General features: G+C 33.6%; 1 protein-coding gene across 1 annotated transcript; it reads left to right on the top strand.

Annotated features, from left to right (window-relative positions):
- Positions 1-4,947: 4,947 nt before the first annotated feature.
- On the top strand, positions 4,948-98,029 carry TSPAN12 (tetraspanin 12). The gene is made up of 8 exons (XM_052000791.1): positions 4,948-5,226; positions 6,456-6,591; positions 26,097-26,179; positions 27,840-27,975; positions 48,539-48,613; positions 65,759-65,866; positions 68,407-68,550; positions 96,416-98,029. Exons 2-8 carry the CDS (start codon positions 6,526-6,528, stop codon positions 96,719-96,721), a joined length of 918 nt encoding a protein of 305 aa, XP_051856751.1. The 5' UTR covers positions 4,948-5,226; positions 6,456-6,525; the 3' UTR covers positions 96,722-98,029.
- The last annotated feature ends 46,150 nt before the right edge of the window (positions 98,030-144,179 follow it).

Genomic DNA, 144,179 nt, shown 5'->3' on the forward strand with positions numbered 1-144,179 from the left:
AAGATTAAAGAAACTATGTGCAGATGGCACAAGGAATACATGCTTCCATTTGGCATACTTAATGGAGTTTACTGACTGCCTATTTCCTCTTTATATCACTTTCAGAAGTAATTTTTAGAAGGAACAATTAGAACCAGTAACAAGTGCAAATTATTACTTTATTTTTCTCCAGTTTAACTCATTTAAATCCTATCGTGAACAATTCAGGTCAAGTCAGCATTTATTAAATGCCTACTATGTACGAGGCACTTGTGTCAGCATCTGGGAATACAAAGACAAAAATGAAAAACTCTGCTTTTTTGAGTCATGCAATAATAATATAAGAAAAGAGAAAATATAGAAAAAGATACTGCCTTTAAAGACTCTAGATTCTACTGGAGAGATTTGCCTCATATCAGACAAATAAGTTTAAAAGATATATTAAATAATTATGAATTATTTTTGGGAGAGTGGAAAACTAATAAATATTAAGATATCTATATCTATATTTATTCATACATACATGCATGTAAAGAGTTGTCTATTTGGAAACTTCTGTAAAGAAAGTTAGAAATTGAAATAAATTCACTGATCACCTGAAAGAAATCACAAAGTGAAAACTCCTAGGAATATTATTGACAAATTCTGGAACTTTCAGGTCAAAGAGAAAATACTGCAAGTATCCAGAAAGAAGCAATTCAAGTAGAGTATAGTCATGGTCAGAATAACACATGATTTAACGTTTAATGTAGTTTTTAGTAGTTTTATTTAGTAGTTTAATGTAGCGTTTCTACATTAAAGGACTGAAGGGCTTAGAATATATATTTGGGAGAGTAGTGGAGCTGGGATCACAATCAAGAATTACCTTCCCAGCAAAACTGAATATAAACCTTAATGGGAAAAGGTGTACATTCAGTGAAATAGAGGATTTTCAAACATTCCTTATGAAAAGACCAGAGCTGAATAGAAAAGCATTGAGCCTTGACAGGAGATAGGGATTTTTCAGATAGGAGTAGTTTATGTAAAACCATGGAGGCAGGAGTTGTAATATCATGTATAGGGAAGAGTAAGTAAGGCTGACTGATAGGATCATAAGAGATGCTGTGGTAGTAAAATCCACAAGTCTTGGCAACTTATTAGATATAGGGGAATAAAAAGAGAGTCAAGAGTAGAGGATGACTGATATTGTAAGCCTAACTAGAAGGATGCTGGTAGTTTCCACAGAATAGGGGAATCAATAATTCAATTAATCAATCAACAAACAAGTTGTACTATGTTTCTAGATGCTTTACCTGACTCTGTTAAAAAAAAAAAAAAGAGTGCTTTTTTTTTGAGATTACATTCTATTAGAGAAGACATGTATTCACACATATGCATTCATATATAGAAAATATATATGACACAATTTGGAAGGAGAACAAGGATTAGATCAGAAAAAATTTTGTGTAGAAGCTGGCACTTCAGGTAAATTTTGACAGAAACCAAGGATTCTAAGAGGCAGAATCAAGAAGGAAATGCATTCCAAACATGAGGAATAACTGATGCATAGGCAGAGAGATAGGAAAAATGTCATGTTTGAGGAATAGCAAATGAGACTAGTATGATTGGCTTGCTAAAGCAATGTTAATAAAGTGCAGGTCAGAACAGTTATCCACACCTACTCATTAAATGTCAGTGACTATTACCTCCAAAATCAAATAGGAAACAATTGGTTTGGCATTTAAAACCCTTCACAAGTTTTTGTCCTTTTCTGGTCTTTCACTTTAGTGAAAATCTTTCTAGTCCTAGACTAGAACTTGAATTTAGACTTGAATATTCTGACCTAGTCATACCTGCCTTCTAGAATGACCCTCCATCTCCTCTCCATCCTCTTCTCTGGACTGTTCTTCCTTATTACCTCCTTCTTTTCAGTAACCTGATGTCATCCTGGTCCTTCTCACTCTCCCCCATATGCTGATAGAACCTTCCCTCTAAAATGACCTTCCATCTACTCCACATTTATCTGCATAGTGATTTGCATATTATCTCCTCAGTTAGAATGTGAACTTCTTTGGCATTCAATGGATATTTGCCTTTTTTTTTGTATCTAATTTTTAGAGTATTGACTAATACATGATAACTTTCTAATAATTATCTATTGACTGCAGAATGTAGAAAGGAGAGTAATGAATATTAGGTCTGTAAATTTTTAAATACTGAATAAAGAAATTTGTATTTTATTTTAGAGGTAATAAAGAGTCACTGGAATTTTTATAAATAAGGTTACTGACCCATGCTTTTGGAAAAAATCATATTAGCAGCTGTGTGGAGGATAAATTGTGGAGAAAAGAGACTAACTAGGAAGCTATTGCAATGTTTGGGGATGACTAGGTAGTGAACTGGATAGAATGCTGGGCCTGGAGTCAGGAAGACCCAAGTTTAAATCCAGCTTCAGATACTTGTTAGCTGTGGGATCCTAGATAAGTCACTTAATTCCATTTGCTCAGTTCCTTATTTATATAATGACTGGAGAAGGAAATGCAAATGTAAACTACTGTAGCATCTTTACTCCTCCCCCCCCCAAAAAAAACCCAAATAAGGTCACAAAGAGTCAACATGACTGAAAAATGTATGAATAATAATAACAACGTAACAATAATTGCAATAGTTCTGGGAAAAGGTAGTTGGGACTTTAAGTGGGTGATGGCTAACCTCCTTTTTGTAGAAAGAAGGGTACAGATAGAGAGATATTGTGCAAGTAGACACAACAATATGTGGCAATTTACTGCATATATAGAGTAAGGAATAATGAGGAGTCAAGGATAATACCTAAGTTTAAGTCTAGAGTTACTAGAAGGACTATGGCACCTCCAACAGAGATAGGGAAGTTCAGAAGAGGGGTGGGTTTGTTGGAGGAGATAAATTCTGTTTTGGATATGTGAGTCTGAGGTACTGAATTGACATCCAGTTTAAAATGTCCAATAGGTGATTAGAAAGTCCAGAACTTCTGGACTCAGGAGTCATTTTCATGAAAATGAAAATTAAACCTATGGGAGTTGATGAGGTCACAATTAAGAGAGTAAGAAGGTAAGGCTCAGATTAGCTGGGAAACAGCCAAAGTTCAGGAGGAATTATATGAATAATGAACCAGCAAAGGAGACTGAGAAAGGATAGTCAGACAGGAAGGAGGAGAAACCCAGGGAAGAAAAAGGATCCAGTAGGAAAGAGTGGTTGGGATAGTTAGATGGTGCAGAGCCCTGAAGTCCATATCTGACTTCAGATACTTAACAATTCCTAGCTGTATGACTCTGGGTAAGTCACTTAACCCCAATTGCCTCATATAAAAAAAAAAAAGAAAGAGTGGTCAGCGGAGTCAGGTGCTACAATAGAGGTTGTGAAACATAGACTGAGAAAAGGTCATCAGATGTGACAACTAAGAAATCTTTACTAACTTTGGAAGGAGGATTTTCAGTTGTTTGGATTCTAAATTGGAAAGAGATGAAATGTTCCAGGGAAGTGAAAAAGTGAACATTTTCCAGAGTTTGACTGGGAAAGGGAGGTTGTACGTTGGAGGGATTTTCAGGTCTACTGGAGGTGTGTGTGTGTGTGTGTGTGTGTGTGTGTGTGTTTAAGAGAAATTAGGCAGAATACCAAAGAGGACTGTCCATTAAAGACATAGAATTTTTACTTCCCACTTGGGTGGAATTGGACTTTTATGAAAGTTAATAAGATCGAACCAATGGAAGAAACTTGCCGTAAGAACTATTTGTTGCTCAGTCCATTCAGTGTGATCCAACCTGGCTTGATGCTATTTGGGCTTTTCCCTCACCCCCACCCCCCCAGAAATTGCAGTTTGCCATTTCCTTCTCTAGTTCATTTTAAAGATGAGGAAATTGAGGCAAACAAGGTTAGGTGGCTTGTTCAGAGTCACACAGCTAGTGAATGCCTAAGGTTGGATCTTAAAGCAGGTCTTTCTGACTCTTTAGGCTGGGTAGTCTATCTACAACTTCTTAATAGTCAAATCTTCAGATATTTGAGGGAAAAATTTGGAACAATGATTTTTTGTTGAAGTGTACAGAGAACACTCTAAAAAACAAGCACCACCACAAAAAACAATGCACAGTATGTTTTGGAATTGTATAAATATTATGTTAATAAATTATGTTTCTAGTTTTAAAATAATTTATATTTCCAAAGATCAATTATCGGCTATAAACCTCAAATGAACATAGCAGTTTAAATTTAGAGTCAAATCTAATTTAGTATGAGAATCTGAGGATTTTATGGGGGGTGAGGGAATTTGATATTGCTTATTTGAAGGATTAAAAAGGATTTGCCTACTTTGTGTTGTAGATTTCAAGAATCAATCAAATTCAACAAGTATTTATTTCAGTTATCTACTACATGACAAGAACTGTGTAAAGCAATCAAAGAGAAACTATACCAGTTCTTACTACTGCTTATTATAAAATACACATTTACTACTTGGGTGACCTTAGGCAAGTCATTTGGTCTCCCTTAGGCTTCAATTTTCTCATTCAAAAAAGTGAGAGTTGAATTAGATGGCCTAGTTCTACGTCCAGTTTTAAAATCTTTTGAAATGCATGAATACAAAAAATAAAGAACAAAAGAGGGATCATACCTACAGTAACAATTCAGTTTTTGGGATCACTAGACCGACAAGAAGAATTTGTCACAAAGTTGAGTATGATAACAGTTACTGATTTTGTCCCCCAATACTAACACGAGCTTTCCAAAGGGGTCCTACTAGACTCTTTCCCCCCAAATTTCTCAGTTACCCCTTTTTTTTTTTTTTCCTGGGGCCACCCCTGCTGAGAGAAGGTGTGTCCTGAGGATGCTTGCTCCCAGGAAGGGGGCAACTAGAAGAACGCCCATTAGGACCCAACCAGGAGCAGCTGCTGGTCCGGAGCATGCGCTGCAGACTTTGTGCAGCTGGCTACGGCTGTTGCAGCGACTGCCTCGTCGTCTAGTCTGTCCGGGACTTGGAGAGTTGGCGAGGGCTGGGGAGGGACAGCGGCGCTGGGAGGCGGCTGAGCTGCTGAGACTTTCCAGCAACTGTTGCCCAGCACTTTTCCCCCCAGGCGACGGCTGGGGGGGAGTGGGGGAAGGAAGAGGAGGAAGCGTCTCGTCCACTAGCCAATGCTAAACTGCAGAGTTCCCCGTAGCGCGTTGCTGCCCCGATGAGTCCTCGCGGTGTGTCCCCGACAGTCCCTGGACGGGAGTGGGGGACGGAACCCAGGGTCCGAGGTGAGTGACGGGTTCTTTCTTCTCTCCTTAATCTTTTCTCCCTCCTCTTCCCATACTTTCGCCACCAGCTAGTCTGCTGCTCCTGTCCCGAGGGAGGTATTGGAAACCTTCCGAATAGCAAGCTAAAATACTTAAAGATGGGATTTCGTTTTCCTACTAGATTATGCTGCCCTATTCCTGGGCTCTTTTCTCCTTTGATTCTTTCCAGGTCCTTGGAGTAGGCATTAGGAGTGAGCATTTTGTGGTGGATTGGGAGTAATGGAGAGATTTGGCTTTGTTGGCGGCTGTAATCTGTTTAGAATATGATTGGGATGGGGTGGGTAGACTAGGGGAAGGTAAAGAAGGGTGGGAAAAAAAGAAAGAAAGAGAGGGCGAGAGAGGAAGAGGGGGGAGAAAGGGAGGAGATGAGGGAGAGGGAGGGGAGAAGGGAGTTTAGGAGGGGAGAAAATGAGATTGAGAGTGTGTGTGTGTGTGTTTGTGTGTGTGTGAAACTTTGTGTCTGCACAGCTGCCTTGGACTTAATTCCTTTGTGCCTCCCCTCCCCATTTATAATCTATCATTCCAGGGCAGAAAACATCATTTCTCACATTCTCTCAAAGAAACCCAAGTCGCAGAGCGGAATTACAGCTAACTCTTGTCTCCCCTCCCCCTTTCCAGATACTTTCACACATGACGTTTTGTGATAGGTGGGTGAGTGAGAGCAGTGATTTAAAGAAATGTAACTTCCCTAATGAGAAGGGGCATTCACTCCCTTCTATACATGAGTTACTTATTTATAATTCCCTTTACGTGTCAGGAAGTTATGGATTTTAGCCTTTTAGGACTGTTTAAAAAAAAAAAATGGCAGTCCCAAAGGAGAAGTCAATTGAATGAGTTTTTAAAAGCATCTTATTAAAACATACTGGGGGGAGGGAGAAGGCGGGGAACAGCAGCCCCAAACAAACAGTCCAAAGATAATAGTCTGCTCTGCACCCATTTGTTAACAGAGCAAATATTTTCCCTTTTCAGCAGGTGTAATCTGGGCTCAGTGGACTTTTATGTAGTTTAGGTTATTCTTCAACCCCAAGTGTTTAGCAAATGGCTTCGTAGATGAGGGGAAGTGACTGTGTCCTATTGGTCAGACAAGATATCCTTCTCTGAGGCCAGTGAGAGGATGTCTGTGGGTGGAATTAAGAAAAGACAATGGTCTGATTCCTTTTTCCTGTCTTCCTGTCTTGAATCCATTGTAGAGTGCTGTTGCCTTGATTGGTGGCAGAGGATGTGGTAAGAGGATGGGGTTTCTTCAGAGGAGAGCTCACAATGGCTAGAGAAGATTCGGTCAAGTGCCTGCGCTGTCTTCTCTATGTCCTTAATCTGCTCTTTTGGGTAAGTACTTCTCTAAAACAGGTGGCACTGTCTGGCTTCAAGTTACAACCAGTCACCAGATAATGCACCAAATGGCACTTCGAATTAATTAATTACATGGGATTATTCTTAATGTTTTCCCAACTTGTAAAGGTTACCCTTCTTGGTAAGTTTGAACCACTCAAATTCCATTTGGTAATTTAAACAAAATTACCACACACCCTTTCAGTAAAATTAAGTTTGAAGTTAATCTAGGGTTATAAATAAATACATGTGCCTGGTAGCTACAGATAAGAAAATTGTAACATACTTCTAAGGGTACTATTTGTTTTCATGAGTTAACAGATAATTTAGAAATCCATTAAATTGTTTTAGTTTGGACATGTAATTTCTGGCTGCAAAAAAAAAAAGTCTTATGGTTTATCACAAATTCTTTCTACATATATATTTTCTATATATGGTATCATAAAAAGTTTAGCTTGGTATATTAATTAGGAAGACTTTCTGAGGTCTGAAAATCAATTGAAAAATAGCTCTCATGTAACCATTTCATGTTAGAAAAAATTTGAGGTATTTTCTCTCTCTAAATATATATAATGTCATATGCTGTTTTACAAAATAATAGAAAATTTAATGAGATGAAGATAAATTTAATTTCCTTTGTGCTAGATATTTTTTGAGGCTGTGCTCTACCATGAGTTTTCATAAAGTATATCTCATCATCATGATACTGTTTTTAAAAATCAGTGATAAAAACTGTCAGTGAAATCGATATCATTTAATAAAATAGAAATTAAATTAGAAGTTGTAAGACTTGGAGAACTAAAGTAAAACCCAAATATTGACCTGTAAGTCTAATATTTTTCTAACTTGAAATTGATAACATAAATGTTCCCTTTCTAATAAAGAATTAAATATTTTGAGTTGCTAAATGACAAAAATTGTGACCATTGACATAACTTTTCTGTGACTCAGTCTTCTAAAAAGATGTTAGGCTAGATAATTCCTAAAATGCTCTTCTATTCCAAAATTCTATGATTTTATTATTCTGTTTTATGCAATAATTTTAATATCAATCTAAAAGTCATTTTCTCGTATTCAATATGAAATATATTTAATTACTGTGACCCTGGGTAAATCAATTAGGCTTTTTGTGCTTCAGTTTTCTCATCTGTAAAATGGGGATAATAATCCCATCTACCTCTCAGGTTGCTTTATAGATCAAATGAGATAATAATTATAAAGCTGCTTGGAACAGTACCTGGCATATCATAAGTGCTACATAAAAGTTATTATTAGCTGATATTGTATTTTGGTGTTCATTAAATCTATTTGATAATTTAGTTACTGTTATGGTATTCTTGTTTCTATTTTACAGTAATTTTAATAGGTTGTGTATATCTTTTTTTTTTTTTTTAATCATTCATGCCATTGTAGAATATTTGTCCAAGTCAGTAGTTAGAAAATGAACTATAAAAAAACTGACAGAGGGAAGTCAGGTTTACTTTACTTGTAGGAAAATGTAGAAAATAATGCAATGCAGGAATAGAATAGTTTGAGTGTGTATATGTGTGTGTGATATCTTTGTTTTTCAGCAGAGTGTGTAAGGGCTTCTGGTCATTTTCTGGGGTTGAAGCCATGGCCTTGAATAACTGCTTCAACACTTTCTTTTATATCTCTTAGATATGGGAAATGTCATAGCTGGCCAATGGAGTAATTTGACAGCTAGAGCTTAAGTGATTTCTACTTGAAATAGACATCTCATGCTGAGTGTGGAGCAGAGGAAAGAAAGTTTTTCTTTTTTTGGCTCTTCAGGGTGTATTCTCCAACCAGGGAATCTGGCCTTGTGGTTCATAGTTGGAGGCACACCCCTTCCTCTTGGCTCGAGTACCTTTACAGTAGCCCCACCCCAATCCCATCAGTGACTGTAATATCAGCCACTTAACCCCCCCTTCGCTCCCCCTCCTCCTACCACCCCCCCAATTGGGAGTAGTAAAAAGTAGATCTTCCTCTGCAAAAACTTGAGTTCTATAATGTATTCCTTTATCATTATAGATATCTAGAATTTAGCTTGCTGAGGTACTGGGGGTAGAATGGGAAGGTAGTGGAAATACCTTTGCATTCAAAGAGAAAACTTTTTCCCCTAAACTTTCTATGGTCTTTATGTATGACACATAAGAGCAGGAAGAAAAAGTTTGCAACTTTCAAAGTTACAAATATACTATTCTCTTTCTTTTTTTAGTTAATTACCTTGCTTTACTTGATTTTTCATGTGTTGAGTGTGCTTTCCCAAGGCATAGGGAAATATGAGCTCAGGGCTGCTGACTGGGATTGGCAAATGGTCTGAGTGGTGGGGGTGGAGGGGGGATAGTAATTGGCCAAAGTCCTGAACTGCATCTGGGTCTGTGATTAGCTCTGTATGGCAGTTCTGAGAGGTGTACATAGAACCTGATTCAAGGAAGTGGAATTCTACCATAGATATCTCTTAGTGTTCCTATTTTCAGTTTGTTCACAATGGGGAACAAAAGCAAGTGCATAAAGCAGGGAAACTAAGACCTTAGAGCACCTTCACTCTGATTAAAAGATAATGGGCAGAGTTAATGGATATGTGAAAATCCCTCTTAATACTGTCATTATCAGTTAAAATTTATGGAACACTTTTAATGTACATGCTGGTGGTATTCTTTGAATTTATCTTCCAATTTTAGGACTAAAACTGGTGGCTTTATGATATGAGTATTTATCTACTCAATAGTCCTAGAATTATCTACTCATTTTATAGATTATCAAATGGCTTTCAGATGGTAATTTTCTGCTACTACCAATATGGGTACAATTAGAAGCAAGGTTCTCCTTTTTCTTTTCCTTTGAAAATGCCTGAAAATTGATAGCACTTAACATTTCTTGTATAATTATTTCTGTTTTTTTTTTTTTAAGCATAATAGTTCTCTGAAGTTTTCTTAAAATCTTCGTTTCACATACACAGTTTGACTAGAGCTATCATAGCATATTTATTGAAACATTCAATAGTGGGGTAGAGTTAAGGCCTGATTTATTACACAATGAAATTAGGGAAGAAGTGTGAAACATAGTAAATATAGCAAATTTTTTCTCTTCCTATAGACTCAGTTTTCGGTTACTATTCATTCATCCATACTTTAATCCTCCAGCTGGCAGACAAAAAAAAATTAGAACTCAATAATCTATTTTTAATTAAATTTTATTTTATTTTTTATTAAAAGAAATCTATTTTCCTCTCATCCCCCAAGCCATAAAAACAACAAATTTCTTTTAGCAAATATTAATAGTCAAGACTAAATTCTCTCATTGATAATCTTTTTTTAAAAAATGTCATATTCTGTACTCTGAATCTGTCACCTCTTTGTCAGGAGGATAGCAGGCTTTATCTTTGGTCTCTACAGTAGTGGATGGTTATCTCATTGATCAGAGATCTTGTAGCTTTCAGAGTTGTTTGTCTTCATAGAGTTGTTATTGTATAAATTGTTCTGGTTTAAGGCTTCAACATTGTTCATTTTTGTAATACTGTTGTTATATTATAAATTGCTCTGTTTCTGTTCACTTCGCTCTGCATCAGTTCATACAAGTTTTTCTTGTCTCCTTAAAATAATCTATCCACATTTTGTATAGCACAGTAGGATTTCATTATATTCACCGATAACAATTTCTTTAGCCCTTTCCCAATTGATGGATATAGTCTTGGTTTCCAGTTTGGTTTTCTTTTGCTAACACCAAAAGAGTTATTACAAATATGTTTATACATATAAGACCTTTTCCTCTTTCTTTAATCTCTTTGTAATATAGGATTCTAAATGATAAAATGATAGAACTGATGAAAAGGGCATGTTCAATAACATTTTGTGTATAATTACAAATTACTTTTCAGAATGATTGTATATGTTCACAGGTTTACCAACAGTATTTTAGTGTTCCTACTTTCCTATAATTTTTCCAATATGTATCATTTTCTTTTTTTAAAAATCATCTTTACCAATCGAGTAGCTGTTAAGTAGAACCTCAAAATTTCTTCCTTTTTTATTTCTATAATTATTACTAATTTGGAGCGCTGGAAATCTCAGTAATATTAGATTAAATCAAAATCCACATTCACATTTGATTCATATATTTATGCAAAAATACTGAATATTCTTCAACTTTTAAAATGTAGTATAAAGACCATCTATAGAATCAAAGTCTAAGCTTATGCAAAGCCCTCTAACTAATGTAACTATTACTACTAGCTTATTAAAATTCATTGCACATTCCCTGGAATAATGATATCACTCAATTACTTTAAGTAAATGTTTTATTACCTAATTTTCCTAAGTTAGCTATTTCTTTAATAAAGTATAGCATAGCTAATAATGGGGTAGCTTATATGAACCATTGTCAGCCTCATAAGAGGAGTTTTGGGAATAATTCAAAAGATTATTTAAATTTACTATTTTGCTGTTCAGACTTCTTGTTTATCCTATCCCCAACCTGTTGATCCCCTTACCTCTGCCTTATACCCATAAGATGGTTGGTATAGTGGAAAGAGTTTTATATTTGATGGAGGTAAATAAGATGTGAATCAGAATACCTGCTTTCACTTATTTGGCTTTGTAATTTTGGGCAAGTCTTTTTAAACTCAATTTCCTCATTTGTGAAATGGGGTTAATAGATGAATTACTTATCTAACAATTATTAAAAAGAAGAAAAGGAGATCTAAGACTCATGAAGCATTTTGCAATTATAGAGCACTATTTAAATTTAATCCAGTTTATAATTAGCAGTCATGTAATATGGAGGTGGGAAGGCTCTGGCTTTGGACTCAGAGGACATCAGTGAACATCTTTTTTTTGCCACTTACAACTTTTATGAAGCTTTTAAATTTCTTGGACCTCAGTTTCTCCAGCTGTAAAATGAGGGATTGGATTAGATGATCTTTTAGTTTCTTTCCACTTCTGAATCTGTGATCCTATTTGTGTTAATGATTTAAAGAAAGTCACATTTAAAGATTCTTAAATCTGATGTTAGTCATTTTTATAAAAAATTATATTTTATGCCATGTTTTATAATTTATACAATTGATAAGGAGTAAAATTTTTATTAAATACTTACAGTGTTTCAGGAACTGTAGTAAGTAGCCTGAAGGAGCTTCCTATACAGTTGAAAATGACAACCTATAAAGAGGAACTGTAACAGAGGAGAGAAAGAGGAGAAGAGAAAGTATTCATTGAAATGCAAGTTGTGCATGGCTGGGACTCCTTGTGAAATGTTACTTTCTTATAACAATCCTATGTATTGGTTAGTATTGGTTTTACCCCATTTTACAGGTAGAGAAAGTGAAGCTGAGAGAAATAGTCATTTAACCAAGATCACACAGTAAGAATGGAAGCCTGGAAAAAAAGGACTTTTCCCATTATATTTTCCTGTTTTTAGTCACATCTAGTCATCCTCTCCATCAATCCTTTATAGAAAACCAAACTTTTTCACATTCTCAGAATTAGAGGGAGTTTCAAATACTATTTTTTCCAACCTAGATCTGAAAAAAAATTCTCTCTTATTATAAGTAAGTCAAAAGATCATCTAACCATTGTTTGAAGATAAGATGAATCCTCTATTTCTCAAGGCAACGTGTTCCATTTTATGGTAACGATAATATTTAGAAAGTTTTTTCTTTCATCAAATCCAAAATAACCTACTTGTAACTTCTAGCCATTATTGCTATTATTCTGTGTAGATCTATGAGTAAACTATTTTCCATGTGACAGACTCTTACATATTTGAATTCAGCTATCATGTCTCCCCTAAATCTTACATGTTAAAAAGTAACACTGTTGTCTTTCTGCCTATTTTTTATCTCATGTACTTGTAAATGGCTTGGAAATTGACCATGCTCTCATATTCAATCTCTAAATATAAGTTAATTTTATTAATAATTTCAAGAAATATTTATAAGCTTATAATTCCAAATTAGTAAACACTTAAATTGAGGATATTTCTCCCCATGTTATTGTCTCAAAACTAAATCATGACCTCAGTGTAGCGAATTATAGGTTGCTGAAAATTCATTGAGTCATTCATTAATTTACTCAACAAATGCATTTTATCAGTATCCCAGTAACTCCCTTCATAGTTTATTACTGAAGTAGTGTTCTCTCTATTATTATTATTATTACTGTAGATTAAGAAAATATAATAGGTATTAAATGATTCTTTTTCAGGCTACTTAATAGGCTTCATAGGAGAGATGCGGTTACTTTCTCTGAGAGCTTCTTATTACTATGGGATTAAGATTATTATTTATAATACTAATTTTAACGTTGTTGGTATGTGTAGCTGCAGTACTTTTTCAGAGTCCCTGTGACCCAATTAAACTAGTTACTCACATTAATTTAGTACTTTATTGCTACGAAGTGTTTTGTGCATTTTTTTTTTCTTCTTTGAATTTGGCCCTTACTATAATCTTGTGAGGTAAGTCAGTCAACTTACTTACAGACTCAAAAGAACCAGCAAGCTCATAAAATACACACATATATTCAGTAGTTTTACATATTTCTAATAGCTATCTATCCTCTCTTTAAACGTTTCCAGACATGAGGAGTTCATTAGTTTTCAGGGAAGAATATTACAATTTTGGACAGCTATAGCTGTTAATAATATTTTCCTTATGTTGAGCTGAAATCTTCTTCCCTGTGATGGTTAATTCAGTTTACATTTTTAATTGTCTATGTGGGCAAAACTTTGCACTTGGCTCAGAAAATAAATACAAAGATTAAAAAAGTTTACTTTTCTATAGAAGTTCTATAGAACTTATTCTTGTTCTATAGAAGCTTATAGTCTAAATAGAAGTTGAGTAGAGGGAATGAAACACATGTAAATTGATCTTACTTCTTTCCTCTGACCAACACATAACAATTCTAATCCCTAGCAGTCATCTTTAGATCCTTGCGTCCATATATTAGAAGCTATTGCTGTTTTTACTTGATCTTCCCCTCACATTTATAGATCTGGATTTAGTTTAGCAGGAATTTTTAACATGCAGAGTACTAGACTAGGTCCTAGGGAAGATATAAAGTAGAGATTTTTTTAAAAGGCCCCTGCCTTCATAAAGCTTACAGTTTAGTATAAGAAACAATAGAAAAATACTACATGGGTACTGTGTCAGAGTTATAAAACAAAGTATTATATGAATTCCAAGATGGGAGGAGAGGAGTGTGTGTGTGTGTGTGTGTGTGTTGTGCTGGGGAGGGCTAGACAAGAGACTGTATCATGAGAATGTCATTTGAATTTGAATGGACTGGAATTAAGTAAAGGAAGAGAAGACATTCAAATACATAATTCTGAGAAGGCATAGACTAGAAAGTGTGGACTACATGTAGTGTCAGAGAACCTAGGTTTGAATCCCAGCTCTGCCATTTATTTGCTTTCAAATCACATAACTTTTCTAGGTTTTTACTTTTGGTACCTCTAAGTTCCCTTCTGGCATTAAACATATGAATCTGTGATCGGGAAACAGAAGGAAATTATTATTTACAAAAAGGAATAGATGTCAGGTCCTAGGGAAGAGTTCAAGGAAGACTTGAATTTGGTGGTTTATTTGGATTAAATGTGAAATGTGAGGGGAAGATCAAGTAAAAACAGCAATAGCTTCTAATATATTGACGCAAGGATCTAAAGATGACTGTTAGGGATTAGAATTGTTATGTGTTGGTCAGAGGAAAGAAGTAAGATCAATTTGCATGTGTTTCATTCCCTCTACTCAACTTCTATTTAGACTATAAACTTCTATAGAACATGAGTAGCATTGATGTGAAAACTCCTATCAGAAAAGATTGCAACTCATATGCAAATATGTTTTTAGAGAAATTTCTGAGACTTTGGGAAATTAAGTGACTAGCCCATATCATAGCCATATCCCCTGCTAGTTAAGAGCTCTACCTCTGATTTAAATACAGGTATTTAGAATATTTATTTCTTCTTTTTTCTTTTTTCTTCTTTCTTTTTTCTCCTCCTCCTCCTCTTCTTCTTTCTCCTCCTCCTCCTCCTCCTCTTCTTCCTCCTCCTCCTCCTCCTTTTGCATTGAATGTATTACACTATGGTTCAAAACAACCCCTATATTTTTTTAAAAAAGGCTAACCAAAAATCACCTTGCAGAAGGGAGAAAATTAATATCTGCTTAGACTTTATTTGAAGATGTGACAGATTTAAATATCAAATCTTCTTTACTATATTAATTGACATTGAGGTTTTTCCCTAAGATTTTATTTTCTTTGCTTTAAGTGGTGATTAAACAAAACAATCAGAGCTTGGGCTCAGAGGAGATAGAAATTTAATGGATTAAAATTTAATCTATTTCATTTAGCATTCTTATATCGAATACTACAGGGAAGCAGATGTAGTCCTAAAATATCACATAATACCTTAGATTTAGGAAGAAGTGTGATGTAGTACTTATAGAATTAGCCTCAAAGTTCAGAAGGCTGGGTTCGAATCATGCTTCTGACACACACTGGATTTTTTACCCTGGGGAAGTCAGTTTTTCCAGTAATGAAGGCAACTCCCTAAAATTGTAAATTGCACCTGAGTAAAGGAAAATTCTATATCCAGGAGTTAGCTATAATAATGTAATTACACTTCTAGTCCCTATCCCTATCTCTAATTAACATTTATATAATGATTTAAGTTCTAAAAAACACTTTTCTCACAAAAACCTTTAGAGGTAAGTAGTGTAGATAATATTATCCCTATTTTACAGGAGGGGAAGCTAAGGTTCAGAGATATTAAATGAGATGTCCATGCAAACAAGATAGTACATATGAAAACAAGGTTCAAGCCCAGGACTCATTCTTCAGGTCTTTAAGCCCTTTCCTATTCTTCTCTTCACTGCCTCTTACCATGTTAGGAATGAATGCCTGGGAACTGAATTTTGGAAGATATTATATTTGTTCAGGAATTGTATTAGAAATCTTTGTAGTTTAATATTTAAGCATTGTAAAACGGGATTTTTTAGGAGCTAGAAGTAATTGGCAAACACACACACACACACACACACACACAGAGTCTGTTGAATAACAACTAGATTGATATCAGGAAGATCTGAATTAAAATCTGACTTCAGACACTGGACAAATACTGAACTCCTATTTGCCTCAATTCCTCATGTGTAAAATGGGGGCATGCTAGAGAAAGAAATGGCAAACCATTCCAATATCTGCCAAGAAAACCTAGCAGACACTTGGGATCATAAAGAGTTGGACATGACTGAATAACAGAGTTTTGACATCTCTTAGATTGGTTGCTGATGTCTACAGATTAACTATTTTTCATGAAAACTGAAAATAATGGGAAACTGAACAAAGGAGTGAAAAAAAACAAGAAGGAAAATAGAGAAAAATGAGAAGAGAGCTGTAAAGATTAGTGATGATGGTGGCTATAGTAGTATTTAGAAGCAGTGGCAGTGAGAATGGCAGAGTAGCTAATTTCCTACCCCCCAAAAAAGACCAGTGAGAAAAGTGGTAAGCTCAGCAATATAGTGAGGGACAGAAGGTCATTTTGATCTGAGTTTACAAGAGTATCATCAGTTTTTCCTGCATAGGACAGGTTAGCCAGAAGACAGCAATTCAAATAGTTGTTGTGTTCATAGAAGGGAATGGTTAGTATCTAGTAGTTTGTTTGTTTTTTTTTAAATGACTATTGTTATTTCATTGATTTAATTATTTAATTTATTTAGGGTTGTTCAAAATATGAAATTTTAATTAAAGTTATTTCATGAGAGAATTGATTCTTCACACAGTATAACATAGAACTTGTAATCTTATTATTAATCAACAAATTCTTATTAAGTACCTTCTATTTTCTGTTCTAGGCCCTAAGTAGGCAAATATAAAAAATGAAATAAGCTTAGCTTCTATCAAGGAAAATAGGAATCAACTATATAGGCACATACAGTGATATGTGGATTATTAGGGACAAACAATATTTTTGATGTAGTTTCATTTTGTGACAAGTCATGGTCATATATGTACTTCTGTTGATACTGACTTCAACCAGATGAAACTGGATTGAGTAAATTTCCCCATTTTTAGTTAGTTTGTCCTTAGTTTTATGGATTAATGACCTACATATTTAATTCCTCTTTTATTGTGTTTATAATTCCATAGTTTTTAAGAATGGGTATTACTCCAAGGAAATGGACAAAAAGAACACACTTTAGTGACTACTAAAAATATTGCATTGGTTGTTGTAGGGAAATCTAGCATTTTAAGGATCAGATCATTCAAGTCCACAAAGAAATAAGAACAATCACACTGAAGCACAAAATGAAACTGTGGCAGAAAGCAAAAGCCAACAAAAACCCAAACCAATTGCAAAATAATCTAATTAGTCCTTAGTACACAAGCAGAGAACTTAAAAGGGTCCTGGCTGGTGATTATTTAAATTTCCTACAAATGCAGTATAGATTTTTTGAAGTCAGAAAAATAGTGAGGAGACCTATGAAACAATCAGCTGTTAGCCATTGCTATGAAAAAAAATGCTTTTTATAGACAAAATAATGCAAAGACTGGAGTGCTGAAGAATTGAAAAAAGTAATTGTTATTGATGAAACTGGCTTCATTCATAAATGTGATACTGGGCAACTGAACCACTTTCAACCTTGTTTTCTCAGATATAAAATGGAGATAAATAATGGAATCAGCTAAAAGGGTTTTTGTGAAGATCAAAGGAGGATACATGTAAAAATACTTTTCAGACATGGAAGTGTCATGTAAAGCCTAGCTATTATTATCATATTAATAAATGCTATACCAAAAATCATTCTCAAAAGAAGCTTAAGTAAGACTGCAAAATTAAAATCTAAGTATCCTCATCAGATTGAAAAAACATTAGACATAGAAATCTTGTCCCTATGGAATGAATAAAGAATGTAGATAATAAATATCTACATAATAAGAAGCAAAATTTTACTGCAATTAGAGAAATTTCCAATATGACCTTGCTTCATGTTATATCATGAAACTTTAAGAAATTTATCCATGAAATATATAAACATACTTCAGTGACTTGGGAATTAGTCTGGATGAAAAAGGAAAAACCTATAGAAGATAATCAAGTCTAGATTGGGGTTAGGAGAAGTAGTGGACTGTTTGTCAAAGAGATCCCTAATATACAGTGTGATAAAAATATAGTTTCAAGATGAACTAAAGAATTTTTGACAAAATCTTATGAATGCAAGTTTGAATCATATAAAATAAGAGAATATAGGTAAAGAAGATATTGCATTTTTAAAGTTTTTAAAAGATATAACAAGTTGTAACATTTGTTTTCGATCAATAAATGTGTTTCATTTTGTTTTAAGTATTGTTCACACAAGTATACAATTTCAATAGTACAAGTTTTGGTAGGGGTGGAGGATATGATGATAGAAGTCATTAATAGCAGAGAGTGGTATCAAGAAAGACTTTGTGTAGAATTTGAGATCTGAGCCAAGTTTTCAAGGAAACTACAAATTCTATCAGGTGTAGTTGAAGAGGGAACATATTCCAGGCACAGGGAACAGGCCTCTTTGAAAAGCCATGGAGCCAGGCAAAGGGCAAGGCAATAAATATTTATTAAGTATTTACTATTTGTCCTGTACTGTGCTTTCCTCAGGATAAACTAGAAGGAAAAAAGGAAGACAGTTTTGACCCTTAATAGAGCTTATGGAGCTTATAGCCTAATTGGGGAATATAACGCAATAAAAAGAAGCAGAGAAGGGAATGGAGGATGAAGATACAGGGCATGGTATTGAAGTTCAGAAAGGCAGAGGTATGGGAGGGAGGGAAAAGTATGGAGATACAAAGTATCTTGTTTGAGGACCAAGTTGACAAGAGGGCTACCCTAGCTGGACCATAGATTGTGTGAAGGGGGCCAGATTATGAAGGGCTTTAAGTACTAAGCAGTAGTTTTATATTTAAACCTGCAGGAGCCAGTGTAGTTTATTGGGCTGCAAAATGACACAGTCATACCTGTGCTTTAGAATGTAATTCATTAACTATATGGATTCCAGTGCGAGCATACCTGAGACAGGCAAACCAGTTAAGAGACTTTTGCAGTCCAGGTGACAGATGATGAGATCTTGAATCAGGGTAGAGGCTATGCAAGTAAAAGGAAAGGGAAAGATAAAAGAGATGTTGTAGAGTTAAAATTGATAATACTAACCACATTTGGAAGAAAATGGATAATTTTTTTAACATGCTGAATTTGAATTGCCTACAGAATATATAATATGAAATGACTAATTGGCATTTGATGATATAGGATAAATAGAGCCTGGAATCATATGCCTAGAGATGATGATTGATGTTTAAATTATCTTTGTCACCCAAACACAGTCTTTCTATGCCTTATTTTTCTCATTTGCAAAATGGAGAGTTTTGTCTCTGACTTTGTGGAAACTGCTGAGATTAAAAGATATTATATTATAACTTTTATGGTGTTGTTATAACCTTAAAGTTGTGATTTTTTAAAAGCTTATTGTGCCTAGAGAAGTCATACGTTATTATCATTCAATTCAACAGACATTTTAAAAATGTTTATTGTGCATACACTCATGGTCAGTTAGTATAATATATATTCCTGTGACAACTGATTTTAGGGAGATAAAATTCTCTTAAAAACCTGAAGGAGATGAAACAGAAAAAGCTTCTTAGAGGATATAATAGTTTAAAGCATGTGTAGTTATACTTACTTGCTGTGTGATTCTGGGCAGATCACTTAACCTATTTGCCTCATCTGTAAAATAAGCTGGAGTATTATTGCAAAACAAAAACAAAACAAAACAAAATAAAATAACTCCACTAAGAGTTAGACATGAGTGAAAAGACTGAACAATAAAAGAATTCAGAGAAGGGTTTTCATCATCTGTATTCAAGATAGCTCATTACCATTAATCAGATACACTTACCTGTTTGTGGAGATTTCATTTATTTGTTGTAATCATTATGTGTATTTTTCTTCTGATTCTATTTACTTCATTCTGTATCACTTTATGTAGATATGGAAAAAAAAACTTAGTGTTCATGAATTTCAATCCCCTTATTTGTGAGAAAGTTGAATCATAAAGGTGTTGAAGGACTGGTCTAGGGTCATATAGTTCACATATTGTCTGAGGGCAGATGTAAGTCTCTTTCATCAACTATGACACATTGCCTTTTTTCATATAAACTTATTCTTAAACATATTCTTAATATGAGAAGTTATTCCTTTTTCCTTTTTCATCGCTAAAAAATAATACATGTAAGAGATAATTGAATATCTACTTCCATCATTCTGTTTCAGCAGAAAACAAAGAGAATGGGACAAAGATACTGTACCCTTTGATTCACCTGTTAATTTTTTCAGAAGAGGAACCATGTTATGCTCCTCAGGACATCATTCACCTGCTTTAGCTTTATTCCAACTATATGACAGAAAGTCAAATTACCAAAAATAAGGCTAATGTCAGAATTATAGACTCATATTACATGTAATCCTACCATTTAAGAATAAAAATAGATCTTTAAAGTAATGTATGTGTGAAGCAGCATGATGTGGTCAAAAGTACTTCAGGAGTTCAAATCCTACCTTCAACACTTATTGATTGTCTAAGTAGTCAAGTCATCATACCTCTTTGAGCTGGAGTTTTCTCATCTGTATAATGTGTAATTGCTACTTTTGCTATGTACCTCACAGATTTGTTGTTGGAGAAAGAACTTTAAAAATGAAAAGAATTTAAAAAATGTTAGTTATCTAGCTCAGTTCCTTCAATTTAATGTCTTTATCTATTGTTCTTCATTTCCTGAAAGCAATTTCCAGGACAACTGTCTGGGTGTACTCATTTAGCATGTGTGCCACACTGTGTCCACCTGCTATCAAAAATATGTTAGAATATATCACAGACACTATCATTCATGAAGATGACTGAATTTTCATTGTCAGTACTTAAAATAATTTGTGACTTCATGAATGTGGGTACTTCTGCTCCTATATATGAAATCCTTCTATGGTTTAATAGTTGTTTCATTGAGTTGTTGTGACCAAAACAAGCAAACCAAAAAAACAAACTATTACATAGAGGTCAGAATTCTAATAATAAGCCTTTCCATATTCATAGTAGACTGATTTTGGGGCAAGAGACAAAGTCCATTGCAAAACCAATGCTAAAATTCAAATCACCTTCTTAGGATCTATCAGAACTTCTATTCTTCTGGCATAGCCAGCTAGGTGACACAATGTATAGAAAACTGATCTGCACTCAATAAAACTTGAATTCAAATCCAGCCTCAGACATTTATTGTGTGAACCTGGACAAGTCATTTAACCTATTTCTGCCTCAGTTTTCACAGCTATAAAACAGGACTAATAATATTATCTTTTTCCTATGGTTATTTTGGGCATCCAATGAGATAATATTTGCAAAATATTTAGCACAATGCTTGGTACATTGTAAGTGCTTAATAAATATTTATTCCTTTTCCCCTATAACATCCCCTTCCATAGCTTTTGAACTTCTGGGGTCATTCATTGTACTTTACATTCATTACATTGAGAAAAAAGAGAAATATATTCAACATTTTATAATGATTTCTGTAAGATATTTTAAAAATATTGGCATACAAAAGGTCTTAGTCTATCCTGGAATCTCCTTTTCAAAATGTTTTCCTTTTTGAGTGTTATTGATAACTAAATTTTATTGTATCATATCTATTTCCTGCTGTTACTTTCATTCTAAGTAGAAGGATATAGTACTGGCTATAACATTGAACGTAATGTTTTTAAATATGCTTTCATTTTGTACAGTAAAATTTTAAATATAATTGAAAAATTAATAAAACATATAGTATGTGGCTTGGAATTAATGAAGAAAGTATAACCCTTGGAGGGTTGAACTAGGAGAAGTGGATGAATGTTGCAGAGGCAAATTTAGACATCGCTCAGTAAATATTTATTAAGTATTTAAAAAGTAGTTAGCACTGGGCTAAGCACTGTGGATTCAAGGGAAGGCAAAAGACTTCCCTTCCCTACCCTTTGTTCCAGCAGTGTCTCTACTGAGTCTGTATCCCAAAGAGATCATAAAAAGAGGGAAAAGAACCTATATATGCAAAAATATTTGTAGCAGCTCTCTTTATAGAGACAAGGAACTGGAAGTTTAAGTGGATAACCATCAGTTGGGGGAATGGTTGAATAAGTTGCATATGAATGTAATGGGATATTACTTTCTATAAAAAGTGTTGAATAGGCTGATTTCAGAAAAGCCAGGAAAAACTTACATGAACTGATGCTGAATTAAATAAGCAGAACCAAGAGAACATTATACATAGTAACAACAAAATTATGTGATGATAACTCTGATGGACTTGGCTCTTTCAAGGCAATTCAATAGATTTATGATAGAAAGTATCATATGCAGCATCAAAGCATAGTACTTTCACTTTTATTTTTAGTTGTCTGCTTTTTTCCCCCTTTTCATCATTTTTCCCCCTTTTGATCTGATTTTTCTTGCACAGCATAATAAATATGGAAATGTTTAGAAAAATCACACCTTTACCTATGTCAGATTGCTTGCTATCTTGGGGAGGGAGAAAAATTTGGAACACAAGGTTTTGCAAAGGTGAATATTGAAAACTCTCTTTGCATGTATTTAAAAAGAGACTTTTCATAAGCTGATAGAGAAGATAATATGCAAAATAATGAGCAATATAAAAAGAAAGTTACATACAGGATAAATAGAGAAAAATTAACAGAAGGAAGGCATTGGAATTAAGAGGGAATGAGAAAGGCTTCCTGTAGAAGACAGGATTTTATTTGGGACTTAAAAGGAAGTCTGGGGGTTCTGTAGTTAGAGTAAACAAAGGAGAGCATTCCATGCATTGGAATCAGCTAGAGAAATGCCCAGAACTTAGAAATGATATGTCTTGTTCCTGAAACAAGTATTCCTTGATTGAAGAAGACTGGAAAGGTAATTCTGAAGGACTTTAAATGCCAAACCAAGAGTTTTTTATTTGATCCTGGAGGCAGTTAAGAGCCAGCAGAGTTTATTGAATGGTATGATATATGGACATAATCTTTGGTGACTGAATGGAAGATGGATTGGAGTGAGGAAAGACTTAAGGTAGGTATACCTACCAGCAGAATATTGCAGTAAGCCAGGCATAAGATAATAAGGATCTATAGTAGAGTGGTGTCAGTATCAGGAGAAGAGGTGTATTTGAAAAAAATTGCAAAATCTTTGACTTTGGCAAAAGATTGGATATCAGGAGTGAAAGAAGAGAGATTTCAGGATGACTCTTAGGTTGGCATGCCTACGGAACTTGGGAATAATGTCCTTTACAACAACACAAAAAGATATAAGGGGAAAGTTAATGAGTTCAGTTTTGAATATATTGAGTTGAACATGTCTACTGATCATCCAGTTTGAGATGTCTTGAAAGCAACTGGAGATGAGAGATGAGGTCAGAATAGGTAGATTTGAAACTCATCAGCATATTGCTAATTAAATCCTTGGGAGCCCATGAGATTATTAAATGAAATAGTACAGAGGGAGAAGAAAAAGAGGTCCAGAACAGAACCCTGAGAATCACCCATGGTTAGAGAGTTTGATCTGGAAGAGGATTCAGCAAAGGAGACAGAGTAGGAATAGTCATATAGGTAGGAAGAGAACTAGGAAACAATGATGTCCTCAATCTTAAGATAAGAGAGAATTGGCAATATGGAGATCATTGGTCACTTTGGAGAAAGCAGTTTTGATGGGATAATATAATTAGAAGCCAAATTGTAAGGGATTAAGAAGAGAATGAGAGGGGAGAAAATGGGGGGGGGGAGCAGGAATTCGAAGACATCTTTTATAAGGTTTTTAGCCACAAAGGTCAGAAGGGAGAGAGGTTAATAACAGAGTTTTTTTTTTTTTTTTTTTCAGGATGGGGAAAGCATGGGCATGTTTATAAGGAAAACAGAATGAGAGAGACAGGGAAGATTGAAAATATATGAAAGAATGGGAAAGACAAAGAGGGCAATCTAGTGGAAGAGACTGGATGGAATAGGAACGTGAAAAAGCAGAAGGATTAGGCTTGATAAGGACTTTATGTGAGATGAAGACTCATTATGTGAGAGGGGAAGAAAGTGGCAAAGGTACCTGAATGATTGGAGATGAGAAAGAGAAGAGAAGAGAGAGTTCATGGCATTTTCTTCTGTAAAATATGAGGTGAGGTTTTCAGTTAAAAGAGTGAGTAGGGGGACCATGGGGAATTTGAGTAGGGATGAAAAGATTTGGAAGAACTACTGAGAGGAAGGTATTATAAATTGATGAGATAGGAGAGTGAAAATGTAGAGCGGCAATGAAGACCCAGTTGAAGTTCTGTAATATAGATGGCAAATGGTGAGAGTAAGGCTTGGTGTGGTGTGATTAGTAATATAATAAAGCATCTAAAATTTGAGTGAATGGTGTAACATTGAATTGGGTCACCAAGGAGTCAACAAGGGAAAAAGAGGAGACGAGCTTTAATTCAGTGGAAATGGCCTAGGAGAGAACTGAAGAGTGAAAGGATTGGAGATTTAATATAAGAAAAAAAATTCCCCTTATTGCTATCCCAGAATGGAATGGACAGGTTCAGGGAACAGTTAAATCATGCTCATTAGAAGTCTTTAGGTAGACTATAAATGATCACTTACTTCTTCAGGAGGACTTTCCTAGGCTCTCCAAGTCATGATGCCCTCCCTTTTAGAACATTTTCATTTACTAATCTACTGTAAATACCTAATTGTTTATATGTTGATTCCTCATTAGAAAATAAGCTTTGTGAAGGCAAGATTGTTTTGTTTGTTTTGTTTTTTGTTTTTTCTTTCTTCCCAGTGTTTAACATAGTTCCTGGCACTTAATAAATGTTTAGTGACTGAATGAAACAGGCCTTTTATACCTGACTGAACCAGATGGCCTCTTAGGCTTCTTTATACTTTTACTTCTGATTCTGTGTCACATAGAGAAAAAATCACTATGAAATGAGTTAACTCCTTTATAGTTCTAACTACCCTTACTAGCAATGTGACTTTGAACAAGTTAATTATCCTTTCTAATTCTAATTTTCTTCATTGATAAAATGAAATGATTGAAATAGATAAGTGTTTCTGAATCTTTGGATATTGGGATCCTGGAAAATGGTGGAAGAGATATTATAAAGAATCTTTATAAAAAAGAATATTTGTATTTATATTCACATTAGATGTGATTTAAATCTTTATTAGCTACCCCAAAATATAAAGAATGAGTATAGGATGATAATTAAAGGAAAGTCAAATGGAAGATTTTTATTATTGTTGTTTTATTTTAGGAATGGGAGAGACATGAACATGCTACAAGCTATAGGCGGGAAGAAAAGAGCAAGTAGAGAAGCTAACCCAAAGATGAGTGGACAGCCTCAGGAAACATTGAATTCTACCTCATTAGAAGTCTTTTAGCAGAGGATAGATCACTTATTTTTTCAGGAGGCATTTCCTAGTTTTCCAGCTCATGATGCTGAGGAGATTAATGGGATAAAAGAAGTGAGAGACTGATGAGGAAGCTTCCAGAGGATACAGAAAGGAATACATTGAAGGTTATGTTACCAGCTGAGGGGTTAGTCTTAGCAAGGAGAAAGGGATCTTTTTCCCGTAGAGACTAAATCAGTGGAAAAAGGGGGGGAGGGTTGAAAATGTGCAGAGGAGTTATTATGTGGAGTAGGAGACTTGAGTGAACTAATGACTGATGGTTTTGATTTTTATAGTAAAGTAAATGAATGTTATTTTCTGAGGTTGGAATTGGTACTAAAAAAGGGTTGAAATTGCTATTGTGATAAAAAAAAAAGCTATCATCCATCAGCCAGTCAATAAAGAATAAAAGTATTTCCATGTAGCAGTCAGTGCCTGAGCCATATGTTCAGTCTATCATGTGAGGATCCCTTAAGCTTTTTGAAGTAAAAAGGAATACTTGAAATAATTGGGAAGCAGTGAACTAGATGATGTCTGATTGCCATTCTAGCTGGTGATGGAAGAGGAGCCTGGAGGACTATCATGACGACTGGTGTTTTGGGGGGTATAGTTGGCCTCCTCTCTAGATTTGATTTGTAGTTCATCCCAGGAAGACTCCCATTGGAAATTCAGCTACTCCCCATGGCAATAGTGCCCAGGGAGTTTTGATGATGAGAAGACTTGGGAGTCACTTCAATCCCCAACCCCCCATCTGAAGCACTTTCACTTAAGGTTCCTTAAGGAACCTTTTTTTTGGACTTTGTTTGATTTTTAAACAGTTGGGCATAATTTCTTTCCAGCCATAATGGTTAGTAAATATTTTTCTTATAGCAAAAAAATTCTATGATCATGTTCATATTTATAATAGTAATATTGTGCTTCAGTAAGTAATAAGTGGTCATTATGGATAATGACACAAACATTCTGATTAAATCATGTATTTAATAATTGTTCCAGCAGTATCATTATATTAAATACTCAATAACAAATATGTTTTTCCCCAGTTGATGTCCATCAGCGTGTTGGCAGTTTCTGCCTGGATGAGGGATTATCTGAATAATGTTCTGACTTTAACTGCAGAAACAAGGTAGGATTTATAATTATGCAGTAATATATTTTAATATTGTTGGCTATGCTATTTTTCAAATAATCATCTTAATAATCTTAGGTACAACACACTATTGCTCATTTAGATCACACATGAAGGATTTTTCCTTCTTTCTCTTTCATTTGGAACTTGTATGGCACATTATCTCTTTCATGGGCTTTATCTATATGTGTGCCCTCCCTTGTCATCACTGGGCCATTTTACAAACCAGTTTGTCACAGAGAAGACCAGATGATTATATATATATGGATCAATCAGACATATCTTGTTGATGCTGGATCAGTAATATCAGCTTATATATCAGGGACTACATATTTTTTGTTTATTTTTTTTCTGGGCAATATAAAGATTTACTGCTACTGTTCTTCCTGATATTCTTGATCTAAATCAAAATTACCTTCCTCTTGTACCATTTCCTGACCACTTTTTTTGTTGATATAGGATTGTTGAAATCCATGCCCATTTTGTGAAGTAGATTAATTTATAATTTCTTGGAAACCTTAGATTCATTGGTGAGGATAGAAGAGAGGGTGGGATAAGCTTAATAAGCAGGGGAGAGTATATTTCACTGATCCAGTCTTCTTTTAGTTCATTTCCATCACAATTCCCAATCTCTTCTAGGAAGTCTTGAAGGTTTTCCTCTAATCTGTTTTCCAGTCTATTAGTTAAGAGAGACTTTTTTGTTTTACTTTGCTCTTTTTATTTTATTGTTTTCTTTTTTTCCCCATGTGCATATATATACACACATACATGCATACACATTTCTTTATGAATCATGTTGGAAGAAAAAAATCAGAACAAAAGGAAAAAAAAAAAACTATGAGAGAAACACAAAAACTGAAGAAAAAGAAAAAAGTGAACATAGCATGTGTTGATTTATGTTTAGTTTCCCTAGTTTTCTCTCTGGATGCAGGTGGTGTTTTCCATCCAAAATTTATTGGAATTTCCTTGGATCATTGAACAGCTGAGAAGAAACATGTCTTTCATAGTTGATCATCACATACTGTTACTGTTACTGTGTACAATGTATTCCTGGTTCTACTTATTTTCCTTAGCATTAGTTCACATAAATCTTTCCAGGCCTTTCTACAATCAACTTGTTCATCATTTTTATAGTAATATTCCATTACTTTCCTACTCATTTCTAGTTTTATGCTACCACAAAAAGAGCTGCTATAAACATTTTTGTACATGTGGGTCCTTTTCCCTCCTTTATGATTTCCTTGGAATATAAACTCAGCAGTAACACTGCTGGATCAAAGAGTATGAACACTTTTATAACCCTTTGGGCATAGTTCAAATTGCATTCCAGAATAGTTGGATCAGTTCACAACTCCATCAACAATGCATTAGTGTCCCAGATTTCCCATATCCCCTCCAACATTTATCATTATCCTTTCCTGTCATCTTAGCCAATCTAAGGGGTGTGAAGTGGTATGTTAGAGTTGTTTTAATTTGCCTTCCTAAGAGAGTTTTGCCCAAGAATGTGTTCATAATAATCTGAAAACAGCATTATATTTACACATAGTGATTTAAACTTATGAGTGAAAATATCATGATTTTTTTCCTTGTGATATACAACTTTGTCTTTTTTTTTTTTTTTTTTTGTAATTTATCCCAGTTTTTTATTTCTTTTCAGGGTAGAGGAGGCTGTCATCTTAACTTACTTTCCTGTAGTTCATCCCATCATGATTGCTGTTTGCTGTTTCCTTATCATTGTGGGGATGTTAGGATACTGTGGAACAGTCAAAAGAAATTTGTTGCTTCTTGCATGGGTATGGTTCTTACATCTTCCTTCATTTTACCTTAAAAAGATTAAATAGTAATGTGTTGAGTTGTTTTTTAATCTGTGTCACAAGAAAAATGCCTAGAGACCTGTAATAGCAATGTAATTCTATGCAGTGTTTGCCAAATATGCTGTGGGAAAGAACACATTCTTTTCCTGAGAGGTATGGTTAAAATTAGTATATTTACAGTCTTGTGTTCATTTGAGGAGTTGTAGAAATATGAGCAATTTCTCTAAGCTCTGTATTATAGTAGCAAGTTTTGTTTTCTTTTGTTTTATTCTCAGAGGTCATGTTACCACCCAAAGAGATCCTATGAGGCCTGAGAACAAAGAATTCAGCAGGGCCTCAAGATATGGTTTTGAAGTCATATTACTCTTCATATTGTTTTAAATAAACACCTAAATATTCAAATACATTAGTGAGATGTTGACATAACTCTGGAGTGGAAAGAAGTCAGTGGGCATTGAGGTTTGGTTCTATCACTAACTAGTTTTGCAACTATGGGAAAGCTATCTATTTAGGTTTCAATTTCTTCATTTATAAAGTGAAGGGCTTAATTTGATGGCTTCCAATTTTATAAGTTAGAATTATATTTATAAATTAGAATTATATAAAATATAAACTCATGATTGGTAAAATTTTGGAAGTTCCCTTTGTGGTTCTCAAAAAGGTACCACGTGAATTTTTGCATCAATATTTTATTAATTTCTTTAAAAGAAGGCATTCTTTGTATTCAAGATAAATCAAATGCCCTATTCTAAATAAACTGATACTACTTTTAGAAAATTCTTGCCTATCGATTTGCATGTAGCCTTTTATACATAAAATCAGAAATACTTATCTATAGCAATTTTATTTTTGAAACTGGAAGGCATCTGAGCAAACTGATTAAAGAGACAAACCAACAAATATTCATGGGTTTTGGCACATGTCTTGATTAGTTATTGAAAAGGAATTCCTGTTGAATTGTTATGATGTTCAAAATGTTGTCCATAATACTTGAAAAAGTAAGAAATTAAGGGAACTGACTTTTATGAAATAAATCAGATAAAGCCAGATGTGAGAGGCAAACTCTCATAAAATATTGCTAGGGACTGTAGTAATTGATTTGTTCCTTTTTTAAAAATAAAGATTCAAGTAACTGAAAAACCTTAATCAATTGCATTTTTGTTTAATAAATATGCAGTTACCAGAGACAGAATATTTAAAAAATGTCTTATCAGTGAAACACTGAAGGAAATGAAATAATAGTTTCTCTAGCATAATTAGAATTAAACCCAAAAACATGATTAGAAATATAACCTAGAATGAACTATTGTTTTTTAGAGTAATTTCGCTAGCACAACTTCCTTCTTTTTTCAAAAGAGAAATTGAAGTTAAGTGGAAATTGTTTTTGTCTTAGAAATGAAAGCAGCAGATTGGTACTACTGAAAGCTTTTAGCTATATAGACAATCATTGAATTCATTTGTTATTGCAATTCTACCTTGCCATTAAAACAAGTATTTTGAAAGCTTCACCCGCTCAGTGGGCATGTAAACAAATTGAACTGACATGTTTACCCTGTTCAGCAGCAGCTTAATGTAACCATCAGGAAATCATCATTTGTCATTTTGTGATACTTTATGTATATTCAGTTGCAGGCAAACTTTAAATATAAAATGTAGACCTAAAACAAAGTTTTAGGAATGTGTAAACATTTCAGATCAGCTTATTATACTTAAGTAGGAGATACATTTTTCATTTTGACTGTTCTAGAGTTTTTGCATATTTTTCATTATTAAAAAAAAAAAAACCTCTCTATGTTTTTAGTTTTTTAGTTTTTAATCCAGAAGTTTAGAGAACAATATTAGGAACTGGCTGATTAATAACTGTCAGGCTATTGTGAATGTTAGTAGAGTTAATTTTATGCTTCTTGTTTTATAATGCTGAAGTAAATCATATTTTCAAAAGGATTCATTTCTTTTTAAGACCTTCAATTTTCCATTAAGATCTTCTCAGGAGTAGATGATATGAGTTATAAATGTCAGAATTATGTATTTTGGCAATGTCATTAAGACATGAATTTTAAGCTTGTAAAATATCTATTTTGTTTTCCTGTGATGAAAATATTTTTACATGACTTTTTTTTCTTTGTTGTTTGTTATTATCCTATTTCATATGTAATTACTTTTATATTGTTGAAATATAATTTTGCAACATTGGTTTTCTCAATGAGAATTTTTTCTTTTAAAATTAATCATATTTCCATATAAAAAACATTTAGTATTCAATATTAATCTAATTTATAAGATATAAAATACTTTAAAATCTTTATTGTGAATAAAAAACCTAGAATTAGCAGTATCATTTAGTAGGAAATTTCAATATAGTCAATTAAAGTAACTTTTGAAATTTAAATCAATTAGTTACAATGTACAAAATGCTAAAACAAATTATTCATTCACTCTAAATCAGTTTTTTTTTTAAATTAGTATATACTCTGTTCTTCTGGTTTTGTTCTTTTCTTTTTGTATAATTTCATAAATAATTTTTCAGATTTCTTTATATTCCTCTTGATTTTATATGTATTATAATATTTTTATGTGAATTACCAAAATTTATTTGGTCATTTAAAAAAAAATACTGGGCATTTTGGCTGCTTCCATCTTTTTGTCATTTACAAGTAATTCTGTTATTAAAAAAAAACTTTGCTCATAGCTAGTTTTTACATATAAACAATAGTTGTATAAACTGGGCATAAAAATTGGCAGTAAAGAAAAATTGTTTGCTTTTTGGAAGCATATTAATTTTCATTATTTCTCTGGCACAATGAATTGTATACTAGTGTTTTAAAAGCATTTAAATACCTTCAAAAAGTGAGATTTATGCTTCCCTCAATCCTTTAGTACTACTTTTAATTCTAATATGAACATAATAATATCATTTTTGTATAATTAAAAAAAAAAACTTATTTTTCCACCTGGAGTCTCCAGGTTCATTCTCTGTCCACTGTAGTGATCATAGATGTAAAGCTAGAAGAAACAGTAGAGGCATTTTAGTCCAATCCTCCATTTTACAGGGAAACTGAGGAAATTTATGCATAAAGTCAGTGTGACTTGCCAAAGAACATAAAGGTGAAGTTGTAGAAGTGGTTTTGGAATCCAGACCTTCCAATTCAAACTCCAGATCAATAATCTTTCTACTGTACCACATAGAATATCAGAAAAAAAGGGAGTAGATAGTAGTTTGGTTATGTCACTGCAAATATTATTTTTATTGGAAAAATATAGTATATTGATGGTACGTAAGTTATTTTTATAATTAGAATGCTGCATGTTACAGTTATGGCACAGTTGTTTATAATTACTGTAAAAGCAAATATGCAGATTTAAGCTTATCCCTTTTTAATTGTCAGATTTACTTTAATATTTAATATTTTTCTTTCCCCCAGTTACTGTCAGATTTACTTTAAGCGCTCTTAATGAGTACTTTACCAAAATGCATTCTTCTGTCTTTTTGATCATCAAGTCCAACTCTGCCTATAATCTGATCTGTTCCTAGAATAAATAATTATTTGCTCAAGGCATCAGATTTAGAGTAAAAAAGACTAGTTATTTTTGGTTACTGAGTACTATTTGGGGTGCCTATAGAGGCTTTTCTCCTACATTTGGGACTAAATTGTATTTCAGTATTTTGTTTTATTTGAAGTTTTCAGAATTCTGATTTTTAGCTGTTGTATTTTGTTAAGCATATTTTTTCTAATACAATCATTATATCAAAGTATAGATATGTAGACATTTACCTACACATTTCTCATTCATTATACATATATCATATACATATATATGTGTCAAACAAAATAAGATTTACACAAGCTATGTCCATCTCTAGATAAATAGTTCAGATTCTTGTCCTCTATTCATCTCTGACACATACTAATTTCCCTAGGAAAGTCACTTTACCTTTTAATATACCATATTCTCTAAGACTTTAAGTTACAAAGACAGTGATCTCCACTAGGAGAGGATGTTTCTCACAGAGAGCACTCAACACAAATGAAACCTCAAACTAGCAAAAAATCCCTGGTTTTGCCTATATCTATATCTTATCTATATCTATATATATGCATGTATATATATCTATCTATATCTATCTATCTATATGTATAAATTTAAATACATATATATTTATATATAAACACATATCTATTGAGGGCTACAAATGCATGTATGTTTGTATATTTGAGATAACTTTGGTTATAATATCATAATTAAATACACATAGCCAGCATATTTTTTCATCTCTTATTAACCATTATGCTACATCATGCTACAAAATTATCAAAAGTCACACTTTCCATAATGCATTATATCTTTTGAATTGGAATCTAAAACTCATTGTGAAGGAAGAAGGAATATATATTTCAAATAGTTCATAGTAGTGTCTTCCCTTCTAAGTAATTTTCAGTGATGAAGGGTTGCAAACCAGTAGCTGATTTGAAGGACAGCTAAGTTTCACTATGGGTAGAATGTAGGGCCTGGAGACAGGAAGACTCATCTTCCAGAATTCAATTCTGGCCTCAGATACTTATGTGACTTATTAAGTGACTATAGATAAATCACCTTACCTGTTTGCCTCAGTTTTTCTGTAAACTGAGCTAGAGAAGGAGATGGCAAACCACTCCATTTTTTTTTTTTTTTTTTTTTTTTGCCAGGAAAACCCCAAATGGGGTCACAAAGAGACTGAAACAACAAACAATAAAAGCTGACTCAAATTCACTTGTGGCAATGAGGATATGTTGTATATTTAAAAATTAGTTTAGTTTTTTATTTATTGTCCACTTTTAACCATTTCAAGCTGTAGAATAACTTAATTTGAACTTTTAAAAATTAAAATAGTCTGCAAAATTTTGATTTGCATACCGGCAAAAATGCTGTTAGGGAAAAAAAGAATTGTATAGGTCTTTCCTTATATTTTTGGAATTGGTGTTGGGGCACATAATGCTTAAAATCTGACTGAAGTTCTCGGACATCATATATGTTATTCGTATATGTAATTTCTGTTTCATCACTTTGAGTTGAGCCAAGAACACAGTATTTTCACTCTTCATCTAACTGGGTTCCAAATGAACATATAGTTTACATCTGGCAGACATAAAACAGAGTCTGTTTAAGTAATCACACCATTTTTCTGCAGGGTTTAGAAAAAGCTATGTGTGTCCCTAATACTAATTAGATATTATTAGGTAGAACTCTTTCCACTTTCTATACTGTGTCACACTGGCTTTATATCCTTATTTGTATTTGGAGTTTAAATAAAAGTTAATAAGAAAAGGTGAAGAATAGATAAGTAACCCAAACCAAAGTGAAAAGAATCCAGTAAATGTTATAGAGGTAGAAGATGCCTCTGTTCCTGTGACATTCTTGCTCTAGAAGGTACCTACTCTTCTGCAGCTCACTCCTCTGATTGGTGAGTTCTTCCTCAAAACTTCATCGAGGAACTTCTCTAGTCTGCCAAACTTACTCCTTTACTCCTCTCTTGATACCATTCTTGATACTCAGGACTTGTCCATCTTTTTTCTATATCCTTCCTGCTCTCCTTTCCTTCTCTTCCTTTCCTTTCCCTTCCCTTCCCTTTCCTTCCTCTTCTTTTCTTCCTTCCTTCCTTCCTTCCTTCCTTCCTTCCTTCCTTCCTCCTTCCTTCCTTCCTTCCCTTTATCCTTTGCTTCCTCCTTTTCTCCCTTCCTTCTCCCTTCTTGCTTCTCTCCCTCCTTCCATCCTCTCCCTTCATTTCTTCCTTTCTTCGTTCCTTCCTTCCTTTGGTACTTCCTTTTTAAAGTGCCTTTCCACAAAGCTAGAACATTGAAAAATTTAGAAAGGCAAACACTGTCTTAAAGGGATCTGTTGTACATTAGCCAATGTGACTTAACAATTGCCTAACAATAACAACAAAAAGAATAAATGGAGTTGACAAGTTAGTAAGCCTGATTTTTCTAAGAGGAGTCACATTCTTGAGGAGGAAAAAGACAACAGTTTCACAAGTTAGTGGATGTAATAAAACACAATAGTGATTTCAAAGAGAAATTGTAAGTTATTCCAAGGATGGGAAATATGACTCCCTTCTTCAGTATTTCTCATTAAATCTGGCCTCAACTTGAATATCCTTTGCTTAAAGAAACTCAGTACATCATGCTATGAATTAATAAACAAATACATATACTTTTATAGTTGACTAGCTTAATGGTATATTTGAAGAAAGTATTTGTTTTATCAAACATTCCTGACACAAGTAAATCTCATGAAGTATCATGGGGTAAAGGAAAGTGTTGAACTTGTAGTCAATAGAGCTACAAGTTTGAGTTTAGCTTCTGATACATATTTGCTGTGATCATGCGAATGCTTGTTATAGTCTTTGAACTTCAATTTCTTCCTTGGTAAAATGGTAGTAATGATACTTGTAGTACCAGACTACTAGTGTTGTTATGAGACTGAAATAAAGTAATGCTTTATTTCATAAATACTTTAGAAAACTTGTAATACAGTATAATTGTCAGTTGTTAATATTGATGCAGTTAAGGTTTTGTGAAAGTCTGGTGTGAACTAGATCACGGTCAAATTTTTCTTTTGCCATGAAAAAAGGATTTCCCTAAGCAAATAATGTTACAAAATTGTACTTTTAATGTGTTAATTGAAAACAAACCTATTATTTGTAAAACATTCATTTGCATATACATAATTGATATACTGTTTAATAAATCATTCTGATGTACTCACTAAAACAGGTGTACAAAGAGTACTTTCAATACTGTGTTATTTCTAATGCACTTGAAAATTCTATAGAAGAATGTCCAAACTTTGGAGTAATCTTGGTGTTGCCTGAGATCAAATATATTCCAGATTGTTGTATTTCTATGTTATTCATCTTATCTGACCATCTTGGTAGAGCTGGAGTTTAATATGATAGATATTTAGCTATCTATCTTTAAATATCTTTAGATAGAATTAGAATAGAATACTGGTTGATGTCCTTTATAAATTTCTTTGACCTTTAAAGTTACCATTTCTGGAGAGATATTTTCCCATATTCTCAGCACATGTGTTTTGTACTTTCCCTCTCTATATTCTCAATTCCATCAATTTCTCTTGCCTTCATCCTTGAAACTGTTCCATTGATCATTCCTTTTCTATAATCTTCAGGTCTCCATATTTTGCTACTCTTTCCCTTTTATCTCCTAAGATAATGTCTCTCTCATTCTTTACTTGACTGTATCATCCTTACACACTCGATCAATCTATAACTGACCTTTCTTCTGAAAAAAAAAATGGCATTTTTTTCAATCCACAACTGTATTAAACAATATGTAGCCTTTGTCTTTGAAAAACCATTCTTCTTGGAATCTCTTTCCTCCATTGACTTCCCTAACATAAACCTAATTTTAATCTTACTTATTTGGTAGCATGTCTCTGATCTCCTTTGCTGAGTCATTGTCATTTACATTCCACCCTTTATACATGGGGATCCTTTAAAGTGCCATCCTGTTTCCATGTATCCTTTTAAACTCTCTCTCTTCATTATCTCCTCTGTTCTCATGGTTTTAATTGTGATCTCTACATAGATAACACTCAATTCTCCATAAGCAGTGAATTTCTATGTTGAATTCCAGTCCTTTTTTTCCTCCAACTGCTTGATGGTCTTTTCTCTTTGGATGTCCCATCAAGCTCAAATTATCAAACATTGAATAATCTATCCTTCTTCCCAACTTCCCTGTCACTTTCAAGAGCACATCCTCCCAATTACTCAGATTTATAAACTCAAAGAGTTATTTTCTTTGACTTCCTCCTCACCTTCTCAAATTCAATCACGTAAAAAGTTCTGTTAGTTTTTCCACTGTAACCTCTCATTTCCACTCCTTTATCATTTCTCTGTCACAATTATCACTATTTACCTGGCGTTTCAATAACCTCCTAAAGTGATCTTCCTATCACCAATCTCTTCTTCCTTCTATCCATGCAAAAATAATATTCCTAAAATACATCTGATTATATACCTTGATAAAAATCTCTAGTGTTCCATATTGCTTATAAGCTAAAAGTCAGACTCTTAGCCTTAGCATTTGAGATCTTATGCGATTTGGCTCAAATCTACTTTTCCAGTATTAGTTTTCATTACTGTGCTTCACATTGTTTGTATTTCAGCCAAACTGCTGTTTTAAATACTTAGCCTACCTTTTCTGCCACTGGGCATTTAAAAAAAGCTGACATATATTTTTGCCTTTCAGAATTTCTATCTTCCTTTAGGGTGCCATTCAGGTACCATCTCCTTCATGAAGTTTTCTCTTTTCCCATCAGTTACTGACAGTTTCCACTTCAAACTCCCTTGCAGTTATCTCTGTGTGTTTCAGGCTTTCTATAGAGTGCCCTCACTGAGGACTTGGAATGGATTTTTGTTTTTATATCATCAATGTCTAGCATGATATATTGTATATTATAAGTATTTAATAAATATTGAACTGAATTAAATTATTTTTAAAAATAAAATGTCTTTGGTATTACAAGTACAATACTTTCCTAAGATTAGGGAGGAAAATAGCAGTTTACTAAATTTCCCAGATCTTCTCTGGTAGACTTTCAAAATGCCTTACTTGTTAAATTCAGGTATATATTCTTACTATAATATTCTTAACTGAAATTAAAAGAAAAAAATCTTCCTTTTATGAAAAATCATTTCAGAAAATGAAATTTTGTTATATTTGAGGATATGTGTCTATTTATACATATATTATACAAATAAAAAACTAAAATAAATGTATCTTCTTTGACAATAATTGTAAAATTTAATAAGAAAAAATGACTAAAACCCAGAAGTTAATATTTACAGAATAACATTGGATATCATATTCTGAAGTACTGGATAATAAGAATTACTGAATAGTTCAAGAAGTGGTCAAGATTATTTCCTCCTATCTTTTGGATTTTTTTCTAACCTATCATATAGAGGATATTATATAGGTGCTTGAAATAATGGGCCTTTTTTCCCCCCTGAATCTGCGCGTGGTATTAAGTATATGTTATTGATGAAGAATCTCAACTAGAAGATTTTGGGTAAAGTTGGCCTAGATCCTGGCCCCCAAGTTATTCAGAATCTGTGTTCCATCAGTTCAGCATTGTTTTTTATTTTTTATTGTTTGTTTTGTTTTATTTTGCTCATTCAGTTTTTAGTGAAAATCATATTATTTGGTGAATTTTGTCAATGTCCAGTTGACCATGGCTCCTATTCAACTCTTAAATGATGATAATTATAGAGAAGGAAGCTGTCATTCTGGGTTTCAGTGACCCTATCAAGAACTATAGTCTCCTTTTCATATGTTCTCCTCTATCATCCATTTATCTGTCCAGGTAAAATATCTATCCCACAGAGTAATTTGTTGGATACCAATGAAGACTCTTTAAAACTAATAGGACAGGGGGCAGCTAGGTGGTGCAGTGGATAGAGCACCAGCTCTGAAGTCAGGAGGACCTGAGTTCAAATCTGGTCTCAGACACTTAACACTTCCTAGCTGTGTGACCCTGAGCAAGTCACTTACCCTTCCTCTCTCCCCCCACCTCTCCCCTTGTTGGGGAGGAACTAATAGGACAGGCCTAAGAAAATAAAAGGTAGAAGAACTCTTAATATAAGTTGTTTTATTAATTTTTTTCCACAGACCTATTTTGGTTCCTGTTGAGGATTCTTAATTTAGCTTTCAACCTTTAAAATGCCTATTGCTGATTTGTAGACTTTAATATTGCCTTCTTTGACAATAAACATAAAATTTAATAAGAAATAAGACTAAAATCCAGAAATTAAGATTTACAAAGTAACATTTATATCATGTTCTAAAATACTGGGAGAATCAATTATAGAGTTCAAGAAATGCTGTAGATTTTCTTAGGTTCTTCTTCTTTTTTAAAGATTTCAGAACCTCTAAAGATTATATCATCTTATTTTTATGCTGTTACCTAGAAAACAAAATTTGAGCAAAATTGTGAAAGACCTCTTTAATTTGAACTGCATTAATATGCAAGTACTTTGTGAATAGGGATTGTTTTATTATTTGTACTTGTATTCCTAGCACTTAGAATAAATGATTTTTGATTGGTTGAAATTCATAACTGTGGAATCCTTAAATAAAGATTTGGTTAATGTTTTACTATGTACTTTGGCGAATGGATGGGGTGGATGGGAGTAGGAAGAAATGGAGAAAGTTAAGGTAAGCAAATTAGCTGAATAAAACAAAGTCTCCGAGGAAATGGTTACCTATTTACTAGGGAATTAATTGTTTAAGCCCTTTGTTTCACTATAGCCAGACTCCTCCCTCCCCCAGGGTTCATGCATTCAAACAAATCCTTAAAGAACTTCATACTTTCCAACATTTTGATGGCTAAATTTGAATTACAGCATATCCTTGAAAGTATCAGAGTTTTATTTATTTGAAAATAGTCTATAATTCAAGTGTTTTTGGTATTACATCAATATTCCCTAAAGGGATTATGTCCCTTTAGTAAGGTTTTAGGTATTTTCATTCTATTCAGAAAAGGTTGTTCAGTGTTACCCATGCTGTGGAAAAGTTGAACATTGTTAGAGATTGCACTTAGAACTGATTTCATTTCTTTATTTTGTGACCACAGGCTGTAACTGAGATTTTTTATCTCTCTTTTTTTTTTTTTTTTTCTGAGGTGGGGGAGGGTAGGTGCCAATGTAATGAAAATATTCTGTATATTCTGGTCTCACTAGATTCTTAACAAAATGACAGCTATTCCATTACCTTGTACAAATATTTGACAGTGGAATTCTATTATTTACTAACTACAAGTAATGTAATATTTTAAAATCTCCTATCTTGAGGGTAAGAAAAATAAGCAACTGACAGAGAGCTACTTAACACTAAAGGTCTGAAGTTTAGCATTAGACAGGCTAGAGACTGGAGTTTATTATTTATCATTTTCACAATCTAGGCCTTTAGATCAAATGTTATGCTTATTAAAGTGTAGATATTCAAAGAATAGCTAGTATAAAAAGGACACAATGTATTTAATGTTGAACATCATTAATATAGTTTTATTTTTTGAAATGGGGCATATCTGCATGGGTTGTGAGGGTGTGTGTGCAAGCTATTGAACTGAAAATGGAGCCAATAAGTATGTAAATAAGTCTTTGGAAATTTCTTAAGGTACATAGAGGTTGTGTCCCTATTCACACAACTGGTTAATGTTAAAGGCAGAATTCGAATCCCTATCTTCTTGACTCCAGGAATTGTGTATAATGTATCATATTGCTTCAGGTGATTTCAAATTAGAAGCAAATTATCAAACAGATTATTCTGCTTCTGTGTTGTCATGATGGGTATGTAGTGACAGCCAATGGATTCAAATATGAGTTATATTCTTTATTACCTGCTTGTGTGAACTTAGGCAAAGAACTTGCCTCAGTATGACTCAGTTTCCTCATATGTAAAGTAAAGGATTTATATTGGACCATTTTTGATTGGATTTGATTAGACCTATTTAATTCTAAATCTCTGGTCTTGTCTTGGTAACTGTGGTTTTAGAAAAGTTATAGTAAAGAGCATATTTTTAGTTTTTAAATGAAAAGGCCATATTTCAGACATAACTATCACAGGAACTACTATTACTATTGTCTTTGGGGAACTATTTGGCTACATTGTACAAATTATCATAGAAACCAGATTAAGAGGTTAACTACTAATGTAGTGAGAAAAGCTTTGGATCTGAGGTAGAGGATCTGTATTTCAATCCTAACTGAATAACTTCATTATTTTAAGTTAATCATTTAATGGCTGTGTTCTTCATTTTCCTCATTTGTAATATGAGACTTGAACTAAATACATATACGATCCTTTCAACTGCAAAATCCCATGGTCCTCAGGATGAAGAAGTGAAAATATTTTAGATGAATAAACTTAAGCTAATTGACATTTATTTAGAAACTAAGTTATAAGATAAATTGCCTATCTTAACATTTGTGGAATCTCTATAAGTGAAAAATTATTCTTTTTCTAAATGTGGTATATTTCACAGCACTAGACAGTGTCTCAAAGTGGGATACATTAATATTTGAGATGTATAAACCAAATAGGACTCAATGTTTTTCAAAAAATTTCAATTTTTTTCTTTTGGTTTCATCTTTGCTTACTAATTAACTAATGTTCACAGAATAGGAGCTCAGTAAATGTTGTTTTGTCTTTTGCAAGTTCAACAAAAATAATTATTAAATTAGAAAAATTGAAATAAATTAACTATGTAGTTATATTTTCATCATCAATACTCATTTTAAGTTTCTGTCAAATGTTATGCATACCCATTATATTAGAGTGAACTATTAAAAATATTTCCCACTCATCCCCCCAAAAAATTTCAATCTAACAATTTGAGTTGATCAATGTTTAGATGCTTAATGACTATTTAGGGACCAGAGACTCCGTGGCATTCTATTGTGTTATCAAAGAAAGAAAATTCATTCTATACTTCACTAGAAAGAACCTAATGTTCTCAAGAACATCTTGATTTGGGTGGCGAGAGGACAATTCTGTTGCTGTAATGCTTTCTTTCTTTGTTGGATTCCTTTAAATCCCAATACCTCACATTATCTCTCACTATACCCTTACAGAACTTGGAATTAATTCCTAAGAGGGTGCCAGGGACAGGGGTTATAGAGCAGCAGAGATTGAAATGGAGCAAGGAGAGGTGCTTTAACCTCACTCTTGCAAGGCAACTAGAAGACAATCAGATGGGATTGATGAAAGTAGATAAAGTGGTGCACCATGAACCTCATTCTAGTGGAGCTTTACCAAATCAATTTTTAAGTTTTCCTTCTGTCTTAAATACCTCATCCCCAGATGACCTAGACAGTCTGAAGATGAGACAAAAATTCTTTAGGCAACATCATCAATGGAGTGGAATTATTCTGCTACTCAGAGAAGTGTGGCCCTATTTAGGATTGAAGTCTGCAAAAGCATATATCACATTTTCCTTCCAATAGCTCAACTTCTTTTCCTGGAGAATAGACCTTGAAATATTCTCCCTATTGGTGTTTCTTGATCATTCTCTTGAGCAAACTGCTTTGAGTCTGTTGAAGGTCCAGGAACTTTGAATTTTACTCCTCCCTGCCCTGGCACTGTGAGGGAATTCATTGACTGTTTTTGCCCTTGGTGAAAAACCACCTAGTTACACTTCTAAGGTAAATGTATGATTTTTGACTTTTCATTGTTAGGTTGTTAGGACAGCATTTAATTGTGACTGAATAGGTTATGGGGAATGGGAGCAGGGCCCACAACTGGGGCCAAAATACTATGAGTATACTTAAAGCATTTTTTCACTTATCACTCCCCACCATATTTACTTTTTTTTTTTTTTTTTTAACTTTTTTACTCCCTGTATTTCCTCATCCCTGACTTAGAGTTTTGGCAGTTTTTTAGATCTGTTTGATATCATTCTGTATTTATGGGCCCTAATGTGTTTTACTTTTATTTTCCAACCATCTTAACAGCTTTGTGGTTAATGACAGGAGTGGCCTCATGGCATTTTCATTTAATAATTAATATGGATAAAATACAATAGTAATTTTTTGACCCAGAGATCTCAGTAGTTGATATATATTTCTCTGCAGTCAAAGAAAGAAATTATTCACATTCAAAATAAATATTCATAGCAGTACTTGGTTAAAAAAAACAGGAAACAAGCTAAATGCTCATATAAGAAATGTATATCATAAAGAATGATGAATGTCATGAATTCAGAGAAGCATTGGAATAGTTACAAACTGAAGAAGAATGAAGTAGAACCAGTAAAACAATGTATATATGTATATATACTTATATATAATACATCAAAAAGAACAAAATCTTAAAATAAAATACTATATGATTATAATGACTAGAATTGGCTCTGGAAAAGAGATAACAAAATGTAGTACCACAACTCCCTGCCCTTTCTTTGCCGAGATGAAAGATAGTGGGTGGGGAAAATTACATATAATGTTATATTTCATTGATGTTGATTAATTTTGCTAAACTGTTCTTTTACCTTAATTTTTTTAAAATTTTTCTGAGTAAGGGTAATGGTATTTTCAGAAATGTTAAGATATTATTAAAAACAAATGATGATAAAAATGTTTAAATATATAAAATATACATGAAAATTGATGGGGAGGGAACAAAAATAATATAGTCTCAATGTTGGTTAAAAAAAAGAACACCTCAGGTTTTTTTAGAATTAGATCTAGTTAATTAGATTTTTTTTTTTTGAGGCAATTGGCATTAAGTAACTTGCCCAGAGTCACACAGCTAGGAAGTGTTACATGTCTGAGGTCAAATTTGAACTCGAGTCCTCCTGACTTCATGGCTGATGCTCATTAATTAGATTTTTAAAAGTTTTTTGAGGATTCTAGTTATAAAAATGCATTGTAATGAAAATGAATTTTAATAATTCTTTTTAATTATTATTGTGAACTTATTGTCTTTATTATTATGAACTTAATCATCAAGAACAAGAAAAAAGATTTGTATAAGAAACTATGAACTGTTTTGTAAATTGTTCTTTTAAGAAACAAACATAAGGGGCAGCTAACACTTCCTAGCTGTGTGACCCTGGGCAAGTCACTTAACTCAATTGCCTCAGCAAAAAAAAGAAAAAGAAAAAAGAAACATATATGTATGTATAATTCATAATATAATTTTACAATATAATTTATAAAAAATTACTTTGTGCCTCTCCTCTTCCACATTTTTGTTTTCTTTTGTTCATTAAAATTTTATTGATTCTGTTTTTTTCTAACATTACTCACTAAGTGGCTACCCTTATCCCCTTTGTAGAAGCCTTCCCTTGAATCAAATATGTATAGTTCAACAAAGCAAATCGACACACTAAGAATGTATTTCTCATTTGCATTTCTTATCTATTGCCTTTCTGTCAAGTAGTTCTTTATTAAAAGCTCACAGGATGGGGATAATTAACCTGGGCAAGCTTCAAAATGAGATCCAATCTGCTCTTACCCCCTCATTTTCAAAGCAGGAAATTAGATTTTCTTTTCAACTTAAAATGATAATAAGATAAGAATTTATAAGAGCTGCGACTGTAATTGTTTTCTAAAATAGCAAAAATTTTAAGAGCTTCCTTTAAATACATATATGAAAAATATATGACATGTTCATATATAAAATATAGTCATGTAATATACATATTATATGTAAATATAACACTACAATCACTAATATATAACATTAATTATATACTTCATTAAATATATAGGTATGCTTTATTAAATATAAAAATATGCTTTTTAAAAAAACAGCTTTCAGCGAGTTCACTAAATAAATTACACTTGTGCTTCACAAGGCTGATCAGGTTCAATGTTTGAAAATGCCAAGTTTAATGGCTTTTAATGATTGTGATGACTATCATACTTACAGTCTTCCAAAGTAGCATATAATATTTTATATTTTTGTAAGCCACTTAAGGTTCTTAAACAAATTTTTTCTTTATGAAAGTCTTCTGAGGTAGACACTCACAGCTAATATCAAGAAAAGGACTCAGATCCAGGTGGTAAAGTCATGCAACCATTTTCTTTTCTATTGTATTCTTTTCACTCTATCATGCTTCATTATCCACCCAGAATCATTCCTTTGACATTTAATCTCACATCTCAATTTTCTGCTAGACCATTCTTCCTGGATATCCAGCCAGCATCTCAAACACGTGTCAAAAACTGAACTTTTCTCCCTAAACTTGACCACCCTCTCAATTTGCTTATTTTCACTGATAATCCCATCACACTCCACCACCAAATTCAAAACAGAAATCTCTTTGTCTGTTCCCTTACTCCTACTTCTCCAATATCTAGCCAATACAACATGAGGTTGTATATAGGAGCTGGGGAGGATGGAGAAGAGGCTTCTAAGAAACTTTTGTGTTCAATTTTAAATCTTTTGGTTTTCTCTGAGATCTTGACTTTCCTGTTTCATACAAAAAAAAAGTGTCCCTTGAGAGGTTCTGGTTAATTGAAATTTTTATCATAACTGTATGATGCTGGCTGTGTTTTGGTTAATTTTTTTTAGCACTATGTTGGTGTAGATGGGTCTGGATACTTCTTTCTGAACAGAAAAGCTAATATCTCAGGTGGTCAGATTTTATGTTATTTATTGACACTAACTGCATTGTTGTTTATTAACATAGATGTGGTTCATAGTGAGCCATATTGCTCTGAGGGTCTTAAATATGTGGTGCCCAAGTTCCTTTGTATTTCACCTATGGAAGCCACTAAAATATTTTGAGTAAAGTAATGATATAGTCAACCTTATGCTTTAGGAAGATTGTTTTGGCAGCTATGGGAAAACTAAATTGAAAAGGAAAGAGAGTGAAGTCTGACAGACAAGCTAGGAGGCTATTAAATAAGCAAGAAGTGATAAGGGCCTGAATTAGGATGATGAGACTATTAAGAAAGGAAGGATGTAACAGATTATATGATTAGAGTGGATAAATCTTGACAAATTGACTAGATATTGGAAAAGTAGGAGTAAGGGAACAGACAAAGAGATTTCTGTTTTGAATTTGGTGATGGAGTGTAATGGGATTATCAGTAAAATAAGAAATTGAGAGGGAGGTCAAGTTTAAGGAGAAAAGTAATGAGTTCAGTTTTTGACACGTGTTTGAGATGCTGGCTGGATATCCAGGAAGAATGGTCTAGCAGAAAATTGAGATATGAGACTAAATCTCAGAGGAATGATTCTGGGTGGACAAGTTTGGGAATCATATGCATAGAACATGATGTCTTAATTTACTTTAGCAACATTAATAATCCACACAGCAGTAAAAATTTAATAAAGAGATAGTGAAAATTTCCCCATTTCTAAGGTTACCAAGAGGGGAATTGTTAAAGATGGGCAAGGAATTCAAAGAAAGAATAAAAGGTATTATTTAAATGTCATCAAATTGCTAATTAATTTGTAGAATTACAAAATAGGAGTAGGCACACTCAGTTATTTGAGTACTTTCAGGGAAAGACCACAATGGTAGTAAGAGTAATGTTTCAATCATACTTTATAAGGCATGGAAGGTGCAGGGGCAATTGGCACAAAAATAACAGAGGGACAAGTGGAGGGACCAAGAGGCAGATGGCATGGGAATGGGGCTAGGATGGTGAAGGAAGTCAGGCACTATAGAGAAGAAAATGAGATAGGGGTGAGGCACAGAAAATAATTTACTTAAACTTGGTTTAGAATTGGGAGCATGTTTCAGCAAGGACTGGAATGGAAATGGAAAAATAACTGGGAAGGGTACAGTAGGGGGTGGCAGGACTTTAGGGTCTCCTTTTTAATATCATTTTTGTGCTCTTTTCTGTACCATCTTGAAATTAGTTCACTAACATATTCACATTATCTCAAAATTTAAGCAATATTTGGTATTCTGTTGGTCTTATTGTGAGTTTCTGGAATTTATCTAAGATTAACATATAGGACCAAAATCTTGACATTAAGGCCCATGATTTAACATATAGTCTCAGGATGCCATTTTTGATCAATATCTGATATAATTTGCAAATTATACTCCTTTGTTCTTTGGATCAGTATGTGACTTCTAGTTTCTCCTTCACAATTTTCTTATTTTGTTACTTTATACTGGTATTTTGTTACTTTATACTGGCTTTTTATAAACTTGGTTACCACACTGAAATGGAAAGGGTGGTCAGGGAACCAGAACAAGAAGCAATTTTAACACAGTTCCTGATTGTAGAATAAAAGCTAAAAGAGACAGTAATTAAACCAAGTTACCTTGATTCCAAGGGTTGTCCTCATTGCTGTAAATATACCCCACCCACACTTTTTTTACTTTAAGGATACTTGAATTCATTACTATGAAAACATTATTAAACTTGCAGAATTGTAGCAAAAAGCAAATGAAATTACAAAGTCCTTCATGGAATTGGAAGGGAAAATTTCAACAAGGATGAAGAAAGAGTTCAAAGAAATGACCATGTGGAGCAGGAAAGTGATAAAATAGAACGATAGCACAATATCAGAGAACAAATTTTCTTTCTGATGGGTATCCATAAGGAAGCTACTTACTAAGACATTCATGACAATTTTACAGAATACTAAGAAATCAACCTGGACAACTAATTGGTGAAGATTTGATAGAGTAGCCAAAACAATCTGTTAGTATTTTATTTGGGACTTGCTTCTCTCACAGTCTAGAGAGTAGCCTAAAATGTAGCAGGAGTTCAAACTAATTATATTAATGACAAACAGTTCTTTTGTCCAGATATAATTCTTTCCAGGGTATTGATTTGCCTATATTGTCTTGAAGGAAATGGGATAGGATGGGACTCATATTTATACTTAAATAAAATACTCTATTATTATTAAATTAAAGCATTAACTAAAGCCATAATTTGCATCTTTTTACAACAACAGTATACAGCCTATATTTTATCAGAGCCATTCTCAGAAGCTCCTGCTCTTGGATAGTTGAGAAGGCAAATTTTTTTTTACAAGTAAATATAGCTGATTGTGCCATGAGTACTTTCTGAAGGATGCCTCTGACCTTTAAAACTTATTATGGAGTTAGTAAAATATATCTATCTTCTAAACACACACACACACACACACACACAGCTCTTAACAAAAAAAAACAGTGATGACTTTGAAGTAAAGAATAATTTTTTGGATTTTCTAGAAATGGAATTGAAGAACATGACGTAACTTGATGAATAAAATTGTTGATCAAACTGATGTGAGGAAATTAAATATTGCTGGATTTGAGCTTAATAAGGACATATTGATCATATGCTAATGTTACAAAAATTAAACATTTGGGAATTGGAAAATGGAATCATTTGAGACTTTCAGAGACTGTTATATATTTGCATGTAAATAAAGAATTTTTTTATTCTATCCATCATATTTTTGGTTTTGTACTGAAAGAATATTTTAGAAAAAGACTTAGGTGAATAGTAAAAATATTTTATTTCTAACCAAATGAAGAGCATATCCAGAGTTATCTAAGTCAGATTTCCTTATATTTCCTTATATATATTTGTCAGCAACAGCCTTCCACTGTTACTTCATTGATTTTTACCTCTGGAGCAGACAATAATTTCTTTCATTGTGCTGTGCTTTTGAGGGACCCTTTTTGCCCTAGAAAACAGGCACCTGGTAACATTTTCAAGTGGCCCAAGGAGGCTGCTACTAGACTAGACAAGGAATGGCTTAAGAGGAGAAGAGAAAAGGGAATAGAAACAAAAAGAAAAGGAGTTCTGCATAAAATCATACTATAATACTCTACTTTGTCACTAAGCAAAGGAAATAGAATTGCCTTTAACATGATTCCTTTGACCATTCTTAATTTTCATTTTAATCAATTATATGATATCTTAATCTATTGTTCATATTCAGGTGTGACATTTTTAAAAAATTAGGGATTGGGAAGAGGTTTGGGTATGTGACCTTCCTTGTGACCTTGTGTAAGATGTTTTTGTAGGATAGATTGCATAATAAAGCTGTTCAGTTTGAAAATATATTTTTAAAACATTGCATTCTGGCCGGATTTCTGTCATAAGTAGAATTTTTTTTCATAATTAGAATGTTAAAGAAGATTTGAAGAAAAATTGTGATTTACTATTATGTTGAAAAATAATTTTTTTTCTGATGACAAACTCATACTTTGAATGCTTCAAATTAAGGCTTACAAATAATGAAAGTGGTAACAAATAATTTGGAGCTTGAAGTGGCATATAGTACTATTAAAACAGAAAGAAATACAGATCAGATGCTGGAGTCAAATGACAGAGCTATAGAAAGTGAAGGAGGAAATTAAAGATGAGGATCAAACTGGAGGAAAAGCTGTCTCATACTTTTAGTCAGTTACTTATTTTTCAGCGTTTTTTATTTCTCAGAAGTTCGAAAGTCACAGAATAACCTACCTTAATTATGTTCAATCAATTAATAAATCATTATGTGCTTTACACATAGCATACACAAATAATGATTTGTTAATTGATTGAATATGATTGTTAGGTTTTTCTGTCACTTGTAAACATCTAAAAATGGATAGATCTTCACTTACATGGAATGGTGAGAGTAAAACATGCTCATAATGAAGGAAGCAAACATAAGGCTCTCTGAATCATTTCTTATTAGATACAGGTTTTGATTTATATAAACATGGTTTTCTGACCCATAATTTGGATTAAGCATATATAGTTTCTTAGACTTTTACATGCTAATACAGATGTTAAGCTAATGAATTACTGACATTTCTCAAGGATATTTATCCTGAGGTGATTAATAAATAATGGCCTATTTTTGTAAGAATTAATGTCCTTTGCAGATGTCTTTAAATTTGTAAGATATTCTCCCCCATCTGTTGATGAGAGTGGCTTCCTATTTCAGTAATGATTGGCATCTGTTTTCTTTTCCTTTAGATAAACATTGCACTGAAGATATTTAGCCTGATTTTAATAACAGAAACTCAATTTAATTACACTCCACTAATATCCTTTTATCCTGTACTTTTTCTCTAGTACTTTGGAAGTTTGCTTGTAATTTTCTGTGTGGAGCTAGCCTGTGGTGTTTGGACCTATGAGCAGGAAGTTATGGTAAGTTTGAAGGAGAAAACGAAAATATTCTAAGATTAAAGTTGAATCAACTTTGAAAAAAATTAATGTTCTCTCAAGAATGTTATCATAAGTTTGAAGGAACATTTTCTCTAATGTGATACATATGATAAAAATCTTTTTTCCTCTTTGGAAAATTTAGGACATTTTCTTGGTTCATTGTAGGTACTTACTAGATACTTTTTGATTGAGGGTGAGGGAGGGCATTCATATATATATATTTATTCAGATATTCTTCAAAAATAAATTTGATAAGGTTCTGAGAAGATTTTAATATCAGACATATAGTGACTTTATTTCAGATTTTTCTTTAATACTGCTTGGAATATCACTATGACTTAGCTAGTCTAAATGTATATTTGTTGGTAGAAAGTATATGCTGCCCAGGTTCACAGGCCAAAAAAATTTTCCAGTTCACTAACAAGTATTATTTGAAGAGTTTTTAGTTTCAGTGTATACATGTTTCATCATATGGATCAGAAAATAACTTTCTCCCTTCCTTCTATTCTGTCTCCTTCCCATTCAACTGATATGATTTAAGGAAATAGGAATAATACTTTTCTTTTCAAAGTCAAAATATTATTTGCTTTTTTCATTATATTTGAGAAGCATTTTTCCTATTTTAGAACATGTTACAAGGTTTTATTTAAACTTTGTCATGAGAGATTTGCTTTGATATTTGCTCAGTTTACCTCATATCTAGGTTCCATCATAGAAAAAAAGCTTTATTCATTATAATTGTAAACACTTGCTGATAATGCAATACTTTATTTGCATGGCTATTAATATTAAATATTTATATATTATATATATTAATATAAATATTAAACAGACATATGCTATCTTTATACCCTTTTCTGTCCATGTATTTTTAAATACAAAACATTTCTTTTTATTGCCTTAACCTTGTTTTTTGAGTGATCATGAATTTTTTTATGCATCATAACATATTCACATTACAAGTACATATTTTGATAATAAATTAGTAATATTTATATAACTTACACAGTAAATTTATGAAATAAATTTTAAAAAATCAAAATATACTTCTGAAGTTAAATCCATGCAAATCTGGATAAAGTTAAAATGTATTTGGTTACATTTCATGTTTGCCTTTTATGCCTTTGCTGCTGCTATTTGCCCTTCTGGGCTAAGAATTCTATAGATTTACAAATTAAAATTGTATCATGTTAAAATCCTGAGAATCTAAAATTCTCTGGCCAATTGTTGGTAGCTTAGTCAAGAGCATTTGTAATACAAATGGTGGGAGATTTTTGCTCCAAAACTTAATATCAATTCTATCTGCCATTGCAGTGGCATTTGTGCAGTGGCATACTAGGCAGCACTTTTAAAAAAAATATTCCTTTGACCTCTAATATTTACCAAGCTTCATTTCTTCAAGTAAGAGCTTCTGCATTGTTTTAGTATTGTTAAAGTCTCAGATAATGTACTTTTTTTCCCCCTTTCTTTTCTCTTACATCTTGTTCTTGAAACTGGAACCAAATCAGTCTCATGTGATTGCACCAAATGCAGTACCATTTGAAAAGTATCCTGCTATAGTTAATCCACTTTACCATGTTTCTAAGCTTTTAAAACTTGTCAGCCACTCATCTAAATGAATGGACTTTTTAATAGAGGGTTTTGGAAGATGAAGTTGTATATTAATTTTTGGGTAGGTTTAGCATTGTTTTTTGAAATGTGCATTCATAAATGTTTCAATTTCAATGTGGGTATTATCTCCAGGGGAAGTGGCTCACTCCCCATCCATTGTATCTCCATATTATTTGTCTGGGCCCTTCTATTATGAATCTTTAACAGAGATTCACTTGCCACTCTGGAGTTTTCCCCCTGAGGTCTCTTGGTAATGAATGCCAATGGAGTACATACCATACTCTCTATATGAATTTATCTAATTCATTGGGTTATCTTTTGTTCTTGCTTCATGACTAGCCCACTTTCTTTCTTGATCATATAGTTCTTCAACAATTTTTTTTGGCTGCTTTTCCTTTGTAAATCTTTTGAAAATTAGGGGACGGAATTATGAATGCAATAATCAGCAAATATGAATATTCGGATATAAAAATAAATAAATTACTGTTTGTGCTCCTTCTGTACATCTTTGTTTCTTCTATGTATTTTAATGTTTTAATAATGCCCTTTTTTGTATTTCTATCATTTATCACTAATTTACCCTTCCTCCACTCACACAAACCCTTCCTTTTAAGAAAAATGTGCATTCAAACAAAACAAATCAGTGCATTGGTAGTATTTGATTTTGTTGTGCACTTCTTCATTGGTAATAGCCATAGCTTATGATCACCATGTAACTTTCTGTTGTCCTTTAGGTGACCTGTAACTTTTATTCTTTGGAAATTATGATATTCCATGCTCCATAGCCACATAACATCCCTGAAAGAAAATTAGTGTTAAAGAGATGGGTCTTTGTTTCAGAGAGAAGCCTTAGGTCATTAAAAATACTATACAGTTTACCAAATGCAATCCACCTGGTTCTCTTCCTCTTTAATTCTATACCCCAGTTTATGGTGCATCTGGGTATTTATTCAAAATATATGTGCAAACTGATAGACTAACTCTAGAGGCTATTTAGGGCTCTTGTTTTGTTTTTCTAATTTAATTTTTCAATTTATTAGTAAAACCAGTAAATGTAGATTTTATTAAACTCTGGAAAAGTATTTAGTAATAAAATTTGTCCTTTATACTTTTTTAAGAATAAGATTGACCCCTTTATATATTTTTTTCTAATTCAGTGTACCTCAAAAAATTGATATGCTTGTTAAATAAATTATTGAATGAAAGAATAATTTTGTTTTTGCTTTGATTCACATTTTTGAAGAGAAAAATAAGTCTTTTTTGAACCTTCTTATGTATCCAAAAGATAGATCTTTCCAATCTATCATCTAAAACATAGGTGCCACATAGCAATTATGTTCTTGGTAGAAAGATAGGGGGAGAAGAAGTATTTGGCTTTTTTCATAGAAAACCAAAGGAATTTTTTCAGTTGTGTATTCATATTTGGGGATTAATTATTTTTCCCTAAGATTTGATGATGAATCTGCTACTTTGCTGTAAAAAAAAAAAAAGCTTTGAAAGCTAAGTGAAAATTACAGATTATGTTGATTCTTTTTGCATTTTTAAAGTGGCATGTGCAGAGTATATATTGGCACCTGTACAAATCTGAGACTCTGTATAAACATGTGTGCTTCCAATTTAAGATAGCTTTAAGCTTGAAAGAAGAACTTATGACAAATTTCTTCCATCCACAAGATTAAAAAGCTAGGGCAGACTATTAAACATAAAATAATAAACTCTTTCTTAAAAATTAAATGCCATATAATTATACTGATTTATTGAACTGAAAGAAAACATAGGTGTACCCTTCATATTAAAAAATCTTATTCTTACTATAAGTCCAGATGGTAGCTTTCTTGAAGGGCAAAATGAAGCCAGTTGATTATAAAAATTGATCCTGCTGCTACTATATTCATAGCTGGTAAAGTTAGTGCTCTTTTTAAATTGTTCTCATCCTAAAAAATTAATCTATCAACTTAGTGTTCATGCAGTGGAAAGCCCTTTTAAAATAAACTTTATTCCCTTGTCCAAGCAATGGCTTTTGAATAGTATTCTTTATGCTGCTTTTAAAAGTCAGGGGATTTAAAGAACAATTGACTGTCTTCTGACAAATCTCTGATGAATTATTAAAAATAAACATGAGTTAAAATATTTACAAAGGAGATATTTTACCCCAACTATATTAAAAACACACATTCACACAAACACAAATACAGATATAGACACATACACACATTCAAATTGTGGAATTAAATGTTGATTTGCAATTTAGTCATTTGCTGTTCTTTCCCTATTTTGATATTGAAATAATCAGATTGATTCAGTATCATCTTTTAATTGATCTTATTTACAATTAATTGATTTTGTCCTGCAACTGCCTAAGCCATGGTTAGTTGTCTCAGAGCTTAGTTGAGAATTCAGCTAGCTTGCAGAGAGTTAAGTTTACAAATCCAGTCTTCTTGTTAATCACTGTTTTGTTCTTGTGTCAAGGAAATCTGTTATCCTTGAAGAATGCAGGTGGACACCAGGGAGTCTGATTTAGTATCTTTATACCACCAAGCTATCCTTCAAGGATGTCTGGCTTGTTATCCAAAGAAGTCTGGTCCACTATCTCTAATCTTGCAGGTGGACTCAAACAATAAACACTTCTTAGCCACAAGAGGGAAAGAACGGATTGTTTTTAGCCCTTCATTCCCAGTCTCCAGCTATTTATAATTTCCCATGCCTCAGCTCTGTAAGCAATCATATTGATTTCATCAGTTATATTGTAGAGCTCTTTTTACTATTCATAATTTGCTCTTCAACGATGAAGTCCTGTTCTTTGTTTTGTACTTCCCTAAAAACAGTTTAAAAAAAAAAAGTTAACTGTTCTCTGCCTTAAGGTTTTAAGTTTACCCAGAAAATCTATATCCTATTTTTTGTTAAGTTAACATTTTCTAACAAATTGATCATTCTCAGAACTTTGCACCTTGATTTACTTCATTTGGAACACAGCAATATAATGGTATCTGTTGCACATTATAGCATTTTTTTTTTGTGGTGTTAACTGCCTTATAAAGGTCCTGAATAGATATATATTTGTAAAATTCTATTGAAGCAGTTAGGGATATTTTATTATGTTGCTTGTGTATTGTTTCCTCATTTACTCATCAGGAAGGAGAGTTAATAATTAAAATGTATGGAAAGTTCCTTCCTGCCCCTTAATAAAAAGAACGTTGGGTTTTTAGAATTGGAGAACTTAGACTTCAATTCTAACTCTGCTACTGCACTGAGTTGAAATCTTCTTCTGCTTCTTCTTGCATGTATAACCTTGAATAAGTCATTTGACCTCTTAATTTCCTCATTTGCAAAATTAAAAAAAAAACTATAGTTGATGGTTTCTAAGCACTGCTCAAATTGTAAGTTTATTATTTATGAACCATAAATGATAATCATAGATCTAGTGAGCTTGCAAAAGTTTCTCCCTCTCTGTTCTCTTTTTTGTGTACATTGATAACACTAAGAATGAAAGTTCCATAGATCTCTAGCATCTACCAAATTTTGTAGAATCCAAACTTCATATAAAACGTCCTTTATATTGATAAATAGGAAACTAATAAAAGTTTAGTCTAATAAAAGGAGAGATCCCAACATTTTATATCAGATCCTTAATGGCTTATCTTTTTTCTTTCCAAAATTGGTTTCAGGCTAATTGTTGTGATGTAGGATGATAAGTATATTTTATTAATAAGACTTTATTTAGTGAAATAGGCAGTATTTTGATGGTTCAAGCAAGAAATTTAAAATTAGATGTCCTCTGTACCTCTCTGGTATGGCTATGCTTTGAATTTTATTAGTTTGCATTTGCTATGTTGTCTTTAGATATTTGCCTTCATAACCTGATTTAGATGGCAAGCTCCTAGAATATTTGGGCTTATGTACCTTACTCTTGACAATTAGGATGAATTTGTTTGTTGAATTTTTATGGGATTGTAAGTACTTAAGGTAGATCCAGATAAACTATTATTCTTCAAAAGATCCAAGCTTTCTCTAGTGTGGGTAAGGCAGCCTCTCTCCAACACAGTATCATACTATCTTCATGAGTTACTTTGAACAAAGTCATTTATTACTGATTAGCCAACCATGAAACATGGGAATCAGTAAGTGGTTTGGTTAAAAGCACCTTCATTACTGAATTTTTAAAAACTTTTGCTATAATCCTAAAATACTTTAAAAAACCTAATTTTTAATTTCATCCACAGTATCTCATATATTTTCTAATTAATTCTCCTTCTGCATACCTCTTTCATTCATTATTTCTGGTCTCCTTTTTTGTACTGAATCAGATTGAATGTAGTCAGTACACCTAACTTCACAAGCCTTCTGAACTTCCATTGTTTATCATCTAAGATTATGCCAAAACCATATTGATAAAAATAGGCAACCAGATAGATCAAATTTATACCCAGCTTCTACTATATGTAGAAATTGGCACTGTGAGTGTGTCTGAGGCTAGTCTATTTTCACAGGCTCTCCATCACCTCAATTTTCCTACCCAAAGTTTCATGAATTTATTTAAGTTGCTAACATGTCTTTCTTTTATAAGTTATATCTTGCTTCATCCTCTGACCTTCTATATCCTATAAATAGGCATATGATTCAAAATTTCTCTTTTCCCCTCTCTGAAACCAATCTCTTAGCTTAAGTTTTATTCTGACATGATACCCTTTTCCAAAAAGTAAAACTGAAATGATGTTAGGATATTTGAATTGGCATTTCATCATAAATGGAGGAATTGTTTCCTAACAGATTTTAAAATTTCCTGTTTGACACTGGAATTCTGAAAGTTATTAACTACATACCATGATATTTCAGAAGGGAAATATTTTTCTCTACAGGGATTCAATCAATCATTATATTATTATATATGTCCAAAACTTTGGGTAGTTATTTTTTCCTATAATAGATGGAATTTAAGATTTATATTAATGTCATATTTTCGTAAGAGACTTAGGATCCTTAAATTAACTCTGTAAATCCCATCTTTAATGTTATTTATTTTGGCTTGTATAGTATAGGATTAATAATAAAGTTATCTTTTGTTTCCCTTTTGCCAATTTTTTGTCCACTTCAGTATTTTTGAGTTCCAAATTTTTGTTGCCTTTTAGATACTATTGTTTTGGAGTCTCCATCATGTGTTTCAAGTTTTCTACTTTGGTGTTTGCCTTATTTGAGAATTTTGATTTCTGATGCAATTCTTTCTTTTAAAAGTTTTATTTCTCTTTTGAATCATTTTGGATTTTCTTTGGAGAATTTGCACAGCTGTCCATTTAGATTGCTTTCCTCAAAATATCATATTTGTTATTATGTCCTGTAAAGGGGATTCTTATTCATTTTCCTTTCTGTTTTGATTAAATTTGTTGTTGGATATTATCTGAAATATAGAGGTGGAAAAAATTGACAAAAGAGAAGCAAAAGACAGACTTTTTCTCCTTGAATTTTTTTGTTTTGGCCATTTCACTTTATTTCCAATAGCTTATCTCGACTTCCTTTTCACTTTGCAAGCTCTCCTTTTTTCCATTATTGTAGAATCCACTTTTACTTTTGCACAGATTCCCCTCTCCTCAAGACTGGATGTCTGAGTTCTGGGTTCCTTTTTGACTGTAATTAACTCCATGGGATTACAAGTAGGGTTCTGTTTCTTCCTCCCTTGGAGGGAAGAATAGTTTTTCCCTCTAGCTAACTGGAGTACCACATCATTTCCTCACTGCCACCACTACCCACAAACACACAATACTCAAATAATTGTGCTCTCTTTCCTTCCTATGACTGGTCTGGATCAGTGTTTCCCATCTTTTGAGGGATATATTGTGGGGTCAGATTGAGTCGCTGTCATGGGGGAATTTGTTAGGAGTTACCATACCCAGACCTCAAAATACAAGTGTATGAGTTTTCCTATATTAATTGTTCTTAGCATGCCAGTTAGGGGAAGTGCTGTCTGTGGGGAAGATGAGTGGAACTTTCTAAATATTTTAGCTCTGTTTTTATTCCACAATACTTTGATCTTGAGTGTTATTTCTGCCTTCTTATCTTGTTGATTCAGACTTAATTACTCTAAATTTGGCTTATTTCCTTTTTTTTTTTGAGGTTGTTAGGTTGGAGCAATTATGCTGAAAACAGTTACTGTGGCATATTACCTAATTCATGGTCCTGTCTCTGTATTGCTCAGCTGGATCCATTAGGCGTAACATATTTTTCTAGTGCAAGTTAGAAATTTTCCTGTTAACAATTAAGTAGAACCTGTGGACCTTCCTTGCTTTTTTTAAAAACATAATATCCTTCTTCCATATAAATTCTATTTTTCTTAGGTGTTTTATTTAATTCCAAATTTTCTTCTCTGTGTTCTGTTCTTTTGCTCATATATCTCTTTCCCCCCATTTTAAATTGTTTTTTTCTGATACCTTATTTTTTTTTTTAAATAAACATGCCTTTGTAAATCATAACGGGAGAGAAAAATTAGAACAAAATGAAAAACCATGAGAGAAAAGAAAAAAATAAATAAAAGGGTACATTCAGTCCTCATACTCTCTATCTAAATGCAGATGGCATTTTCTATCCAAAGTTTATTGGGATTGCTTTGGATCATTGAATGGCTGAGAAGAGCCAACTCTTTCATAATTGATCTTCATGCAGTCTTGCTGTTACTGTGTACAATGTATTCCTGGTTCCACTTGTTTCACTCAACATCAGTTTATGTAAATTTTTCCAGATCTTTATAAAATTAATTTGTTCATCACTTTTAATAGAACAATAATATTATTTAGCCATTCCCCAATTGATGGGTATCTATTTATTTTCCAATTCTTTGCCATCACAAAAAGTTTTGTTACAAACATTTTTGCACATGTGGGACCTTTTATCTCCTTTATGATTTCTGTAGTAGCACTGCTGGATGAAAAGTGGTATGCATAGTTTTATAGACCTTTGAGCATAGTTCTAAACTGCTCTCCAGAATGGTTGGATCATTTCACAACTCCAACAAGGCATTAGTGTCCCTGCTTTCCCACCTCCCTTCCAAAATTTATCATTACTTTTTCCTGTCGTCTTAGCCAGTCTGAGAGTTGTTAGGTCATACCTCAGAGTTGTCTTAATTTGCATTTCTCTAATCAATGCTAATTTAGAACAAATTTTTTTCATATGACTATAGATAGCTTTAATTTCATCATCTGAAAATTGTCTATGCATAATCTTTAACCATTTATCAATTGGGGAATGACTTATATTCTTACAAATTTGACACAGCTCTTTATATATTTTAGAAATGGAGCCTTTATCAGAAATATTGGCGATAAATTCCCCTCCCCTCCAGTTTTATACTTCCCTTTTAACTTTGTGTTGGTTTTGTTTGTGCAAAAACTTTTTAATTTAATGTAATCAAAGTTGCCCATTTTGCCTTTCATGATGTTTTCTTTGGTCATAAATTGCTTCCTTCTTCAAAGATCTAATAGGTAAACTTGTAATGTAGAAGAAACTGAGGCAAGATAGAAATTAGAGAGATTTAATAGTTTATTAAATGAGAGAGATTTACTGGGACCAAATGGATCCATGGTTTGGTCCCAGGGCTGAATGAGACTATTGTTGCCAAGAATCCAGCAAACAATGTGAGCTCTTCATGACCTATATACACATGGATCAAACTCAGGGGATAAATTGAGACAGGGGCGGAGTCTGGGTGCTGAGAATGGGAATGGGACTCTGACAGTGGGGTAAGCCACTGGAGATGGGGGGAGGCATCTGACATTCTGATAGCTTGGAATAGTGAGAGGCATTCTGATATTGTAAACATAAGATCTTTTATCCTTATCAAATATTCTGATAAACAGGGAGGGGAGGTTTTACAGGACTAAGCTTTGAGAGAGAAACTGAGTCAGGACTGGGTCAGGATAATTAGAGAAACTGAGTCAGGACAATAAAAGAGAACTGTGGCATAACAAATTATCCCATGCTCTCCTAATTTGCTTATGATATCACTCTTTACACCCAAATCATGTATCCATTTCAACCCCATTTTGGTATGGGGTGTGAGATACAGGTCAATGCTGAGTTTCTAACAAAACTGATTTTCCAGTTTTTCCAGCAATTTTTGTGAAATAATGAGTTTTTAATCCTAAAAGCTGGGGTTTTAGCATTTATCAAATACTAGGTTACTATAATTGTTAATTATTGTGTCATGTGACTCTAACCTATTCTCTATTTCTTAGCCAGAACCAAATAATTTTTATGACTGCTGGTTTATAATGTTGTTTTATTTCTGGTACTAATATGCCATCATTCTTTATATTTTTCTCCCTATTAGTTCCCTTGATATTCTTGCCTTTTTGTTCTTCTAGATAAATTTCATTATTATTTTTTTCTAGCTCTATAAAATTAATTTTTAGCAGTTTGATTGCTAAGATCAATTTAGGTAGAATCGTCATTTTTATTATATTAGTTCAGCCTACCCATGAACAATTGATATTTTCCTAATTGTTTAGATCAAACTGTATTTGTGTGAGAAGTGTTTTATAATTATCTTCATAAAATTCTTGGGTTTGTCTTTAGAGGTAGACATCCACATATTTTATTTTGCCAACAGTTATTTTAAATAGAATTTCTCTTTTTATCTTGCTGATGGGTTTATTCAATAATATATGAAAATGCTGATAATTTGTGTGGGTTTATTTTATATCCTGCAACTTTGCAATTGTTTCAAGTAAGCTTTGGATGATTCGCTAAGATTCTCTAAGTATATCATCATATTATCTGCAATATTGAATAATAGTGGTGATATTGGGCATCTTTATTTCTCCCCTAATGTTGTTGGGAATGTGTCTAGCATCTCTCCATTAAAAATAATGCTTGCTGATGGTGTTAGCTAGGTGCTATTTATCATTTAAAGGAAAAACTCCTTTTATTCATATGTTCTCTAGTGTTTTTAATAGGAATGGGTACTGTATTTTATAAAAAGTTTTTTTCTGTATCTATTGAGAGTATCATATGATTTCAGTTAGTTTTGTTATAGTAATAATTTTCCTGATATTGAATCAGCCCTGCATTCCTAATATAAATCTCCCCTTGATCTTAGTCTATTATCCTGCTGATAAATTGCTCTAATATTTTTGCTAATGTTTTATTTAAAATTTTTGTATCAATATTAGGGAAATTGGTCTTTGATTTTCTTCCTCTGTTTTGGCTCTTCCTGAATTGGATATCAGAACCATATTGGTGTCATAGAAGGAATTTAGTAGGACTCCTTCTTTACCTATTTTCCCAAATTGTTCTAATTTCCAATTTTCCCAGCAATTTTTGTTAAAAGCTGGGATCTTTGGGTTTGTCAAACACTAAATTGTTAAAGTTATTGGCTGTTTTGTCCTTTGAAGCTAACCTATTCCACTGATCAACTAGTCTATTTCTTAGCCAATACCAAATGGTTTTGGTAACTTCTGCTTTATAATATAATTTTAGATCTGGTACAGCGAGGCCACCTTCATTTGATTTTTTTTTTTCATTAATTCCCTTGAAATTCTTGACCTTTTGTTTTTCCATATGAACTTTGTTGTTATTTTTTCTAAGTCATCTTGGGTGATCCATATTGTGTCACCTTGGTATTTTAATTATTTTTTCTGGCTGTTTGTAATATTTTTTCCTTAATCTAATAGTTCTGAAATTTGGCCACAATATTTCTTGGGTTTTTTATTTTCGGAACTTTCTCAGAAGGTGTTCAATGAATTCTTTCAATGCCTATTTTACCTTCTGATTCTATTACATCTGGACTGTTCTCTTTGATGATTTCCTGTAAAATAGTATTTAGGCTCTTTTTTTCATCATAATTTTTGGAAAGTCTAATAATCCTCAGATTATCTCTCCTAGATCTGTTTTCCAGGTCTGTTGTTTTTCCAAGTAGATATTTGATGCTTTTTTCTAATTTTTCATTTTTTTGGGTTTTCATTTTGGCTGGACTGATTCTTGATATCTCAATGAATCATTGATTTCTATTTGTTCATTTCTGATTTTTAATGAGTTATTTCCTTCATTAGCCTTTTTTTACTTCTTTTTGTATATATCCAATTGAGTTTTTAAATGAGTTGTTTTGCTCTATTTTTTTCCATTTCACTAATTTTTTTTTTTAGTGAATTATTTTCTTTTTCCAATTCACAAATTCTACTTTCTTGCGAATTCTTTATCTTTTCCAATTCACAAATCCTACTTTCCTGGGATTTTTTACCTTTTCCAATTCATAAATTCTGTTTCCCCGTACTTTCTGGAATTTTTTTACCTTTTCCAATGCATATTTTAGGAAGTCTTTACTTTCTTGCATAGCTTCTCTTTCCTTTTCCCCATTTTTCTTCTAACTCTCTTTTGAGACTTTTAATGGTCTCTTCTAGGAGAGTGTTATGTGAAGGGCACCAGGTAACATTCCCCTTTGGGGTATCGTCTGGAGATTTTTGCTATTAGTCTCCTGGGGGTTGTAAATCTGTTCTTTTTCTGTATAGAAGCTATCAATAGTCCTTTTGATTTTTTTACTCATTTTTGAAAGCCTTTAGGGTCTGCCTTCAGGGAAAGGAGGTTACCAGCTTCCTCTGCAATACAGGGAAATGTGTAAACAAGCTACTAAGAGCAGCGAGGTATGGGTATGCTCTGGGAAAAAGTGCCCTCCTCCTTCCTCCTCCCCTCCCCCGCCCCAACTGGAAGTTATTCAGCACAGCCAAGCTATGGAAGTACCCAGTGGAGAACCCTGCTGTGTGGCTTAGCGACTACCCTAAGACTAGAGACTAAGCAGTGAAAGTGTCATTACCTCAGGCCAAAGCCCAAGCTGTGGATGTTAGCAGCTGACCAGCAAATAGCCTCCTACAGACTGGAAGTGTCTCTACCTCAGAAGCAAGTTGTACTGAGGCAGTTCTATTGCCCTAGGCTGGGCCCCCAACTGTGAAGATTAGAGGTGCCCTGTGCTGTGTTCCCTTCCTGTGCAGGTTCATAACTGCCCCAATGAAAAGCCCCGTACTGCGGATTGGGGCTACATGCTGTGATCTGTGCTGAGTCACTTCTGGTTTTGGGTGGGTATGGCCAGATCCTGTTAGGTTCTGGTGTTTTTTAGAGTGGCTTTGATTTCTCTGCTGATTTACTGTTTTGCAAGCAGGGCAGAGCAATTAGTCTATGCCAGTGTCATCTGTGTAATTGTTCTAACCACAGAGACCACTCCCGCCCAGTCTGCACAATATGCTAGCCTCTAGTTCTTTCCCTGATGCTTCCCATAGGTTTTGATATATTATCTTATTGTCATTCTCGTGGTGGAAATTTTTGATTGTATGATTTATTGTTTGACCTATTCATGCTTTAAAATTAGATTATTTAATTTCCAATTTGTTTTAGTCTATTTTTACCTACCCTTTTATTGAATATAATTGAATATAATTTTTATTGCATCATAGTCTGAAAAGGAAGCATTAACTATTTCTCTTTCTGCACTTGATTGTGTGGTTTTTATGCCCTAATACATACTCAGTTTTTGTGTAAGTGCCATGTACTCCTGAGGAAAAGAGTATGTTTCTTTCTGTCCCTGTTCATTTTTCTCCAGAGGTTTATCATATCTAAATTTTCTAAGATTCTGTTAGCCTCCCTAGTTTCTCTTTCATTTATGTTTAGATTTATCTAATTCTGAGACGGGAAGGTTGAGGTTCCCCTACTAATATGTTTTGTTGTCTATTACTTCTTTTAACTGGCCTAACTTCTCTAAAAAGTGGATGCTCCACCACTTGGTTGCAGATATGTTTGGTATCACTACTACTTCATTATCTATGCTACCCTTTAACAAGATTCAAGTTTTCTTTTTTATCTCTTTTAATTAGATCTATTTTTATTTTTGCTTTATCTGAGATCAGACCTGCTTTTTTTTTTTTTTTTTTTTTTTGGCTTCAGCTGAAGCATAATAAATTCTGTTCTAGCCTCTTATCTTTACTCTGTGAGTTTTGCTGTCACATGTTTCTACAAAAAATTGTAGGATTCTGTTTTTTGATTTACTATGCAATTTACTTCTGTTTAAAGGAAGAGTTCTTTACATTCACAGTTGTTATTACCAGCTCTGTATTTCCCTCCATTCTATTTTCCTCCCTGTATATATTTTTGTTTTCTTCCTACCCCATCCCTCCTTAGTAGTGTTTTGTTTTTAACCAATACCTCCCTCTTTCTGTCACTCTTTCTCCCTTCTCTTACCCCTTTCCCCTAATGATTCTGCCTTCCTTTCTATCCAGACCCTTCCTTTTCTTTCTCTTTTCTCCCAATACTTTCTTATAGGGCAAGATAAATTTCTATACCCAACTGAATGATTGTTATTCCCTCTTTGAACCAAAACCTTTGAGATTAAGCTTCAGACAATGCTCATCCCCCTTCCCTTCTTTCCCTTTATTGTAATAGGTATTTTGTATCTCTTCATGTGATCTAATTTGTCCCATTTTACTTCTCCTTTCCTCTTCTCCCAGTACAGTCTTCTTTCCTTCCTTTTTTTCCTTTGGCATTTTCACATCAGAATCCATTAATATCCACACCATCTATCCATGTATGTCCTCTTTAACTGCCCCAATAAAAGATACAGTTCTCAAGCATTATAGATAGCATTTTCACATCTAGGGATGTTATAGTTTACCTTCAAGTTACACACACACATTCATACATACATATATACATATACATTTTCCCCCTGTTTACCTTTTTATGCTTCTCTTGAGTCCTATATTTGAAAATCTAATTTTCTGTTCATCTGCTTTTTTCAATAGAAATTATTCAAAATCTCTTACTTCATTGAAGATCCATCTCTTCCCCTGAAAGATGATTCTCAGTCTTGCTGGTAGTTAATTCTTGGTTGTGACTCCAGGTCCTTTGCCTTCTCAAATATGGTATTCTAGGCCCTCCAATCTTTTATCATAGAAGCCACCAGATCCTGGATAATCCTGACTGTTGCTCCTTGATACTTGAATTGTTTTTATCTGGCAGCTTGCAGTATTTTTATCTTGAGATTATAGTTGTGGACTTTTGAAACAATGTTCTTTGGGATTTTCCTTGTGAAGTCTCTTTCTGGAGGTGATCAATAGATTCTTTCAGGAATTATTTCCTCCTCTGGTTCTAATATATCAGGACAGTTTTCCTTGATGATCTTGTGAAGAATGCTATCCAGGTCTATTTTGGGGCATGACCTTCAGGTAGACTAGTAATTTAAAAATTGTCTCTTCTGGATCTGTTTTCCAGGTCAACTCTTTTTCCAATAAGGAATTTTACATTTTCTTCCATTTTTTTCAGTCATTTTATTTTGTTTGGCTGATTGATGTCTTATAGAGTCATTAGCTTCCATTTATCCCATTCTAGTTTTTAATGTGTGATTTTCTTCAGTTACTTTTTGTACCTCTTTTTCCATTTGATTAATTCTACTTTTCAAGATATTGTGGAATATTTTTTTCATTTAGCCAATTGTATTTTTTAAGGAATTGTTTTCTTCAGTCAATTTTTTCCTTCCTTTTCCAAGCTATTGAATCTCTAATGCATACCTCTCATTTCTTTTTTTTTTTCTTCTATTTATCTTACTACTTTTACAATCTTTTATGAGCACTTCCAAAAAGTCTCTTTGGGCTTGAGACCAATTCATCTCCCTTTTTGAGATTTCCTCTGTGGACATTTTGTCTTCATCTGAGTTGGCATTTTGGTTTTCCTTATCACTATAGTAGCTTTCTGTGGTTAAGATTCTTTTCTGTTTCTTGTTCATTTTCTTTCTCTTTTTATTTTGTGCCTTGTAAAGTTCTGCTCCTGGGGTAAAGAAAGTGCTGTCCCAACCTTCCTGAGCAGTTCTGAGCCTTGGCTTTGAGCACAGGGCCCCTTATGTTTGGTGTCTTGCACACAGCAGGGGGTAGCCAATCTACTCTTTCCAGAAAACAGCTTAACTGTTTTCTCTACCTGACAATTTTCCTTCTCAGCTGGAATTGGGAAGCTGCCCCACTGGTCTGTTGCTGATGTGCTGTAATTAAGATTCTCTTACTGGCTTTCTCAGACTCAGTCTGAACTGGGGTTAACATTCTTTTATCCCAAAGAGACTGACCTTTTCTGAAATCCTTCCAATCTGTTTTCACTCTGCCATTTTGCCTCCGCCTTCATCAACCTCTTGATGCTAATTTAGTTTTCTTTCTGATTTCCTTAGATTGTTAGAGTTGTTTTATTTTTTCCTGTCCTGGCTAGGATTTTGGCATTGGTCAAAAGATAGAGAACATGTATTTAAGACCTTTCTACCTTTCCTTGTAGCTATTAGAAAGGAGCTTGCATTTTATACACATATAATTGACCAGGGTTAACAGGAAGACAAACACAGCACAACCTAATAGTCACTGGAATATTTCCTTCTACTTCCATATTTCCTGGGATTCAAGTAGAACTACTTAAAAATAACAATAATTTATATAACATTTTAAATTTTGCAAAACACTTTCTATAAATTATCTCATTTACTAACTAAAGAACTTTTAAAAGCAATTAAATACTCTTGACAATAAAAGAACAATTCCAGATTTATGAGTTAATATGACTTAGGGCTACAAGCATAGAAGTCAGGCCTAGTGTTTTTTCTCAGTTTTGCCACCAATTAGCAGTATAATCTCAGACAAATCACTTACCCTTTTAAGTATCAGTTGTTTCAGTTGTCAAATCAGAACTGGACTAGATGACTTTAAGTTTTCTTCCTTTTCTAAAAATTCTATAGTTATGAATTTGCTCATCACTTCTGGGGATATTGAACAAAGTTTTACCTTTAGTTGTTATTGTTATATTACTTTTAAAATTGGAAATCATCAAAAGGTTGATGAGCAGAAGAACAAAACATAGCGAAGAAAAATAGAATTTATATGGAAACAATTGAAGTCAGGTTTTGCTTTGTTTAGTTTTATTTTAATCAGGGACATGACAATATAAATATAATGTGCTAAGTGTATTAATCAGTTCCATCTTATATTGCTTGTAAACACTTTCCTCATGAAATGACTTTAGATGATTGAAATACTGAATTTGGTAATCTATACAACATTCTTCTCTCTAGATACATTGTTTCTCCTAAATTCAGCAAAGATTTTTTTTCTCCTTAGTTCTTTTTCAGCTTAGTCCCACTTAACTCCAATCACTTGAAAAACTTTTAGTAGGCAATTCAAGATTGACTAAAACACCTGTATCCTTCTTTAAATTTGCATATGGTTTGTCAACTAAAGCCCTCATACTTTTATCCATTGTGATTATTGGTAGTTGCTTCTCTTGGTTTTTTTTTCCCCATTAAAATGTAAATATGGATGTGAAGCTGTTTCATTTCCTTCTGCTGCTAGTTTCTGCACTCAGTGGATGTCTTAGTCAACAATTCAATGACAGTATAGACACTCACATTTTTGTATTAAACAAATATCAGTTATATTCTGCTTTTTTCTAATAAATGCATATTGTTGGATGGTATGTTTAGTGTAGAACATAATTTATTTTTGTTATCTTGCTTTTGATCTTTAGGTCCCAGTGCAGTGGTCAGACATGGTCACTTTGAAAGCTAGAATGACAAACTATGGTTTACCTAGATATCGGTGGCTGACTCATGCTTGGAACTTCTTTCAGAGAGAGGTAAGAACTCCATTGAAATAAGTGAATGAAGACTAAGTGACACTTACTCAATTTTTTTGTGTGTAAGTTTTTATTTTCATTGATAAATACCTCAGATTTCTGAAAATGCGATTTCCATCCTTATTTTCCCTTTTCTTCTTGCATATTATTATTTTTAGTATTTCCAGAATTTTTTATAATTCTTTTGCTGAACTATAGCCAGGATTCTTCTCAGGAGTGGGCACAGAGAGTATTCTTGAAAAACATTCAGGTTCTCTTCAAGTTATTTAAAAGCACTTAATGTTATTAGAAAAAAACAACTTGTTTTATTTTTTCTTTGATAATTAATAAATGATTTATCTGTTCTTTTAAGAATATTAGAACTTAAACTTTCAAATTTGCCTCTGTGCATTCACTTTAATGATCAGCATATTATACTGGATAAAGCTCTGAATTTGGAATCATGGGATATAAATTCAAATTCTGATTTCATTGTTTGATTACAAGCTGTTTCCTCATCTATAAAGTGAAGAAGTTGGAATAACTAATCTCTAAATCTCATGGCACCTTACATCCTTTTCTAGAGCTATATCTAGCACTTTTTGCATCTGGGACAAATAATATGGAATACATCCTCCTTTTTCACAAAGACAAACTAAGTGAGAGATAAAGAGAGCAAGGCAGACTTAGCCTTTAACCAAGGAGGAAACCCATTGTCTGGTACATTCCAATTTTAACTAATTATTCTTTCTAAGTGCTAAGCATTGCTGAAGGATTGTAATTATAGTCAAAATCTCTCAGTTTTAGAGTAAAGCCCCAGTTGTTCTGCTCTACTTATGACTCTTCTTTCTGTAATCACAGTATTTATAAGAGACATCACAGTTTTTTTTTGTTGTTGTTTGTAATTCTGTTTTTTATAAAAGCACTGGCTTCTAGAAAGGTAGTATAGAGACTGTATATAAGATAGCAACTTACATTTATAAAGCACTTAAAGGTTTGTCTTTGTACCTTTGTATTAATAATCCTGTGATGTGGGTAATAGAGATATTATTATCCCATTCTACATATTAAGCAATTGAGACTTAGAGAGATTAGGAGAATTGTCAATATTCTTATAGATTGTAAGGGTTAGAATTAAAGTTCAAACATCAGTCTTTTTATTCTAACATGGGGATCAAAAGACAGCCAGATGCTTCTCCATTTTTTAAGTAGGGACTCTTTACTCCTTTCTCGGGCTAATTCTGGTTCATTATATTAAATTCGTTGAAATGCCCAGGCTTACACTAGTAGAGTGTATTACACTAGTAGAGTGTATTTTTGCCTATTTATTTGAAGACTTCCTAATTGTATTTGTTTAGTTTGTGTTTGTAATAAAAAAAGAACATAAAGAAAACTAATGAGGGTATTAGAGCCTATGAAGAAAACTGATTGATGGAGCTATGGAATCTCATAATACTATGAAATCATATGTCCATCCCCTATCCACCATAAAGCCAAAAAGAAAAAAAAAACATTTGGATAAAAATGAAGTCCAAAATAAAACTTTTTTTTTCTTTTTGATGATTGAAGATATGCAATATTATCATCAAGTACTATAAATGGAGTTATTTATTTTGGCATTAATTCATTCAAATCCTCCACATACATGATGTTTACCTTACTTATAATAAAGGTCAGTCTTTTGGGCCTTTCATTATAACCTCTAAATCATCCTATAGAAGAAAAGAAAAGAGAAAAGAAAAAAAAAGTTTTAAAATTCTCTGACATAAGTATTTTCCTACACAAAAATCGCAGAATGAAATCAAAAGAAACTTTAGAAATTATTTTCTTCAATCCCCTCCATTCATTATAGATAGTAAGTAATTCCCTAGTTCACATAGTAGTCTTCCTTATTCCACTTGTTCTGTTTTTTTCTGTAGGTCTTTATTCAGAGCTGTCTTGATTCTATTTAACATAAGATTCTTAAAAACAAACAAACAAACAAAAAAAACAATTTAGTTATCTTTTTTCCCCAGCACATAGCATGTTATAAGTAGCAAGTTCTAAGGGAGGCTCAACGTTTATTGTTAAAGATATATGTAATGCTGGAAGAAAAGACATGCAAATTAAAAGGATACAGAAAACTTGGGTATGGATTTGGATCTATCCATCATTATCACAGAATCTATTAATATAGACATAAGAAACCTTTAGATTTAGCCAAAAGTTAAACTAATGACTTGGAAGTAAATGTACTTAAAGATTTAATTATAGTGATCAAATTCCATCTTGTTCTATTGTTACTGTAAGATTTTTATAAAAATCTCTCCTAGAGTTTAAGGATTTAAAGGGATAACCTGATTGGCAACTTTTTGTATATTATACACATTAATTTTCAGGACTGTATTGGTGCTATAATTGACTACATTACGATTATTGATACAGAATACATGTCATAATCATAGATAGCAGACATGGAGTTCCTGTTGATATGGAAATTCAAGAAGTCTGACTGTCTTATCTTCTTTGAGCAAAGAAAATGTTCTTGTATTCCCTGATTCTGGCTGGTCTTTCTTTTGCAGTTTAAGTGCTGTGGAGTTGTGTATTTCACAGACTGGCTAGAAATGACAGAAATGGACTGGCCTCCAGACTCCTGCTGTGTTAAGGAGTTTCCAGGATGTTCAAAGCAGGCAAATCGTGAAGACTTAAGTGACCTTTTTCAAGAGGTAAGGAAAGAAACCATATTTTAAGTGCAAGTATTCTATGATTTTAACTTGATGATGAAGAAAAGAAGATTTGAACATCAATACTTGGCTCAAGAATATTTATATAGACATTTTCCTACTGACTTTAAAGATACTGCTTTAAAAAAATCTATTAAGCAATCAAAAATTAAATGCAGAAGTGTTTAGCATAAGGTCTGGAATACATTGGTGCTGTAAAAATGTTCTCTATCTTTAACCCCCCCCCCTCCACTCCCCCCTCCCCCGAATTTCTTCTTTGCCAGAATCAGAGAGAATATCAGTGAAGGATAAATATGTCTAAACATTAAAATATAAACATATCATCCACTTGAGTTTGATTCTAAAACACACCAATTAAAAATATTGATGCTGTCTAGAAGTCGATTTTTTATTAAATGGATTTCAGATTCTGTTTTCTGAAACTATAGTAAAGCTTCCTAAAAAACACATACATTATAAACTTGTGTTTGGCCTCTACCAATATTGTACCTAGGGTTGAATGATTTGGGAATAGCATGCAGCAAAGGAGTCACAGAGAGACACAAAAAGTTTGGAAACTTTTAAAAAAATAAATAAATAAAACAACAAAAAAACCCCGAACAAACAGCTATCAGAATTGTTCTCCAGTTCCCTCTGCTGGCTAATGATTAAAGCTATTAACTTTATATAGTTATTCATTTAATTAACAAATTTTTTTTTTGGTTGGGGAGGGATGGGATGAGGTGGGGTGGTGGTGGTGGTAAGTGGCCATTATGTTGAAGACATAACATTAGATGCTCAGTGTAGGATACCAAGTTGAAGTAAGAAGGACATGATCCTTATACTCAGGCACTTAGAATCTATTTCATAGGGAGTAAGCCATCAATAAACAAGAATATTCAAACTCCAAAAATTGGATTTTTTTTTTTAAATATCAGACCAGGAATATGTTGATAAGAATAATTAAAGATAAAGGCTACGAGCTAACTCATCTAAATGAAAGGGTTGAATTAGTTGGACATTGCTTTTCAGCACTAAATCCTTAGGGCTATATTCTAAAATATGCTTTACTAAAATTCCTATAGTTTATATTGTGCAGTTATTCTTAACTACAAGGTTTTTTTTTTTTACATTAGCAGAAGTGTTCCAACATTTTGTTTAAAGTATAGTTTTCATGCAAGATTTGAATATTAAGAAATTATTTTTAAAATGTGCATTAGAACTCATGCTTCAGAGTAAGTGCTATCCTTTAAAGTAGCCAGATTAGTAGGATATGCATTATGCCAGTATTACTGTCGTTACTCATGATGTTTTGGAATTGTCTTCAGAGACAGTTTACACAGACAGAGACAGACACAGAGGAAATTCCATGTCATTACTATATAGTCATACCACATTTTTTTAACAACAGCTGTATTGCCTGGTTTCATTATTCACCTTATTCAGACTTGGCTCTAAATGATTTTGGGCTGTTTTCAGAAATCAAATCTACCCTCAAAGGATAAAAATTTTCCACTATTGAAAGTAATATACCCCACAGACTCTGAGAAAAACCTCTAAAAAATGCATTCCTAAATGTTTTAAACAATGGTAGAATCATCAAAATAATCATATAGCCTCTCAGTTTTGCAGAGAACAATATTATTTTGGATTTTAAATTGTCTTATAGTTACCCCAAATGAGAAACGTTACTTTGTAGTTATGTTTATGTGGTACATTTGAAAATTAATCATTCCTAGAATCAACCAACCTGGCTCTTAGTATTGGCTCTTCTGCCAGTTTCCATTTTGCTTCTGTGTTATGTCATTGGATTTCTTTGGGTTTCGTTTTTCTCATCTCTAAAATGAAGGGGCTCCAGTTTGTTTCCTAATTTAACATTCTGTATTTTTTCAGAATTTTATTGAAATATTGTTAATTCTTTCTTGATCCCTGTTGCCTACCACAATTCCTGCCTAGTCCTTAGTAGGCAATTAGTAAATGCTTGTTGAATCGAACTGAATAGAGCTGGATATACTGTGATGCACTGTTTATTGGAAATGCTTTCAATCTTATTCTCTAAATTTTTTTCCTGTTTTCTGCCCCTTACTATTTATCATTAAGGGATATAAAGCTAAAATTCTATCTGCAAATAGTTTTTCTCAGTCACCCTCAGTATTAGGGCCTTCCTATAATTATCTCTAATTTTTCCTGTAGATATCTTGTTTGTATATATTGATTGCATATTGTTTTTTGTCATCCTCACTCCCCTAAAACTGTAGGCACTTTGAGGATAGGTGCTATTTTTTGTTGCCTTTTTTTTTTTTTTTTTTTTTTTCAGATTTTTAGATTTGGGGCTAGCATATGGTAACTTAATAAAAGTTAATTGACTTGATTTACAAAGTGTGGTGGACTAGCAATTAGGTTTCCTTAGTCAGATTTTATGTTTGTGTCCTTGTTATCTAGGACAATTAGGGATTTTGCTTTCAGTATGAAAGGCTATTCAGTATATAGCAAGAAAACTCATTAAAATATTCAACAGTTAAGTTTTGTCCATGCTAAACCACACACACACACACACACACACACACACACACACAGAGAGAGAGAGAGAGAAATTTATTTATAGTCTGGGCAGCTAAGTGGCACAATGAATTAAGTGCCACTAAGTTCTGAGCTCAAATCTGGCCTCTGAGAATTACTACCTGTATGAGCCTGTTTACCTCAGTTTTCTCATCTGTAAAATAAACTGGAGGAGAAAATGGCAAGCCACTCTAATATTTTTCCTTGAAAAACCTCAGATGGACCATGAAGAGTTGGTCACAACTAAAACAACCTACTAGCTACAAATCTATAGTCCAAAGTAGGTACTACCAAAATACCGAGTTTTGGCTTCTGCTATGAAAAAGACAAGGCAGGTAAAACTCAAACAAAACTTGTAGAAATTCAGCACCTCATTATTTATTTCTAGTTTATACCAAGTACTTAAGGTAAGCCAAGAGATATTTAGTGCTAGACAATAAAGGTGTAACTAAAGCCAAGCAAATAGACTTTTCCTTCCTGGTAATTTTTGCAGTCTTAGCTCTTAAAATATAGCATCTTAAAATATAGTATGAAAAATGACTGGACAACTTGGAGAATCATTTATTTCTACTATTGTTATTGATTAAGCTGACTGGGGGCCATCCTTACTGATAAAAAATGAACAGATCTACTGAAGACTCATGTATAGATTTTGGTCAAATGTTTCAGCACTGTGTTTTATTTTTCTTGTTGTTTCATCGTTTTTTAGTCATGCTTGACTCTTCGTGACTCCTTTTGAAGTTCTTGACAAAGATACTTGAGTGGTTTGCCTTTTTTTTTTCTCTAGCTCATTTTACAGATGAGGAAACTGAGGCAAATCAGATTAAGTGACTTGCCTAGCTAGTCTTGCCTGAGGCTAGATTTGAACTCCGGTTTTCTTGGAGATCTAGTCAGTCTATCCACCTTGCTGCTTTATTTTATTTTAAAACAATTTTAATCAACTTTTTATTTTAATCAAATTTTCATTTCAGAAATTTTATTTCTTGTTTTTAAAGCTGCCTCAAGATTTATTTTGATCAAATTATGCTTGTATTGCTTGATATCATTTACATTTGCATTATTATAACTTTAAAAGTATATTAAGTGTGACATAGAAGAAAGAGACAGCCTCAGAGTTAGGACTTAGAATCTTTTGTTCTACTTCTGATACATTCTGGCTCTTTAATCCTGAGCAAGTGATATAACCTCTCAATACCTCCTGTAGCTTCCTAAAATTATAAAATTGAGGAGCATGTTCTGATCTTTTATATTTTGCTTCTTTGGGAGTTGCCTATACCAATGAAATCATAGCTTTGGTCTATTTTTAAAAGCACTTTTCTGATTAGTTGGTAGTATCTGTTTATAGTACTAGAATTCTAGCCATTACAATTATAAAAATGGAGATGAGAGGGAGCACATAATAAGTGTAATGCAGATTATATTAATAAAAAACTCCATCATTGTATATTTTCATGTAATATCTCTTTTGATCTACGTAGTAATCAAATGACATATTAGATGGAAATAAAAATTTAACCAAAAATAAGAACTCTATAATGCTATTATAAAAAAGTAGCATGATAGATAGAGTATAGTGGGTCTCAAAGTATGACCTAGAGAATTTTGGGAGTCCCTAGGAGCCTTTCTTAAAACTTAAAATCATTTTCTTAATAATGCTAAAATATTTTGGGTTTTTAAAAATATTGTAAATATTGATAGATTTGTTCTACATAAACAAAAGCTTTTGGGGATCTTCAGCAATTTAAGAGTATAAAAATGGCCCTGAAACAAAAAAACCTTTAAGAATTACTGATATGGTAGAACCTAAATTTGAATCCTGGAGTTGCCATTTACAGCTGAGTGAACCTGGTCAAGTCACTTCACCATCTGTCAAATAAAGACTTGGACTCAGTCTCTGAGATCCCTTCTAACTTTAGATCTCTATGTTAATGTTGGGATCTTATAATTCATCTAAATGTTTGTTTTCTCATCTATAAATTGGACTAATATTTGTGCTCTATCTCTCATTGTGTTATTCAAACAGATATTTCTTCAGTGCCATCATGGAAAGAAACAATGTGGCACCATAGACAGGGAACTGACCTTTGAGTCAGGAGCCCCCATTTTAAGTCACATATCTGACACTTAATGACTTTGTGAATACAGGCAAGTTACCTAAATTTTCAGTGTCCCAATTAATTTTCTAAGCATATAAATTTTCTGTTTTGCATCAATGGAGGGAATTTTTAAAGTAGGGGTCCCTTAGACTGGTGAAAAAATTGCTTCATACCCCTCTCCCACAACCCAAAGTACAAAAGAACTTGTGTATGCTAGATGCTGGAGAATCAAAGATAGCTCCTGCTTTGTAGGGATAAATTTTCATTCTGGAGTTAATGGTGGTAGAAATTTTTATAAACTTTAAAGCATTGTGTGTGTGTGTGTGTGTGTACATAGATGTACATATAATGTATAATACACATATATACATACATATTTAATATGAATTTTTATTGTGCTGTTAAATAAAGCATTTGACAATGCTAGATCTTTTTTTTAATCAGATTAATGAACTTTTTCATTTGCTACATAATAGTAATTATATAACAAATAAGCATTTAATGTGAATAAGTGATTTTAATCATATGTGTGATAGATTAGACCTTCTCCTTTGCTTGTTTATTACCCCCAAAGATAAAATTAGGAATTGCAGATAGAATTTACAGTAAGTCAGATTTAAATTTAAAATTATAAAAAGAAGGACTTTTAAGGGACTATTAGAATTCTCCAAATAAAGCTTCATAATTGAACTGGCTCTCTTACTAAATATTTATCTTTGTAATGAGATATATTCAGACAGAGAGCAGATAAATATCTTTCTTAAAGAAAGGATTCCTTCATTGAATGTTGTTAGACTCTTCCAGCATATAAGACTCTGTGACTTAGCAGTAAAAAGACTTTCTTCCTTTAGCAAGTTTTACCAAGAAATTAAAGTAAGAAATAAACTTTCATTTCTAATGATATTTCATAATCACTGGTTCAAACTGAAATGTCTTTCATATAAAGTGTTAACATTCAATTCTGTCCAATAGGACAGATTTTTATTATATTTTCTATTAGACATAGAATGCATTTCTATATATTGTTATTATTTCTATTGCAATCAGTACTTTGCACATAATTTTCATTCTTTTGACTCTATGTGATAAAAGAGAAAAAAAATTAGATAATCTGTGTTTTCTTGTAAGGAGGCATAAAAAAGACCTTTGACTCAGATTTCTGTAACAGTTGTCACAGGGGCCTGACGTTCCACCATGAAGAATGAATTCTGTTTTATGGGTTACAGTCTTTTTTCACAATTTCTTTCATACCTGTAAAGGTAGTCAATACCTAAGATTTGAATGCCTTTATATAACAAATAAAGACATTTGTATTTGATCCTAGGTGTAATGGGGTTCTATAGAAGATTATCAAGCAGGAAAATAACATGGTTCGAATTTGTGTTTTAGGATAATCAGTTTGGCAACTGAAGGGAGAATTGGTTGAAAAAGGGAGAGACTTGAGGCAGACAGAACAATGAGGAAGCTACGAGGGTAGCCAAGGTCTTGTGAGTAAAGAGAAAGAGGGTAGGTGCTAGAGATGTGGAGATGGAACTGCTAAAACCTGGCATCCGTTAGTGAGGAATCTCTCAAACAACTTGGATAGGAGACATCAAATTCATTTCTAGGTCTGTATTCAAAACTTTTCCATCTTAATGTGATCTACCAGAGTTTAATATTGTGTTCTCATAGACCTTGTCAAATCAAGGTCATGGCCAAATTATGACAAACTATTAGAATAGGACTTCAGAGAAATTAGTGGAAGGTAATAAAGCATTCTCCCCCCCCCCAAAAAAAATCTGAAATGTTATTTGTTTACTTCTTCTGAAATTGGGCCCAGAGTCAATCGTATTAAAGATTAAAAACAGAAGAATGAAACAATATTTAGTAGATTCTCAATAGCAACATCTATTTGAATTGAAACAACTTTTTTTGAAAGCAGCAAGTATGATTACAAAATGTGCAACTTAAACATTATATTTTCCTTTTTTTATATGGAAGAAGAAAAAAAATCAACGAAAATAAATTTAGTGGAAATATTTACCGTTTCACAAGCTGAACATAAATTACAACAAAGTGTGAAACTTACTTTTTTTTCAGCTTATAATTATAGTTACTCAAGTCTTTTCTTTGAAAGAAAATCAAGACTTTTTATTTCATATCACTTAATGAGTATTGTGTTAATTTCACTTAATGGTGGTTGATTTGCTCTATGAGTTGGATGGATGAGTCTTTGCTTCATTGTTCATTGTGGTAAGAACATGGATGTTATTCATGGCAGTATTCTGATATAGTACACAGAGCCCTGGATTTGAAAGGAGAAACTTTTAATTTGGGTCCTAGGTCTATCACCCACTATGGGACAATTTAACTTTTTTTGTGTGTGTGCCTTATTTTCTTATCTATCAGATGGGGTTAATGCTAGAACTACTTACCTCATACAGTATTAAATGTAAGGGAAAAAATGCATGGACTCAATGGATGAATGAACAAAAAAGCATTTATAAAGTATCCAAATCATTTTGTCATTGTAAATTCCAATATCAATTTGAAGTCATTACTGCCCAGATTTTTGGTTTTACTGTATAACACATATACTTCAGTCTCCTACCTCTAAGCAGTACAGATAGCAACCCATCTATGCCTCCTCATTTTTATTTATAGACGTCTAAAAAATTGTCATGAATTGGGAATGAGGGGGCAACCCAACACTCTGGGGGCCTTTCCTAGATTTCTTTACTTTGGGTGGATAGGAAGAGTGCATATAAGCTGCCATTTGGTTAATTTTCACTCTTGCCACCTAATTGTTCCATTTCCTTCCTGGCAAGACATCTCGCTAAAGATTTATGTAGTGCTTATTCTGTTTTAAGATGCTTCGTTGCTAATACACTGCAACCTGGTTCCCCTACAGGTTGCTTCTTGTCCTTTGACTCTCAAGCCATTTTTTAAAATAACCATGGTGTTCATGATTTATGGGTATATAGTATCACTGGAAGAATATCAATATTAAAAATATAAATTTTTTTTTCAATGAGAGCCATGGTGTCACCAAAACAGAGTAGTGTGGCCAAATAGAGTCCCACATTTTGTCTTCCACTTATTAAATTAGGAGCCCAGTTTATTGTTTATCACTAGTTTTGACTAGTATTGATTGAACATTTTAAAACACTTTTTTGTTCCAGATGCTGTGCCACTATCTTTCTGATTATCCATACAACTATATACAATAGTTGAAAAGATAGGCATTTTTTCCCAATTCCTTTTTTCTACGTGGGTAGGTAAGGACAAATGATTTTGAATGATAAATCTCAGTCAGGAGGTTCTGCAGTTCTAATACTTCTTGTCTTGGGATTCTTTTGAATAGCATAGCACTCTCTGTTTTCTGCCTTGTTTGAGATTAATAAATAGAGGGTCATTGAAAAAGATATGTTATATTTTTCAAGATATCGTATAAGTTAAAATATGGATGGGAGAAATCTTATTAGAGAAGAGCATTTAAGGTGGAATTTTGGCCTATGAATCAAATGCTTTTTTGTAGTTAAAAAAGATTAAATATAGTGGGATTTTGTACTTTTCACTTTTCAATCAATCAGTCTAAATAAAAAAGTCTGCTAGAGAATAAATAGTCCATCAGTTCTCTTTTCAGATTTTCATTAAAAATGTGTTTGATACATGGGTGAATACTTTTTATAATGATCTTGGAGGGATGGGAAAGTAGGCATATGCTTTCTTAAAAGACATTGTTTTAGTGGTAATGATATCTATGACATATCAAGTGCTTGGTCTCCTACCTTCTGAAAGAGAAGTTAAGCATTACCCTTGTTAGGGATGTAGAAGACCCTTGCCCAAAATGACTACTCAGAAATCACTCAGAATAGAAAGCAGAAAGTTTGTTTATTAAACTTCTGGAGGATGAGCTGCCCATCATGAGATAAGAAAGAGAAAGCTTGTGGTAGAAGGGCTAAAGAAGTACTAAAAATACACAGCTTTTACACAAGAGATTACGGCACAAGAGAACATTGAGAAGGGGAGGAGGAGGCATCTAATTGGTTGTTGCTAAACAGAGAGATTAGAATGGAAGGTTTCTGTTTCCCCAAAACCACCTGATTTTTGGAAACAGAAAATCAGGCCTTCAAGCTTCAGATAATTAAACAGACAGTGGTCAAGCTAATAGACTAAATATGGATAAATGTCAAATACTGATAAATGTCATCAGCTCAGATTAAGTAAATATGTTTATAGCTGGCTAAGGCTCAAGTAAATATGGATCTGCACATATTATACAGGTCATAGGAGAAACACATTAATGAAAATAAAATACAGAAAAAAAAATTCACATGTTCCTACAAGTTCTTCACCTTATTATTCCACATACTCTTTTCATTTTATAAATAAAAAGTCGGACTTTAAATAGCTAAATGATTTGTCTCAGCTCATACCTAATAAATATTAGGATCTGGAACACCAACACATATTTTTAGATTCTAAGTCAACTTGGCTTTCTTTGGGGAGAAAGGAATTCAATTGAAATCTAACCCCTTTGCAGTCATTTTTAAGAGGGTAGTGTAGAAGTCAGCCTTATTTCACCCCATAGGAAACTTAGATAGTTCAAAAAATTCAGGGATCCATGAACCAATATAGAAACCTCAGATAGTAATTATGTAGTTTAAAAGGTCTTCTCAGGGGGAAACTGAAGTTGGAATTGTCAGCTACAGTGTTCTAGTGAAACTCAGCTTTCCCATGTAATCTCAAAAACAGAATCTTCCAGATTCATAGTGTCACACAGAAGGTAAACATACATTTGAGACTACTAAAAAGGCAATTCCATTTCTTTGTCCTCTACTGATAGAATAACTCATAGTAACATCAGGAAATGAAGTACCATTTCCTCCTCTACTTAGTTGTGTTAATCCATTATTGTGCTTGAAAGCTATGAGTGTGATCCATTGACTTCCCTGAGAAGTTATTCAGGAAATCTACTTCTCTCTTTGAATATCTTATTCCCCAACTCTTCAACTTGAGTTATTCTTGAGATAATCTCACGGAACTAGTACTGATCTTTGTTAGATTGGATTCTGGGACCACACTGTCTAAGACATTTAGATCCACTCACCCCATCCTCCTCACCAAGGAGGTTGAGTTTTAGGAATGCAGTGGATAATTTAAGGCCACATGGGTTCCTATTTTTTTTTCTCATCCCCAAACAACCATTAATGATTCCTAAGGATAGAAAAATTATATTCTCAAGAATTTTTCTTTCCATTATGATTGAATGAGCATCTGAAACCCTTATTAAGCATATTTTCCTTAAGAAATCAAGAAGCAATGAGTGACACAGTGAATAAATAGAGCGCTGGACCTAAAGTCAGAAAGATGTTAATCCAACTCCAGCTTCAGATGTTTATTATCTGTATGATTCTAGACAACACTTAATCTTCGTCTACTTTAGTTTTTTCAACTGTGAAATGGTAACAGTACCTATTTCACAGAATTAGTCTCAGGATCAAATAAAATATTTGTATAGTATATAACATAGTTCCAGAAACATAATAGGTACCATATGAATGGTTATTCCCTTTTCTTCTCCTTACCCTCCAAAAAAGCCAGTAGTGACTGGGGGCAGGATGAAGGACTGTACCCATGTGTCACCGCTCTTCACCTCAGTTCTGCCTTCCCCCTCTCTTCTACAAGGGAAGGTCTGTGTTATGTTCTTATCTGCCCTTTAAATAGAGAAAGGCAAAAAAAAAAAAAAAAGAAAAAAGAAAAAAAAGAAAAAAGAAAAAGGAAAGAAACAATGAGAATGAAAAATGTAGTTATTTTGTTAGTGACAAAGCAAAAATATAGTGTAACTAAAATTTCTGATTTATTTAGCATGGACTCTACTTCATTTTCCTAATATAATGTTCCTTTTGTCTAATTCTGGCCACATTATAGATCACTAATGCTTATAAATGCATTATACATTTTTGTTTTGAGAGCTGTTGTAGATAGAAAACTGGTTAAGAAAGTGGGGGTGGGGTGGAGGGGGGTAGGGGGGTTCAAGTCCATCTAAGGTGACCTTGGAAAGAGTAATTAATATTTCATTGCTCCAGGTAACTCTTTAAGATTTAAAATTATGGACAAGTAATGATCTGTATGGGTAGAGGGAATCTTCTCACTGCAAATTCTCCATGTCAGTGAAATCACAGATCTATTCTCCTACCTTCCTCTTTCCCCACCTCTCCAAAAGAAAAAGAAAAAAAAAATTACCAAACTTGTATTAATAACTTTTAACTGATCATCAATGAAGATTCATTCATGACTATCATTAAAATTTTCTGGATCATGTCTACTTTCAAAAACAAAACACTGAGCCATAATGATTACTAGTTTCTCCTTCAGGGTCCATCATATATGGTGTTTTTGGCAGTGTTACCAGGAAAGATCTAGTCTACAAATATTTTCAACTTTATGTTCACCTTTGTTTTTAAAATATTAGTTCTCCTAGAGTAAGGATGTCTTTCTAGATGAATGGTTTAGACTTACTGCTAATGGATCAGAGTTTTACTGTGTCTGAATGATAGAATCCTTCTTGCTGTTAACTGAGGGAGTTAGTAGGTTTTCCTTATTAAGTCCCTTTGCCTCTATCATTCTGTCTTTGCAGTGGAGGAGCTAGTAATGATGAGGTGGGAAAATGGAGGTGAGAAATCCCTTCTGGTCAGTGTCGAAGATCCACAAACCCAAAGTCTGTGGCAAAAGGGGATTTATTTTAAGAAGACAGCTTTCTTAGTGGGCAGGGTCCTGTTTAGGAATTAGCAAAGATCTGTTTACACTGAGAAGGAAATATCTTCATCAGTAGGCAAAATCCTGTTAGGATTTAGCAAAGATTTAGGGTTCAGAGTTGCATTTTATTAGCCTTCTGAAGCATAGGGCTTCAATTCAATTCAAATTTGAATGCGATTACTTAACTGGGAGTTTGAGCCACTAAAAAGGATGTTGACTATGCTCCAGGCCAAGATTTCCAATTGAATGAGATTACTTATCATGAATGAGTGTGGCTCCTTCCAGAGGCTGGGAAAGTTTGAGACTCAGGAATTCCCCCCCCAAAGGGGGAAAGCAGTTTCAGGGGGACACAATTTATATCAGTAGGGTCCTTGCTATTGAGTACTTTCTGTCAGGTTCACCTTTTTGCAAATCCATTTGGGATTTTCTTGGCAAAGATACCAGAGTGGATTTGCTCTTTCCTTTTCCAGCCATTTTATAAATAAGGAACTGAGGTATACTGGGTTAAGTGACTTGCCAGGGTCACACAACTAGTAAATATCTGATGCTATATTTGGGTCCTCCTGACTCCAAAATGGACACTCTATCCATTGTGCCACCAATCTGGAGGTTAGTAGAACAAACTTTTTATTTATTCTACTCTATTTTTCTCCTTACTACCTCCTCATCCTCAGAATTCTCATACTAGGTTTACCCTTTGAAAGTATATAGTATTACTTTGTATATATTTTATATCTATTCATCTGTATGTTATATCCCCTACTAGAATATAAGCTCCTGAAAGGGAATATTTATTTTTGTCCTTGTAAGACCTTTGTAATGCCCTGAATAGAGTAGATGTTTAAGAAAATGCCATTTTTTGCTTTTTAAAACTTTTTTTTTTTTTTGGCACTTTTATCATAGTCATTTCAGGTTATTCTGCAAAGACTAAGTTTACAAATAATACCATTAATGTGGTGATTTTACCCATTTATCTTAAATTCTAGTGGGCCAAAGGCTTCAGGAGGAAGTAAAAACAGTAGGACTATTTGTTGCCAGCCACAAAATAAAAGCAGGAATTTAAAGGATTAAGTTGAAAGATGTATTCACGTGGGTCCCATCAAAGGTTTTGTTTGCTTTACCTTTCCAAACCTGAAGAGGGAAGAATTTGAATTAGGACATACTTAAGACTTGAAAGCCTTGATTGATTTGGAAAGATGACTGGGTTGGAGAGCTTTGGTTTAACTTTCTTATTTTATAGATGAGAAAAATGAGACCCAATAAGATTAAGTGAGATGCCCAACATTATTTTAAATGTCAGAGATGAGATTTGAACTCAGGTTATCTCCAAAGCCATTTTTCTTTTTCATTTTAGCAATCAAAAATTAAATAGGTTTGCAAGGACTTTCTAATCCTAAATCAAATGGGGGAGAGGTAGGCACAAAATTTCTAATTCTGGTAAGCAGGAAGGTTAAAATAACAGATCTAATGCCTGCAGGCATTACCTAACTGGCTGACTGATCTCTGTTCCCAAGGAACTGACCTCCGGAAGTGAAAATTTTCCACTTGGATAGGAAAAATCTATATTAGTCAATTCTTTGAAAACTGGCAGATTTTCTTTACATGGAGAAAAGCTTCTAAAGCATTTCCCTAGTTTGATATTGGATGGAGGATGGGTTTGCTGTCCTAAAAGAGCTAAAGTTAAGCTTTTGGACTCTAAGCTAAAAGAAAAATGGTAAAGCTTATTCTTTTCCTCTTATAGATAAAAAAGCAGCATCTAAACTAGAGTTCCCAGAGGATGAAGAATGCACCACTTAGCAAAGATTACTTGAAATCATCTGAGGACAGTATTTGGCAGGAACTATAGACCATGCCCGTATATTTGGGAGAGAATACACATCTGACAGAGACTTTATGCCATACAGGAACACTGAGCATCAGTCCAAGAAGGAAAAGTATGGCTTCACCAAAACATTATAGAGCTATGAATGGCCTCTCCAATCATGAAGAATCACATTAAAAACATTAATCTAGAGTCAATCAAGAGTCATGAAGATTATAGTCATAAGATATATCTATATACAAAGAAGATTATTCTAGGACATTAATATTTATGGTAAAGGGAGGTTTTGAGGTGAGAAAATGTGTTGTAATAGTCTTAATGAATGGTATGAAGTTTTGATAAGAGTCAAAATAAAAAGGAAGGAACTGATGTGAGTGATGATATATATGATGAGTATAATCAGCAGGATTTAGTAAATGATTAGAAATGAGAGATATTTGGGGAAGAAGTTTAAGGGGAGGGGTGTTAGATTCAGTTTCAAATGTGTTTGGAGTAAATCAGTTCCAATAGAGCAGTAATGAATTGAACTAACTACACCCAGCGAAAGGACTCTGGGAAATGAGTATGAACCACTTCATAGAATTCCCAATCCCTCTATTTTTGTCCTGCATTTTCCTGCATTTTTGATTTCCTTCACAGGTTAATTGTACACTATTTCAAAGTCCGATTCTTTTTGTATAGCAAAATAACTGTATGAACATGTATACAATATATGTATTATACATATTTTGTATTTAACTTATACTTTAACATATTTAACATGTATTGGTCAACCTGCCATCTAGGGGAGGGGGTAGGAGGAAGGAGGGGAAAAATTGGAACAAAAGGTTTTGCAGTTGTCAATGCTGAAAAATTACCCACATATTTATCTTGTAAATAAAAAGCTATAATAAAAAATATATATTTAAAAAAATTTTTAAAATGTGTTTGGAGTGCTAATTAGATACTCAGTTCAAGGTGTTCATTAAGCTGCTAGAGATGAAGGTCAGGCACTCAGAAGAGGTCAGGATTAGAGGTATGGATTTTGAAACTTTCTACATAGAGTTGCTAGTTAAGTCAAACTGGCAATTTCAATCATTGTATAAGTTCATTGGGAAAGTTTACATATTGAGAACAGGACATTGTTGAACATCCTAAAAAGCTGACAATGGGATAAGAAAGCAGCAAAGGAAACAGAAGGAATTGTTAGAGAAGTAGAGGGTAACTTAAAAAAAAAATGTTCTTTCTCTGAAGCCAAGAAATTGGAAGGAATTTCCCGTTAAAAAGGAGTATTGGGGGGGCGGGAGGGAATGGCACTGCATTTGGTGATAAGAAGATTTTTGGTGGCAAGGAGTTATAGAATAATATTCATTCAAATATAAGTTAAGTAGATCCAGGTCAAGACTAGATAAGGGAGATGAAATGGTATAATTGTCACTAGTGAAGGTATTAGATTACTAAACTAATGTTTAATTGTTTATTGTGTGCCAGACATTGTGCTCAGTGTGGGGGGATGCAGAGACAAAAATTAAACTATCCCTTCTCTTATGGATATATTCTGTTGTGGGAAACATGTACATAAATGTAGATACAGAATAAATACATAAGTTGGGGCTAGGAGTCAGAGCAAAGTTTCATAGATGGTGGCACATTGTAATGTTCTCTTTAAAATGTAATGTCTTCTGTTGAGCTTTTCTTGGGGTCTCTGGAGGCAGCCTTTGTTTCAGTTCAGTAATCACCACAAGTGGAGCCAGGGATTAAAGTCCAAATCCTTTATTGTCTCCTTCAAAGTCCTATCTCCTTCACTTGGGGCTCGGCTAGTTTTCTGGAGGCCTTCCGGATCTTGGTTTCAGTGGAGAAGCAAAGGAGGAGAAACTGCCACCACTTCTCTGTCTTCCCTAGTTTTGATTTTGGCTGAGTTTGTCCGAGCTCATATGCTCTTATCAAAGGTGTGGATCTTGTAGAACTATAATAAGTACTAAATACATGTACTGAACTAGAGAATTGTAAAGCATCATGCTAAACAACCATTGTCTCTATCAATTCCACTGACTTAGCACCTTGTTTTAAGTTCTGGCTCATTACTGCACATCAGCTAAATTTTGAAGGAAGTAAAGGAATCTGTGAGTCCAAGATGAGGAGAAATGCATTCCAGGCACAAGGGATGTTGGCCTGAAAAAAGGAATAGACATATAGAATGGAGTGCCATGTGTGAGAAGCAACAAAATAGTCATTTGTAGTAGAATTTGGAGAGAAGGAAGAGCAGTCATTTAAAAAAGTGATCATGATAAGGACATTAAGGATAAAGATTAGTTTGGGGGAGTAATTTAACAGGAGATGTGAAAGAATCAGCAATTGTCATTAGAGAGTAGAATTTCAAAGTTCCAGATCTTTGAGGTGGGACAATTATGAGAAATGGGGAAGATAATATCTAATAGTTGTAACCATGAACATGAGTGTTCAAAGTAGAATCAAAAGTATTTTTGATGTTGAAGGAGTTAAAGAATTTGTGTTTGGGTTGTTAGAGAAGTTATGGCAGGATGTAGGATAAAGAGGAAGATCAAGAATCAAGTGCTAAAATAATTGAGAAAATTATGAATGATCTGACTGGTTGGTAGATGGTAGATCCTATTTTTAGAAAAACAAATCTGGTAAAGATTAGAAATGTTCAATAAAATATAGGTTAAAAAGAAAGTTAAACTGTACAGAGTATGGGGATGCATTTGATTAAATCAAGATTTAAATTAGTAATCAGAAATATCTCCTTGGATAAGCATTTTCTACAATAGCAACAAGATTAAACTCTCATTTTAATACAAAATTTAATCTATAGAACTCAGAAATGCATTTAATTTGTACCAGAAAGGTTCTGTACATTTTAAACAGATATTTATTCTGACTTTTTTTTTTTTTATTAAGTACCTAGCACAGATGTAACAACAAGAGAAATGGAATTTGTTTAAACTTTTTGGTTAAAGCGAATTAAAGTCAAATCAATACCTATAAAGTATCAGGAATTGTACCAAGTGCAGGGATTAAAAAAACAACAAAAACAATAATTTATGCTGTTAATGGAAGAGAGAAAATGCAAACAACTATGTACATACGGGATACACACACACACACACACACACACACTCTAAATTAGCGATAATTAAAAGAAGGAAGACACTAATATTAAGTATCTGGATTTGAAGGAAGATAGAAAAACCAGGAAAGGAGAGAAAAGGAGGAAGAACATTCCAGGCAAGGGAAATGTGCAGCAAATGAAAATGCCCAATCAAGAGATGGAATATCTAGCATAAGGAATAGCAAAGTGGCCAGTGTAAATAGATCCTCTAATTGTAGTTATTGTTTGTCCTTCGTTCTTGGAGAGGACCATGATACCATGAAGGTTAAGTGGTAGAGCAAGATTTAAATAAGGAGAATGGAAGGTTGGAAGCAGCCAGTTTATAAAAGACTTTAAATACACCTTTGACTATATCACCATAAAATTTAAGAACCTTCAATGGCATTTAAAGCTTTATACTCTAGATGCAAGCCTAACTTTTGGTACTTATTTTACATTACTTTCTTAAACTTATTTTCTACCCCAAATAAACTGAAATTTTGTTCTTCCCTGAACTTGCTTATTGAACATTTAAAGTAGATATCTCAGAAATATTTTAAAATTTAAATGTCCAAAACTGAACTCAATACATTTCTCCTTTTTCCAAACTTCCCCATGTCTATTGAAGGCAGAATAGGCCTTTCATTCTCTCAGATTTATTACTTCACCTTAGTTTCTCTCCCCTTTATATTCATTCAGTTGTCAGATCTTGGAGATTCTGTGTTCACATTTATTCACCTGACCCAATCTCTTCAGTCTCATAGCTACCTCTTTTTCAGGTTCTCCTGCCTCACCCTCCTGATTGGTCATCTTCTCAACACTCTAATATGTCCTTCACATTACTACAAAAGGATAGAGATCTGGATGTGATTAACTGTGTGTAAGATAGATAGATGGCATATATGTACTTGTCTTGCCCATGAAAGCCCTTGGGAAATAGGAATCATTTCATTCTATTTGTGTTCTCACTATCTAACATATAATCAGGAATTAATACGTGCTTGTTGATTGATCAAATTTCCTTTGAGTTTTTGCACCAAGTATTTCCTCCATATCTGGAATGTATTCCATCCTCACCTTCTTAGAATCTTTACATTCTTCCAAGTCTCAGCTCAAGCGTAATAGTTTTGAAAAGCTTTCCTAATCCCTCTGGTTATTAATATTCTACTCTTCCTCCTCAAAATATCATGGACACAGATACTATATATGTATAAAAATAACCCTCCTCTGCTCCCACAGCTCTTTCACTAGTAGAATACCAGGTCTTTTGAGTACAGAGGCTGGTCTTCACTTGGTTTTCTTATCTCCAGAATTTTGTATAGGGAAAACATTCAAAAACTATTTTGCTAAATTGGATTGAACTAGTATTCCACATTTCTTAGTAATGCTTTCCTAGTAGTTTTACATTCTTGTATCATACATGGGCTAGTGTGTTTATTTGCTTCGGAGTCTTTCTTTTCTATTCTACTGATCTTAATTAGTAGTTTTTTTCCAGTACCAAATAGTTTTGATGACTACTTTTTATGATATAGTTTGTTATGACTTAGCTATTGAATACTATACATTGAAATTCTTGCTTTATTTTTTCAACATTTTATTTGAATTTCTTAATTTTTTTGTTCCTCAAATAAATCTTTTTTTTTCTAGTTTTACAAAATAGTCTCCCTACTAACTGTATTTTAAATTTTTTTTTTTTTACTAAGACCATTCATTCTAGAAAATTTCTGCTTTAACTCGAGAAGAATAATTTAGCTCCAATTAGAACAAGACTTTCTGATTTTAGTACAGATGAAATGGTTGTATATTAATTTCCCTTTCAAATACTGAATTATAGTGTTGCAATAGCAAACCAGCTGTAGCATACCTGGAGGGCACTTTAACCACTTACCAGTGGTATGCTAATATACTTCCTTTTTTCCATTTAACTTTTCTTTGTTTTTCTCTTCCTTGTACTTCCTTATTTTTTCTTTAACTTTTATTGTCTCTTTCAAAATTCTCTTTTACTCATGCTTTAGGTTTGCCAGAATGAAGCATAGAATTTTGAAGGGGGTCATTTTAAATTAATTTTCTCTTTTTACCAGTGAAGACTTGAAACACCTGGAATTTAAAGTAACTTTTTCAGGGTCACACAGTTCATTTTTTAAAAATTATGTTTTATTTTTTTAGTCAGGAAACATATATTCTCAACTGACAGTTGAAACCAAAGCAAAAGCAAGACCCCTGTTATAAACATGTATAGTCAAGCAAAACAAACTTCTGATTTGACCATATGCAAAAACCCCTATCTCATTCTGTATTTTGGGTCCTTCTTTGCTCTATCAGGAGGTAGTAGCATGTTTTTTCTTTAATCTTGTAAAGTAATATTGTTTTTTACACTGATTAGAGTTTCTAATTCCTCCAAAGTTGTTTGTCTTTATCATATTGTCATTGTAAATTCTCCTGATTTTTATGCACTCTGCATTAGTTCATACATGCCTTCCCAGGTTTCAGTAAAATCATCTCCATCATTTCTTACAATAGTATTCCATCCCAATTATATTCTGTAACTTTTAGAGCCATTCCTCAGTTTATAGGCATTGCCTCAGAATATTTTCCATTTCAAAGAGAAGTATGCTATTACTGCATATTCTTAGTTTATTTTGCTTAGGATTGTTCCCTTTCTTAATCTTTTCTCCCTTTAATTCCTCCTCCTCTTTCTCTATTTTTTGTTGAGTGAATTGTATTTTTGTAGCCAACTTTTTGTACATATTCTTTTTTTCTGATCAGATGAAAATGAGGTTCATTTCAGCTGTTGTCCCCACTTCCTCCTCCTTGTTTGTATAGATATCTTCTTTTGTGCCCTGATTATGTGAGAATTTTCCTAAAACTTTCTTCCATTATCTCCTCCTTGTGTTACTCTACCCTTTTGTCAAGATTTTCCATAGCATCTTCTAATTCAACTGCCTCTATGACTTCTGATGACTCTATGGTTCAGAGGGGGACACATCATATCTAATTGAAAGCAGCAAAGCAGCTTATCCTTGTTTTATCTCTATATAATATCTATATTACCTCTATGTTTATTTTAACTCCTATTTTTAAAATTCCTCCACTTCATGGTGATAGCTGCTAAATTGTGTACTATTGACTATAACATCTCTGGAAATATTTGTATTAGGGTTTCTTTTAGGAGATAATCTGTGGATTTTTTCCTTTTTTTTGTTTTTTTTGTTTTTTGTTTTTGTTTTTGTTTCTAAGAAATCTAGGCAGTTTTGCAGTTTCTTCAGAGATGATTTTCTTTCTCTCCCCTAGCATTCAGTAGTCCAGTAACCTCACTCCATTTTCTGCAGATCTCTTTTGTGTCTCCCTGCACAAATATAGATTGGAAAAATGGTTCGTTTTTACTTTTTCTTTGCACACATAGGTCCTCTCATTCCAAATCCAGAGGTCTTTTTACTTCTACTTCCTTTGCCCCAGATCTTCAACTCACAAAAATATATACACATAACCTTAATATTTTTTTAAAATTTTTTTATTGATGTCTGTTTTTACATCTTCACAGTTTTTCCCAGTATCCCCTTCTGCTTTTCCCAAAGATCCATCCCATTTAACAAATTGTAATTTTTTTTAAAACAAAAGAGGAAATATCAGCACAACTAATTGATACATTGAAAAAGTTTCAAAATGTTCAGTACCTTTATTTTTGTTTTTTAAATGTGGTTTGCTTTCCATTTACATTATTTTAATTATTTTATATTACTTTACTTCAGTTCATGCACCATGATATTTTAAGCCTTTCCATAATCAATGGGTATCTAGTTTTATTCCAATTACTTGCTGTTACAAGAGGTGCTACTAGAAGTATTTTGATGTAAGTAGTGATTGTCAGTGATTTCCTTGGATATAAACCTAGAAAAGAGAATCTGTGAGTCACAGATATAGAAATTTGTTTGCACTTTGCATAATTCCAAATTGCTTGTATGAATTCTCAGCTCTACCAACAATGTACTAGTGGTCCTATCCTCCCACATTAAATATTGCCATCTTTTGTTTCCATTGTTCAATTGCATTTCTATCATCAGAAATTTGAAGCATTTCTTCTTTTGAAAACTGTTTATATTTTTTTTGACAAACTGTTATGGAATGGTTAAGTCTTAAATACATTTATTATTTGCTTATATATTTCAGTGAGGCAATTGGAGTTAAGTGACTTGCGTAGGGACACAGCTAATAGGTGTTAAGTCTCTTAGGCCAGATTTGAACTCAGGTCCTCCAAGGCTGGTATTCTATCCACTCAACCATCTAGCTACCCTGTTTCCTTTTTTATGAAAAGTGTGTAGATTGTTTCTTGTTAGTTCAGTCTAGCCAAAGTTATCTAATTTTTATGAGTATTTCCATCATTTGTTGGGTTAATAATACATTATGCAATCTGAAATATAGATATGCGAAATATGTGATCAACTTCTGTTCTTTTTATAATATGATCTTAAATATTGTCATATATAATTATTTAGAACATATTGTGATATATAGTTTCACTCCCCTGCCTCCACCCACCAGAATCGTCATTTCCTATACAACACATCAGGACTTGCACAAAGAGTGGGCGGGGGGGCATTCTTTCTCCAAGCTTATATATTAATAGAGTATGGTCCAATTACTATTTAGCCTCATGTGCTTGGGAGCTCAGTGCATCAACTCAAGCCTCAGCCCATTACAATATAGTATAAGGTGTTAGTCTATGCTCTTTTCTCCCAGGTTACTTGTCAGTTTTTCCAGGATATTTTATCAAATGTGGAATTCTTTCCTAGGTAATGTATGATTCTAGTTAATGTCAAATACTATGTTAACTAAGTTCCATTGATCAGTTGCTCTATTTTTAAAGCAATACCAGATAACTTATATGGCTGTAGTTTTATAACATGATTTGAGATCTAGAAATCCCATTACCCCCTTTATTCTTAGCTCTTTTTATCATCTTCCTTGATATTCAGGATTTTTTGCTTTTCCAAATGAATTTTGTAATTATCATATAGAAATTCTGTTGATTTTTAAGTGTTTATTTTGTAACATGAAAATTCGCTGAAGCTATTAGTTGTCTTAGTTTCTTTGCCAATTCCATACAATTTTCCAAGTATTTAATTTCTTTCTCTTGTCTTATTATTCTTGGTAGCATTTCCAGAATTATGTCAAATATCAGTAAGCATCCTTCTTTAAGTCCCATATTTATTGAAAACATTTCTCATATATTACTATTTCATATGATTTTTGCTTTTAGATGTCTAGGCTTTTATTAAGATTGTGTTCATTATAGTTCCTAATGTGGAACTATACTTATATCCTGGCATAAATCCCACTCGTTCATGAATGATTTGGAAGATAAATTGCTTTAGTCTGTTTGACAGGATTTTGTTTAAAAACTTTTAAGTCAATAATGCATCAGTAATATTATAGATTTACACTTTTCTTGCTGCATTTTATCCTTTTCTGGTTTAAGTAGTAGGAATACATTGTCTCACAAAAACATTCTTAACAGGATGCTTTCTCAGTTTTTGAGAATAAATTACTCTTTGATTTTTTTTGTTGGGATTGTCCTGTGAATCCATTTTCTTTGACCCCTATGTTATTTAGGTTTTCATCATTAAGTCTCCAAGGTATTCATTCTGGGCAAATCTCAAAGCAGTTTCTGTCTCTATCTTGTATAATTTGTCCCCAAGTCCTTCCTTTTCCATTTGTCTCACTCTGAAAAATGTTGAATCCTGAAGATGACAATAGAGCTCTGAGTACACTCTCAAGAATCTTTCAAATCTCCAATTATGTTATAAAGCAGCAATCATCAAAATCATCTGGTATTTGTTTTTAAAAACCTAGAAATAGAATAAGAGAACTTAATAAGCCAATGTTTGCGAAAGTGAAAAACAAATTTTATCAAGGAAAGATTTCTTATCTTATACAATTTCCTTGGAAAACAATCTGTGACAAATTACGACAGAATTATGAATCACTTTGTTTATATGTTAATATTTTTTGGTGGGATTAAATTACTTGTTGAGCATGTGCCTAGAAAGTTAGAGGACTGAGGGGAAGGTGATTCCTGTGGTCTCTCAAAAAGAGAAGATCCTACAGGGAGGTGAATGAGACTGAAAAGAAATGGGTGGTGCTTCTGATGAGTTTTTCTAGAGTGAAGAGAGACATTAAAAAGTGATGTGTATTGCATGTGGGCTGTAAGAATTTGACAATTGAGGCTACTTTCTTGCCTCAGGAATAGATTTTTGGGAAGAAATTAGCTCCTGGAAAAAATTAGGGCACAATGTCAAATTAAAGATTTTGAGGTAAATGGAGAAGGAAAGTGATGGTTGGAAAGGGTCCTTCCATGAGGTAGCATCTTCTGTCATTTACCAGAATTGGATTTTTGGAAATGAAGAGGCAAGATAGGAGCAGAAACTGCTTTGAGGGAAGATGTCAGCACAGGTGCCTTAGTAGTTTTGGTTCTGTAAAGAATACAGAGAATAAGAACTAAATAATTATCAGAACTGTGAACCAGGGAATGAGGGTCTAGTGGATATATAGAAGGAAGATGGACAGTGAATAGAGACAGAAATCCTCTGTGGCAAGGGGGGAAAAAGAAAATTTTAAAACTTAATAAACTGGGAATTGGGAGTGAAAGACAGACAATGGGAAGAAGGCTATTCTAAAAACTCATTAAGCTAAAATAACTAAAGAGACACAGTACTGTATTTACAACAAAAGAGAGAAAAATCATAACTTGAAAAAAATCCAATAAAGTGAAAAATGGCAGATGAACAAATGAAAAACGAAGTCCCATAATCTGTTGCATATAAGAAACATATTTGCCAAGCTAAACAAATAAACCTGGGAGACTGGAAAAAAAATTTTTTTACTATGAATCAAGTGAATCCATAAAAGCAAGATTTGGAGTCCTGCTATTTGACAAAGCAAAACATTTTTTAAAATAATGATAAACAAAGAAACTAACTAAACTACAAGAAGGCAAACATTAACACAGCAGTGACATGAATATTCAATGTCTGTCAGTTTTGGATATGACTAACAAAAAATAAAGAGAAAATAAGGACCCGAACAAACTTCTGGTAACTAAAGCTTGAATATGTGTGTGTCTTCAAAGAGAATAATATATGTATTTCTTAGCACCACTTGGAACATTCAGAAAAAACTGATCATCTCATGTTATTACATGTAAATATTATAAGGCAAACCAATAAAAAATCCTTTATAGACCACATAATAAAAAACAAGATAGATATTTGTTTGAGGACCAAAAAAGGCACAAATACAAATTGAGACTTAACAATGAAACTTTAAATAATAACTGAGTCAAAGCAAGCTGACTTAGAATCCTATGAAACTTCTAAAAATAATTAATACCTATATTATGCAAATTGTTTTCAAAAATTGAGAAAGTACTGTTATCAGAATTCTTTTATGAAACAAATATGGTCTCATTAATCCAGAAAACCACAGAAGGATAAAACAACAAAAAATTAGAAGGCAATAAAATTAATGAATATTGATTCAAAATTTGAAAACAAAATTCTATCAAGCAGATTACAGTGATTTATTTTAGAAATTATTCATTATAACCAAATGGGATTTGTAGCAGGGATGCAAAGATAGTTCAACATTAGGAACCACATTCAACATAACTATTAAAAAACCCAAACAAAATGATTATCTTAAAAGATACAGAAAATGGGATTGCCAAAATATACTTATTTATGCTAAAATTCTATAAAGTGTAGGCAAGAGGGACCTTATTAATAAGATAAAACGCATCTGTCAAAGAGCAAAAGCAAACATTTGTAGAGGATGCACTAAAACCTTTTCTAATAAATAGGGAAGTAAAACAAGAATATCCCATCTCTCTACTATTATTGAACATAATTCTGAAAAAAAAAGTTACCAACAGCAATAAAACAAGGGAAAGAAATTAAAGGTATAAATATAGGTAAAGAAGAAATAAAGCATTCTTTGCTGATATGGTAGTATACTTGGAAAATCCCAAGGAATCAGCAAAAATGCTATTTGAGAACTAATAAGTTCAGCAAAATTCCAGGCTACAAAATAAATCCTCAAAAATCAATTTCTTTAATAACAACAAAGCACAAGAAATAATAGCAAGGGAAATCCCATTGCAAATAACTAGGAAATACATAAAGTATCTAGGATTTGACCTACCAAAGCATTCTAAAGACTTGTGTAGATGCAATTACCCAATGCCCCTTAAAGAAATAAAGAACAATTTAAATAGCTGGAGGAATTTTCAGTGCTCATGACTGGGCTATGCCAATATAATAAAAATGATAATATCATCCAAGTATCAATCAAATTGCCAAGAAGATACTTTATAGAATTTGATAGAATAACAAAACTAAATATTTTGCATATCAAGAGAAATGATGAAAAGAAGTAAGCATGAAGAGGGAAAAGACTTCTAGACCTTACAAAGTAGCAGTCATCAAAACCACCTGGAAAAGGTTAAAAAGCGAGAGAGCTAGATCTCTCGGAAAGAACTCCATTTTTGACAAAAACCTCTGGTAGAAAATAGACTTAGGTTTTAAATACATTGTAAAATGGATACATGAAAATAAATAAAATAAAATGGATACATGAATTTAATATTCAAATCATACTGTAAAAATATAAGTACAGAAGTTGATCACATACTTCTTAAATTAGAAGTAGCACATGTAGTTTTAATCCAATAAGAATAAGAGGACCTTATTAAAGGCAAAATAGGTAACTTTGGTTGTATCAAATTAAAAAGCTTATGCATAAATAAATTTAATGCACATGTGATAGAGAAGTAACTGAATTGGGGGAAAATCTTTTTTTAATACAAATCTCTGAAGAGTTTAGTATTCAAGACATATAAACAGTTAATAAACATAGGATGCCCATTATCCCTACTATAACTTGATTTGTTGTTGTTAGTCATGTCCAACTAATTTTACAGATGAGGAAACTGAGGTAAGTAGCTATGACTTTCTCAAGATCACAAAGCTGGTAAGTGTCAGAGACCAGATTTAAGCTCAAGTTTTCCTGACTGCAGGCCCAGTGCTCTAATCCACTGCATTACTTAGTTGCCAATTGTAAATGCTACCAATGAGCAATACTACAAGAGAAAGAAATTGGCACACTAGTGCACTATTGGTAGGACTATAAACTGGTTCTACCTTTTTGGAAAACAGTTTGGAATTAGGCAAGTAAAGTGAGTAAAATTCATATTTGAATAGATTCAATTCAATTTTCAGTGTTTGTCACTGAGCTATGCCATGTAATGTAATGTAATGCCATGTAATAAAAATGACAATACTACCAAAATATCAAATTACCAAGTGGATACTTTATGGAATGACAAAATTCATTTGGGAAAAAAATCTAAAGATTTTGAATATCAAGAGAAATAGTGAAAAGAGGGAAGCTTGAAGAAGGGAAAGACAGTCTCCATTTTAGAGCTTATACCCTAACAAAGCCCTCGATAAAAATATTTCTAGAAGCAATTTTTTGATAGTAACTAAATAGAAACAGTGTCATTGCTCATTGACTGGGGAATGGCTAAACATCTTATAATGAATGTAATGGAATTTTACTGCACCATAAGGAATGATGAACACAGAGAAACATGGGGAAATCTACATGAGCTGATGATGCAGAGTAAAGTAATTGTAGCCAACACTATAACATAGCACACACATAAATTCAAAATAAATATAGCAAAATTATAAAGATTTAGCATGTTTTCAAATGAAATGATATGAAAAAAATGTTTCCCATCTCCCTCCCTTTCTGTGTGTGAGAGGTCCATAAGTATTACACACTGTTCATGTTTTCAAACTTTTTCAATGTATTATTTATTTGGTACTCATTTTTTTCTTTTTTGTCTTTAAAAATATTTGTAGTATGCTATGGGAGAGATGGGGAAAGGATACTGGGGGAAAAAGACATCAATACAAACTTACTTTTTAAAGATAAAGTAACAAGACTCTTAAGAAGACATCATAGCTTTTATAAAATGCTTTTTCATTTGAAATATTAGGGAAGATATTCCATAATTCCTGGCCAAAAAACTCCCCTCCCAAACAAACAAAAAAACTAACAGGTTTTTAAAAATTTGTGCTTCAACTGTTCTAGTTGCCCCTTTTAAAATGGTCTAATGTTGTAATTCTGATTTAGGGCCAAAATGTTTGCTTACTCTTGTTTTAGAAAAATAGAAAAACTCCATACGCAGTAGATGATCTTGAATCCTTACCTTCTATATTTTCAAGCTGGTTGCTTACATCTTGGGCTGTCATGATCCCCTTCAAGGAGCAGAGAATAATAAATGATGGCTTGTCTTTCCCATAGCCCTTTATACTGCTTTGAAGAAATGAAAATTAGTTCTTTCACATAGAAAAATGGTAACCTAAAGTCTTAGGGTTTGGGAAGATAAATAGACTTTCAGCAAACGCTTGTTAAATAGGTATTATTTAGTAGATTATTGACAGTGAGTTAAGTGTTTTTCCTCCCTATCCTCCTGATGGTTGTTAGGCTAGGCTCCTGATAAGATTGAATATGCCTGGAGGTTTGGCTTGGTACAAATGAAGTCATTGAGTGTATATCTGTGTAGATATTACTGACTATAACCTGAAGTTATACATGAATGATTTTTATATAATCTATGCTAATGTATTTTATGCTCCTTCCTAGCCTTGTACCTATTTAAGAGCTTTTGTGTGAAATGACCTATAAGATAACATTGGTAATTCTTCCTGTGTATATTGGTCATACATATGTAAAAGAAGCATATTTCAATGCATTCATTGACATTTTGAGACTTAAACAAATTCTTCTCTTCCCCCCCCCACCATTGGCATGAATTGCATAGTATAGTAGTAGCTCTTGATCATGTTTGCATAAATAGCAGCTAAGAGGTAGAATTGCCTGATTCCTCTATTCTTGACTGCCAGTATTGCTCAAAGCAGTAGCTGATGACTAGTTTAATTCCTTCCCTAAGGTTCACTTAGTCTCTCCTTCTAGGGACATAGCCTAATAGCAAAAGCTGAGATTTGATCTCTACACATTTGTAGTGTTACTACAAATGATGGTTTTTGAGAATAGCGGCAAAAAGAGTATTGACTATACTTAGTAGCTGCATAATAAATGCTTATTTCATTTCACACTGTCAGTACAAGTGAAAAGGCTGATTTTTCATGTGGAAAAAATATAGAACAAAACAAGAGTTATAAATTTTGTATATGTTGATTATATATTGTCAATATAAATGTATGTTCTTTGAAGCCTGCTTTTTTTTTCTCTTTGAAACATTATTGCCTAGCTGCCTGGAACAGAGTACATATTTAATAAATAACTTTTTAATTGATTGTTAGCCAGATTGTTTGATTGTCTTATATACCATCATGCAAAGTAAACTAATTTCTTAAAAGATATGGATGTACAAACAGCACCTGATCTTGTTAACTAATGCAAAATCCATGCTATCTTTAAAAAGTTTTTCAGGAGACACATCCCAAATGATTTTAACCACATCTATTTGTTTTACAGGGTTGTGGGAAAAAAATGTACACCTTCTTGAGAGGAACCAAACAACTGCAAGTTCTAAGATTCTTGGGTATCTCTATTGGAGTTACTCAGATTCTGGCAATGATTCTCACTATTACCCTGCTGTGGGCTTTGTATTATGACAGAAGAGATCCTGGGACAGATCAAATGATGTCCTTGAAGAATGACACCTCACAGCACCTGTCATGTCATTCAGTGGAGCTGCTGAAACCAAGTCTATCCAGGATCTTTGAACATACAACCATGGCAAACAGCTTTAATACACACTTTGAAATGGAAGAGCTGTAGATAATGGAAGAAGATGAGGCCACAAATTTCTTGGATTGGACTTTTTTTTAAAAAATACAATCCTTTGTCCATCTGTTTATGAAATATCTCCATAAAAGAATACCCGAAGACTTGATTTTCTGTTTCCTTAATCAAGGAGAAAAGGATTTCATATCATACTAGATATTCTAGAACTGATTATTCAGCTTTAAAAAGAACAAACACCTCCTTTATAGTGTTGGGGGAACTACATCAGCCTTTTAGATTGTATTGTATAAGATTTTTATTGTTTGTAGATGTAGTTATGTTTGGGAGTTAACTATGATAAAATTTTGACTTACATTCAAGGCTATTATTTAGTTTAAAAAGCACTGATTAATTACTAATGTAGGAAGGTAGACAGTACTAATGATCCTTACTCTTGGATGGTGAATTATTTTGATGATGTTGAAAAGATTCTACAGCAGAATATTCTGTGTTAGTTACTAATTAAATGTGACTTTCTGTAGTTTCTAAAATGAACTTTACCACTTAAAAAAAAAAAGAACTAACCCAATGTCTTAAAAGATGATCAGGGATGTTTGTAAATGATTGTTTTTGTGTTATGTCTGTATATTTTAGTAGATTTCAATCTAGTAAATGGTAAAGCAATTGTGAAAAGGACAATATTGCCTTTGCATGGCACCTTTTAGTCTTTCCTAAGATGATTTTTAAAATTCCATCATTTATTTTATAAATATTTTATAAGTATTAAATATCATAGCTTTGGAGAGTCACCAGTAAGATAAACAGGCAACAGGTTTGTTTGTTTTTTCAGAATATGATCCTGTCGCCAGAAAATTTTTAATAAGACAGTTTCCACTTAACTGAGTTTATACTGTATGACTTGAGAGCTATACCTTTCCAAACTATGGCTTTATATGGAACTAGCACATTTTCAAACTTATTACTGCCCTCAATCTGTAGAATATACCATTCTTATTATTCAGTGACATACTTGGAGTATAAATAATTTCAGTAAATTAAATATTATTTGATTAGAGTTTTTTTTTTTTTTTTTTTTGCTATATTACTTCAATTAAGACACTGGGGTTACACAAATTATAAAATTTCTACAAAAGTTAGAATATATTTATTTGAAATGGGAAAAGTGCATTTTACTGTATTTTGTATAGTATGTTTAATAGACTATTTGAAAGAAAATTAAACATGTTTCAATAAATCTTTTGTAAAGAGTAGTCATTTCTGTATCTTTATTCTTATACATGGTGCCATTCTTACCATTTTGTTGGAATAAATCTTAAGAAAAATATACAATAGGGAGGAAAAGATTATCTTTTAATAGTGTCTATCTTTTTTCAGAAAAATTCAAAAGGAGCTTACAGATCTATTTGCTTTTAAACATAACTTTCATTACTCTTGTATTTTTAAAAAAGAATACAATTCAAGTAAAGCTAAACTGACCTTACCTTTAACATTTTAGCTTCTCATGCTTTTCATATTCTAGTTAATTCATCAAATTTCTATTTTTCTTCTTCAAAATTCCAAAAGCTTTATGATTCAAAATGAGTATGGAGTCATGGAGATTATAACCCTTCCAATTGAGAAGAGCCAAGTGCATATTGAAAATAGGGAGAGGAATGCAGTTTCAATGGTTTCCCAGACATTCTGAAAGAGTTAAAGTAGAGGAACCAAGTATAGCACAAAGCCTGGAATCTGGAAGATCTGAATTCAAATCCAGTCTCAGACATATGACCCTGGGTAGGTCACTTACCCTGTTTGCTTCAGTTTCCTTGTCTGTAAAATGAGCTGGAGATGGAAATAACAAATCACTCTGTATTTGTATCTGTATTAAGAAAACCCCAAATGGGGCAGGTCATTGGTATAGTGGATAGAGCAGATTTTTTTAAAGGCCCCAATAGCACCAACATGAAGTAATAAATATGCCAGAATTTTTAGAAATCAAATAATTCAATGAAACTCAATAAGTTCACAGTTTTGATATTTTGCAAAAAAAGTGCCAAGCTTTGTCCTGGGGAATTCAAAGTATGGGAGAATAGAGAGGACCGGGCACATGTAACATGATTTTGCATTGATTCTAAATTGAAGTGTTGATTATTGATATTTCAAATAAATCTAATATTGCCAAAATACAAATGTGCTGAGACCATGAAAATATCAAATGACATATTTTACATATATATAGGAAAAAAGAGGAGAGATATTTCATAAGAGTGAGTCAGCATTCGATATTAAATCTCTCTGTTTAGATTCATTTTTTTCTACTTTAGGAATCAAAATTCAAGAAAATTACTTTATAACCCAATTACTAATTAATTTCCTTTGAGCTGTTTATTGTTGAGCCTGAAAAGTTTAATTCCTTGTTTTCTGAACTCAGGATTCCTGAGATAAAAGGACCTAAAGACTTAAATCCTCCAACTCAAAGAGTAGTCACTATAACTTTTAGAGACTGTAATCTTATCATTATCATTAGGGAAGCCTGGGCAATTTCTCTTTAAATCCTAAAAGGGAATTTTAAAGTACAAAATTCTAACAACCATGGAAGAAGAGTTTCTAGTCAGGACAGGCCATCCTTATTATTTCTCTTTAGCTGTATCCCAAATAGGATTATGTACATACACAAAATCAGGGTTTCAAAGGCCCCCAAATTCTTCCAATGTTGCAGTGGAGCAGTGGAGTGGAGTGGATAGAGCAGTGGAATCATGGAGATGAGCTCACACCCTGACTATCTTAATTTCTAGCCCTGTGGTCCTGCACAATTTTAAAAAAATTTTAATAGCTTTTTATTTACAAGTTATATGCATGGGTAATTTTATAGCATTGACAATTGCCAAACCTTTTGTTCCAATTTTTCCCTTCCTTCCCCCCACCCCCTCCCCTAGATGGCAGGATGACCAATACATGTTAAATATATTAGAGGATAAATTAAATACAAAATAAGTATACATGTCCAAACCGTTATTTTGCTGTACAAAAAGAATTGGACTCTGAAATATTGTACAGTTAGCCTGTGAAGGAAATCAAAAATGCAGGCAGGCAAAAAATATAGGGATTGGGAATTCGATGTAATGGTTCTTAGTCATCTCCCAGAGTTCTTTCACTGGGTATAACTGGTTCAGTTCATTACTGCTCCATTAGAACTGATTTGGTTCATTTCATTGCTGAAGATGGCCAGATCCATCAGAATTGATCATCATATAGTATTGTTGTTGAAGTATATAATGATCTCTTGGTCCTGCTCATTTCACTTAGCATCAGTTCATGTAAGTCTCTCCAAGCCTCTCTGTATTCATCCTACTAGTTGTTTCTTACCGAACAATAATATTCCATATTATTCATATACCACAATTTATTCAGCCATTCTCCAATTGAAGGGCATTCACTCAGTTTCCAGTTTCTGGCCACTACAAAGAGACCTGCCACAAACATTTTGGCACATACAGGTCTCTTTCCCTTCTTTAAGATCTCTTTGGGATAAGAGCCCAGTAGTAGCACTGCTGGGTCAAAGGGTATGCACAGTTTGATAACTTTTTGAGCATAGTACCAAATCTGCACAAGTTTTTTAAAGTATTTGAGTGTCCATTTTCTCATCTGTAAAATGAGTTGAGACTTGTCAGTCTAGAAGGCCCCTTCCACCTTTGACTCTGTGATTCTGTGATCCAACTCCTCTCCTAATCCCATGGGACCAGCACCCTAATTTAGACCCCCATTACTTCTCTCCTGGAATATTGCTAAGTATAATTAATTTTTGTTTTGTTTTGTTTGCTTCTACTTTCTCCCTTATTCAGAATATTTCTTAATATTCCTATGGCACAGGCCTGACCATATCATTCTACTACTGTTCAGATTCTTATTGCGGCTCCCCGTTGCTTCAATATAAAACATAAATTTCTCATGGTGATATCTAAGGCCCTTCACAGTTGGACTCCAACATATTTTGTGAGCCTTATTTCTCATTACTTGATTTCATGTACTTTGTATTCCAGTCAGATTAGGTTACTAGTTCCTCATATTCAAGACTCCATCTCTCACATTCATGGAGCTCTCTCCTTATGCCCAAAATTCAATGTCTTTTGGATTCTTTTTACAGTGACCACAGACATCTCTTTACATCAGTTTTTGTATTATATCTCTCCTCAGAAAACGTATCTAAGGTTAGGAACAGCTTTTATTATATTTCCAGTGCCTTTCACATGCTTTAATCAGTGACTAATTAACAGATGCTTGTTGGATTGCATTCTGTCTCTCAGAATGTCTGTCCCTCAAATCTCAGATCAAATGCCATTTCCTCTATGAAATCTTCCGCGATTTTTCCCTCACCTCAATTATTAGTGCTTATTCCTTCCTCATACTATCATGAATATATTTATGTCTGTTCCTATCATTTTATTAGAATAGAATGTAAGTTCCTCAAAGGAAAGAAACTATTTCACTCAGTCTTTTTTGTCTTTGTATCACTAGTACCTGGCAGAGTATTTACATATATAATGAGCACTTTGAAAATACTGATTAAATTGACTTTTAGATCCTCTAGTCCAGAGGTTTTAAATGATTTTGATGCCATGAATTCCTATAGCAGTTTGGTTGAAACCTAGAGACCTTTTAGATCATTTTAAAAAAAAATAAAATATGTAGGTTTTCAGAGGAAACATTCAAGGCACAATGGTGGGGAAAAGTCAGAAACTCACCTGAGCTCCCCCCAACCTACAAATTCCTCTCTGAACAACTTTGAATAATTCCATAAAATGAATTCTGTAGTGGCAAAACTCACAAAAGGATGGAAAGGAAGAAAATTTATAAAGTCAGAAGGAAAGGTCCATCACAATGTCTAAAAGTGCAGCCCAGCACAGCACAAGATATGCCCTCAACAAACTGGGAGCAGACCTTAAAGGTGACTGAATCCAGGGTGATAGAGGTGGCTTCTAAATACTAAGGATGGGGATCAGATAACTAGTCAGAAGGGGATTATGAGGGCCCCATTGCTGGACGTGGGTGTAGTACTCTGTTGTATTGACCATATGTGGATCCTGGTCATACGTCACAGTCCCAGGGTGAGAAAGAACACTAGCACATGAAAAGTTTCCAGCCACAGTAGAACAGTGACCCTTCCTGGGTCCAAGACAGAAAAGAATGCTTGTGGTCATTCACAGAGCAGAGCACAATCCAGGAGAGGGGCAAAGATACTTCACTTCGGACCATACATTTTGGAAGAACTAATAACTTGACACTCACCCAAAATGAGTTCTGAGAGCAGAAGTAAAAAAGGCCTGAAGCTTGGGGCAGTGTCCCTTACATTTATAGAATAGAAAATTTCACTTTCAAATACATAACTCAAGAGAAGCATAACTCTGGTTTTCTTCTTTTTCTAAAATATGATCGTTCTCTCTGGGAGCAGGTTTCTTGGGAAGATTCTGGAGGCAGCCTTAGTTTCAGTTCAAAGTAATAATCACCTCAAACGCAGCCAGGGATTTAAGTACAGTCTTTTATTGTCTCTTCCAAAATAGCCCAGTTAATTTTCTTAGCGGCCTGTCTCTCTGATTGGTTCCAAGAGCTCTTGCAGCTTGTCCTTTGTCGCCTCCAGCTCCCTCTGAATCTTAGTTCTACTCCTCTGAATCCTTCATTCTGCCCACTGCAGTCTCTAGTTTGTCAATCTCCCGAACTGAACTCTTTTCACTAACTCAGCTCTTTTTATGTCTTTCAGAGGCGTAAACTCAAAGGTTGACTCCTCCTCCGAGAGTGGGATTATGGGAGGTGTGAATACACAAAGTTACAAACTTAACTTTGTGTATCTTCCATACTTGTGAACTCCAATGTGTGAACTCTAATGTGTAAAATCTCTTAAAGGTGTGAGCTCTAATGTATAAACTTTTAAAGGTGTAAACTTCAAAGGTGTAAACCCAAGCACATAAGCACTGTTTCTATCAATTCCATTGAATTTACACTAGGATTCTAACACATAACAAAATAAATAGGAAAGAGAAATCCTATGGGATTCAATAAGCTATATTCCTACATAACTTTTAACCTTAAGAACTTTCTCTTTATTAGGGAAGTTAAAAGGAGTATACATAAACAGAGGGCATGGATGTGAGTTGAATATGAGGGGATAGTATCTGAAATAATCAAATTGAGGGGTAATAAAGAGGAACACACCGGGAGAAGAGGAAAGAAAGAAGTAGCATGGAGTAATTTGTCACATAAAACATGCATGAAAGAGCACTTACAGTAAGTAAAGGGAAAATAGGAGTTGGAGGAGTGCACTTGAACTTAATTCTTATCTGAATTGGCTCAAAGTAGGAATAACAGACTCAATTAAGTATTTAAGTATCTAACTTACAGGAAAGTAGGAGGGGAAGGGGATAAGAAGTAGACAGAGATGATAGAAGGGAGGGCAGATTGGGGGAGACAGTACCAGAAGCAATTTTTTTTTTTTTTGAGAATGGAGAGGGTAAAAGGAAAAATATGTTAAACAAGAGGAAATACTATAAATTGTGCTAACTGGAAAAAAAATTACGGCAAGTTTTTCTAACAAAGGCCTCATTTCTCAATTATATAGAAAATTTAATCAAATAAAAATAACAAGTAATTCCCCAACTGATAAAGGACATGGGTTTAAGGACATGAATAGACAGTTTTCAGATGAAATAATCAAAGCTATCTGTGGTCATATGAAAAAAAATTCTCAATTACTATTGATTAGACATATACAAATTAAGACAATTCTGGGGTACTATACCATACTCAGAAGATTAGCTAATATGATAAGAAAGGAAAATGACAAATGTGGGAGGGGATGTGGGAAAATTGAGACACTAATGTATTGATAGTTGAGTTATGAACTGATTCGGCCATTCTGAAGAGCAGTTTGAAACTATGCCCAAAAGGCTATAAAACCATGCATCATCTTTGAGCTAGCAATAGTATTATTGATATGTGTCCCAAAGAGATTTTTTTTAAAAAGGAAAAGAACCTATATGTACCCAAATATTACAGCAGCTCTTTTAGTGAATTTTTAATTGGAAATTGCAGAGATACCCATCAACTAAAGAATGACTGAATGAGTTACGCCATATGATTGAGATGGAATTCTATTGTACTATCAGAAATGATGAGCAGGATGTTCTTAGAAAGACCTTACATGAACTGATGCAAAGTACAGAACCAAAAGGACATTGTACACAGTAAAAGCAAAGTTGCACAATGTTAAATTGAATTACTTAGACATTCTTAGCTGTTTGATGATCCAAAACAATTCTAAAGGACTTATGATGAAAAATGACATTTATCTCCAAAGAAAGAACCAATGGAGTCTGAATGCAGATGAAAGCAGATTTTGTTAAACTATTTTTTCATGATTTTTTGACCTGTGTTTCTTTTTACAACACGACTAATATGGAAATATGTTTTATATAACTGCACATATATAATATGTATCAAATTGCTGGACTTTTCAGTGAGGAAGGAGAGAGAATTTGGAATTCAAAAATTGTTTTTTTACATGTAATTGGAGGAAAAATAAAATAAGTATACTTAAAGAAATGAGATAAAGATGAAATAACATCTGTCCCTGGAGTCAATAGGAAGCCAGTGATGTTTATTGAGAAGGGGAAAGGTAAGGTCTAATATTCCTTTTAGGAAACTCATTTTGGCAACTATATAGAGAATGCTTGGAGAAAGGAGAAGCTTGAGACAGGGAAAACAATTAAGAACCTGTAGCATTAGTCCAAGTGTTGACATACTCAACAGATCTGATGGCTGTGTAAGCAGAGAGAAGGGGACAAATGTGAGAATTCAAGATAGAAATAACAAGATTTGACAACTGATAGGATATATAAAATGAGGAACATTGAGGTGTAGAAGATGACAACAAGGTTGCAGATTGGATGGTTGGTGATTGGAAGAATGTTAGTGTCCTGATAGTAGTGAGGAATTTTGAAGAGGTACTCCATTTAAGAGCTGCATGATTGAGAGTTCAGTGATGGTAAGGGTGGGTGTATAAGCATAAGGTATATTTGTGCTGGAGTCAGGCTCTATGATGAATCAAATATTGTGGGAAAGGAGGGATTTAACACACACCTTCTGACCTTCCCATTGGATGATCCTTTTAGATTCAGGTCATAATCCCCTACCTGCTCCCTGATAATTTGGGGATTATTCAACCAACACTGTTGGTTTACAATTTATAAGCTACAGTTGCCAGGAGTTTCAGAGTTGTTGCAACAGTTTCAAAACTCTATAACCACACTAATATTTTTCATTTTAAATCCATTTACCTACAACAATACATGCAGTGTGAATAATGGATTTTGTGTCTTTGAGCTTATATTATTGATCCTTCATTTGTGCCTAATAAGACTAAAGTTATTGAAAAGTAATCTTCATGCAAGAAGGTTTAGTTTTGGCCATTTTTGTCCTAAGTATCATTTGCTGTTTAACTCAAGCCAAGAGTTAACTGAGGCTTTTTCCAGTAATATATGTTCATGAAAGTAGAATTTCTATGTTTGTAGTTTAGAGATTTAAATATTAAAGCAAGTTGGATGTGGTATCAACTTTAAGGTTGAACTTTGCATTGCTTTAACTAGGTTTCAGATCTCTCAAAGCCATGAGACAGTTCTAGCTAGTTCATTAAATGACTCAGTACTATAAGCAAATATAGCCTCTATGAACTGAAAAAAATGTTTTATTTGTGTGCACACAGGCACTCACACACATACTTTTTTTTTTCTTCAAAATATACCTGCTGCTGTGATTTAGGAAACAAGCATTTATTAAACAACTATTAGGTGCTGAGCTCTTGACAAATATTATCTCATTTGATCCTCTCTTTCAATAGCTCTGGGAAGCAGGTTCTATTATTAGCTCCATTTTACATATGAGAAATGTGAGACAAACAGGAGTTAGCGACTTGTTCATGATCATACTCTAGATCTGTTGTTTTTCTAATGAGATGTATCACTTTCTCTTCTATTTTTTCTTATTTCTGGTTTTATTTTATGATTTTTTTGATGTCATTAGCTTCTTCCGACCCAATTCTAGTTCTCAAGGAATTTCAAGGAATTATTTTCTTCGTTAAGATTTTGATTCTCTATTTCAAGTTGGTTGACTTCCTTTTCATATTTTTCTGTATTTTCCTAGATTACTTTTTTTCTTTTCCCTAATTTTTCCTCAGTCTCCCTTATTTGATTTTAAAATTCCTTTTAAAGTTCTTACAAGAACTGTGTATGTGTGTGTGTTGGACCATTTAACATTTCTCACTGAAAAGGAGTGATTTGGATTAGTAGTGGATACAGCACTGGCTCTGAAATCAGGAAGACCTAGGACCTGAGTTAAAATCTGATCTCAAATACTTAATACTTCCTAGCTGTGTGACTCTGGGCAAATCTCTTAATCCCAATTGCCTCAGGAAAAAAAAGAAAGAAAGAAAAGGAGTGACATTAAAAAATGATATTCCTGTGAATATGAATCAAGACCCTCTTAACCCCATAGTAAGTGATTATCTATGATTTCTCTTTTGCTTACTCATTTTTATTTTTATTTCATTTTTTCCATCTAGTAGTGTAATAGAGTTGTAGTACTCCTGATATGAGAAATGATGTCCCAAGTCTTAGGTCCTTCTGTCATTTTTTTGAGCTCTTATGGCCCAACCTTGGATTTACCTCTCCACTCCTAATTCATATCTAGAGTCCCCAGCCTCTCTGTTCCACAAATGATCTTGCTCCCTGCAGTGTCTCTATTGACTGCAAATGATAGCTGTCCTCTTTGTCCAGCAACTAAAATCAGGCACTCTGTTCTCCTGCAAGTGCCCAGAGACAACAGGATTCCTGCCCCTCAGCAAGTGTGTGCTAGCTCCTTCTCCCCACAGCCACATCCTGGGACTCATAAGGTTGACACAGTTCTATGTGGCATCTCTTGATGGTCGAAGGTCCTTCAATCTCAACTTTCTGCTAAAAGTTTCTAAGGCTGAGGTTGCCTCCCCACCCATTCTCCCCACCCGTCTACACCTAGGTGTTGCCATTAGTTGATTCTGTAGAGTTGGCCTGGAGGTATTTGCACTTCACTTAAGCCAACCTCTGTACCCCGAGTTTTCTGGAATCTTTTTAGGATGACAACTGTTTTACCTTGTGTTTATTTCTGCTACTCAGAGGTGATCTGTCTTTTTTTGTTGTTGTTGTTCAAGTGGAGGAAATTTGGATAACTGGAAGTTTTCTGATCTACTCCTCCATTTCCCAGAATCCTCGTGAACCACCTGTTCTTGATGAAACCATGTAACTTTTAGTGATGATCCTTTCTATTTTCTGTTCAGAAATTATCCTTTAATAATATAATGTAATTTTAAGGCAGGAATTAAGAATTAATTAAGGGGTTAATTAATTAAATCAAGAAAATGAGGAATAGTTGGAAGGCTCCTCTATTCCCCCTTCCCCCACTTAAAAATTGGAACATCTTTTACATATCTATGTTTTTATTCATTCATTCATTAATCTGAATAAGATAAGTTTTTTGAGGATTAAAAGCAAAGTGAAAAATCATGCCTGTTCTTAAAAATCTTACATTCTGTTAATTGGCAGTGGGACCCTGGGCCATGAGATCTCAAAAAATGACAGAAGGACCTAAGACTTGGGTCATCATTTCCTATATCAGGGAGACTAAAACTTGATTACACTACTAGTTGCTAAAAACAAATAAAAATGAATAAACAAAAGAAAAAACCTCACCAGAGAGAGAGAGAGAGAGAGAGAGAGAGAGAGAGAGAGAGAGAGAGGATCTTGATTCATATTCAGAGGAAGATAATGGAGATTTGAGGAGGGAAGGAGGGAGAGAGAGAGAGAGAGAGAGAGAGAGAGAAGAGAGAGAGAGAGAGAGAGGAGAGAGAGAGAGAGAGAGAGAGAGAGAGAGGAAGAGAGAGAGAGAGAGGAGAGAGAGAGAGAAGAGAGAGAGAGAGAGAGAGAAAGAGAGAGACAGAGAGAGAGAGAAGAGAGAGAGAGAAGAGAGAGAGAGAGAGAGAGAGAGAGAGAGAGAGAGAGAGAGGGGTGGGGGGGAAGGGAGGGAAAAAGGGGAGAAGAAGAGAGGAGGGGGAGGGGAAGAGAGAAGAAGAAGGGAGAGGGAGAGGAGGAGGGGGAAGAGGAGGAGTGAGGGAGAAAGGACATAGGAGTATGAAGTAGCCTATGTATACCTGGAAAGAATCTGAGAGCTTTTTCTTGACTTCTATATTTTTAACTATCCTGTTTTCCTCCAGTATTTTCTTCTCCTGTCCCCTCCTTAATAATCTATTATAGAATATAGTACTTACCTTGTTAAAAAATAAAAGAGTTGGCTTCTTTTGGTTTGAATAAAGAAGCTTTACTTCCAAGTCACCTAATATAACTTTTTTTTTTTTGCAACATTTCTTATAGAAAGACTTTACAATGCCCTTTCCTCTCATGCCGAAGTTACTGTAATAGTTTAACCATCCTGCCAACCTCTTATGATTTTTTATTTTCTACAATATCCTGCATATTATTTCAAGATATATCTTTTAAAATACTGTTGTGTCTTGCTCAAATTTTTGTAAAGTCTCAGTCACCTTTCATTAAAGAGCTGCACAGTATAGAACAAGATATAGTCCCAACTCATTAGATTGTTAGCCAAATCCCTCCACAGTCTCTGGCATTTAGTAGGGGATTTATATATAATTGTTCAATTGAAATGAATCTTACTCAGACTGCCTTTCCTATATTATATTTTAGGACTTTCAACAAAGATAGAGACATTACTTCAGTTCTTGAATGTGGTTCTTGGACTTCTAGAATTACCCAATATCTTTTCAGGAAGGTCAAAACTAAATTCATTGTAATTGTTTAAGTTGTTTTATTATTATTTCTGATTCTTTGTGACTACATTTTGGGATTTTCTTGGTAGAGGTAGTGGAATGATTTCTTATTTTCTTCTCCAACTCATTTTCTAAATGAGGAACTGAGCCAAACAGGATTAAGTGACTTTCCTATTGTCATATAGCTTGTAAGTGTCTGAGGTCAGATTTGAACTCAGGAAGTATTTCTGATTCCTAACTCAGTGCTCTATCCATTGTGTCATCTAGCTCCTTTTTTCATAATAATTTCATAATAATATAAATGTGTTTTTGAATTAAAATACTCCTTCCTTTTCCAACTACATATTTATGTGGAGTCAGATTTTCTTCTTATACTTCATGCCAGATGTATGTATGTGTTTTATCTCAGGGAAGGGGGAGGGGGGGAGAGTGAGAAATGGATAGAATTTGGAACTCAAAAATTTTCTTAAAATGTTAAAATTTTACTGGTAATGGGGGAAATAAAATATTATTCTTAAATAAAAGAATGATAATATAAATAATAAATAAAAATATTAATAAAAGAATAACCACTGTTCTCAAAGTTTTTAAAGGGTGTAAAGAGAACAGAAAGTTCAATTATTGCTGGCATAGTGTACTGACCTGGAGAATAGAAAAGCCTGGATTTACATCCCAGTGCCCACTGATACTAGGAGTTTGACCCTAGGCAAGTTATTTAATTCCTCAGGGAGCTAATCAACTATCTAAGACTTTAAATTGCAGAGAAAGTGCAGCTCTCCATTGATCAAAGGAATTTTCTTACTTGTGCTTCCCATTTTGAATCCACAATAACAAACTCTAAATGCAAATACTCTCCTCAAGAATTACCTTGTATAATCCTGGTTCTGAGTTTTTTTTTTTTTTTTTTTTTTCCAATCTGGTAGATATTTCTTAAATAACTTCTTCCCTTTATTTTCCTACACATTTTTCGTATTCCTCTTCCATCCATTAATACCAACTTCAAGTTCTACGAATTCTATGAAGTCATCTTTGATCACTCCAATCCACATTTTTTCATGTGATCTAATAGTATTTGATATTTATATGAATCATTTGACATCTTATATATTATTATATTATATTATCATTAATACCTTATATTGTTATTTGACTTTTCACCGGCATCTGTCTTGTCCCTGTATTAAATTATAAGGTCTTTGAGGATAGTTACAGAATCAGAGAATTTGAGTGTTGAAAAGAAATTCATTCGTCATGTAATACAACCTATTTGTGAAAGGAATTCCCATTACAACATAATCTATATGTTACCTCTAGTCTGTGCTTGAAACCCCAAAAGGAGGATCCAACAGTCACTTGGTTCATTGGTTTTGCATTTTCAAAACAACTTTTATATAACTATTCTTTCCATGTCTTATATATGTAATTTTTTTTTACTCAACCTCAAGATTTTATCTTTGCCCTTGTTGAATTTTATCTTATTAAATTCAGCCTAATTTCTACTTCTCCTAGAACTGAGATAGAGGAAGGGATACTTGACCTTGTCAGTGTGGTAAAGAATTGTACAACGTAATAGAGAAGATAGCAACATAGACCTTAAAAACACATTTGAAACTTTTTGGAAGAACAGAGACTAATAAACATTTAATAAGTTCATCATCCATAAATTTGAGCAGTATATCATTTAAGCCTTTATCCAAGTTATTGATAGAAATGTGACAAATCACTGCAGACCTTCTGTCCCACTGACACTGAATCATTAACACTTGCTCTTGGTATGTGACCAGTTCTCAATCTGACATTACTGTTTTTGAATCTATATCCCTATATCCTTTCCACAAGAACAGCATGAAATATCTTATCAAAAGTTTTTGCTAAAATAAAGACAAACCATATCCTCAACATCCCTCTGATCTACTAGATTAGTAATCCTATCAAAAAATGAAATGAGACTAGCCTGGCTGATAATACTGGACCTTGCTCCTTGTTTATAGCTATTCTCTAGGTGTCTAACTTTGGGGATATTTATAGTTTAATTTTTTTTTTTTTTTTTTTTTTGGCTGAGGCAATTTGGGTTAAGTGACTTGCCTATAGTCACACAGCCAGGAAGTGTTAAGTGTCTGAGATAAGATTTGAACTCAGTTCCTCCTGATTTCAGGGCTGGTGTTCTATTCACTGTGCCACCTAGCTACCCCTATAGTTTACTTTATAGTTAATAACCTTTTTCATTAAATTTTCAAGTCACTTGGCTTTACTAAGACATCACACAATTTAGTAGACTTTATTAATTGTGTTTCACCTTGGCTAATATTGTAAACTGTAGTTCAGAAATTCAGTTCTACTTCAGTTCTACACCATCTTAATCAGTTGTTTACTTCCCAAATAAGTTGTTCTATTCTTCATCATTTTTATTCAATGCGTAAGATAGAGGAAAAAATAATCTGTGTCCTTATAGTGTTCAGTTACCTGTCCAAGACTTCATAAGATTTTCAGCCTTTTTTCTTTGAGTATAAACACATCAATTCTAAGGTAAGCACCTGGTTAAAAACTTTCATAGCTAATTATCACTTCTTAATTACATGCTTGCCCTGCTCAAATTTGTTTGCCTCAATAGCTCACCATCCACAAATACACTTGCTTTCCCCTTCAGCTGACAATGAAATGGGAAAAGTAGAGTGACCTGGGCCTGAGGTGAGGAAGATCTGAGTTCAAATCAGCCCCTCAGACATGTTCTAGTTATGTGACCCTTGGTGGGTCACAACCTATGTTTGCCTTAGTTTCCTCAACTATAACATTTTGATATAAAAAGCAATTATAACTCCACCCCTTCTAGGGTTATTGCATTGTTCAAATGAGATTATATTTTAAAAGCTTGTTTATCATGTGCCTGACACATAGGAGGTGCTATACAAATCTTTAATTATCCTTTTATCTGTTATTTGTTCCACTTACCAATACTACTTTAGACCCTACTTCTTAATCCTCCTTGATCCTTTTATATCTTTTTTTAAAGGTCCTTGATCCTGCCTTAAAACTTCAGCTGAGAGCCAGAATTTAGATCAATATCTAGGCCCGGAGTTTTTTGCTTCCAAAATTTTCTTCACTTTTCTCAAATTTTGCAATATTTCTCCTTATTCCACCTCTAACCTATATCACTAGCTCACACCTGTCCAAATCACCTGATCTGCTTCTTATTCAATTCTAAGCCTTCTCTCTTCTCCCACAACCTTCTATGAAAGTCGAAAGCAGAAAAGATAAGAATACCATTTCATTTAGTATCCTAATATTTTGTATGATACAAGTTAAACTATTTTGTTTATTTTCCATAAGCATAACACAGTGATGTTAACTTAACAAGTGTTTGATAAATAATGAGTGAATGAATAGAGCAATTAATAGAATCAAATACCACTGGGACAGAGGCTTGAGATCACTGAGAAATTCTTGAATCTATCAAGGGATACCAGTTGGCTCTGTATGTCAGCTTGAGCACTCAGCCAAACATTACAAATGTCTGAGTGAAATTCCAAATTGCACTTAAGGCCAAAGCATACAAGTACTACGTTGGATTTATCATGTTTTTTCATACTGGGAGCACACTTTTTTGGAAGGTGGAATTTAAACACTTTAAATATATATATATATATATATATATATATATATATATATATATATAATATATATTTCTTTGAATTCTTTGGTATGACTTATTTTTCTTTCTTCTAGATATATATTCTTTTTCTTGGATTAATATTTTTCTTTAAAGATAAGGACTGATCTGGGAGTTTTAGCATTATAAGGAATTCCCACATGAGAGAACTTTTTTTTTTTTTTTTTCCTGAGACAATTGGGATTAAGTGACTTGCCCAGGGTCACACAGGTAGGCAGTGTTAAGTGTCTGAGAACAGATTTGAACTCAGGTCCTCCTGCCTTCAGGGATGTTGCTCTATCTACTGTGTCACCTAGCTGCCCTAAGGGAACTCTCTTAACTGAGGCAAGTAAGCCCCTTCTCTTCAACTTCAAATCTTAGAGAACTGCTGAAAGCAAGTTCTTGCTTGCTGAAAGCAAAGCAATCAGCCCACCAGTCAGCCTGGAATCTACAACAATGATTATGAGTACAATCAGATAAAAATGTAATTGGTAAATGTTGTATAAAATAAGTAAAACTCCAATAAAACATAATGTCAACAGGTGATTCTCTATGTCAATATGTGTTTTGGGGAACGCTGTTCAGTTTAATGGCTTCCTTTGCTATTTGAGTTTGTCACTATTGGCCCAAAGTACTCTTGAAGGTCTTATGTTAAGGGTCTTGAGGTTAAGGATCACATGGCTAGTATATCTAGAAAGTAGGACTTGAATCATAGTCACATTTTCTTTAATGTCAGTTCTCTAATTGTGCTAATATTTTTCAGGGACCTCAAAACAGTTTACATTTTTTCCAGTTCAATTCTTATACCTTATTACTTAATTAGCGCTTCCATTTCCACTTGTATCTTTGGATCTACTTACTTACCCTTTGTTAAAGTCTTTCTTGGCTGCTCCAAAAACATTTATTAAATATTAATTATAAAAATCTTAGAATTCATACCATATAAGGATTGGTTTAAGGAAATGGGGTATTTTGCCTGAAGAAGAGAAGATTTGGCAGAGGTTAACAGAGGACACATCTGAAGAACTGTCACAAGCAAGCAGAATTATGCTTATTCTGTTCTTCTCTAAAGGGCAATAATAGAAGCAATGAGTGGAATTTTATTTTTTTAATTTTTTTTATTTTTAAAGCTTTTTATTTTCAAAACATATGCATAGATAATTTTCAACATTCACCTTTGCAAAACCTTGTGTTAAATTTTTTTCCCTCCCTCTCTTCCCCCATCCCCTTCCCTAGATGCAAATAATCTAATAACATGTTAAACATGTGCAATTCTTCTATACATATTTCCACAATTATCATGCTGCACAAGAAAAATTAAATCAAAAAGGAAAAAAAATGAGAAAGAAAACAAAATGGAAGCTTATAACAACAAAAAAGTGAAGATATTATGTTATGAATGAATGGAATTTTCAAAGCAGAAAATGTAGATTTGTTATTAGGAGAAACTTACTCCTTCAGAAAAGCTATCCAAAAGCAAGACAGGCTATTCTATATGTTAATGGGTTCCACTTTATTGGAGAGTTCTAACACAAAGGTCTATGACTCTTTGTTGGGTATGTTGTAGAGGGATGCATTTGGGGTAATTACTGAACTGAAACGAAGATTGCCTCCAGACACCCCAAGAAAACCCCAACAAGGGAATATTACATTTTAGAGAAGAATATTACAGTTGTTGGAGTTCTGAATTGCTCTAACTCTTCTGGAAAACAATTTAGAACTATATCCAAAGAGCTATAAAAACTGTGCATGCTCTTTGGCCCAACGATACTACAACTAGCTGTCCATCTCAATGAGAACAAAGAAAAAGGAAAAGTACAAAAATATTTATGGCATTTTTTTTTCTGCAGTAGCAAGGAAATGGAAATCAAGGGGATCTCCATCAATGGAAATGGCTGAACAATTTGTGCCATATGATTATGATTGAATATATTGCACTGTAAGAGATGATGAAGGGGATTGTTTTGAAAAAAAACAAACCCTTTGAAGTCATATATGAATTGTTGCAAAATGAAGTCAAAAGAATGAGGAGAACATTGTACACATAACAATATTGTAAGGATGATCAACTATGATAGACTGAATTATTCTGATCAAGACAATAATTCAATGCTATTTATGATAAAGATACCCATTTTCAGAGAGAAAACTGATGAATTGAATGCAGTTTGAACTATACTTTTTTGTTACTTTATTTTTCTTCCTCCTCCCTTCCTTTTGTGAACATGGCTAAAATGATATGTTTTATGTGAATTTGCATGTATAATTGATATCATATATTGCTTGTCTTCTCAATGAGTGGGAAAGGGATGCGAAAGAGGGAGAAAATTGGGACTTAAGTTTTTTAAAAAGGAATTTAAAAATAAATTATAATTATTAAATTAAAAAAAAGTTTTAAAATGAATTTCCAGAAAAGCCCACACACACACTGGTAGAGTGTTACAATTTCCAATTATTTGAGACTACTAAAAAAAATACACAAAAGTTTCCCAGAAAGAGCATAGATGTGGATAACCTACATTATGTATCCATAACAACGTAATAATGCTAGTTAGATAGTACTTTAAAGTGGTGTAAAGCACTTCCCATATGTTAACTCATTTGATCCTAACAACAGTCCTATGTTGTTGCTGCCATTATAATCTCCATTTTATAAATGAGGAGAAGTAAAGTGACTTGCCTACAGTCACAAAGCTAGTATTTTTTTGAGGCAGGTTTTAAACTCAGATCTTCCTGGCTCAAGTCTTGCATTCTATCCACCACATGATCCAACTGTTCACTGATATAGTAGAATAGAAACAGGTATTTTGTGAGAGGCATTGTGACAAAGTTGCTAAAAGAGCTAGTCTCTGATATGAGTTCAGACCTCAAAGATGACACATACTGATTTTCAGTCATAAATCAATAAGCATTTATTAAGTACCTATTATGCACCACAAACACTGTTTATATATTCCTTTGCATATTCATGGTTCTACAGATTCCAGAATTTAGCACAGTGCTAGGCATATGTTTATTGATTTATTGATATACATATACCAATGTTCCTTCCATACCACAATGAAATAACTGACTTGGATTTTAGCCTTATTAGGTCAGTTTATAGCATTTGTCATTGTGATTTATTTTTCAGGTATTTTTCAGTCTTATCTGACTCATTGTGACCCTATTTAGGGTTTTCTTGGCAGAAATATTAGAGTGGTTTGCCATTTCCATCTTTAGCTCATTTTACAGATTATGAAACCAAGGCAAACAGGTTGGGTGACTTGCTCAAGGTCACAGCTAGTAAATGTCTGAGGCTAGATTTGAACTTGGGAAGATAAGTCTTCCTGACTCTAGGCCTGACATTATATCCACTATGGCATGTAGGTATTCCTAACAAACATTTATTAAGTGCCTATTATTTGCAATGCTCATACTATAACCTGAGCATATAAAAAGAAAAATGACTTAGTTCTTCCCTGGGAATAGGAAGAACTTACACAGATAAGAATAATACAAGAAAGGAAGTGATGAGGGTGAAGAAGATTCACATAAATTTGTAGAATTTTGCACAAAGGAAATTGTAGAAAAGGGTGAAAACTTTCATTTGGCAATAAGTGAAAGCTTCTTGAAAAAGGAGGCATGAGAACTTTAATCTTGAAAATTTTACTGAATGAAGGGAGTGAATGACAGGCATGGAATATGGCCTTTCTGAATGATCAGAGCTAGAATATACCAAGTTCAGTTCAAAGAACACTAGTAATTTAGTTTGGGTGAAAGCCAGAGTTCATGGCAGGGGGTGTATTTTATCCTCAAAATCCTCAAAATAGCTTAGGTAGCTCTAGGAGCACTGACCTTGGAGTCAGGAGGATTTGAGTTGAAATCTGCCCTCAGATACTTACTAGCTGTATGACTTTGGGCAAATCACATAAGCTTGATTTTCTCAAAAAAAGAAAAGAAACAAAAATAGCTACAGATTTTTTTTTTTCCAGGAAGGGAATGATGACATTGTTAGATTTGCCTCTTAACACAATAATTTTGGCAACTGTGTGGAGTTCAGTGCCTGACTCTTTCTTCTCCAACTCCTGCCTTCCTAGTAGAGGACTTCAACATACATATTGCTACTTCATTGAAGACTTTAACCTCCCAGTTCAATTTACTCATTTCCCATGACCTATTCCTCTACCTCCCCTCAGCCACACACAAAGAGTTTAAAAATAAAATGGGGATAACAATGGCATCCATGTCAGTTATTGTGAATATCAAATGAGTTAACATGTCAAGTGCTTTGCAAACCTTAAGATACTATGTACATGCTATTATTATTATTATTACAGTTACTATTACTGTCATCCTTTCACCCCCTTTCTAGATTCCAGTTTTTAATGTGTTAAACTTTCAACAAGTTTGAACAAAAAGGCTCGGAAGAGTTACTGAAGTAAGATAATGAGTTAATTATGAGTATGAGGGGATTTCTGAGCCATAATGAAGACCCAGTCAAGATTATATAACATGTTTGAAATGGACCAAATCAGCACATTCATGATTTTTTCCAGCTTCATTCAGTAGCATATGTGTAAGAGTGATGGTAACATATGGTGGGAGTAAGCTACATTTGAGACTTGGCAGCATAAGATCAGCAATACAATAATAAAGGGGCAAGAAATCCCAGAGAAATCTACAGTGTAAAGCTAATTTGGTTCAGAAAGGGGTCAAGATGGACATGGGAGGGGAACACAGTACAGGCCTGAGAGAGAACAGGAAGTACTGAGGGATTAGAGAGTAATGTGAAAGAAATACCAAGTCAAATCCTAAGTTTTAAGGAAGAGTGGAGAGGGAAAATGCCAATAACTTCTGATTGGATAAAGATTTCTGTATAATTGATCATTATTATGATACTGCTATTATTGTATAAAATAATCTCCTGGTTCTGTTCATTCACTCTGTATCACTCTGAAACCATTTTCCTCACCATTTCTTATAGTAGTATTCAAATACATTGTACAGCCATTCTACAATTGATGAGAGTCTTCTCAATTTCTAATCCTTTGTTACCACAAAAGAACCATTACAAATATTTTTATATATATATCGTTCCTCTTTTTCTTGAATCTCTTTGGATACAGAACTAGCACTGGTATCGCTAGGCTAAAGAGTATGCACAGTTTTCTACCCCTTTTGGCATAGTTCCAAATTGTTCTTCAGAATGATTGGACCAGTTTATAACTCCAACAATTCATTATTTTCCCTCATCCTTTCCAGCATTTGTCATTTTTGATAGGTATGAAGTGGTAACTCAAAGTTGGTTTAATTTGCATTTCTCCAATATATAATGATTTACAGCATTTTCCATATGAGTATAGATAGCTTTGGTTTTTTCTGAAACTACCTATTCATATTCCTTGACAAATTAGTTGGGGAAATCTTATTTTTATAAATTTGACTCAGTTCCCTACATATTTTGAGAAAGGAGGCTTTTATTAGAGAAATTAGATATAATTTTTTAAATGTTACTTCATTTGATATGGTAATTTTATCAAAATATAGTTTCCCTGCTTATTTCTTTTAATTACATCTACTTTTGCTTTTGCTTTGTTCAAGATCAGGATTGCTACTTCTTTTTACTTTAGCTTTAGCTAAATTGATTCTAAATATGCTAAATAGCACAACAGAGTCTATTCTATTTTCTTATCTTAACTTTCTGTGTGTGACTTAGTTTCAAGACATATGTTGTAAATATATTGGTAGATTCTGGTTTGTAATCCATTTTGCTATCTACTACATCCCTATTTCAAAGAAGAGAAAATTGAGAGAGAGAGAGAGAGAGACAGAGAGAGAGAGAGAGAGAGAGAGAGAGAGAGACAGACAGACAGACAAGGACACAGAGAGAGAGGTTAAAGGTTTTGCCCAAGAACATACACTATACATATGAAGTAGGATTCAAACATATCTTCTTGACTCCAAGCCAGGATGAAGGAAAATGAGTTTATTCTTTTCGTTTATCTTTTTTTTGTTGTTGTTGTTGTTGCATGGATTCATTTGTGTGTCAATCTGGAGAGAATCTCTGTAGAAAAGTAGCTCTGTAGGTCTAGCCAAGACAGGCTCCTCTGGGATTTCATTGTCAAGATACCTTGAAATATCTTTTTTTCTTTCCCCAAGGGAGGGCTGGGTAGATTAAATAGGACTTGCAAGGAACTTTACCTATATATATTAAAGAATCATCTACCTGTCTTTATGAAAAAAAAATTCTAGTCATTGTACCTTAGCAGATTATACCTGAGATAGCTAACACATATTCCTGAAAAATTAATACTAGAAACTGGTAGCAGAGAGAAATTTGGTAAACACAAGGCAAGCACAGACAATATAATGCCCAGTGGATATAAGATGCCAAACAGAAAGGGTGGTGCCATCACAGACAATATGACAAGCAAAGTTGGTCCTCCCAGCAAAGAACATCTATGAGCTGTGAGGGGCTTCCCTAGTTGTTACACTATACTGTATACCCAAAATTCAAAATGTTTTTGCATTATTTGAAATATGCATTCCTTTTCTACCCATAAATAAAAACTTCAAATAACTCATACATAATTTCTTTCACAATAATCATATTTATGGTTTATCTAAGACCTCTCTCAATGTTTTTTTATTGTCCTTCTCCCCCAGCTCCTTTTGTCTAAACTGTCATAGACAGAGCACTGGTCTCAGAGCCAGGAAGATCTGGGTTCAAGAACTATTCAAACATATATTGACTATGTGACCCTTTGACAATCACTTAGCTTCTTAATGGCCTAGGCAAGCAGATCTCAAACTTTTTTGGCCTCAGGACTTCTTTACACTGAAAAACTGAAGATTCCAAAGATTGATTCATGTTGGTTATATCTATCAAAATTGACTATATTAGAATTATATTAAATTTAAATTAAAGCTGACTTATTTAGTATACATATTGATTAATTCATTTAAAATAATGCCAATACATCTATTATAAGTTAACCTAAATAACATTTTAATGAAAAACAGCTATTTTCCAAGAAAAAGGAAAAATCAGTGAGAAGAATGGAATTGTTTTACATATTTTTGCTAATCTCTAACATCTAACTTAATAGAAGACAGTTGAACTTTCATATTTGCTTATCCACTCTTTTGGTTGTGATATATTTTGGTTGAAATATATGCCAAAAATCCAGCCTCAACAGAAATGTATTTGGAAAAGGGAAGAATATTTCAATAGGCAAATAACATCTCAGTATTATGACTATCGTTTTAATCTCTCAGATTCTATGAAAAAGTTTTGGGGAACCCAAATTGGTTAGCAAATTACACTTGGAGAATTTCTGCTATGGGCAATTTTCTAAGGCTTTAATTATTAAGCAGTTGATCTGCATTGGTAGAAGCATTTCTTGTATGCATGAAATTCCAAGTTTTGTCCCTTTTTTGTCTTTACCCTTTTCTAAGTAAAAGATTTTGATTTGATATCCAATCATCCTCAATTACTTAAGGACAAGATCACTGCTATCTACTTCTAATTTTGCACCACTATATCTTTTTAGCTTTATTTCATATCACTGTGCTCTCAGTACACTTGTCCAATTCTGGCTTCTGGATGCATTTTAAATACTCATTTGTATATCATTAATCCAGCTCCTCCCTATTCTTGACAGCCCATCCTCACTTGCATGTCATTATGTCACTTCCTTGATGTTATGATCCTCTTTGAAAATGGAAACACAAACAATAACCACACCTACTCTTGTAATGATTCTTTCCTTCTTCTCCTCTTTGCCTGTTGAAGTCCTTGTGTTTGCAGTATTTTTCAGTGATGTCCAGTTTTTTTTGTGCCCACATTTGGGGTTTTCTTGGCAAAGATATTAGTGTGTTTTGTCATTTTCTTCTTTAGCTCATTTGAGAAAATAGGCAAATGCAGTTAAGTGACTTGCCTAGGGTCATACAACAAATTTCTGAGGCTGGACTTGAACTCATGAAGATAAGTTTTACAGACTCCAGGCCCAAAACTCTATCCATTACATTACCTAGCTACTGAAGTCCTGAACCTGTCCTTTAAAACTCAACTCAGTTGCTACCTTTTACATAAAATCTATGTTTTCTATCATTATATTGAAATAGCCCAGGCAATAAAATTCAAGACAGCCGCAATAAGGAAGATTTAAGATTTATTTGGTACTGAGCTCGGTTCAGAATGGTCAAAATTCCGTACCTTCACAGCACTAAGGACAGCTTTTATAAACGTTTTTCTGTTACATTGGAATCTGTGATTAGCATTTTACAACAGGGTTCGAGCAGATATTAGATCAATCTTGAGCACCGCCTGAGCACCACCCACCTGGAACAGATAACCTTAAGGGCATTGTTGACTCCGTCTTTTGAAATACAAAAGAGATCCCCAATCTAACTAAGCAAACTTTCTTCTGCTGGCCCAAGGTGGAAAGGAGGGATTTGTCTATTTCAATATGACCTGTCCCATTCAATCTCATATAAGACTTTGCTTTGCAACTCTCATGTATTTATCATGTAATATGTGATAGGTTATTATATTTTTATTGTACTCCCTCACAAAATTGTAAGGACTTTATCAGCATGGATTTTGTTCTAGTTAAATGTAACCTGTAGGACAAAGCTTCCCACACAGTAAACATAAACTGTTTGCGCTGAATGAATAAATGAATTCAAGCATCTTATGACCTCTTTTTACATTTGATCCTTTTTATCATTATCATTTATACTGCGTTCTCATCATCATTTATACAACATTTTTCTCTCTACCTCTGTTGTCAGATTTGGGATAAAATATGTAAAAAACTAATTCCTTCCATTTTTTTTCCTTCCTTAGCAACAAACTTAGGCAAATGGAAGTGAATGGAAGGAATATTGAACTTTGAGGTAAGATTTGAATAAAAAATTTTAGATTCCAAAACTTACTAGTCATGAAACCATTGGAAAGTTATAACTTCTCTAAGCATTCAGTTTTCTCATTCATGAATTGAGAATAAAATGAAAAAGGAATTTTAACACTTTGAATATTTGCCTCATTGTTTTGTTCTGTAGATCAAATGAAACAATACATGTAAAGCTCTTTGCAAACTTTAAAAGCTTAGGTAAATGTTAGCTGCTTTTGGGAAGTGGAAAGAATGCTAGGTTTGGAGTCATAGGATTGAGATTCCAATCCTTCCTGTGCCATTTATTAATTGTGTGTAGTAAGAGAACTCCCATGAAGCAAGCACTCACATGGTGGTCAGAAGAAGCAATACAAGGGCACCACTTTTCAGTTCTCTCTGAAGAACTTTGGAATCCATTGTAAGACATGGGAGACACTGGCATAGGACCACCCAGAATGACATGCCCACGTCAAAGAAGGTGCTGTGCTGTGTAAGCAAAGCAGATTTGCAGTAGATCAAAAGAAATAATTTGCCCAAATTTATGTCTCCACTCCATATGTTCACAGGGACAATTTGTGTTCCACCTTTGTTAGAACCTTCTGAGCTCATATTAATCTAACCAACCATAGTCATTGCACATTGTTCTTGATATAATGATATCATTTTGGTCCTTGAGTATGAAGGACTACAGTAACCTCTGTGTCCATAAACAACTTTCTTGACTCTGCATCTCAATTTCCTCATCTGTGAAATAAGGGGATTGTCTGAAATGATCTCTAAGTTCTCTTCCACCTCTAAATTAATTCAGGTGAACTCCCTTTCATTAAGAATATATCAATTCCAATGGTGAAAAATTAGTCATTTACATATTAAAAGAATGAAAAACGAAACAGACAAAACCTGATATTAAAACCAAACCTAAATTGCATTTGGACTTGTTTCTTTTTACTTCCTCACTTAGCTGATTTCATTTCACATTTGTTTCTCTAACTCAGATCCTGTCCATAGAATTTTGGATTTGGTATGAAAATAAAGAAGAGAAGAAATAAAAGTATCAATAGTCTTCCATCTTCTCCTTTGTTACATTTTAATCTTTAATTCTCATATCCACTAAAATGTTCTTCTAGACTTTCCGCTTTTTCTTGCATCTTTCTATAGTTAAAACTCATAAGATCTGGAATAAAATGGGAGAAATCAGTTCCACCCCAAAAAATTTTCAAATTCAGCTCATGACATTGTCAGCCAATCTACCATCTTCTCTTGGTTCAGTTACCTTTAATGGTTATCCTGCCTCGTCCCCACTCAGAAAATCCAAAGAAAAAATAAAAGAAGAAGGAGGAGGGGTTGGCAACCACCTCCATAGTACCAAACATTTTCTTTACATGACTATCCTTCATGTTGTACAAGTCATTCCACACAGAAAATACTTGTTCTTTAAAATCTCTAGGAAATGAATTTCTACAAGGTTGCCATGTTGTACTTAGTTCTTAACCAATAACAACAGTTTCTAAACCTGCTTAGCCCCCACTTGTAGATTCAGCTCTACTCCAGACTTTAGAATTTATTCTAGTCTATGGGAGGAAAGCAAAACAAAATTGCACATAGCAACTCTTTACAGATTCAACATATAGCATATTTTTCTGCTGGTCCATAATTGGATATATTTGTTATTGTTTTTCGATTGTGTTCAACTATTCAGGACTTTTTTGGGATTTTTCTTAGCAGACATACTGGAGTGATTTGCTATTTCATTCTCCAGCTCATTTTACAGATAAGGAAACTGAGTCGAACAGGATTATATGACTATCACAAGGTCACATAGCTAGTAAGTATATGAAGCCAAATTTGAATTCAGAGATGAATCTTCTTGAATCAAGGTCTAGCACTTTATTTAGAGTGGCATCTAGTTGCTCAACTACATGGCTAGATCCCCAATAGCTGGTAACCTTCAGGCTTGATTCCAAATAGTTTGTACTAGACTTTACTGATGCTGACTTTCGTAACCCCTATTTATTACTTGCTTTCTACTTCAGATCACTGCTTTAAAGTTAGAAGAGAACTTGGAGGCCATCAAATCCAACCACTTCATTTTACTATGATTCTAAAAGCTTAAGTGTATTTAACCCCTAAGGAAGTATTCAAACTTGGAACTTCCTTACAGTAATCTATCCACTATCCTGCTTGATCCTATGAAATTTGTCTGTCCATTCTTGAATTAAATTAAGGTTTTTGATCCTGTATTTTATTTAGAGCTCGGCTAACAGTTTACATGCCTTCCCATTTCTTTCCCATATGCACTGATCTTTCCATTGTATCTACTTTCTAATTTCAAGACTTACCTATAGGATAATAGATGGTTTTATATTGGACCTTTCATTTATCCTTAAGGTCTACTTGAATTACCAGCAGAGCCATATCTAGTCATTCTGGTACCTGGAGCAATGTAATCTTGAATCATTTGGATGGTGGTGGTGGGGAGAGATCACTCTCTGGAAGGACAAACTACAGGACTGAGATACATGAAGTGGGGAGGTGAATTCTGGGACACTGTGCAGAGTATTGCTTGCAAGCTACTACTGCTGCTTCTGGAAGATGCATAGAGCCAGTCTGGGGAGAGGTTATTTCGTGTGTGGTCTTGAGTGGCAGGAGGAGGTAAGCCATCTGGTATTTTAAAACTGCTATTTAAAAATTTTTGCACCTTCTCAGCTTCAGTTCCTTAGGGGCAAATCCCTCAATAATACCCTGTTTCTGACTGATTCCCAAATGTAATGTTTCTCCATCTGGTCTATGCTGCCTTTTATGACAGTTTGTGAGTTTTGCTTATGCCCCTGGTTCAATAATATTTTCCAGTGATAATTCTTACTACTATTATTGTTTCTTACATTGAACTTTAAGCCCCTACTTTAAGCCCATTTCTCTTTCACATAAACGTGATGATAGGAATAGGAGAAATAAAGATGGTCCTGCCTGACATAGTATGGTGTATACTTGTCAGAGAAGAATGTCCTCAGATATCAATAAACAAAGTGTTAACATCCCCTAGATATACTCCTGTTTTAAGCCAGTAACTTTGGTATGGTTCTTGGACTCTATCTCCTTCTTGTATTTAGAAAAATGTTAGTTCAAAAGTTCCTTAAGTAGTATTGATTTTTCCTTTTAAAAATTTAATATTTTATTTTCTTCCCAATAATACAATAAAAATGATTTAATAATTTTGTTTTTAATTTTTGAGTTTTGAATTTTCTCCTCTCACTCTCTCCCTTCCTTCATTGAGAAGACAAGAAATCTGATATAGGTTATGCATGTGATATCATACAAAACATTTTTCCATATTAATCATGTTGTGAAAGAAAACAGACAAAAAAAAATCCCAAAATACAGGTATGCTTCAATCTTCATCCAAACTCCATCAGTAGTAGTGATCTTTCATTCACTCAGCAGGAGCCAATAAAAAAGATTTAATACAACTGTTGCCAACTTGGGGAGGAAAATATGCTTTATACTTTTTTTTTACATTTTTTGTTCATATATTCATCAGGTACATAGCATCTACAGCTTTATAGTTGCTTAAAAATAGATGAATTTTCTTAAAATCAAATTGTCGCCCACTATCACCATTATTATTCAATATTGTATTAGAAACACTGGCCTCTGCAATAAGAGCCGAGAAAGAGATTAAAGGAATTAGAGTAGGCAATGAGGAAACCAAACTATCACTCTTTGCAGATGATATGGTATACCTAGAAAACCCCAGAGATTCTACTAAAAAGCTATTAGAAATAATTCATAATTTTAGCAAAGTAGCAGGATACAAAATAAATCCCCATAAATCCTCAGCATTCTTATACACCACCAACAAAATCCAAGAGCAAGAGATACAAAGAGAAATTCCATTCAAAATAACTGTTGATAGCATAAAATATTTGGGAATCTACCTACCAAAGGAAAGTCAGGAATTATATGAGCAAAATTACAAAAAAGTTTTCACACAAATAAAGTCAGACTTAAATAATTGGAAAAATATTAAGTGCTCTTGGATAGGCCGAGCAAATATAATAAAGATGACAATACTCCCTAAATTAATCTATTTATTTAGTGCTATACCAATCAGACTTCCAAGAAAATATTTTAATGATTTAGAAAAAATAACAACAAAATTCATATGGAACAATAAAAAGTCGAGAATCTCAAGGGAATTAATGAAAAAAAAAATCAAATGAAGGTGGTCTAGCTGTACCTGATCTAAAATTATATTATAAAGCAGCAGTCACCAAAACCATCTGGTATTGGCTTAGAAATAGATTAGTTGATCAGTGGAAAAGGTTAGGTTCACAAGACAGAATAGTCAACTATAACAATCTAGTGTTTGACAAACCCAAAGATTCTAAATTTTGGGATAAGATTTCATTATTTGATAAAAACTGCTGGGATAACTGGAAATCAGTATGGCAGAAATTAGGCAAGGACCCACACTTAACACCACATACCAAGATAAGATCAAAATGGGTTCATGACCCAGGCATAAAGAACAAGATTATAAATAAATTAGAGGAACATAGGATAGTTTATCTCTCAGACTTGTGGAGGAGAAAGAAATTTGTGACCAAAGATGAATTAGAGACCATTACCAATCACAAAATAGAAAATTTTGATTATATCAAATTAAAAAGCCTTTGTACAAACAGAACGAATGCAAACAAGATTAGTAGGGAAGTAACAAACTGGGAAAACATCTTTACAATTAAAGGTTCTGATAAAGGCCTCATTTCCAAAATATATAGAGAACTGACTCAAATTTATAAAAAATCAAGCCATTCTCTAATTGATAAATGGTCAAAGGATATGAACAGACAATTTTCAGATGAAGAAATTGAAACTATTACCACTCACATGAAAGAGTGTTCCAAATCACTATTGATCAGAGAAATGCAAATTAAGACAACTCTGAGATATCACTACACACCTGTCAGATTGGCTAAGATGACAGGAAAAAATAATGATGAATGTTGGAGGGGATGCGGGAAAACGGGGACACTGATGCATTGTTGGTGGAGTTGTGAACGAATCCAGCCATTCTGGAGAGCGATCTGGAATTATGCCCAAAAAGTTATCAAACTGTGCATACCCTTTGATCCAGCAGTGTTTCTATTGGGCTTATACCCCAAAGAGATACTAAAAAAGGGAAGGGGACCTGTATGGGCCAAAATGTTTGTAGCAGCCCTGTTTGTAGTGGCTAGAAACTGGAAAATGAATGGATGCCCATCAATTGGAGAATGGCTGGGTAAATTGTGGTATATGAATGTTATGGAATATTATTGCTCTGTAAGGAATGACCAGCAGGATGAATACAGAGAGGCTTGGAGAGACCTACATGGACTGATGCTAAGTGAGATGAGCAGAACCAGGAGATCATTATACACTTCGACAACGATATTGTATGAGGATGTATTCTGATGGAAGTGGATTTCTCTGACAAAGAGACTTAACTGAGTTTCATTGGAGAAATGATGGACAGAAATAGCTACACCCAAAGACGGAATACTGGGAAATGAATATGAACTATTTGCATTTTTGATTTTCTTCCCGAGTTATTTTTACCTTCTGAATCCAATTCTCCCTGTGCAACAAGAGAACTGTTCGGTTCTGCAAATATGTATTGTATCTAGGATATACTGCAACATATTTAACATATATAGGACTGCTTGCCATCTGGGGGGGGGGTGGAGGGAGGGAGGGGAAAAAACGAAACATAAGTGATTGCAAGGGATAATGTCGTGTAAAAATTATCCTGGCATGGATTCTGTCAATACAAAGTTATTATTAAATAAAATAAAATTAATCTATTAAAAAAAATGAAAGATATGCAAACAATCAGAGAATTGGAGAGAAAGTACTTTAGTTTCATCTGATGCAAAAAAAAAAAATGTACCAAATACTGGAGCATCTAAAAAAAAAAATCAAATTGTCAAATCAAAAATAATGTTATATTTTTATATTCACTGAACTAGTATTATCAGAATTTAGTCTTGTATTGTCAGGATTCACACATCTAGACACATAGAGATTTATTTCCCTTTGGGCAGCTATTTTTCTGGCAAATTTTGTTAATAATAACTTTTTATTTTTCAAAATAAATGCAAAGATAGTTTTCAGCATTCACCCTTACAAAATCTTGTCTTCCATAGTTTTCTCCCTCAGTGTATTCCTCTCCCCTAGACATTATGTAATCTAATATGGTTAAACTTGCACAATTATTTTAAACATTTTCACATTTATCATGCTACAAAAGAAAAATAAGATCAAAAAAGGAAAAAAAAAAGAGAAAAAAGCAAGCATACAATAAAAACAAAAATAACAAAAGGTGAAAATACTAAGTTGTGAACCACATTCAGTTCCTATAGGCCTCTTTCTGGGTGCAAATGGCTTCTCCATCACAAGTCTATTGGAATTGGCCTGAATCACCTCATTGTTGAAAAGACTGGCAAATTTTTAAAAATATATTTTATGAGAAAAGTACAATGTGCTATTGTCCAACTCTGAACTTAGAGTCAATCATTCTTGATACCCTAATGTTGGTCATCTAAATTTCTATTTCTTCTTTTATGGCTTTTTGAAATATTTTTCTCTTGCTAGCTTATGTAGAAAAGCTTTAGCAAAGTTTGGTATAAGCTTATAATTGTTTTTTATAAAGCTTGTTTGTTATAAGCTTATCAATTTTCATGAAGCTTAAACGAAGTTTAAAACAAATTCTTCAATCCATCAAGTACATACTCACTATGTGTAAATACATGATTACTAGTGGGAATTTGTAATTTATTTGCTCAGAGATGTACAAAAGTGAAACTTAAATGGAATTAAATGGGAGGGGTTAAAGGTTAGGAGCCAAGAGATCAAGGCTGAGACTCAAGATCAAGGTTCCCTAGGCTTATTGTACCTTCACCTCATACTCCAACCTTCTCTACTACATATCCCTTGGGGTGATACAAAAAGAGTGTCATAATGATGTAATGTCATGTCATGATATTCTGATCATATCATGTCATGATCTTATAATGATGACTCTCAAATGATGTAGTACTTATAAAGTGTTAGGATTGTGCCTGGGACATAGTAGATACTTAATAAACACTTATTCCTTTCTTCCCTTTTCCTTACTCCTCTGAAAGAATATTTTCAAGACAACAAAGAGGTATACCCAAACAACTACACATCTTTTGACAACACAATACCTTTCTGACAACTCTCTACCCTTGCCATTTAATAAAATAAAACATAAGTTTGTTTATAGAGGATCATAGATTTAGATCTACTGGGGACCCCAGGATTCTTCTAATTCAATCATCTCATTTTACACATTAAGAAATAAAGCTCTAGATTTGAGGTGCCTTGTTCAGGGTCAAATAGATGAATGATATAGCTAGGATTTGAACTCAGTCCCTTGGATTACAAATTAAACTCTCTTTCCGTGGTATTGTGCTACAATTTTTCATAATTCATTGAATTTCTTAAAGTCATAATACTCTTTCAAGGGGTCCATAATGAAAAAACTCAGGCAACAAACTATGTCTCTTATGCCCTGCAAGATTTACATGCTTCCAATTCAGGTTTAAAATAACTCACAGAGAAAGAACAGAAAGCCGAGAAATACCAGTCCCATGGCAATAAAGTAGTAAATGAAATATAAGCAAAGCTAAATCACATGGCAAAAAAGTGTTTATTCTGAGGAATAGGATCTGGGTGTCCATTTTGAGCTGGCTAAGGAGAAAACTGTGTGTGAGCAATTTGGAGAAATGACAGAAAATGACAAACTTCTTCCATTCTCAGTATGAATTCTGGTTGACTCACCTTTTCCACCTGTCCTTCCCAACCTACCAGCTGAGTAGACAAAGGTGATTTGTAAGCTGGCTTGGGTTTCACCATACTCTTCAAGAAGATAGTGGCAGGTTTAAAATAAGCTTTATGAAATTTTTTTTATGAGGTGTTAATATGCTATGTAAGTTAGAGACATCATAAAGTAGTGGAAAGAGTTCTGGATTGGATTTAGGATTCTTAGGTTGGAATCTAGGCTCCAGTATAATTTAGTGACTGTGAAAACCTATCAGACAAGCTGTAATTGCCCCCATATGGGAGAAAACATCTAAGTCTTGGTTTCCCTAATAGGTGATCACTCTGTGTAGTACCTTGCATGTAGTAGGAACTTACTGATTTTTTTTTTTAATTAATGGAATCATGTGGGGCAACAACTAAGCATAACTATTAGTACTATTTACTAGCATTTCCTGCTTTAATTTAATTTTATTATTTTAGAGAAAATACATTCTTTCACTCCACAAGGAAGTAAATTTTATTTAAATAAAAGGTAGAAGCAAAACACTGCTTAATTCAATTCATATCTGGGTTGAAATATAATAATAAGTATTAAGATGGATAACTCATCAATAATTAAGTAGTATATTTAGAGAATTGCCTGAGGCCTCCCCCAGAATTTAAGTGACTCCAGAGTCACACAACACCTATGTATTACAGGCAGAATTGGAACCCAGATCCCAGTTATACTAAATTGACTCTACAAATATTATCATTGAATTCATGTACTTCAGCTTCATTAACCAGAATATTTCAGGGAGAAAAATAGCTTGGATCAGATGTATACACATAATTCCTTTAGTTAATATCTCACTTTGTACTTTCAAACACAATACAAAATAACATTACTAACACAATACTAGGATGATTCTGGGAAGATGAGGGAGTAGACATTTCAAGCTCTTCAGATTTCTCCCACAAAGAGAACAAATTTATACCTCAGGGTGAACACAGACTGGTGAAAACTCAAGATGAATTGGGGCAGAACTAGGATCTTTTTTGATACAATTCAAGATTTAAAGAAAGCCCCCAGGCTGGAGATCAAATCTCCAGGCTAGCATCACAGAAAGCAAATATGGAACTCTGGGGCTAGCCAGTTTGGCTGGAGTCTATGCTGGAGCTACAGAGACTTTCACCTCTCTGAGTGTTTGTGGAATTCAAGTCTGAGTCTGGGAAGATTGAGGGAAATTTACCTGATTAGGAATGCCAGGCTGTGCTGCTGAAATACAGCTCTGGGCAAGAACTAACCACATACTATGTCACTGCTGAAGCAGTGGGGCAGGGATGCTCTCCCACTTGGAGGGCTGAGAGGGGAGCTTTTGGTTTGGGATTCCAGGTCAGAGGGGAGAGCTGAACTAAAGCTAGAGTCATCATCTCCTCATCCCATGATAAGAGGCACTTGCACTAATGCCTTTTATTTAAAAAAAAAAAAAGGAACTGGTAAAGAAAAAGAACCCAAAGAAACTTATATGGGAGTTCATCTTCAGAGGAAGACATTGAAGGAAAAAGAACTTCTACTCCAAAGAATAATGTGAAATGGCTCCTGTCCAGAGAGAATTTATAGAAGAACTCAAAAAAGAATTTAAAAATCAAATGAGACTCTTTAAAGAAAAACTAAAAAAAAATCTAAGAAAAATAAAATTATAAAAAAGTTAACCAATTAGAAAAGGAAATACAGAGTTTCGAAATAACTCTGAAAATTAGAGTTGGATAAAGAGAAGTCAGTGAAGCTATGGCAGACCAAGAAATAACAAAACAGATTATAAAGAATGAAAAAAATAGAACAGAATTTGAAACATAAGAAAAATAACAGATCTAGAGAACATATCAAGAAGAGAAAAAAATAAGAATAATTGGACTGCCTGAAAGTTGTGACCAAGAAACCTTGAAACGATAATGTAAGTAATAATCAAGAACACTGTCATTTTTACATGGGAAATATATACCATATGATTAAGATTGACATCAACTATATAGCAGTTCAAAAGAAACATTGACAAAAAGGTAATAATAGTAATTAATTTATACAAATGAGATACAGAGGAAAAAAAGATACAGAAACATTAAAGGAGGAATGAGGACTCATAATTCTGAAAACCTATTCACATTGGGAATGGGTTAAATAGGCAACACTACATATATACCATGAAAGGTATAACACTCTGCAAAAACTATAAAGAAACAAGAGGAGAAGGATGGGGAAGCAAAGGGAAAGAAGATAAGGGAGGGATCATTGGGTGGGGGGTTAGGTAACAGCAAGGCAAGTTAAGGAGCAGAATTAAAGCAGAGTCAGCAGGCATAGGAAAGATATGTGTATATAGGGGGTGGGGTATGTGTATGTGTATGTGTATATATATAGCTACATAAGTATATTATATCTTAACAATAGCCTACTTGGGGTAGAGGGATAAAAGGGGAGAAAAAAGAAAAGTAAAAAAAAAAGTGCGTAACAGAGAACAAAAGAACAATTTACAAGGAAAAAAAGATGGCACTCATGAATATAATTTCATCTACTAATATATATACTTGAATTGGTAAATTAGTAGATATTTTGAATCCTCCCTAATGTTCTGTTGAGCACATGACAATATTCTCTTTTGTTTTGTATTCCTTTTCTATTTTTCATTTTTCTCATTCTATTTTTTAATAAAATAAATTAAAAATAAAGTATATCTAGAAAATGAAAAAAAAAACAAATAAAAAGAAAAAAAAGAAATAAAATTCTGAAAAAGATGAAGTCAAGTTCTTAAGTTTTAGTTCATGTTCTGCTACTCACTAAATATGTTGCATAACTGGGGCTAGTGTCTATTAATCTCTGCCTCAATTTCCTTAGCTGCAAAATGGGGATGACAACAATACTTAACTCCCTGGATTGTTGTGAGGGTCAAATAAGATGGCAATTGTGAAGTGTTTAGCACAACTGGGCACATAGTGAGTAATGTTTGATAAAAGCTTTTGGCCTGTTGACTGACCAATTAGTCCAAATCTTTTTCCCATACAGGAAGAGAGTAAAGCAAAAAGGACCAAATGATGGAGGGGAAGGAATAAACATTTATTTAGTGCTTCTTCAATAGGAAAAAAAAAGACAAAACCAAGACAAAAAGAGTTATTAGGGACTTAATATTTGGTCCTGGAGGTAATCGGGAACCACTGAAGATCATTGCGAAGGTGTTAAGACATTTTAGAAAAATCATTTTAATAGATGGCTGGAGGATAGATTAGAGTGAATAAAGAACTAAGGAAAACCTCTTACTGATTTAAATCCAATGACCTTCCTAATATTTCTGATCTCTGCACTGGGCCTGAGGTTTCTCATATTTTACACAGGTGGTTTAAAATCTCTTCCAATTCTCATGTTCTATTTCTTTGACTTTTGATCTTCTAAAGAATTTGTGCTTGATTGTTGGGGGAATACAATTTAAGGTTTGGATTATTGAGACAAAAGGGAAATTTTTTAAAAAGCAGAAAATTTTAGAAGATAACAGCACTTAGGTAGATATTCCATTTTGAATGCTCAAGTCAGAGACTTTGAATAATAAACAATTCAAAAGATATTTGTTAAACACCATGCAGAAACCAGAGAGAAAATTAAAATAGTCCCTGCCCTTAAGGAGTTTACATTTATCTGTCTATGGGGATATACATGCAGATAGAGAAGAAAATGCAACATAAATTTAGAAAGGAGAGCATTCTCACATCTGTGATGATAAAAAGTTTCTTTTAGATGGTGGCATCTGACATGATCTTTGAAAGACTAAAGAGAATCTAAGGGATGGAAGTGAATTGGGAGTGGATTCCAGGCAAGGGGAAGAGGTGTCCCCTACTCTAGAAGTTGAGAAATACAGTATTATGTGAGAAATATCTTGTAGGCTTGTTTGGCTGAAATTTAAGGTATGTTAGGTGGAGTATTTTGAAATCATTTCTTTAAAGGTAAATGGGAGCCAGATTGTGAAGGGCAGTTATGTCAATTATATCAACATGTATGAGGGCTAGACTTCAGAATACAGATGGTTGGACAATATGAGGTAGGATGGCGATGTAGAAAAGTAGATGGGAAAGAAGGAAATAAACTCTGACTCAAAATTCTGCTGAGGTTCATCTAGATGTTTTTGATGCATATATAAAAATTCCCTCCCTCCCCCACCATAAAGCTATTGATAACTACACAGGAGTCCCAGAGGTGTCGTTTTATGTTTTTCTTTGTCCACAGGGGTAAAAAAAAATTCTTTCTGATGAATGCTCATTCCCAGACACAGATGGGAGAATTAGCCACACATTAGCATGTCAAATGAGGCTGTCACACTGGATGAACTTTAAAGTCTGTTCAAGGTTGAAGCTCAAGCACAAACTTCATGGAATAGCAGTATAAAAATATTATTGTTTGAAATTTTTATTTTGGGGGGATAACTGTGCCAAATTTTGCAGAAGAGGCCAACTAAATGGCTCCCCAAATAAATATTTTAATTTTAAGCCTCCCAGCTGACACAAAACAGTAATTCAAGTAAAATAACCTCAGAATTATTTAAAAGATTTTCTTTTTATAATATGAGGAGCACCTAACTGATCTGATGGATTCCTCAATCAATTTGAGATTAGAGGACATTTAACTGAAGGATGCATCATACGGAACTTTAGAACTTTGCTGAGAGAATGCAGAGAAATCCTTGGATTGGTCCTCAGAGAAGACAGATACCTCAGGATGACTGGTGGCAAAGTCAGGGAAGAGATTATTGCTGGAAGAGTTAGCCTTGGTCTCTAAAAATGTCATATAAAACGTCTTTTTCCTAGATTTCTAGCCAAGAGTATATCAGTGGGTAGATTTCTCCTTTCCATTCAACCCCCAACCAGAAGCAGAAAATGTACTTCTGTAGTACAAGGTAATTTGTTCATCATTGCCCAGGAAGCCCAAGAAGAGTACTAATTGATCTCATGTCACTGCTGATAAATATCTCCCAAACTACATGGGGATGTTCTTTATTGACAACCCTTCCTTTCCTCATTTTGGCAAGACTTTTATTCTGTTTTATTCCCCACCAATCCTTTATTTGCTTTTATACTGCTCTTGTCCTACTTTCTCACAACCCCTCATGCTTGTTAGGAGACTTATGAAATGATTATCTCTTATCTGCTCAATTCCAGGTTAGGTAGGGATCTATCTCCAGCACCCCAGTTTTTGACTTGAGAGAAAAATTATTTTCTTTTATATTAATAACTGATTACTAAATTAAGATTGAAGTCTTTCCTATTTCCTCAATTCAGGGGCCTGCTCTTGTAAGTCAGTCAAGGACATTGCTCATAAATGAGACTGTCTAAATCCTCTGGGAACACAGGATACTACTCAAGGAGAAGACCATATTTTTGTTTGGAATTAATCTAATTCCAGGTCAAAACATTAAACTATCTTTGCATACTTTCACTGGACTTTGGGATAATCTAGCTCATGAAGGAGAAAACCAATCAAAGTAATCTGAGTAGAGATAGATCCCTTTGTCCAGACTACTGGCAGCTGCTGAGTCTTATGAGATCAAGCCACATTCTCAGCAGGAAGGACTAAGGGTTTTCAGTCCTAGTCCTCATTCTTCCCCCTCATTAATTGTTCATCTATCAGATTTTCACCTGTCAGGGGTACTCCCTTTTACAAAAGTATTTAAATATTCAGTTTTCTATGGGTTTTTCTTTGTTTACAAAGAGAAACCATTGACCATCAATTATCAGCTAGCCTAATTAAAATTGATTATTAATTACTCTCAAAACAGCTTTTCAGGCTTTTAATTGGTCTCACTTATCTTCTCCCTGATAAGCAAATTCCTATGTTATCCTACATGTTTTCAAATTAAAATATAGATAAATTCACTTTTTGTGATGTTATTTAATGTTTGCCATATCTAGCAAGCTCAGAAATTGAAGGCATAGCAGGGGGATAGGGAAGAAGATGAGGAGCATTTGGAAAAGAGATGATTTCATGTCATTTTCCAAGGTAAATAACAAACACTTGATGGGATGATGGAAAATACAAGACTCCACTGTGCATATATTTTTATTATTTTTTAAAGCACTTGATTCAGTAAACCTTATTGTAGAGATTTCCTTTTAACATGATTTCCTCCCTCCATCCATAATTAAAATTCTGCAGAGATAAATTTATTTGATCACCAGAATTCTGATCATAGCATCAGGGAGTATAAAACTAGGTGCTGTGTGTTTGCCAAGTGTTTGGCACTCTCATGGAAGAGATTCAGAGCAGATTCCAAGTCAAATAGGAATTCCTGAGAAATGGAAAGTTCTTCCCAAAGCTTTTGTTTGTGGGTGACACTGTGATGGTTACATTAAAATTATGTAGAACATGTTCTGGACTCTTTGAATCCAATTCTTACTTGCACTGACTGTCTAGATTCCAAGGGGATGGTTACTTGCCATTGGGTTCTAGTTGGCTGTATTTCTAATACTATTACTCCTGGATCTCTACCAATTGTGATTTCTAACAAGACAACCAATAATATCAATTAGCCAATTGACATAAGTTGGGTTTTACAAATTGATATTGCATTGAGAGAGGCTAGGTTGCACATTAGATAGAGCACTGGACTTGGAATCAGAATCTTCACGATCTTCATCTTCACAAATTCAAATCCGACTTCAGAAACTAGCTGTGTAAGAGATTACAGCAAATAATCCCTAGGATAATACACCATGATCAAGAAGAATTTATACCAGGAATGCAGGGCTGGTTCAATAGTAGGAAAACTATAATTGACTCTATTAATAACCAAACAGAAATTATATGATGATCTCAATAAATACATGTTGGAATCCTTACTAACTGCTAACTAATTAGAGTTGATCTAATCTTACAAGAAGATGTTTTGGGCAGAACCTGAAACAAGGTACTAAGTAGAACTAATTAATACAAGGCTTGTGTTCACACCTTTACTCATTGGAGTTCAATGAGTTCACACCTCCCTTGAAGCTCTTTGGGCCAGAGAGCACTATGGAAGAAAACCCACAATCCCTCTCTTGAGCATAAATAGAGCTTCAATGGGCCAGTCGAGGGAGTTCTTCAGAGTGAAGAAGCTACAAGTCGGGATTTCAGCAGAATTACGCCAGAAGCCCTCTCTTCAAGGCAAGACAGATTCAACTTGGTACTGGCTCTGGAGGCTGAAGAAAGCAGAGGCAGAAGCAAAGGACAAAGCGGCAAGAGCTCTTGGAACCAAGCAGAGAGATAGGCCTCTAAGCTAACCGGGTTATATTGGAGATAATAAAAGATCTGAACTTTTATCACCTGGCTGCGTTTTGAGAAGAAGAAGATCACAACAATTAATCACCATTTTTGGATGACTAAACTTTCATCTGTTATAATTTCATTCCCTAGTAGACCATGCTTATCTCAAACATATCATAGTTCAGTGAAATAAAGTAGGGCTTTTGTTTGAACTTGAACTAAGGGAGATAAGACTGAACCTGGATGTTCCAGACTATGGCTGTTAGCAATGAATGAGACTTACAGGTATCTTTTAGAGTTTGGGGATGAAGTTGTTCCTGGCTTCCCAAGCTTTACATAGGCCCAAGGGAAAAAAGAACATTAACAAATCTTCCCCTGTGATCCCACAGCCTCACCTTCTCCAACTTCTGAAAGAAATACTCCATTCTGCATTATATCCATCCCAGAAAGGTCTGTGGGGTTTCTAGGATTACATTTTCATAACAGTACAGCAGTATAAATCATGAAGACAGAATGGAGTGTCAGCTGTACATGTGTACCCATGTCTGCTCAGAAACTTACAAAAAGGTTAAACAATGAAAAAGTGAACTTCTGTGGCTCAAAGTACCTGGGCTAGGTTCACATATTACACATACAAGGAAGCAGTGGTCAGATTTATTTTAAATAATCATTAACAAATACAGAAAAAGCATTTGATAAAATCCAATATCCATTCCTATTAAAAACACTAGAGAGTAGAGGAATAAATGGAGTTTTCCTTAAAATGATCAGTAGCATCTATTTAAGACCATCAGCAAGTATCATATGTAATGGGAAATAAACTAGAACCATTCCCAGTAAGAGGAGGGGTGAAACAAGGTTGCCCACTATCACCATTGCTATTCAATATTGTAATTATTGTAATATTGCTAGCTTTGGCAATAACAGAAGAAAAATTAAAGGAATTAGAATAGATAATGAAGAAACCAAATTATCACTCTTTGCAGACAATATGATGGCATACTTAGAGAATCTTAGAAAATTAACTAAAAAACTCCTACAAAAAATTCACAACTTTTGCAGGATACAAAACAAATCCACATAAATCATCAGCATTTTAACATATTACCAACAAAATCCAGCAACAAGAAATACAAACAGAAATTCCATTTAAAATAACCAGAGATAATATAAAGTATTTGCAAGTCTACGTGCCAAGGCAAAGCCAGGAACTATATGAACATGATTCCAAACACATTCCACACAAATAAAGCCAAATTGAACAATTGCAAAATATCAAGTGCTCATGGGTAGGCTGAACTAATATAATAAAAATGACAATACTATCTAAATCCGTCTCCTTATTCAGTGCCATACCAATCAAACTAAGAAATTTACAGAGCTAGAAAAAATAAAAAAAGTTAATCTGGAAGAACATAAAGTCAAGAATTTGAATTAATGAAAAAAATGCAAATGAAGGTGGCCTAGCTGTACCAGACCTAAAACTAAATTAAAAAGCAGTTATCAAAACAGTTTGGTACTGGCTAAGAAATAGAATAGTCGATCAGTGGAATAGATTATGTTCACAGGACAAAATAGTCAATGACTATAGTGTTTCATGAACTCACAGATCCCAACTTTTGAGATAAGAACTCACTATTTGACAAAAATTGCTGGAAAAATTGGCAACTAGTATGGCAGAAACTAGGTATTGCTCACCCCTAACACTCTATACCAAGATAAGGTAGAAATGGGTTCAAGATTTAGACATAAAGAATGATATCATAAGCAAATTAGAAGAACAAAGGATAATTTACCTCTCAGATCTGTGGAGAAGAAAGAAATTTGTGGCCAGAAAAGAAAGAACCAGAGTACATTATTGAATACAAAATAGGCAATTTTGATTATATTAAGTTAAAAAGTTTTTGTGCAAACAAAATCAATGCAGAGAAGATTAGAAGGGAAGCAATAAACTGGGAAAAATTATATTCAAGTATTCTGATAAAGACTTCATTTATAAAATATATAATTGACTCAAATTTATAGGTATTCAAGCCATTCTCTAATGGATAAATGGTCAAAGAATATGAATAGACAATTTTCAAATGAAGAAATCAAAACCATTTCTAGTCATATGAAAAGGTGCTCCAAATAACTATTGATCAGAGAAATGAAAATTAAGACAACTCTGAGATACCACTATATACCTCTTAGTTTATCTAAGATGAAAGGAAAAGCTAATGAGAAATGTTGGAGGGAATGTGGGAAAACTGGGACACTAATACATTGCTGATAAAGTTGTGAACTGAGCCAACCATTCTGGAATGTAACTATGCCCAAAAGGCTATCAAACTATGCATATCTTTTGAACCAGCAGTGTTCTTATTGGGCTTGTAATTCCAGAGATCTTAAAAGAGGGGAAAGGGACCCGTATGTGAAAAGATGTTTGTGGCAGCCCTTTTTGTAGTGTCAAGAAATTGGAAACTGAGTGGATATCCATCAGTTGGAGAATTCTTGAACAAGTTATGGTATATGAATGTTATGGAATGCTATTGTTCTAGAAGAAATGATCAACAGGATGATTTCAGAGAAGCCCAGAAAGACTTACACGAACTGATGCTAAGTGAAGTGAGCAGAACCAGCAGATCATTGTACATGGCAACAGCAAGATTACATGATGATCAGTTCTGGTGGACATTATTTAAAAAAAAAAAAAAACAAACTATGAGATGAATCAGGCTAATTTTGTCTTGTGATGAAGAGAGTCATGTGTACTCAGGGATAAGACTGTAGGAACCAAGTGTGGATCACACCATAGTATTTTCACTCTTTTTGTTATTGTTTGCTTGCATTTTTTTTCCCCTCATTCCCCCCCCCCCTTTTTGATCATATTTTTCTTGTGCAACATGACAATTGTGGAAATGTATATAGAAGAATTGTACATGTTTAACATATTGGATTACTTGCTGTCTAGGGGAGCAGGTGGGGGGAAGGGAGAGAAAAATTTGGATCACAAGGTTTTGCAAGGGTGAATGTTCAAAATTATCCATATGTGTGTTTTTAAAATAAAAAAGCTTTAATAATAAAGAAAATAAAAGAAACTGGCTGTGTGACCTTGATAAATCACTTAAATCTCATCTATAAAATGAGCCAGAGAAGGAAATGGTAAAAACCACTCAAGTTTCTTTTAAGGCAGCTAGGTGATACTGTGGATAAAATGCCTGGCTTGAAATTAGGAAGACTCATCTTTGTGTGTTCAAATCTGTTCTAAGACACTAACAGCTATGTACAATAGGAGAAGTCACTTATCTCTGTTTGTCTTAGTTTCCTTATCTGGAATGAGCTGGAAAAGGAAATGGCAAACCACTCTATTATCTGCCAAGAAAACCCTAAATGGAGTTTTGAAGAATTGAACAATAACTGAAAAATTTACCTTCACTAAAAAGTATGAGCAAAGATTAACATACAATATTTCCCACCTAAAGTTTGAGACACAATGTCCCACAAGTATTTACAGAGTTCAGGACAAATTGGATTCAAGTTTAGAGAACACATGTAGCAAAGAGGTAACAGTTTCTTATTGGATCAAAGTCCTTTTTTTGAATCCTCATGAAGTTATTCTCTTCAAACCTAGATTGTCTTCTCTTATTTTCTAGCCAATGGTTGGGTGGTAGAGGACAGAGATTCAATCCTCCCCACCCACCCTGCGCATTATTGCACTCTGGTTACAGGATCAGTATTCTTGAAACAATCAAAGCTGTAGCTGGAATTTTCTGGTGAGATCTTCTCTTATATAGCTAGGCCCAGGAGTAGAAATTCACCAATTTTAAAACATATCCTGATTTAGAATATTATGCTTTTGATAAACTATCTAGGAATTGTTTATACATATGATAAAACTGAAGCAAAGAGACATTCTCACCTGGTAACATTGGTTTAGTTTGGGTGAAGTTCATTGAAGGGTGAATGAAGAAATCCTGGTATTCTGTGTGTGGGGCAAAGTTGACCCTCATTCTTATGCTTGAAATATTATAGAACCTCCTAGAAAAAGTAGAGTTATAACCATGAACACTCAAGAGGATAACAGATGCCCATTATCAGGATTATAAAATACAGTTAGTTGAATAACCCATAGTTTTTATTCATCAGTATCCAGATATTTATAATAAACTGTAAGAATGAATAATAAGTTGAGGCCAGAATTGAGCAGGAAAAAAAGACTGTATTGTTTTTGACAAATTACAAATCTTTAATGACTCCAAACCTTGCCCAGAAATAAAGTCCATTAAAAAACCACAAACATTTTAATAGTATTAATAGTTTATAGATTTATATCATGGAACAGTACAATCTCTAAAGAATTAAAAATGAGTATTATCAGAGGCTAATGAAATTACATATCAAGGTTGTACAACATAAAAAAGAAATCATGGAAAAAAACCAAAACAAATAAGGATGTCATCAAAAATGGGCTAGTTTCTTGTCAGTAGTAAGAAATAAGAACTGGAAAGTCTGTGTATCCAGTGATAACATTATGATGCAAAAAAGTGAGGAAAGCCTCAGTGCTTCAGGTAAAACCCCTGTTAATTTATGGAAGGATATGAGAGGAAACTTGGATGATTGCAATCTGCAGCATTGGTGAGAACAGCTCCTTGAATATGAATATTTGAGACCTTCTGATTACAAGGTTTAAAAAAAAGAGGTATAAAGTAGGAAACATGCATTTAAAATGTTAACTAGTGTTATAGAAAATGACCTATGCCCAGAAAGAAGATTAATTCCCTAAAAATGGTGAGTTTATCCAGATAATCTTGTTTGTAGATAGAATACTAGATAAATGCATCAGTTTCAGGGTTTGATAAATGGGTTTTATATCAAGTTAGAAGTTAGCCTAGCAATCTATACTGGAAAATAAAGGTGCATGAAAAATTATTAGTAACCAGATGATAATATGTAGTTGGATAAGCAACACATTAAGTAAATTTATCACTAAAAAACTGACCTGATCTGTGATTCTACTAACTAGGGAATTCCAAGATGAGAAAGCTCCCTTTGTTAATGCAGGATAGCATCTTTACACATTTTATTGTTAGAATAGAAGTTCTTAATTGTGTTTTTGTATTATGGATTCCTTTTGGAGTTGGGTAAAATCTATGTATCCCTTCTCAGAGGAATGTTTTTATTTTAAAAATCACAATGGAAGAAAATTCTAAATTTCATTTTGAAGTTAGCAAAAAATAGAGATACAATATTTTTGTCTATCCATTTCATGAAATCTATACATAGATTCTAATTACAAACTAAGAACCCTTACATTATAAAGTTCCTAGATTTGTCAAACTCACTGCCCAGGCAAAACTCTAGGAATCACATTAAATTATAATTGCAATTATATTGCAAAATGTAATTGTGAAATGTTTAATAAAATAAATATACAACATAGATGATTTTAATTTGTGGTTTTCAATATGAAGCCAGTGGGGATCCATTTCAATTTGAGTTTGATGCCAGTGGCCTAAAGTAGTGAGAGATTAAGTGTCTTGTCCATGAACATTTAACTAGAGTGTTTCAGAGGGAGGACACTTCCTGGCTCTGAAATCAGCTCTGTCCTATTATGTTAAGTTTCCTTTCAAGTCAAGGTTTATCTGTCTATCTCTTTTACAGACATAGCAGCAAGACAAAATGCTGGGGTCACAACTAAAGAGAAACATGCATGGTGGCTCAATTTTGGTAAAACACATTCAATGACTAAGTTCTTTCCTATTTCTGAAGCCCATTATTTTAACACGTTTTCTTCTAGTGACATTGGATGGCTATGAATTATGGAAGACCACAATATAAAAAAGAATAAAAATTTATGATGTTCCCAACTTTCATTGAAACATAACTTGATGGGTAGAAAATGATTGCTACATATTTCTAGCAATGGCTTAAGAAATTAGGTAAGACACCTCTCACAGTGGCTAAGATGACAGGAAAAGATAACCAAGAATGTTGGAGGGGATGTGGAAAACTGGGACACTGATACATTGTTGGTGGAGTTGTGAATGGATCCAGCCATTCTGGAGACCAATTTGGAACTATGCTCAAAAAATTATCAAACTGTGCATACCCTTTGACTCAGTAGTTTTACTACTGGGTTTATATCCCAAAGAGATCTTAAAGAAGGGAAAGGGACCCACGTGTGCAAAAATGTTTGTGGCAGGTCTTTTTGTAGTGGCTAGATACTGGAAATTGAATGGATGCCCATCAATTGGAGAATGGTTGAGTAAATTGTGGTATATGAATATTATGGAATATTATTGTTCTGTAAGAAATGACCAGCAGGATGATTTCAGAAAGGCCTGGAGAAATTTACATAAACTGATGTTAAATGAAATGAGCAGAATCAGAAGATCATTATATACTTCAACAACAATAATATATGCTGATCAATTCTGACAGATGTGGCTCTCTTCAACAATGAGATGATTCAAACCAGTTCCAAGTGTTCAGTCATGAAGAGGATCAGCTAAACCCAGAGAGAGAACTATGGGAAATGAGTGTGGACCACAACATAGTGTTTCCACTCTTTCTGTTGTTGTTTACTTGCATTTTTGTTTTCCCTCTCAGGTTTTTTTTTTTGTTTGTTTGTTTTTTACTTTCTTTCTAGATCTGATTTTTCTTATGCAGCAAGATAACTGTTTAAATATGTATACATACATTTTATTTAACATATACGTTAACATATTTAACATGTATTGTCTACCTGCCATCTAGGGGAGGAGATGGGGGAAGGAGGGAAAAAGTTGGAACAGAAGGTTTTGCAAAGGTCAGTGTTGAAAAATTACCCATGCATATGTTTTGTAAATAAAAAGCTATAATAAAAAATAGGAAAAAAAGTTTAGCTATTTAAATTTTGAGATTCAAAGATAACAGATAAAAAGCCTAAGTGATGCTGTAGCATCCAAGAAATATTAAAGAACTCAGAGGAAATCTTCCATTATGCTGGATGAATATTTTCTAGATGATTTATGGAAAGACTTGGACCAAAATCAAACATATTGAAAAGACATAGATGAGTTATAATCAGACTAGGAGCATCTCTTTTGATGATATCATGAATCTACTGAAGTATCAAGATATATCATGTAATAGTGCAATGAAATCTGGCCTTCAAGTTAGGAAACTCAGGTTTAAATCCTGGTCTCACTGCTGATGAGCTGTGATACTTCTGTAATAGTGCTTTATCAAAGAAAAAGGGAAGGAAGTCAATAAAGGGAAAGAAAGAAAAGAAGGAAGGAAGGAAGGAAAGAAGGAAGGAAAGAAGGAAGGAAAGAAGGAAGGAAGGAAAGAAGGAAGGAAAGAAGGAAGGAAGGAAAGAGGGAAGGAAGGAAGGAAAGAAGGAAGGAAGGAAAGAAGGAAGGAAGGAAAGAAGGAAGGAAAGAAGGAAGGAAGGAAGGAAGGAAAGAAGGAAGGAAGGAAGGAAGGAAAGAAGGAAGGAAAGAAGGAAGGAAGGAAAGAGGGAAGGAAGGAAAGAAGGAAGGAAGGAAGGAGAGAAGGAGGGAAGGAGGGAAGGAGGGAAGAAGGAAAAAAGGGAAGAAGGGAAGAAGGGAAGAAGGGAAGAAAGGAAGAAAGGAAGGCAGAAGGGAGGAAAAGGAGGAAAGAGGAAGGAGGGAAGAGAGGAAAAGGAGGAAGAAGAGAAGGGAGGAAAGGAGAAAGAGGGAAAGGAGGAAAGGGGGAAGGGGGGAAAGGAGAAGAAGGGAAATGGGGAAAGGGAGAAGGGGGAGAAGGGAGGAAAGGAGAAAGAAAGGAAGAGGGGAATGAGGGAGGGGGAGAGGAAAAGGAGGAAAGGAGAAAAGGGGGAAGGGGAGAAGGAAGGAGGGAGAGATATTTATTTGTCATGTGATCCTGGGCAACCTTTCCTTCCTTTGGTTTCCTCATTTGCAAAAGGGTATATTCACAACTTTCTTAATAGCACATTGATATTCCTATTTTCCCACAGCCTTAACAATATTTATTTTTCTCCTTTTTGTCAGTTTTACCAGTCTGTTGGATCCAAAATGGAACTTTGGCATTAC

This window comes from Antechinus flavipes, chromosome 5, assembly GCF_016432865.1.
Source record: "Antechinus flavipes isolate AdamAnt ecotype Samford, QLD, Australia chromosome 5, AdamAnt_v2, whole genome shotgun sequence".
In the NCBI taxonomy this organism is placed as follows: Eukaryota; Metazoa; Chordata; class Mammalia; order Dasyuromorphia; family Dasyuridae; genus Antechinus; species Antechinus flavipes.

Excerpts from the sequence above, each read along its gene's own strand:
- TSPAN12 (XM_052000791.1), top strand. The coding sequence starts at position 6,526 with ATGGCTAGAGAAGATTCGGTCAAGTGCCTGCGCTGTCTTCTCTATGTC. Across the intron at positions 48,614-65,758 it reads CCTATGAGCAGGAAGTTATG|GTCCCAGTGCAGTGGTCAGA; the intron begins GTAAGTTTGAAG and ends TTTGATCTTTAG. Across the intron at positions 65,867-68,406 it reads GGAACTTCTTTCAGAGAGAG|TTTAAGTGCTGTGGAGTTGT; the intron begins GTAAGAACTCCA and ends TTTCTTTTGCAG.